We start from the raw sequence: 131,405 nt of genomic DNA, 5'->3' as shown, positions 1-131,405 counted from the left end.
GGCCTAAGACACGAAACGAGCGTTTTTGTGTGAGAAAACGAACAGTATTTATATCGTTTTACCTCTTGTAACCACAGCCAATGTTGAAATATCGTTTTCAACATTGATATTAATAATAAATGTTTCTTGATCATGAAATCATCATATTAGAGTGATTTCTGGAGGATCATGTGACACTGAAGACTGGAGTAATGTTTTTCCATGTTTATCCCATCCCAAGGTCACCAGGCTCTGTGTTCCAGGTTTATCCTCCATCTCCCTCTGTGTTAATGAGTGACGACCTCTTCACTGACCTCCACATGCGTCCCTCCAGTCCGGAAGATGGACCCCAAAGACCATTTACCACTGCCAAGCCCTATCTTTCTGTGGTTTACAATGGATTTCAAAAGACTATAAATCAACGTACACCAACTACAGATTATCAGACGGACTACTGCCATCAATCCTCAAAATCATTGTCCTTGCAGATTGTACTGCACTTTGCCTTAGCATATTGAAAAATGAAAACATAGATGATATTTATGGGCAAATACAGTAATGTTTGAGGAGGACAAGCTCATCCAGATCAACACTGAACTGACTTCAGCTGAACTATCAATCTTTCCTGTGGAGTTTATTCTTAATCCAGTCGAAATGTGCAGAAATCACGAGACGCTTAGATCGTTTTACGTCACCTGTGACAGTGGCAGTTAATATGTCAGAGGTAGAAGAGACCCTTCAAGCCAGTGTACAAACTGGTGGAAGATTACAAAACTCTGCTGTGTTGGAAGACTTGCCTTCCTTTCTTGCCCATTTAAACCCTGAGCAGATCAAGCAAGTTATTAAGTTGATGCATCATTACCCATCCCTGTTCTCTGATGTGCCAGGCAGAACTTCAGTCCTTAAACATGACATCGATGTTGGGGAAGCTAAACCCATTAAACAGCATCCCTACCGGGTTAATCCAACCAAGCGTAACCTAATGAAAACTGAAGTTGAATATATGCTACAGCATGACCTGGCCCAACATAGTCAAAGTCCTTGGAGTTCTCCCTGTTTGCTGGTCCCAAAGGCGGATGGCACCTTTCGTTTCTGCACAGATTTCCGCAAAGTCAACGCGGTAACGAAACCGGATTCCTTTCCACTCCCCCGTATGGAGGATTGCGTGGATAGAGTGGGGTCAGCTACATTTGTCACAAAGTTGGACCTGCTGAAAGGTTACTGGCAGGAGTGCCCTTGACTGCCCGTGCCTCAGAAATCTCTGCTTTTGCCACAACAGACTACTTCCTACAGTATTCCGTCCTTGCCTTTGGTATGCGAAATGCCCCAGCCACTTTTCAGAGACTTATGCAAATTGTGCTTGGAGATGTTCCTAACTGTGATGATTATCTTGATGACATTGTGCTCTATAACAAGACCTGGGAAGACCATATTGAAACCTTGGAGATGGTCTTTGACAGACTGGCACGTGCTTCACTAACCTTGAACCTCGCAAAGTGTGAGGTAGGAAAAGCCACAGTGACCTACCTGGGGAAAGAGGTGGGCCATGGGTTTGTAAAGCCAGTGGAAGCTAAGGTAGAAGCCATTCTGAACTTTTCAAAACCCTGTAACAAACGTGAACTTCGACGGTTCCTGGGGATGTCAGGATACTACCGGGGCTTCTGCAGGAACTTTTCATCAATAGTTGCTCCCCTCACAGACTTGTTAAGTGCATCAAGAGCTTTCAAATGGAGTTGTGAGTGTGATAGAGCTTTTGAAGCAGCAAAAGATCTTCTATGCAATGCTCCTGTGCTGGCCGCACCTAACTTTGAACTGCCTTTTAAGCTGCAAGTAGATGCCAGTGCTTCTGGGGCTGGAGCTGTGCTGATCCAGGAGGATCCTCAAGTGGTTGAACATCCGGTATCCTACTTCTCTCGAAAATTCTTGAAACACCAGAAATCATATAGCACCATTGAAAAGGAAGCCTTGGCTTCATTGTGGGCCTTACAACATTTTGAAGTGTATCTTGGGAGCAGTGCAGTTCCAATAACCGTGTTACCGACCATAACCCTTTAATCTTTCTCTCTAACATGTCCTCTTCTAACCAGCGTTTGTTGCGCTGGGCTCTCAAATTACAGGACTACAATATCCAGATTCAGCACATCAAGGGCTCTGATAATGTCGTATCTGATGCCCTTTCCAGAGCTGGGGAGATGGAGATTTAGGTATTGTGTAGACTTAAGTCTAAAAGTTTGAAAGATTATGTAAGTACATAGTACTTTGGTTCCTGGTCTGTATTCTTAATGGTGGGGGTGTTACGTCCACGGACGTATTCATTCATTTATTTATTTGTTCATATTATTGATTTTGTTTTTTCTTTGAACCTTTTTGATTTACTCTGTTTCTGAAAGAGTGGGCGTGGTCGTGTTCCCTGTGTTGTTTGCTTGCTGCCTCTCTTTCTCTCTCTCTCTACTCGCTCTCAGGCCTAATCATCAGCACCTGAAACTCATTTGTGAATCTACCTGAGACGGAGAGTATAAGGGTGCAGGCAGCGTTTGCAGAGGAGAGCACACTTCTCCCCTGATCCAGACTGAACTGTTGATAACGCTCTGCTGATTTTCAGAGATTGTGGTTAGGAGTTAGCAGTGGTTTACTCACTTTAGCTGTGGCCTGATTTGAGAGATCTTGTTCTCACTAAAAACTGAGAAGGAATTGATTGCCCTTGAACTCTTGCTTGATTATTGTTTAATATTTACTTTTGTAAGGGAAGCTGTAGGGGGTGAGTGCCTTTTTCTTTGAATACTGTTTTGACTCTGTTTTTTTTGTATAGTAAGGGAGTTGAGGAAAGTTTGTGTTGTTTATTTCTTTTTGTTTAACCCTTCTTAGGTAAGTTAGAACTCCTCCAAAATTTAGTTAGTGGGTGGTTTTGTTTGTTGTTTTAGGCCTTGCTCTCCCCTGAGCCATTGCTCCCTAGGAACTCATGTTGTGTGTCCCCCCCCCCCCCCTAATATATTGTTTGTAAATAAAATCCTTTCTTTGACATTTATATTGTCTGGTGTCATCTTCACTCTGGGACAGAGGATTGAAGTGTGTTCTCGCCCATTCCTTTTGGCTTTTCCTTTTGTTACTTCCCCTTGCAACCCCTAGACGGTAAGGGGAACGTAACAATAGGTTTATTAGAATACTATAGGCTACTAATAATCAGCCATGTATTTTTCAAACACATCTTCATTTTTATCTATTGTACTCATTGTGAATTGAGATGTTTATAGCTTTTACTTTTGTAGAGTGCAATGATACAAATATTGGCATGGTTTTCTTGCCAGCTCTTCCTACAACGTTGTTGGATCTTCAACTTGTTATTATTATACCAAACTGTAGCCTATAAGACATGTATATGCAAAGCGGATAACAATTAGTAACATAACAGAACATCCAAACACATGCATGCTAACCATGGGGAACAATGGGATGTGGTAACGTTGGGAAATTTAGTAATTACTACAACGACTTTAACCACAATCATGACCCAATATTCAAAAAGAGGAAGAGGCCAGTTACCACTCTCAATGTCAAACCAAAATATTAATAAGTTCCTGCAGCTAAATCAGACTTTCATATTCACTTCTTCTCTCTAGAGGGAAGTTGTACTTCTGGTGGAAATTTCCTATGCAAGATCTATAGTCAGCTGGTCATTGTCACATAATAAACCCCATCAGGGCGATCAGCTGCTGGGTTATTTAATGTTAATGACCCGATGCACATACATATACTCTAAACAATGATGGGTTGTTTTAACTCAAAATTGGGTAAAATATTGACAAACCCAAATGTTGGGTTAAAAAAGTAATTTAAAATTTTAACCCAACTTCAACTTTCACTTTCAACTGTACATTTTTAACCTGACATTTGGGTTCGTCCATATTTGACCCAAATTTGGGTCAGCATTTTTTAGAGTGTAATCTCACTAAGGCTATGTTTACACAGAAACGATTCTGAAGAACGATTCTGACGATTCTGAAAAACGCAAAAGTGGCGTTGCGTCATCACTTTTTATTCTGCGTTTAGACAAGCGTTTTGTGCGGGAAATCCAACGTAGTATTCAATGTAAAATTCAATGTAGTATGCACTTCAGGCGGCTAAGAGTGCATACTACAACAACACCAAGTCCACGCGCCTGCGCACAACCTTTACTGTCAAGCAGACTTTGCTTTTTTACCATTTACATGGGAACGTGCCGGTGGAGCGCTTTTAAGATTTCCACTCTGGAGGGTGGTTTCACTTTTTTGCGTTTTTAAGCCTCAAAAACGTTGTCGCCATGTAAACGAAAGGCACCCCAGATAGCAAACTGACATTGAATCAACGTGGACATTTGACATAGAAACAACGTTGATCTGACATTGTTTTGCTCATCGAATTAACGTTGAACCAACGTCAGACGCGTCATTCTTTCAAAACTAACGGAAAATCAACTTGAAATCAACGCGTTGTTTCAACGTTATGAAAGCAAACCAATTTTCGATTTTCATTTAGCTTTGAAGAATGCCGCGTCTGACGTTGGTTCAACGTTAATTCGATGAGCAAAATCAACGTTGTTTCAATGTCATGAGAGACGTCGTTTCCACGTTGATTCAATGTCAGTTTGCTATCTGGGACATCCGATAAAGTATTTTTACGTTTTCACCCGCGAGCGTTCTCGTGTAAACAGGGCCTAAGTACACAGCTACTCGCCAAATTAATTCAGGTTGATGGATACACTTTTTGCTATTGAGATGACTGGGAAAAGGTGTCTCAATCAACCTGAATTCACCCCTAAAAACATAAATATATTTTAAATTATTTGTATGAAATGATTATATATCTTGTAGATGAGTTTAACTGAACAAGCATTACCATGTATAATCACTTATAGGTTATATCATTATCAATTTCCAATCCAAGGCCCTGTTTACACGAGAACGCTCGCGGGTGAAAACGTAAAAATATTTTATCGGATGTGCCTTTCGTTTACACGGCGATGGCGTTTTTGAGGCTAAAAACGCAAAAAAGTGAAACCACCCTCCAGAGTGGAAATCTTAAAAACGCTCCACCGCCGCGTTCCCGTGTAAACGGTAAAAATGCAAAAGTCTGCTTGACTGTGAAGGTTGTTCGCAGGCACGCGGGCTCTGGTATGCACTCCTAGCCGCCTGAAGTGCATACTACATTGAATTTCACACACTTTTGCGTGACCGTTTGCACGCGGATTTCCCACACAAAACACTCGTCTGTAAACGCAAAGTGCGTTTTTTGCATTTTCTCTTCAGAATCGTTTCCATGTAAACATAGCCTACGCTATATTGCCAAAAAATATTGGGATACCCTTCCAAATCATTGAGTTCAGGTGTTCCAATCACTTCCAGTGGCCACAGTTGTATGCATGCAGACGCCTCTACAAACATTTGTGAAAGAATGTGTTGCTCTCAAGAGCTCAGTGAATTCAACTGTGGTACCGTGATAGGTTGCTAACTGTGATATAAGTCCTTACTACTAAATATTCCAGGGTCTACAGTTAGTGGTATAAACAACAGAAGTCAACAACTTTCTGAAGACTCAACAGCTACAGACCTCCAGATTAGCCTTCAGATTAGCTCAAAAACAGTTTGTAGAGCTTCATGGAATGGGTTTACAAGTGCAATGCATAGCGGGGGATGCAGTGGTGTAGGTTTGGTGGAGGGGGGATTATGGTGTGGGGTTGTTTTTCAGGGGTTGGCCCCTTATTTCCAGTGAAAGGATTTCATGAGATATTCCAATAAACACGCTCCTAAACCTTGTAGAAAGGCTAAACCTTTATAGCTGCAACGGGTGGGCCAACTCCATATTAAATCCTACGTCACATTGGTCTACAGTACTTTAAAGGGATAGTTCACCCAAAAATAAAAATTCTGTCTTTAAATACTCACTCTCAAGTGAATCTCGCTCATCTTCAGGAACACAAATGAAGATATTTTTAATTGAATCTGAGAGCTTTCTGTCCCTCCATTGACAGTCTACGCAACCACCACCTTCAAGCCCAAGAAAGGTAGTAAATACATAATTAAACTAATCCATGTGTTAGTTTAACTTCTGCAACGGGTGGGCCAACTCCGTATTAAACCCTACGGATTAAGAATGGAATGTCATTAAAATTCATGCGGATGTAAAGCAGTCGTCCCAAAACATTTGGCAATATAGTGTAACTACAACACGTCACATTGGTCTACAGTACTTTAAAGGGATAGTTCACCCAAAAATTACAATTCTGTCTTTAAATACTCACTCTCAAGTCATTCCAAAGCTGTATGAGTCTCGCTCATCTTCAGGAACACAAATGAAGATATTTTTAATTGAATCTGAGAGCTTTCTGTCCCTCCATTGACACGCAACCACCACCTTCAAGCCCAAGAAAGGCGGTAAATACATAATTAAAGTAATCCATGTGTTGATTTAACTTCAATCTTATAAAGAGACGCGAGAGCTTTATGCATATATATATATATATATATATATAGTAAACCACTATTTACAACTGCTAACATGAACGTGAACGCATCATACAAATAATGTTAAACTACTGAGTGCTAAACTACATTAGCAGATCGTAATCAAAATGTACAATCTTAAATTAAGATTTAAAACGTTTAAAACAGCACAAAGATACACTAATTCTCTTCTGTACATTTGTGTATTTAGTAGAATCTTCCCATTGCTCATGGTTAATGCTCATGTTCATTCATTACGAAGAAATACATGTTGCTCATGCAAACAGTACAACATAAATAACAGCAACTTCTTCATCATAAGATCATTTACTTGTGTCCCTTATGCTATAGCTCATATATAGAAGTGAAAGACTCCTGTCTGTAACATGTCGTGATCATCCAGTGAGGATTGTGTGTGTTTCAGAGACGAGGGAATCCCGTAGTGTTTATCACGCCTATCCTGCAGACTCCTGCAGTCTCCTCCTCATTTACTGATCTGCAATGCAGTGTCAGGCTTCCCCAGCCCTCTCTCTCTCTCTTTCTGCGGTAACATCCACTCTTGATCTCAACCAGCACCACAGCGCCCCCCACAGAGCGGAAGAGACACTGCAAGAACAACGCTAGACTGCAGATCTAATCTCAAAACACACATCAACAAATTAAGCTGTGCTAACTAAACACATCAGAATTCTTTGATGAAAAAACATCTTTTGTAACATTATAAATGGTTTTACCGTCACTTTTGATCCCTTTAAGCGTTATTTTTTGATTAATTGTGGGCCAAAGCTCCATGTGTTCTGTATATGTACTGTAGAGCAGGAGTTTATTTTCCACATGTGGAACAGAGGATGGTAGTTTGGCTGACCTCTACACTGTTTTACATAGGCGAGGGGCTGGCTGTCATAGAAACCGTGTGAGCGAGCGCTGTGATTGGCTGCTGGCTGACAGAAGTGCTGAGTGGACCCTCCTGTCGGCCCCCCCGTCCCCTCGGCCCCATGGAGTCAGGGCACCTCCTATTGTCCCGCAGATTTGTTTTTCCCATCCTGGTTGAACTTTCTAGCGTGACACTAATAAGTCCATTAGCATCATATATGTGGCTTAGCAGGGCGCGGGGGGCATAGCCTAACAAATGTGTGGAGTCAATTGGTAAGAAACACTTTCTGCTTTTCATAGGACATTTACCTGCATTTTTAAGTTAAGATGCCGATCAAAAGGATCGACTTTTTGAGTTTGATTGATTGCGGTACGTTTAAGAGTATACTGTATTTGTGTGTTGTTTTTCAGTTGTTTGAAATACTGTTCGGGATTATTTTGTTCTATAGTCTCAGGCGGATGTAGGTCTCTCATATTCATCATAAGTGTTTTGGCCTAGTATAGACTATATTCTGCTACATTTAATTGTACACTTTTTACAAGAAAATACTGTTCAATGTTCTTGCTGGTTCTTTGTAATTCTTTGTCAAATTTACTAGCAATTTCTGAGTGAAAATTGGGTAACACTTTATTTCAAGGTGACGTAGTTGTACTTATTAAAGTAATGTAAACTGGCCATAATTACAAGTAACTAACCATAAACCAAACCCAAATCGTTATTCTATAGTTACCCTGAATAAAGTAATGTAAATTAGCCATAATTTCAAGTAACTAACCGTAAACCAAACCCAAATCGTTATTCTATAGTTACCCTCAATAAAGTAATGTAAATTAGCCATAATTTCAAGTAACTAACCGTAAACCAAACCCAAATCGTTACTCTATAGTTACTCTCAATAAAGTAATGTAAATTAGCCATAATTTCAAGTAACTAACTGTAAACCAAACCCAAACTGTTACTCTATAGTTACTCTCAATAAAGTAATGTAAATTAGCCATAATTTCAAGTAACTAACCGTAAACCAAACCCAACCGTTACTCTATAGTTACTCTCAATAAAGTAATGTAAATTAGCCATAATTTCAAGTAACTAACCGTAAACCAAACCCAAATCATTACTCTATAGTTACTCTCAATAAAGTAATGTAAATTGGCCAGAATTACAAGTAACTAACCGTAAACCAAACCCAAACTGTTACTCTATAGTTACTCTCAATAAAGTAATGTAAATTAGCAATAATTTCAAGTAACTAACCGTAAACCAAACCCAAATCGTTACTCTATATTTACTCTCAATAAAGTAATGTAAATTAGCCATAATTTCAAGTAACTAACCGTAAACCAAACCCAAACTGTTACTCTATAGTTACTCTCAATAAAGTAATGTAAATTGGCCAGAATTACAAGTAACTAACCGTAAACCAAACCCAAACTGTTACTCTATAGTTACTCTCAATAAAGTAATGTAAATTAGCAATAATTTCAAGTAACTAACCGTAAACCAAACCCAAATCGTTACTCTATAGTTACTCTCAATAAAGTAATGTAAATTAGCCATAATTTCAAGTAACTAACCGTAAACCAAACCCAAATCGTTACTCGTTACTCTCAGTACTACGACACCTTAAAATAAAGTGTAAGCGAAAATTGATTATACACCCATCTCTTAGATATTTAGTATAGATAAGCTTAGCTTCTTTGTAGTGGCCAGACAAATGAAGGCCCGAATTTGCGTACTAGAAACATCTTAACCATTGAAGCTCAAGCTAAAAGTCCAGCTATTTGGATGCGAAGTCTCAACAGTGGATGTTTGTGTGACTACAATGTGAAAAGACTTGCAGAAGAAATCTAGTAAAAGGTAAACGGACCGGTACAAGGACGAATCAGACTCGGAAAGCTGTGTGTATGACAGCAGATGAATCAGCTAATTCGGTTGGCAAAATGGAAAAACAAAATGGATGACTACGCTGTCATCTGGGTTTCCTGAAGGAGAAGCATCGCCATAGCATCAGTCGAGCTCCTGAGAGAGAGAATTGGATGAGGGGGGAAGAGGAAAACAAGGCCGCAAAGCAAACAATGTTGCTCTCGCCACATTTAACACGAGCCCCTGTGGGGGAACACAATGGCTTCAGCGGGGCCGGAGCGCATCTACACGTTGCTAGATCTCTCTCTGGCCTGTTGGCTCGTGCTCGACCAGCAGAAGGCCGAACAATTGAAGTTTTATATTTTCCATTGAGCTCAGCAGTCAGACGTGCGAGACGTGTGTATAAAAGCTGGTCCCCTTCATCTGAAAGCGAGCGGGATCTGTAGCGATGGAGCTTCGGTGAGGAGTGTTACTGGTTGAGGTACTGTTCTGCTGTTCGGGGGGAACGCTACTCTTCCAACAAGCTTTTTACTCACAAAGACACGGACGGATCGGTTTAGTCTTACTGGAGGTTCAGAAAACGAGAGGGATTTGGCTCAATTAGAAATGGCTGCTTTGTTTTCCTCAATGATATCGGTGGAGGCGAAATATTTAATAACACTAACCCGTCAATGGTGGGAATGTATAGAATATTGTAAGGGATTGGGGTTTGATATTCTGATTGGATGTAGATCTGGCTGGGATATATGTTACCAAGTCAAGTCTGTAGTCTATTTCCAAAGTTTTAATATGCCACCTATCCGTGGAGATCTCAAGCTATCCTGGAGGCTGACATGTTTGCTTCATGGGAATGTTCTTAGAGCCAATCACCTGAGCTGTAAATGTCAGGTGACTTTTAATTCTATATTATAACTCCTTTCAGAGAGGAGAGGAGGTATAGCTGATGCTCTCTTGGCCGTACAAATGCACTGAAAAAAATATTGTTGGTTTAACTTAAAAAATTAAGTAACCCTGGTTGCCTTCAAATTTTAATTTGTTAGTTAATACAATGAAGGAGATTGATTTAATAATTAGCAACTCAAAATATTATGTTATCTGAAGTACATAAAGTATTTAAGTTGATTTGACAAAAGATAAATGTGATTACAAATCATGAAAATATTTTTTTTTACAGTGTGGTCACCGGTGAAACATACAATAATCAGATTTTGTGGTGATTTCTTTGGTTACTATAATAAAAAAAATATTCTCTCATATACACAACAACTTCTGAATTGCTGACAATTAGGGTTGGGTATCGAGAATCGAGTATCGATTGGAACCGAGACTAACTTTTCGTTTTTCCCGGAATCGTTCAAAAGTTAAAATTTCGATTCCTAGTTTCGATATTCACAGTCCGCCGAGCGGAACAACACCAACGAAGAAGCGTCTACCGGAAGTGTTGGCATAACCACGCGAGTCGAACATGAGTACCTTACGTCGGCGATCCAAAGTGTGGCTTCACTTTTCTAAAAATAACGAAATCTCGCCAAAATGCAAAATTTGTGACAAAAGGATTTTTGGTATTTTTACAGAAGGAGTATTTCCTTCAGAAAGGCCGTTGGTTAGCAAGGTTAGCTAAACTTTTTTGACCCTGCCTCTTAAAAGAATCGGAATCGAGAATCGTTAGGAACCGGAATCGAAACAAGGAATCGGAATCGTTCAAATTCAAACGATACCCAACCCTACTGAAAATGGAAAAATAAACTTTTTTTGGCCACAGAATTGTGTATTTATAGAATCTACCAGCTAGCGAACTGAAACGCATCAACTAAACCTTAACTCTTGTTTTTTAAAGCGTAACTTTAGTCTTTTCTGTAACACTGCACAGCAAGGTTCTGTTTGTTAACATCGGTTCATAGCTGTAATTTTATCAACAAAGATGTTGTAACAAATACTGTATCTAATTTAGTGCTCGTTGTTAGTTAATCCATTAAACAATTGACTAATGTTAAAAATGGGACCTTACTGTAAAGTGTTACCAACCTTATTTACACTGTAAAAAATATTGTTGGTTTAACTTAAAAAAATGAAGAAACCTGGTTGCCTTAAAATTTTAAGTTCATTGAACTGGAAAAATTGAGTTAATGCAATGAAGGAGGTTGATTTAATCATCAGAAACTCAAAATACTATGTTATCTGAACTACATGAATTATTTAAGTTGATTTGACAAAAGAAAAAAATGTTGTGATTACAAATCATGAATTATTATTATTTTTTTTTTACAGTTTTTAACATTGCAGAATTTGTTGTGATAAGGGAAAACTTGAAACACTTGAGTGTGTTCGGTGTATAATGCTTCCTTGCGTTCAGTATGCTGGATTATTCTCTCTGAGTGTTTAGTGTCGTGGGATTGCTGTCTAAAGCAGACGCAACACGCCGCGGTTATTAAACAGGAGCAAGCTGAGCGTCTCAGGGCTCGTCTTAGACTAAACATGCCACATGAGACGTGATTTAGAGCCGCTAGTGCGACTGGAAGAGACGAGTCAACCATGAACCTAAATGTTAACTAAATGTATACTGTATATATGGTAACACTTTACAATAAGGTTCAGTAGTGAACAGCATTGGTTAACATTAACTAATACTTCTTATTTAATCATTTTTTTCTTTCTAAATATGGTTTAGCTTCATATAGCATATGCAAACTCAAGATAATTTGCTTTTGATCTCCACATTAGTAGACAAGTCCATAATAAATAGGGCCCAATAAACTGTTTTATCCATATTTTGAATTGCGCTGCTTTTAATGGTCGAAGGGAATGACTGTAAACTTAACGGATAATGTCCAGGAGGAAAATTACAGTTTTTCCAATGGACTTTTTTCTTTTCTTGAAGTGTTCAATGCAAGTCAATGCATTTTTGAATGCAGTGTTTGAGTCCATAAAAAAAAACAAACAAAAAAACAAACACTTTTGACAGACGCGATAGTGCTGCAGATGCGGTTTGAATGTTCTCAAAATCAGATGTGTTTCACAATATTAAAACTCAATAGCCATTGCATTGAAGTCAAGTTTATTTATACAAGACAAATTGCTTCAAAACAGCTTTTCAATGAAAATCAGAGTAGTACAAGTATAACCAAGCAGATCCTAGACATCGGCCAGTGAGGCGCTCCAGTAGTTTTAGCTCCAGCTCGAGTCGGACATGTTGGACTCACCGTTTGTGACGTTTCGCAGGTTTCCCAAGGGGACGCTACTGAGAAGCTGGCTCACCAAGTCCCGGCCCAGACTGCTGCTGCTCATCGCCGGCTTGAAGAGGCCTCAGGTCACGCTCATGCGCAGGAAAAGGATGAAACGCACGAAAGTAGCAAAGGCCACGTAAGCGGTAAATATGGTTATTGTTGCAGTCAGTGACCTCTCAAACTCAGCCCGAGCGCAGTGTCTTTCTCTCACAGCAGCTCACTCTTACACTTTATAGTGATTATGATTGCATTTTGATTGTACTGTGCATCATGGGATTGTCATGAAATGGAAAAGTAGTTGTAATACGCCCACAGAAAGAGGAATAAGAGGGCATAACAGGTCGACACTAAAAACTAGACGACTTCTTTTGAATCTATTTTTAGTATAAATGAGCGGGCACCGTCCATGAATAGGGTTTAGTTTGAAGGCCCATCACTTGTGTAAGAGGCATTAGATTCAAATGTTCGTACACAACTGGGGCGCGATCCAACGAATTTGTACGAAAGTGTCTAATTCGCACTAATTCATACGACCTCACTTGTACGAATTTGTACGATTTGTCGTGATGAGTAGGTTTAGGGGCGGGGTCAGGGGTAGGTAATTTGTACGAATTCATACGAATTGACCCATTCGTAAAATATGTACGATTTAGCAAAAAAATCGTCATACGAATTGTTATGAATTAGCCACCTCGTAAAATTCGTACGAATTCCTATGAGATCGGGTTGCGCGATCACATTTACTGTTGTTCAACATATATTCACGGTCTAAATCACTCGTTTCAATAGGAAACCGTGCAGGAATTAGGCGTGACGGTGATTTTCCAATGCAGATTCACTGCTTTGACCACCGAAAAGCTGTTTGGTTGGAAAGTGACGTTTTTTCCCACATTATTTCTCTAATGGTACCACACCTTCAGAATATGTTTACTCAACGACCATGTACTAAAAACAGAAAAGTTTTTCTTTCGCGTTTTCCACCTAAAAACGCTCTATTATTCAATCATACCAGGCCAGTAGGTGGCGACGTCACTTTGTAAAGAAACACTATGAATGAGACTGAACACGCATTGTACAATAACAATTTTGAGACGACAACTTTTAATTAACGTTTTTATATAAAGTTTGCGTTTGCAGGCCCCCAAAACACCATTGTTTAACAAGTTTCACGTTTATAGTCATGTAAACAGCCAGTCGAATTCACATTACATTCAGCGAATTAAAAAACTACTTTTAATGACCAAAAGCTTGATGTTTAGCTGTGTCCGATATCTTGCATGTAACGCTTGTACCAAATTATTTCCCGCATTAAACAAAATGGAATATTCCAAAAATGTGTGACCCCCCAGGAAGTGACATCATTTGGAACCGTTCTAAAGCATGGCAGGAAAACAAGTAAATCAGTTGATTTTCTCCATTTATTTTTTACAAGAAATTGTATTGTCGGCAGCATTTAATAAGCTCAAGCATTCAACCCTGTTACCAAAATCATAATTTTAACAAATAACCTCTCTTTAATTTATGGAAAATATATGTTTTTTCAATTACTTCAAACCAACAGTTGTCATTGTGGTTCATTTATGATTTTATAAATGTTATTATAAATCTGACCTAAATTTTGGTAACGGGGTCATAACACTTCTACTAAAATAAATAGTAGCTATATTATTAAAGATATAGTTCACTTTGAAATTAATTTTTGGCATGTTTTATCTTACCTCAAGGGCATCCAAGATGTAGGTGTCTTTGTTTCCGCAGTATTTTCAATTTTGATATTTTTAGGTCAAACCGTTTCTTGTCTGTCAGTCATGTAATGGAGGTCTATGGTCACCACCTCAAAGAGCATGCACAGAGAAGTCCAAATTAAACGCAAGTATACATTGATGGCCTAAGACACGAAACGAGCGGTATTGATATAGTTTTTACCTCTTGTAATCACAGTCACGTCCAAGTGATCTGAGGGCGCGGGCGCTTCAGTCTGTGTAAACGCCGGAAGTGATCTCTCGTGTGTGCACGTCACTCATTGTTTACACAGAGATTTCAGAAGTGTTATCCTTCACTGTGAAGATCTAAACATATTTAGATATACAGAAAACCGCAATGGAAGACGATTTCGATATATCAACAGACAACGGTGAATCTGTTTCGAAACCGCGCGAGAGATCACTTCCAGGGCTTTCCAGCGCGGCTCAGATCACTTGGACGTGACTGTGATTACAAGAGGAAAAACAATATAAATACTCTTCGTTTTCTCACACAAACCGCTCGTTTCGTGTCTTAGGCCATCAATGTGTACTTACATTTACGAGTCATTAAATCATGTTTAATCTGGACTTCTCTGTGCATGCTCTTTGAGGTGGTGACCATAGACCTCCATTATATGACTGACAGACAAGAACGGTTTGACCTAAAGATATCAAAATTGAAAATGCTGTGGAAACAAAGACACCTACATCTTGGATGCCCTTGAGGTAAGATAAAACACACAACTATCCCTTTAAGTCTGCTCTTCTGGGGGTTGATGATCACCTGTGGTGTGCATCTGGCAAGCCCTGTTTCGTACCCTATTCATGGAAGTGCAGCCGTAACAACGAAGGAGGGGCTTTTCACACTGTTTTCCGGCAGAAATGTGACGTGCGTTCCCTTGTGTTGCAGAACCTGCAGTCGTATGCCACATTTCACTTGAGTCACTGACGCAAAGAGAAGCCGTCGACATGAGCGCAGATCAGGACACAGACAAACCATCTTACCCGTCTCTACCAAACACACGAACTAAACGCCCAAGCAAAAGCAGAAGAGCTTCAGAGTTTGTGGTGAAAATGAGGGATCTTCCACAAAGAACCAGACCCCCTGACTAACATCTGGAGCCTCACACTGACATTTGTTCACCTTTCTCTCAAATACACATCTGTCATGCTTCAGTACACTACACTTGTGTGACAGTACATTATTGCTATTGCTCTTTTAAGTGCCTTGGGTTGACAGTGCTTTCCTTTCTTGTGTTCTCTGATCAGGATTTCAGGGATTTTTTATTTATTTATTTATTATTTTTCAATTCCTAATGATGTGTGTGTGTGTGGGTGGAAAAATAAGAAAATAGAAAGAAAAATGTATAATTGCCAATTAGCTAGTAATAGCACACCAGTTGGTTTCCGTACTGTTGAGCCCGTCAGACCGACAGCTGACAGTCCGTTACTGTGTCAATATATGTCCATATCCAATGAAGAAGAAAAACACTAGTTATAAAACATCTCACAATCCAAATGAATCATTTTGTGGCCCTACTATCATTTAACAAACTAAACTTTCATGAGAAAACAGTTTCAAGCAGCTATTTAACTTATGTGAATAAAGACATCCACATAATCTTTAATGAACATTTTAATTCAAGACTGCACCACTTGTTAGGTGAATTTCATGAAGCACGTCTAGTATCGCTCATTAATCACCTCAAAATCAGAAGAAAAAAAATAAGAAATTACATTTGGCAGTTTTTGTTTTGTTTACACTTTATTATTTTCATGACAATTAGGCACATCTCATTACTGAAATACATATGGACAATTTTCTTTTTCCCCACAATAGTTATTCACATTAAATATAATTTATAAACATTAAATCAACTATAAAGTAAAACAATTGTAATTTTAATTACATTTCAGCAAAATATAATTTGTATATTTTGTTAATTATTTAAAACATTATTTAAAAAATATTTAAAAAATGTATGTTATTTTATGAATTATATTTTTTAAATGATAAATGACGGTGGGGTGAAATATGACATTTCTTGATGGTTTTCATACGATTCACTGATTCACACTTGATTCCAGCATCAAGCTACAGCACGAGTCAACATATACACTGTAAAAAATATATATTGTTGGTTTAACTTAAAAAAATGTAGTAACCTGGTTGCCTTATTAAATTTGAAATGGAAAAATTGAGTTAATACAATGAAGGAGATTGATTTAATCATCAGAAACTTAAATAATTTATGTAGTTCAGATAACATAATATTTTAAGTTGATTTGACAAAAGAAAACATGTTGTGATTACAATTCATGAAAATATTTGTTTTACAGTGCTTGCACAGCATGAAATTTTCACAATTAATCAATCTTTTGAACAATTGTGTTTTTTGTGTTCATATTGTCTTCTATCTTGAGCTACTATGTCAAAGCAGACACGTAGATTTGCTCGAAGAATCACGTTTACTTTCAGTTTTCTTTGAATAAACATCGTACACTTTATATTAAGTCGTTCAATTGTCCTTTGTTACATGTAGTAACAACACAGTAATTAAGTGCAATTACATATTTATAAAACAAAAATCTGTAAACCTTTTATTAAATTATTCTTATTAACATTTTAAAAAATATATACAGACATAAATCACTGTTTTCAGCTCTTTTTAACTTTTGCATAGCAAATTAATTGATTACTTGAGTGATCTGAAACTAAGCACTTAATATAAAGTGTGACCGATGCGTAATTAAAGGAGGAAGATTCAAGTGAATTATACTATTTTATATTGTATTTTTTATGAAAAACACAAATTAGGTGCCGTTCATCATCAAACACGAACACAACTATTAACTCGCATTAGCTAAGAGTTTCTCTTTAGTTATGGTTATTGCAGTGCTGTCGTAAATGATATTTAATATTTAATCTCATCTCTTAGCATGAACTAAGAGAAGGCCTTGATTCTGCATTCTTCAGCCTGACTGATTTCCGTTCAAGCATTAATTATGAAACCCATGAAGGAAGACGTACAGAACTCCCGCAGGATAGGAAAGTGAACGTGAGCAGGCTCCACTTGCTACATATTTGATGCTCTTCTTTAGAGATCATTTCTACTGTGTCCTAACCAGACAAGTCTCTTCATTCAAAATGTATGTGCACATTGAAGGTGAAAGTGCAACACAGCCAATCAGAACACATCTGATGTTTAATGTACAATTATATGCACCAATGAGAGTAGCTTAACACGTGAGCTCTGGTTAGGACACAAAGCGTTCCGGTTCAGCAGTGACCACCGGAGGAATGAGTGTCATTTGGTGTTGAACTTCTGCTGGATGAGTTTGTATCTGTTGAGCTGCTGTTCAGAGACGGATGGCTGAAGGCCTGACAGAGCCTGTCTGAAGTCCTCTGAACACAGAGTCAGAGCGCCGGCCTCCGAATCCACACCTGCACCGCAGACAGAGACATGAAGAAAGATGAAGGGAAGTAGGCCAGACTTTGAGAAAGAACCAGAGAGACAAACAGAGTCAGGCCAGAAACATCCTTTACTCAAGTAGACGAACGCAGACGTGAACACTCAGGTACACACACTCAAACATTACTGCGGTGATAAATCTCAGTCTGTGTCATTAAACAAATAAATAACAAACTATCTTGCTTGAAAGAAATAAGGGATGGTAGGAGACAACAACTGAATGTCTGCAGCAAGAGTACATGCATTATGAATCGAAGCTTGCATAGAGCCATTTGCATTCGCATACTTGCGTAGAGTTTGTTTCTGGCTCAGAGAGAGTACCTGGAATGGGAACACATGGGTTTCAAGCATACAATGTAATGTTTTCATATCTTCTTGGTTTAAAAATATTTTGCTCTAAACTTGACAAATAAAGATCTCAGCTGTAGAACTGTCAAATGCAGAGACACTGTTTTGATAGTCGTTTCTTAATTCACTGCAAATATTTGCACTGGAGTGAACATTTTGAACACGTTGAGTCTGTGTCCCAGATTCAGCCAGCATGCCATCGGCACCAGGTCCATCAGCTCCAGGTCCACCAGCACCAGGTCCATCAGCTCCAGGTCCACCAGCACCAGGTCCATCAGCTCCAGGTCCACCAGCACCAGGTCCATCAGCTCCAGGTCCACCAGCACCAGGTCCACCAGCACCAGATCCATCAGCACCAGGTCCATCAGCACCAGGTCCATCAGCACCAGGTCCACCAGCACCAGGTCCACCAGCACCAGGTCCATCAGCACCAGATCCATCAGCACCAGGTCCATCAGCACCAGGTCCACCAGCACCAGATCCATCAGCACCAGGTCCATCAGCACCAGGTCCATCAGCACCAGGTCCACCAGCACCAGGTCCACCAGCACCAGGTCCATCAGCACCAGATCCATCAGCACCAGGTCCATCAGCTCCAGGTCCATCAGCACCAGGTCCACCAGCACCAGGTCCACCAGCACCAGATCCATCAGCACCAGGTCCATCAGCACCAGGTCCACCAGCACCAGATCCATCAGCACCAGGTCCATCAGCACCAGGTCCATCAGCACCAGGTCCATCAGCTCCAGGTCCATCAGCACCAGATCCATCAGCACCAGGTCCATCAGCACCAGGTCCATCAGCACCAGGTCCATCAGCACCAGGTCCATCAGCTCCAGGTCCATCAGCACCAGATCCATCAGCACCAGGTCCATCAGCACCAGGTCCATCAGCACCAGGTCCATCAGCACCAGGTCCACCAGCACCAGATCCATCAGCTCCAGGTCCATCAGCACCAGGTCCATCAGCACCAGGTCCATCAGCTCCAGGTCCATCAGCACCAGGTCCACCAGCACCAGGTCCATCAGCACCAGGTGTCCGCCACACCTGTCGCTTCCTCATCAAACACCATCCATAAGCACACAGCTCACCTGTGTTCACCTACCTTCTTCGTCCTCCTCAAGCTACCGGCAGACTGCATCTCATCTGCGTACGCTTCTTCCATCCTGCAGAGAGGGAGACTTGTCGACTGTCCTTTGAACTGCTTATGCTCTTCACTTACCCGTTTGATGATCCAAAAAATCAAACCTGTGAATAAAAACCTGTTCAGTTCATCACCGCGTCTCAGCTCCTGTTTCATGACAGAAGACCGGAACACAGGAAACTAGAAGTCTCTCGACGATCCTTTCTTCCTCCTTCCACTCCTGCGTTAGTCACATAATTCCGTCCCATGGTCCAACCAGCGACCTTCTCTGGAGCGGCAGAGGATTTCTGTTGCAATGTTCACGGTTTCAAACAGAAATTAAAATGAATTCACTCAGGCCTTCATCAACTGGGAATTTCATCTCAAAGGAACTTCTCAAACACCTCTGAATCAAGTTCTCCTGTTTACTGATCCTGAACATCCACTCGTTCCTGGGTGAGCTGCTTGGTCGAGGAATCCACTGATATCATCCTGGGATACCTATGGCTACAGATCCACTCACCTAACGTTTCCTGGTCAACTGGAGAAATAACTGAGTGGAGTGAGTGCTGCTTCGATCATTGTCTACAACTTCTAGTCAATCTCAACTCCACCACCAGTTGTTTCGCTCGGACATTTAACGGCGCGTACATACACGCGGAATCACTCGGACATTTAACAACGTAGACATACACGCATATACGTGGATACACGCGGATAGCTCAAAATGCGTATAGATAACACGCCACTTGACTTGAAAGTGGCGTGTATGTTTACGCAAAAGTCTTGATGTCATGTTGCTCCATCCAACAAAAAAACCTATATCTTAGTGGCTGTTGACTGCTTCTCCAAAGCTTGTAAACACGTACCATTCAAAGGCTTTCTCACTGCCATTGAAACCGTTTCAGAAACCTGAAACTGTACCATCATGTCTTCCGTAACTTCAGGTTACCTGAAGACATCATGTTGGATAGAGGCTCAAAATTCACCTCTCATGTGTGGAAAGCTGTCTTTTTTAACTTCTCGGATTAACAGCAAGCTTTTCTTCCGGCTATCATCCCCAAACCAATGGCTAAAACCGAAAGCAAAATTCAGGAAATTGGACTTTACCTGCAGTCATACTGTCACAACCATCCGCTCAGCTGGATCCGTTTACAACGGAGTACTCAGAACTCCCTAGAGGAGCAGCAACACCCTCCTACCATTAGGGTCAAACGGTCTGGCTCTCCACCAGAGACATCAGTCTCCGACCGCCCTGTGGTAAGCTGGGGCCGGGGTACTGTCACCGATTCAGCCAGCATGCCATCAGCACCAGATCCACCAGCTCACCATCACTGGAACACTAACCTGCCACACCTGTCGCTTCCTCATCCATCAACACCATCCATAAGCACACAGCTCACCTGTGTTCACCTACCTTCTTCGTCCTCCTCAAGCTTCATCCATCTCCAGGAGGAGAAGGTAGACGCATGAATCCCAATATAAATGTAGTTTAATACACAAGATAAGAAACACAAATGTATTTAACATTATAAATGTCTACTGTCACTTTTGATCTACTTAATGCATCCTTGCTGAATAAAAGTATTAATTTTTCTTTTTTTAAATAAATCTTACACCAAACTATTGAATGGTAGTGTCACGGTGTCAACTGTTTTCAGCATTGATATTAATCAGAAATGCATGATATACATATAATGACATTTGCCATTTAGTTTGACATGGTATAGTCACTCCAGTATAACAAAAAAGCCATTTCATCCGTCACATTTTTCCACACGTTTCTCTGCACTGAACACTTGCTTGTCACATACCTTCAGTGATGAGTGAAATCTTCCTCTTGATGGCGCACATCATGGCATCTGAGCAGAGCGCATAGAGATCGGCTCCGGTCAGCTGAGGAGGGCAGGACTCCACGACATCCGACAGACACACGCTGGGATCCACTTTAAACCTACAAGCAGAGAGTCAGTCACGTAACACACTACATCACTGAGAGGGAGGTACATGTCATGATAGACACTCACTTGCGTAAGATTGCCTTAAGAACCTGCAGCTGCGACTCTCTGTCTTCATTCACTCCAACATACACCAGCTTATCAAACCTGAAAGAAGGCAAATTGCTAAAATTCATGCATTTCATTCAAGACAACAATGGAAGAGCTGTCTCTCTGAATCTGTTTACCTGCCAGGCCTGAGCAATGATTGGTCCAGCAGATCTGGACGATTAGTGGCTCCGATCACAAAGACGTCTCCAGACGAGTGAAGACCATCCAGCTCCGCTAGAAGCTGCGACACAACCCTAGAGAAACACATGACGAAACCTGGTTTAGGATGCAAGAAGCCGTCCTGTAGCTCAAACGGAAGATCATGGCACCAGCGTCGCCAAGGTCATGGGTTCGGTTCGCAGGGAAATCAATAGCTCATAGAACGAGCACCAAGAATGCAATGCAAGTCCCTTTGGTCAATTGTGGCTGCCAATGAAACAACCCTTTAACCAATACAATTAAAGTTTTTTGATTCACAACACAAAAGAAAAAACTAACACGCTATTGAACACACTCCTTATTTAAAAATATCTACATTAATAAAAAACTTAAGAAACTAAAGATACTAACTCGTGGCCTCAAGATAGTAACTCGTGGCCTCAAGATAGTAACTCGTGGCCTCAAGATAGTAACTCGTGGCCTCAAGATAGTAACTTGTGGCCTCAAGATACTAATTTGTGGCCTCAAGATACTAACTCGTGGCCTCAAGATAGTAACTCGTGGCCTCAAGATTCTAACTCGTGGCCTCAAGATAGTAACTGGTGGCCTCAAGATAGTCACTCGTGGCCTCAAGATACTAACTCGTGGACTCAAGGTAGTAACTCGTGGCCTCAATATACTAACTTGTGGCCTCAAGATAGTAACTCGTGGCCTCAAGATAGTAACTCGTGGCCTCAAGGAAGTAACTCGTGGCCTCAAGATAGTAACTCATGGCCTCAAGATAGTAACTCGTGGCCTCAAGATAGTAACTCGTGGCCTCAAGATAGTAACTGGTGGCCTCAAGATAGTAACTCGTGGCCTCAAGATAGTAACTCGTGGCCTCAAGATAGTAACTGGTGGCCTCAAGATAGTAACTCGTGGCCTCAAGATAGTAACTCGTGGCCTCAAGATACTAACTCGTGGACTCAAGATAGTAACTCGTGGCCTCAATATACTAACTCGTGGCCTCAAGATAGTAACTCGTGGCCTCAAGATAGTAACTCGTGGCCTCAAGGAAGTAACTCGTGGCCTCAAGGAAGTAACTCGTGGCCTCAAGATAGTAACTCGTGGCCTCAAGGTAGTAACTCGTGGCCTCAAGATAGTAACTCGTGGCCTCAAGATAGTAACTCGTGGACTCAAGGTAGTAACTTGTGGCCTCAATATACAAACTCGTGGCCTCAAGATACTAACTCGTGGCCTCAAGGAAGTAACTCGTGGCCTCAAGATAGTAACTCGTGGCCTCAAGGAAGTAACTCGTGGCCTCAAGGAAGTAACTCGTGGCCTCAAGATAGTAACTCGTGGCCTCAAGGTAGTAACTCGTGGCCTCAAGATAGTAACTCGTGGCCTCAAGATAGTAACTCGTGGACTCAAGGTAGTAACTCGTGGCCTCAAGATACTAACTCGTGGCCTCAAGGAAGTAACTCGTGGCCTCAAGATAGTAACTCGTGGCCTCAAGGAAGTAACTCGTGGCCTCAAGATAGTAACTCGTGGCCTCAAGGTAGTAACTCGTGGCCTCAAGATAGTAACTCGTGGCCTCAAGGAAGTAACTCGTGGCCTCAAGATAGTAACTCGTGGCCTCAAGATAGTAACTCGTGGCCTCAAGGTAGTAACTCGTGGCCTCAAGATACTAACTCGTGGCCTCAAGATACTAACTCGTGGCCTCAAGGTAGTAACTCGTGGCCTCAAGGTAGTAACTCGTGGCCTCAAGATAGTAACTCGTGGCCTCAAGATAGTAACTGGTGGCCTCAAAATACTAACTCGTGGCCTCAAGATACTAACTCGTGGCCTCAAGGTAGTAACTCGTGGCCTCAAGGTAGTAACTCGTGGCCTCAAGATACTAACTCATGGCCTCAAGATACTAACTCATGGCCTCAAGATAATAACTCTATCTTGAGGCCACAAGATAGTTATAATTATTATTTTTTTTGCCAACGTGGGAGTAGGGGGGCTCCGTAAAGCTGATACTATTAGGCTACCTATTTATTTTAAGAGAATTAGTTCAATTATGCGGTTTTATTTAGAGACACCACTGTTGGTTCATCCCAGCATGCTTTGCACATGGCTGGAAATGGAGAGTAAATATTGAAATGAAGTGTTATTTTATGTGTTTTTGAGTAAGGGAAATATATTAAGTATATATATTAATGTTCAATGTTCAGTTATGTTTGACATTTGAAAGAGTTTATGAGTTATGTTTGACATGTATTAATAATCTGAAGCATGTTGCTCTGATCATTTAGCTTAACTTTGCTAGTAGTATACAGTCTTTTAATTATACAATATAGCTCAAAGTCAAATATAAACAGGTCATATCCATTCACTCTAATTCACACACTTTTGAGAGTCAAGTTAAAATAAAAAAATCATATATTTATATTGTGTCATAGATTAAATAATTTAGGGGATTTTACACGATTTATTCAGGTAGATTCCATAAGAGAAATCCAGGCTTAAAAACTACCCAAAAATATTATGGTAAATATTGTTACCATAATTTCTTTTAGTAAGTATAACATGCATTTTTTACAGTGTATATTACAGTGTATAGACACACCCCCCTACCGCATCACTGTCACGGACCAATGGCGGTTCAATGGAAAGTTCCTTTAGTAAGCCGTTACGAACTCCAAAACAAACTTTTCGAAATGACGTTACACCAGTTCTTGAAGTACTGTATATCGGGGCCTTATTAATCAGACAGCATTCTCATACCCAATTACTACTTATAAAGAAGAACTAGTGTTGTTATTTCTGAATGTTTAGCAGCAACAATCTGCACATTACGGTTTTTGTGACGCTGACCTGTCCATCACCCCTCCTGAGTCTCCACTGTGGCCTCTATTAGGAGCCAAAGAGTCCAGCTCATCGAAGAAGATAATGCAGGGAGCAGCTGTCCTGGCCTTCCTGAACACTGACCGAACAATATAGTGGGAATCAGCTCATAAGCATCACTAGATAGAGATGGCTAGCTCATTGTGTTCCTCTTACCCTCTCGAATGTTCTCTTCACTCTGACCCACGTACATGTTGATGAGTTCAGGACCCTTCACACTGAAAACAAACACCAGACACACTCACTATATGAAAGCTAGTGCTGGGCGGCACATTTTTATAAATCAAACCGGTATATGACAGTATTATTTTTTTCAAGCATGACTGGGTGTTAACCACATTTTCTCCTGATTGAGAGAGGAGATACTGCATTAGTTTGACTTCGACGGCCCTATTTTACTGTCAGGAGTGAATATTGTAGAGAAATCCACACTAGTAACAAAGAGGTCCAGCATTGAACGCATTTCTGAATTCATAACACAACGCTGCTTTATCAGGAAAGAGAAAGATAGATTAAGTGGAAATAACATCAAAAGTCAGTTTCCTTCAAAGTTACACTCATATAAAAACACCCGCGCCACGTTTGACTCTAAAAACGTGCAGTGCTCATGTTTATTAAACGGTGTCGAAACCTTTTGAAAAGTTGATATTGTGAACCAATGTATGGGAAACACTGTAATATAATTTGACCTGAGGAAGGTCATGGTGCACTCGGTGGCCACGGCTTTAGCCAGCAGGGTCTTGCCCGTGCCGGGCGGCCCGTAGAGCAGCAGGCCGGAGCGCCGCAGGCCCAGCGAGAGCAGCTCCGGGTGGTCCAGGGGGAGCTGGATCGTGTCCAGGATCTCCTTCTTCACCTGCTGGAGTCCACCCACGTCCTGCCATCTCACCGACGGGATCTGACACACACAAGAGAGGATAACTCTCAGCCTTCAAACACAGCTCGACTGCATCACATTTTACTGCTCCTTAAAGGAGTAGTTCACTTTTCAAAAAACTTTTGCTGATAATTTACTCACCCCCATGTCATCCAAGATGTCCATGTCTTTCTTTCTTCAGTCGAAAAGAAATTAAGGTTTTTGATGAAAACATTCCAGGATTTTCTCCATATAATGGACTTCAATGGGAACCAAACGGTTCAAGGTCCAAAAGACAGTTTCAGTGCAAACTGTTCAAAGGGCTTTAAACGACTCCAGACGATGAATAAGGGTCTTATCAAGCGAAACGATCGCTCGTTTAATAAATAAATAACAAAGTTTAAGTTTTATTTTTTTCGTGTCATTTGGTTGAATGAATGAATTGATTCGAAAAAAGATTTGTTCGTTTTGATGAACGAGTTCGAACAGGAGAGTCACAGAACAGAGCAAAGCGAGCATTTGAGCTTATAAAACTTCAACTTTGTTATTTATTTATTAAATGAGTGATCGTTTCGCTTGATAAGACCCTTATTCATCGTCTGGAATCGTTTAAAGCCCTTTGAACAGTTTGCACTGAAACTCTCATTTGGACCTTGAACCGTTTGGTTCCCATTGAAGTCCATTATATGGAGAAAAATCCTGGAATGTTTTCATCAAAAACCTTCATTTCTTTTCGACTGAAGAAAGAAAGACATGGACATCTTGGATGACATGGGGGTGAGTAAATTATCAGCAAAAGTTTTTGAAAAGTGAACCACTCCTTTAAGTGAATAAAAAATGATGACAGAAAGTTTTAAGAACACATTTAAACATGAAAACAATCCCTGTGTTAAAAAAAGTGCTTTTAATAGTATTGAATGTGCACTTATGTACTTCAAATCTAAAAAAGTATTTTTAATTACTTTACTGGCATATAACGTAATATTAATTAAATAAAATGCCACTTAAGTGCACTTAAAGAGAGACACTTTTATGATTATGTTTCTTAACACACTTGAGTGCGTTTTAAAGAAGTGCACTTGTTTTGGTCTGTGTAGAGTAACAACAACTTGAACAGTAGTGAGTTTTTTAATGTTACATTTAAAATGTATTGTTGTTAATGTTACATTTTGTTAATGTTACATAATTGTTAATGTTACATTTTAAGCAAATTTAAAATGTATTGAATTGAAATGTGTAATTACAGATACATGTAACCCTCTGATGGTCCAACACACACACTCAAATCTTAAGACTCCAACATTTCTCTTTGTAACCTTGTTCAGGTTTAAATCAAATTTTTTTGGAAAAAACACTATTTAAATAAATATTTATTTATTTATAAAAATTTAAAAGATATCATAAATCCTCCAAAAACTGCACAAATGTTGAGTAAAAACATTAATAAACCAAATAAAATTTGTAAAAAAAAAAAAATAGTAATAATACTATTCTGTTACAAAATGAAATGTTATTGTCTGGGGATCCACCAGACCCCAAAGACCACGCACGTGATTCCCAAACGAAGACCATCAGAGGGTTAAATACATGATATTTAAGTTTCAATAGAAATAAAGTATATTTGAGTTTACACTAAATGCTTGTCGAAACATTCAGTAGTAACTTTAACCATATTTGAAAGTCAATAAAAGTAATTGTGAAACACTTTAGTCCCACTTAAGTGGGTCAAAACACTCTAAAGTTCAGCTAATTGCATTTAAACATAAAATAAATGCAATTACAATGAACATGCAATTAATTGTGCAAAAACATTACATTCAGCTTGCCCTTGAGTATATGATGTATGTATGTAAAATGACTATTGTACAGTGACCTTGTTACATGTAGTTATTACAGCAATAACAGAAAATGATGCACAATTACATGCAGCTAATCATAATCCTATTCCTAGCCCTATATCAGTACATGTATTTAATTATTATTACTCAGTCCTTAAATGTATAAATCACACTTTCCTTTGAAAACTAACGTTTAAAGTATGCTAAAGAGTACTTCTGTTCTACAACGGCCTAAAAAAAAATAAACACAAAAAGGCAACTGTACTTTAGGCGCTCCAATGGCGTGTGAGTGCGCCTCCTGCAGGACGTCCAGCGCCGAGCTGAAGTCCTCGGACGAGACGCTCACGCCAGAGACACACAGATCCTCCTCGTCCTGGTCACTCGCCGCTTCTGGGAAACTACACAGCACAAACACCACAGTTTCAGGAAGTAAAACCATGAGGAGAGACTGAGTGAACACTTACTACGTCTTCAGAAGTCTTCTGTGAGCGGCTTTCCCAGCGTTGGTGAGAAGAGCGCAAAGATCTCCTAAAACGAAACCCTACGCGAACAACACAGAAACAAAGTCAACAAGAAACTTCCGTAATGTGATTTAAAGGAGTCGTTCACTTCAGAATTAACACGATAGTTGACTCTCCCCACGTCATCCAAGATGTTCATGTCTTTCTTTCTTCAGTGGAAAAGAAATTAAGGTTTTTGAGGAACACACTCCAGGATGATTCTTCATATAATGGACTTCAATGGTATTAATAAAATGTCGGCTGGTTTGTCTAGATCAGACTCTTATTCCTCGGCTGGATCGTGTCGAGACTTTGAAGCTGCACTGAAACTCACATCTGGACCTTCGACCCGTTGGACCATTGAAGTCCATTATATGGAGAATCATCCTGGAGTGTGTTCCTCAAAAACCTTCATTTCTTTTCCACTGAAGAAAGAAAGACATGAAAATCTTGGATGACGTAAATTTTCCAGAAATGTTCATTCTGAAGTGAACGACTCCTCTAATGCAGCATTTTCCATTGAGAGCAGAGCGGGGTGATCAGTCAGATGACTCACGGCTGTGTGTTTGGCTATCTTGCCCAGATTGACGTCTTTTCCCAGCAGCAGGTCGTCACTGAGGCTGGCCAGCATGGCCCGGCGCTGCTCCTCGCTCAGGCTCTCGATCGCCACCTGGTGCACAAACGCTGCCATCACATCTGAGGACAGCTCTCTCTGGCCGCTCACAGAGCCCACCACAACCACACTGCAGGACGAGAGGACAAGAGGGGGGTGGGGTTCAAATAACACCCGCCACATGCAGGTCAGAATCAACTGTGGCGGGTAACGCTGTCAAATCACGAGCCAATTTGCCGTGTTACTTATGTATACTCACTTTGCTGGGGAAGTTCGTTTATGGCAAATCTCAAGCCAACTCGTGAGTCATCATGATCTGCTGATATCTGGCTTACCTTAAAGGAGTAGTTCACTTTTCAAAAAAAATTTGCTGATAATTTACTCACCCACATGTCATCCAAGATGTCCATGTCTTTCTTCCTTCAGTCGAAAAGAAATTAAGGTTTTTGATGAAAACATTCCAGGATTTTTCTCCATATAATGGACTTTAATGGGGACCAAACGGTTCAAGGTCCAAAAGACACTTTCAGTGCAAATTGTTCAAACGATTCCAGACGACGAATAAGGGTCTTATCTAGGACCCTTCGAGTCATGACTCGAAAAAAGATTTGTTCATTTTGATGAACAGGAGAGTCACGAAAGTTCATCACAGAACAGAGCAAGGCGACCATTTGTGCTTATAAAACTTAAACTTTGTTATTTATTTATTAAATGAGCGATCGTTTCGCTTGATAAGACCCTTATTCATCGTCAGGAATCGTTTAAAGCCCTTTGAACAGTTTGCACTGAAACGGTCTTTTAGACCTTGAACCGTTTGGTTCCCATTGAAGTCCATTATATGGAGAAAAATCCTGGAATGTTTTCATCAAAAACCTTAATTTCTTTTCGACTGAAGAAAGAAAGACATGGACATCTTGGGTGTCATGGGGGTGAGTAAATTATCAGCAAAAGCTTTTTTAAAAGTGAACCACTCCTTTAATTTTGTAGCCAAATTGGCTAGTGAGAGAAAAGGTTCATTCAAGCCCCGGTGATGATAGACCAGCAGGAGTCGCCTCTACGCTGCAGGTGAACTGTCTGAGCCTCACCTGGCATGAGCGTCTGCCACGAGCCGGCAGAGCGAGGCCGCGACCCTGGAGTCGGTCTCGTTGCCGTCCCGTTGGCCGAGCAGATGGAGGTTTCTCATCAGCAGAACACACGGGTGATGGAGCGCAGCTCTCTCGAAGACGGACTTCATCTTAGCCTCGCACGCGGCGGCGGTGTCGGCGCAGAGAGTGACGCAGTCCACCTGAGCGGACACACACACACTCATTCACAACACCGTCATATCAGAACTTTGAAAATGTGACATTAGTTCCCTCATTGTAATTAAGTTAAATCATGGCAACAAGTGGCATTTGTGTTTCCTGTGCGCTTCACGGGAGACTTATGAAGATTTTGAAGCTCATAACTGCAGAAAAACTCAAGAACAATAATGAAGAGAAATCCCCGATCACCTTAATCAGATGCAGATGTAATCTCCTGCAAGCCGCTTTCACCACGGTCACTTTCCCACAGCCGCTCGGACCCGTCAGGAGAACTGAACAGCCTCCGTTTAATGCAAGAGAGCTGTAAGGTGTTAATGTGTTAATTAACATCATTTCAGCATTCCAACAATATATACAGTAACAGATTCTGGTTAAAACATACTCCAATGCAGTAGTTCTTGTTGAAGATTTTATTATTTAGAAAATTAGCTATATATTAGGACACTATTAGTTCCTCTGTGTGTGTGTGTGTGTGTGTCTGTCTTTGGGTTTGACAAGGCCCGAATGCTGATACAACAGAAAATTCTATTCTCAGAAGTCACATGGTACAAGACCTTTACCCCAAAATATCTATAAGTATGCATGACCATCTTTGGAAAAGGATGTATGTATATAAGTATGAACCAAGCTAACATCGGGAGTGATCCCCTGCAGGGGACGCTCGGCTTTGTTTGCTAAATGGATTGTTCACTTTGAAATACATTTTTGGTATGTTTTATCTTACCTCAAGGCCATCCAAGATGTAGGTGTCTTTGTTTCCACAGTATTTTCAATTTTGATATTTTTAGGTCAAACCGTTCTTGTCTAGTCATATAATGGAGGTCTATGGTCACCACCTCAAAGAGCATGCACTGAGAAGTCCAGATTAAACATGATTTAATGACTCATAAATGTAAGGACACATTGATGGCCTAAGACACGAAACGAGCGGTTTGTGTTAGAAAACGAACAGTATTTATGTCGTTTTTACCTCGTGTCCAAGGGATCTGAGGGCGAGGGTGCGACGAAGAGGTAAAACGATATAAATACTGTTCGTTTCCTCACACAAACCGCTCGTTTCGTGTCTTAGGCCATCAATGTGTACTTACATTTACGAGTCATTCAATCATGTTTAATCTGGACTTCTCTGCGCATGCTCTTTGAGGTGGTGACCATAGACCTCCATTATATGACTGACAGACAAGAACGGTTTGACCTAAAAATATCAAAATTGAAAATACTGCGGAAACAAAGACACCTACATCATGGATGCCCTTGAGGTAAGATAAAACATATCAAAAATGTATTTCAAAGTAAACTATCCCTTACATCAAAACACTGAAACCACAATATTCTCCACCAGAAGGTCAGGATGACTTAAACGCGTCTCAATTAATAAATTAAGTTTAAGCATGAACATCCAGCCTTAAAAACACATAAAATCGAGTGAACATTTTTTCTTAAAAACTATTGTTTCTATTGAAGAATATACAGTGCAGAATCACAAAATTGTAATTCATTTATTTAATATATTGATACTCCAGGGCTCTGATAATAAAACCACGAGCAGCTTTTGTCATAATTACATCAGAAATAGTTATAAAGTTGCAAAAAAGAAAGTTGTGATTGTGAAAATTAAGTCTGATTTTTTTTCCTCACACAATTGCCCACTTTTTTCGAAGATTTAAACTTGCAATTTTGACTTATAAAGTCAGAAATATAAGTTTATATAGCAGAATTGTCCCTTGAGAAAAGAGACCGGAGTTGTAAGACTGAAGCGCCTGTACCTCTGGCTGAGGTGCGGCTGGATGACGGTGAGCAGTTTCTCCACGGCGCTGCACAGGCCAGCGGGATTGAGACTCCTCCAGAGAGACGAGCCCTTCGGCAGCACAGAGCAGGGACACGGGCTGTGGGCGGAGCCTCCCTGTGGCAGCCAATCAGAGCCTCAGCAATCTGCACATGACAACTGTATGACTGAGTCCTGTGCATGTGATTGTCTGCCTTCCTCACCATGTATAGTGAAGTGTGACTGGAATCAGCCAGATATGAAGAACCCTCGTCCTCCTCAGCAGAAAAACCGCACACCTGCTTTACTCGGAAATACAGCACTGGCCACCTGCCAATCACAAAAACTCTCAAAGCTCATCCAAGTCACCATGATATCAAAATTCATAAATGATTGATCATTCTGGTTTTAAATTCATGTTCTGGTAATCTTGAATCAGACTAACTTCCTCTTCTCTCTGATGATGAGGGCGGGGCTACAACCCGTCACTCACACGAGATCAGCCAATAGCAAACCACAGTCATCCAATCAACTCCACACAGACACAATCAAGCCCCGCCCACACCTGTTTCACTCAGATATACGGCATAATAGGGATAAAAAGACCAGCGCGACTTCAGTGTCATGCAAACATTAGCGGATGAAGATGAACCTGCAGCTGAGGATTCCTTCAGAGCTGTTCTCGATCAGATCCGGATGTCCTTCCGATGGGATTCCCAGTATATTCCCCTGCTGAACAAGCCTGAAACAAACACAGCATTCAGAAAAACAGACAGACACAGAGAGACTGAGACTGATGGATGAGTGAACTGTGATTGATCACCTGGGTGAGCTGAAGTGTGTGTGGAGGAGTGTGTCGAAGGGCCCGTGCGAGGCGTAGTCAGGAGATATGACCGCTTCAATGTGCAGCTCTCGAGCAAACGCCGGCGCCGCCGATCGACACGCGCTCGCAGACGTCTGAGGCTCTGTGTGCTGAGACTCCTTATTCCACCTCTGCTTGAGCAAGACACAGAGACATCCGGTCACATGATCACTTAATCAGCCATCAAAGACAGACATGAACATCTTGGATGACGAGGGGAGAGTAAATAATAATGACATTTAGAGCCCGACCGATAAAGGATTTTGAAGGCCGATACCGATACAAATATTTGTTGGTTTTAAAATCCGATATTCCGATATATCGGCCGATATTTTTTTTTTTTTTTTTTCAGAAACGCGCAACAAAACATTAACAGATTTCCCTAACATTAGTTATTTGTAATTATGTATAAGTTTTAACTAAAATAATATGATAATGCATTTTAAAAAGAAACTTGTTTCTTTTATTGTCGCAACAGGACAGAGGAACCAAAGCTCGTTAATGTTAACGTTAGCGGTTTTCCACTGATGATAGTGGCATTAGCTAGCTTTGTGGTTAGCTAGTCTATGATGAGCCATAATTTAGCAATGGATAACGTCATAGTGCAAATTGCAAAATATACATTTTCAATAAAACAGGCCAAGGAGAAATGATATGTCTCATTGCTATAACTGTCATGTGCTATTAAAGAAATACTTAAAGTCACATTGTCAAAAGTTAAAAGGACAGTCAGTCAACTACACTGTAACAACGTTTTTTATTTTATTTTTTAAATGTTCATTTATCGGCCATTATAACTGCCGATACCGATAGTTTGGAAAATGCCTAGTATCGGCCGATAATATCGGCCTATACTCCTTTAGTAGTAATATTGTGATTTTTTTTGAAACTGTGAATTGAATATTTTGAAACTCAAATTACTTGAGCATCACTATCAGAACACCTTAATTTTGATGGCCTTATTCCCGACAGGCACTGCCATCCCCCCCGACAGGTTAAACCAGTGAACTGCTGAGATCAAGCCCACACTGTCATTCCCATCCGGAAGCGTGTCGAAGGCTCTGACCGAGGCCAGATGGACCCGTCCCTGCCTCTTACAGGCGCTCTCCCCCTGTCCTGGGACCGGACTCGCAGACACGGGAGTCTTCCTGGCCTTATCCGCTGGGACGGACACAATGACCCACTCCCCGTTAAACACGCCCAGCTTCAGCAGCAAGCTCTTGCTCACAAACACACTGCTGTCAATGTCCAAGCCTTCATCCGGCTCCAGTCTGGACACGATTCCTCCTGGTTTCTGGAGATCTGGGACATCAACCACCCGGATGTCAAGTCTGCATTCAAGAGCCTGTAAAAAAGCACTGAAGTCCAAGACTTTGTTGATGAGCAGAGAGCTGGCAGAGCTCAAGCTGTTGGCGTACTGAGCAAAATCAGACACGCAGAGAGAGGAAGATGCCAGTCTGGAGCTGATCATGACGGAGGAGGGGTTGTTCAGGTCCAGATCTCTGCAGTCTGACACCAGCACACTCGTGTCCACTGTGATCATGCCCTGGCTCACAGGTGCGCACTCGAGCACCAGCACGTCTGACATCTGCGCATGCGCAGCGCCCAGTGAGTGATGGAAGGGGAGCAGGAGCGAGTCCCCCTGCCTCGCCAACAGAGTCATCCCGGGGCAGGACAGCAGGACTAGCAAACCACTGCAGAGCTGCTCTGAACAAACCCATTTAAAGCTCTGCTTCGTCCGAGCGCCGAGCACAATCCTCTTTAAAGGCAGCAGGGACTGTGGGCGAACTGTTCCCAGCGAAAGCTCCTTCAGTCCGTAGTGTTTGAAGAAACATCTGCTCGCGTACACAGCGAGACACGTGTGAGTGTTTACATCGCTCTCTTCCTCTGGAGTGATGTGCGCGCACACCAAAAAGCCCCGATTTGAGGGGGAATGCTGGTCCGTCAGCGAAAATAACAGCACGTATGTGGATTCAGTGTAGTCTGGAAACTTCTGGGTGAAGTGTGATTTGTTGATAAGTACGTGTAGAGGATTAATATGTGATGGAAAGTCGTCAAGACACTGCAGCTTCATGGGGGCCGCCATGTCTGAGATACGCGCATGCGCAGTGAAACGAGATAAACGGACCGCTCTTGGATAAGCGGTAGATATTTGTTTTACTCTTAAATTATTTATATATATTTTTTTGTAAATGCTACTTTCAGGAATGTAAATGGTAGAAGATATTTTTCCCTTCAAATCAGAATTATAGTCTATTGAAACAGCGGGTAATAGGAAAACCAAAGAAGTTTGGTTTAATATATATTTATGGGCTATATGCACGCATAAGTTCCGCATTTGACGTAAGGATGCTCGTCCATTTCCGTTTGTGTAGATTAAAGCGGAGGAAAACCGGAGAAAACGGGATTATGGCAGAGTCTTCAATATTTACTGTCCTCCCGTCTTTGAAACGAAACGTACATGCGTTTAGATGTAATTTTATATATAGTTATGTTTATTTAATATAATTTTAAAAAGAAGCATAAACACAACGAGGGGTGTCTGTTTTATCTGTTTTTGTGACTAACGTTTCATTAGTATAACCATGGAGTTTAAAATTCAATATAAACTCTCGGTATTGCATTGGACTCTATGATCGGCGGAAGTTATCGAGCATCCTTAATCCTTCACCGGAAATAACGCCGTGCATAGAGCCCATTTCTACTTTGTTTTATATATTATATTAGATATATTATATATTATACTTTTTAGCGTAAAATCTATCTAACAAGACCTAATCGTAGTTTTTCTAAAACATCTAGCGCCGCCTGGAGGAATAATAATGTATTTCTCTCTCATAAGAAATAGGAAATTATTAGAGACCCAATGAAAAACTGTAGCTTAATTTGATTAATTATATAATTAATCAATAAATTATATAAAACGATATGAATTAACATAATTTAATTATAATTAACTGTTCTTAATTGATATAAATTGCAACTTATTTAATACAAATGTATATTACAAATATATTATATTCCTACAAGGATCAATATTTAGTATGTGTGTAAAAAAAAAAAAAAAATACAACATAATTTTCTTCATGCGATATTTGGCAGTTTGACCCTGTGAAAAAACTATTAAAGATTTGATTTATCAGTTGTTCTATCCATTTAATTTGTGAATAAAATATAACATTTGAAGATGTGTTGCATACAGAAATGGCATATTATAAAAGATTAAAGATAACTTCTGTACAGTTCATTTACAGTCATATCATGGAAATGCACGCACTCAAGAGTATGTTTTAATATTTTAATCCACATTCATAGCACTATTAACAAAGAATAATTTGGTCATTCATTGGATAGATCATAGGATCATTGTTAGAAACAGAACTATTGGGTGAACTATTACCTAATATAAAATTAACACAGCATGAAAAGGGAAAGGGCCTTTTAAAATGTGGACTCTGTCAGGACCCTGTTACCCATCCTGACATATGTGTTACTCTGAACATATTTTACAAATATATACAAATATGTTACAAATATATATTTGACCTCCAGACAACACCTTTTATTTTGTGGGAGTTTCAAGCATTTGTTCATGTGTGTAATGTGTAATTTGCTGTGCTGTTGTTAGCAGGAGTCACCACTGGGTGGGAGATGTGCGCTTTGAACCAGAGCTCTTCAACACCGCTCCTACAGAGACCTCTGACCTGCCGAGCAGTCCTGAAGAGCTCGATCAGCTGGTTCAGGTGTGTTTCATTAGGGTTGTTGTTGCTAAACTCTACAGGACAGTCCACAGACCTTTGTTTTTAATGACAATGTTACACTTGTTGGTCTTGTTTTGATGCAAGTAAACAAGCTCTGCCTTAAACAGGAAGTCACACAAGCAGTTCTACATGTGTTCAGAGGCATTTCATAATGGGACCAGTAACTTTACTGAGATCCTTCATGTCCAAACTAAAGTCGGTGGTTTTCCCGTCAGGTCCGCAGACTGTCCACCAGGGAGCGTCTTTCACCTCGATGACTGAAACCTGCTCAGGGTGCTGTGCAAACTGGAAAATGACATCTGTGAAAGCATCTAATCACTGATAGAGGCACAGGACTTATACAGATACAAATAGGCATCGTTCACTTTCTGAGTTTGTAAATGCATTGTCATACACTAAACTATGAGGATCACACTCCAATAGACTGCCAAATCATTCTGAACACATCAAAGTCACGCAAAAACACACACCTCGTTTATAGAGATGCATAACAAAAGTAAACTACACGTGTTCTAAAATCAGCTCAAAATACCAAATGTGCTCAATCTTCTCCGTATGAATAGAGTCATATTGCGCTTTTCCACTACACAGTACCAGCTCGACTCGACTCGGCTCGCCTTTGTTTGGTTTTCCACTGTGTAAGTTGTACCTGTAGCTGCTTTTGGGTACTTTTTTAGTATCACCTCCGGCGAGGTTCTGAGCGAGCTAAGGTGAGCTGAGGCGATACTAAAATGTGACGTGGAAACAATGCCGACTGCTGATTGGTCAGAGTGAATCGTCACCCCGCCATTTTTAAATAACCCCGCCATTTTTAAATAGTTTGGCCAGAGATAGTTACTAAGGCCCTGTTTACACGAGAACGCTCACGGGTGAAAACGTTAAAATATTTTATCGGATGTGCCTTTCGTTTGCACGGCGACGCCGTTTTTGGGGCTTAAAAACGCAAAAAAGTGAAACCACCCTCCAGAGTGGAAATCTTAAAAACGCTCCACCGCCGCCTTCCCGTGTAAACGGTAAAAACGCAAAGGTCTGCTTGACAGTGAAGGTTGTACGCAGGCGCGCGGGCTTGGTGTTGTTGTAGTATGCACTCTTAGCCGCCTGGAGTGCATACTACAGTGAATTTCACACACTTTTGTGCCACCATCTGCACGCGGATTTCACACCCAAAACTCTCATCTAAACGCAGAATAAAAAGTGGTAACGCAACGCCACTTGCGTTTTCTCTTCAGAATCGTTTCCGTGTAAACATAGCCTAAACTTACTACTATTATTATTATGGCAACTCGGAAGAATACGCCATGGTCAAATGAGGAGGTGCAGACTTTCTTTTGTTTGGTTGCCGAAGAGAGGATCCAGCGAGAGCTTGATAGGGCAGCGCGGAATGAAAGGCGTCGCTATGACGACCGGGTACTATTTGTAGCGGTAGTGTCTGCAATGGAAAACGGAGCGAAAAGCGAGCCGAGCCGAGTCGAGCTGGTACTGGTAATGGAAAAGCGCCAATAGTCTGAAAGTAAAATATCAGAGTGTGTGCCATCATGCACCGTGTTCAAACTCGGTCCTGGAGGGCCACTGTCCTGCAGAGTTTAGCTCCAACCCCAATTTAACACACCTGAAACAGCCAATCAAGGTCTTGATTAGCTGTTGATGGTCATTAGGCACATAGATATCTATATAAAGGCTAGATGTCTTACGGCGGAGTATTTATTGTTATCACCGGCGGCCATCTTGTCACAGACAGGCTTTCTGGCGGGCTCTGTGGTATCTGATGTAAGAAATACTCTTATCTCGTTGAAATCTTGACGGATTTACAAACGGTTTGGTTTCTTACAAACGTTATTAATGTGGCTATAATTCTGGATGATTATTTACTTATACACTTAAGTATGCAGTATCATAACTACATCTCTGCCGTTTATAACAAACCAGACCGTTTGAAAATCGGTTGAAAATTGAGCAAGTTACGGTGATTTAAAAAGTACATGCACCATTAAAACAATGCTACCAGTGAGCGAGCTGCCTGTGACAAGATGGCCGCCAGGTGCTGACGTCGACCTCCATTGGCCAGTGTCGAGATATCTAGCCTTTATATAGATATCTATGATGGCATGCTAAAAACAAGCAGCTGTGTTGAGGCAAGTTGGAGCTAAACTCTGCAGGACAGTGGCCCTCCAGGACCGAGTTTGGACACCCCTCCACTATGCGATTCGACTGGCCAAAATCTGAAGACTGGATGTCCTTACACACTGAGTTTGAAACTTTCAAATGTGTTTTTTCATTTTTGTCATTCGTTGGCTCTGAATTGTCAAAACACCTCTCGAAATACTTGCTACAGATGCGAAAAATGCAAATTTTCAAAATTTCTTTTATGATGGATGAAAGTTTGGGATGCAGTGTGTAAACGCGATTGGCACAACGTGAGGTCGTATTTATTTTTTAACACGTGAAACATTTCAGACTCTGCGCAAGGACCTTGACTCTGACTTTCAGCAGCTAGTGCTGAGATGTCCCGACTGCAAATCGGGATTGAAAGTTATTTTTATTTATTTGTTTATCAAAGGTAGTGGGTGTGGCACACAGGGCGAGGCCGAGAGCCGTGGGAACGGTACGAGTGTTAATGAGCGTCACCGTAATGTTCACCGCACCGGCTCGAGTCTCACAGAAGGAGATCTGGGTGAAGAAAAGGAGGAGCGACGACAAGACAAGACAAGAGAGGACATTATTTAATAATTAAAGAGTTGAACCGTTCGCCGGTTCCCACCTCCTCCTTCCCTGAACTCTAATCTCTTTACAGTGGATTTCTTCCCTATCAAACACTTTCTTATTCTCTGTGGAAACTTCTGGAAGCTCTCTAGATATAATAGATGAGGACACACTAAAGGTGATGATTCACAGGGCAACTTTTTGAGCAATGTTGTCGTTAACAGGCCACCAGATGAGTCTAAGGGCCAATCCCAATTCTACCCCTTACCCCTTCACTTTCCCCTTCCCCTCCGTTTTGCGCGTCCACGTGAAGGGGTAGGGCTGTCCCAATTCTCTTTTGGTTGGAGGGGGAGGGCTAGGGGGAAGGGCTAGATAGCCCTTCAAACGAAGATTTTTCGGGAGCACACTTCAAACGAAGGGGTATGAGAAGTGTCACGGCTACAGACGCAAAATGGCTGCCCAAGCAAAAAAGGAGACCCATAAATGTAAGTATTTGTGGCTTTAATAAGTATTGTAACGACAAATAATGATTTGCTTTATGTTACATTCAATATTGTGTTCATATTTACGGTCAGTTTCTTCACAGAAACGTTTGGAAAAAAAAAAAAAAAACGCTAAAATTACTGTAGTTTGCTAACGATAGTCCCACAACATATTTTCGTCGTCTCCGTTGTTTCCTGCGAACTTCACAAGATAAATGCAAGAAAATAGCTGTAACCCACGTGACCGAGATAACTGCAGCTGTCGACGGCATCTTGGAAGTTGTGATAAACATCGGTGCATCTCCTGTGACGTAGGCGCTAGCGACGACTTATAATGACGTTTAACGGAGTGGCATTGCCACTCTGTTTCAAGGGTCAAGGGGAAGGCGAAGGGGTAGGGCTAGGGGAAAGTGAAGGGGTAAGGGGTAGAATTGGGATTGGCCCTAAATTATCCAGATTGAAATGTATTGACCATTTTCAATGGGAAAGTGCCCAAGCAAATATTTCTCAAAAATTTGCCCTGTGTATCATCACCTTTAGGAGATGACCAATGTTCAATACTTAGGGCAACTTTTTTATATGACCCGTCCCGATTACTTGATTGCCTCAAAAGGCACTCCTGTCTGATGGAGAGTATGTAAGAGGGATTGGGCACTACACCAACACGTACGAGCGTCGGGGTTGCCAGGTTTCCTCAACAAAACCAGCCCATTTTCTATTCAATACCCACCCAGTCATGGCCAAATAGCCCATTCACTGGGGGTTCACCAGTAAGCATCGCGTTACGGTGGGTGGAAATTGAGTTATGGGGTGGGGGTGTTTCTCTTCAGCCTACAGACTAAAAACAACTCGCGGCTACAGCGTAGAAGTAGCCGGGAAAACTGGGGAACTGATTGAATGGGTACGTGGATAATGCACTGCACATAGTTGAGCAAATTTTCTCAGCAAATGGCACTAATAAAGATTCTCTGTCACCGGTGGCAACTGTCTCCTCGAAACTTGGGAAGGCTGGGATGAGTTTCTGAGAGAGGACACAAACAAACAGGTCAACATGTCGTCTCTCTTTCCTACAACTGCTATGCTAATGACACAACTCCAGCCGGATGATCCGACGGGAGCTCCTCGTATCTCTGCTGGATGACGGACAGAACTGCTTGTGTTCCTGGCCAACACAACCCAACCCAACTTGTCCAGGACAGCCAGTTGAGAGTTGTGATTGATGATCAATTAAACTACACAGACCACATTGCTAGAACTGCCCGGTCCAACATCAGGAGAGGAAGATCAGGATCAGAAGACCCTTCCTCCGTCTATCCGTACTGCACATGGAGCTGCGGGATCGACCATCCAGACCATTGAGGTGGGTCTCCTACACGCAGCCGATGTCGCACCACTGTACACTATTGTCAGCTTTCCTGGGTTCTCTCTACCAGTGCACAAGACCTGAATACACAAGGCTCAAGCAAGACGACACCATCCATTGGGAATAAAGTTTGGTGGTCCGGTGCATATTGATGGCTTTCCCATGCATAAGATGTCCTCAAATCCCAGAGGCAGAGCATTGAGGGGATGTATAGAGGTCAAAGTCTCATCCGTGGCTTCCCAGTGACATCAGCCTTTGTGGGTCCTTCCTCCGCCTTCCCAGAGTGCATCAGCAGCTCTGCCACAGCTGCTTCCTCCCAGACCATGAAGAGGAGACGACGGGAGAAACGGGGCATGTGGGAGGAAGAACCCAGAGGAAATCCTGCCAGCTGGAAATAGTGGCGGGAGCGGGGAAGACTGGAGTTACCTCACTCTTTTTCAGACATCAGGCGCAGGCGTTTCCTCAGCAATAGATCCTGTAACATCAGACAAGATAGTCAACATCCCTCAGGAAACCTTTAAACTGCTTTGTGGCCGAACTCTCAGAGAAAATGAGAGACTGCTCGCCATCGCCTAAGTTGGTTATAGATATTAACAATAACAATGTTTAAATACTTCCATGTTTCCCAGACTATGGGTGAGCCGTTCGGAAGTTGACTTCCTGAAAAGTGTGAAAACTCTGGCTCTGTGTTTGGCTAGTCATGATGGCCACGCCTACACAAAGCTCAAACAATACAAATCCCTAACCTAAACGATAACCATAATCATACGATATACTGTCAGCTAATGGCGCTTTTCCACTGCATAGTACGGTACGGTACGGTTCGGTTCGGTACGGCTCACTTGTGGTGCTTTTCCACTGCATGGTACGGTACAGTACGGTTCGCTTCAGGTCGCTTTAAATGGTACCTGGTCTGTTGAGGTTCCAAGCGTACCGTACCGGTACTAAAATGTGACGTGAAACACTGCAGATCACTGATTGGTCAGACAGAATCGTCACTACCAGCGTCACTACTAGCGTCATTGGATTTGCGACACGAGACACTTTTCTAGCAATATTTTTGTTTTGCTGCCATCAGCCTCATTTTAAACACATTTTTCCGTCTAGCAGTTAAAAACAACCACATACCGAGAATCAGGAACACCATCCCCTCGATAGTCTCCATTGTTCCTGTGTTGTGGGTTTGAAAATGTGGCGCTTTTAAGATGATGTCATGGCAGTAGAGGCGCGCGCAAATAACGATCAATCCCACACACTTTAAAGGGGTACTACTGCAGTGGAAACGAAAAGCGATCCGAACTGTTCCGCGCCGAGTCGAAGCGTACTGGGCCGAACCGTACCGTACTATGCAGTGGAAAAGCGCCTTAAGTTATTTTTGTTCTTCTCTTAGGGGTAAAAACAAGTTTGAAATGCGTGACTAGTTTTTTACTGTTAGCGCACATCCTGTTTCCCGACGCCGTCCACGATGCAGAGATCGGTGTTTAGATAAATATGTGCTGCTCTCTTAATAACAGCATAAACACAACAAAACTAACAGCGATGAGAATACAGCAATTCAGAAAGCATCTGATCAAAGAGATTACAAAGCATGCAGCTTTGCAATATTAAACATGCAAAAACAGCGTCAGCGTCTCTTTCAATTAGAATTACACTTCAATTTCTTCTATAAATTGGCTGTCTAGTGCATTCGTGTTTTTACACGCATCTGACCTCGACTGACTGAACTGATGAACCGCAGTAGATTTACTACTCAAAGAAGGTGGAGCCTCAGAGCCACACCCACCTATTACATCATCACCACTAACCAATGGTGGTTTGAAAGTAACAAACTTTCCCAGAAAGTTCACTTTGGCAAGATGTTTCAAACTCCAAACAAATTTCATTTTGGCCTGATTTTACTCAAAATGATTTCACACCATTCATTCTTTTATTTAGCTTTAATTGAATACAATTTTATATATATATATATATATATATATATATATATATATATATATATATATATAGCCTAATTGTCAGGACTAAAGGAGTTGTAGGGACTGTGAGGAATCGTGCTATACACGATCTGACAGGGCCATTGCCTCATTATACACTCATATTATATCCATATTTTAATAGTATTTTCTCTCATTTATTCATCATTTGTCAGTTCTTTTTTTAAAGACATGTCAATATCTTTTTTTGAACACAAAAACGGTCATGTGACATCCATCATGAATTGTCATGTACAAAAATGAATCAAATAAACAATACGAATAGAAATGCAATTTAAATATGTTGTTATTATGTAATTTTGGTGTATTTTCGCACATTTTATTATACATTACTTATTTTAGATGTGCATTAACCAGTCAACCACTCGTTGATGAGTGGAACTAAACCGTTGCTCCGCTCGCATGTTTCACTCGGACTGTAATGAGGTGCGCACCGCTGATCATGTGACCGTCAGGAGAAGCTGCTCTAAACATCATTTAATTTACAAATATTAACTTTATTTTGTGTGATGATATATTAAAAGCGTCCGAAAATGCTGTTAGTTTTATCTGAGGAACACAAGGAGCATTTAGGTTTCTTATCAGAAGTCGATTCTGCGGGTAAGTGATTCAAAAACTGCAGGAAACCAAATCTGTCATGTTGTTTATCTGTAAATATATCCGTCATATAAGATGACAGTTACTTTAATGATTTACAAAGTTTGAGAACACAACTAGCTTCTATTTTTTTTTTCGTATTTCCACGTATGTAAAGTCAGTGTTATGTGATAGGTTGCGTTTATACAGAAGGAATGAGAAATATTACATTTTAGCACAACATTTATTACACATCTTTCAAAATGCTAAAATGCATTTCTAAATAAAATAAAAAACTAACAAACTATGTTTTAAAAAAATAATAAACTATGGAAGCTTGTTTCTGCAACGAAATAAAAATAAAATGAAAAGGCAGTTGTCCAATTATGATTTATTACAATTATTATAATTGCTTATATCTCACAATTCAGACTTTTATTCTCAGAAATGCGAGTTTTATCTGGCAAATTCTTTTTTGTCTAATAGATTTAAGTATGAATTGTGCGAGAGCCTAAAGTTGATTTTATTTTATTTTTTTAAATTCCATGTTGGAAATAAGCTGGGTTTAATGTATAACAGACATATTCTTTGTGTGTGAGAGAATAGTGACTGACGGTACCTATTACGCCTTTCTATCTTAATGTCGTACATAAAGTTGACACACAAACTTAATCATAATCAATATAATAATAATAATAAAGCAAAAGCATCATGTATGATCTCCAGTGTGGTTTTGTTCGCCAGTTGTTGGAGAGTTTGGCCGAATTGCTGTGGAGTTTCTGAAAAAGGGCTCAAACCCTAAGATCTTCGAGGGAGCGGCACGTGAGTGAAGTTGTGTGTTGTGACTGTCCTGTTGTTGATGATCTGATGAGTGTGTTGTTGATGTGTGATGTGACAGGGAAGCTGAATGTGCCAGCGGAGAGCGTCCAGCACGGGGTGGAGGGGCTGATGTACCTCCTCACGGAGAGCGCCAAACTCATGGTGCGTCTGCACTGATCCTCCTCACACACTGCGGGACGGTGAGCCCTCGCCTCATAGCGCATGTCCATGTGTGATCTGCAGGTTTCGGAGGGGGATTTCCAGGACTCAGTGCTGGTGTTGGGGTTCTCGGAGGAGCTCAATCAGCTTCTCCTCCAGCTGTACTTGGAGAACAGGAAGGAGATCCGGCAGATCCTGGGCAAACTCGCCCCCAGCCTCCCACATTACCACAACCTGGAGTGGAGGCTCGACGTTCAGGTGCGACACACAGAGTCTCGGGACAAACCTCAGCTGAAACTAACACTGGTAGAAATCAGTCTGGTTTATTGAAACACTAAAAAATTTTAGTTTATTGAAATATAAATATTACTACTTGAAATAAAGACATTATCCTGAATAAATGACTAAAACTGAAATAAAAAATCTTGCAAAATAGAAATAATTAAACTAATAAAATAGACAAAATTTTAACTGAATTTAAAATGTAAGCTGAAGATATAAAAAATAAAAGAAAATAATTAATAAATATTACTTTTTTGTCCTCTAATGACAATTTGCGAACACAACACGGACACATTTAAGATTTATATTTGATACTCATTATATACATTTCTAATTATGATTTTTACATTCATTATTTATTAACTTAAAAGTTATTTAAAAAAAACATCATTATACATTCACAAATTTTTAACCCCTTTATGACCTGCCATAGAACAGTTCCACCCAAGTATATCTTTCTATTTTTACATGCTGTGCTGTCATTCTTTTGAGCATTTTCATACGCCATATTTGAAGGCTATGTTTGCAATAAATCAATAGTAACCAGATAAATATCTCAAACGTGCAATAAACAAAAAGAAAGACATTTTTTTTTTAATTTTACATATTTTATTCAATATAAAAAATGGATAAATGTCAACCTCAAACTTCTCAATGTGAAAAACGTGCATAAAACAGTTTAAAACTATACAGAATTGATTTGAACTTTTTACATAAATTAGTTTTCAAGATGCACTCATTCAAAAAAAGGCGTAAAAATGCCATGTAAAATATTCAATTACATTCGAACAATTAATATTAAAATAAATATAAAATAAATAAATAAAGCCGATGAGCAGACGGAGAGTTCAGCGTCATCGGACGCAATTAGTATTTCCAAAACCTCCACGTCCGTGTACTTTCGTTTAGAAATAAGTCCGTGTACTTTCATTTAGGTTGGGGTCATAGTGCACAGAACGTGATACGTCAATGAGCCATCGGAAGACGTAACTATCAATCGCAGATCTACAGAACGTGTGCAAAGACGTGCAATGCATTTGTTTTTTTTTGTAAACGCATATTACGTAATTTGTACAGACTCATTGGAGGGTGAAAACAACGCAACATGAGCATGTTGGAGGCTTGATCTGAACATGTTACATGTCTGGTTTTGTACGCGAAAAGAATGGTTGATCTAGCCATTTGGTTTCAGTTTCTATAGGCTCTTAAACAGACACACGCATAGAGGGTTATGCAGCAACAGCTGAAAATAATAGTTATGATTATATATGCAAAATTAATCTAAATAATTGTACTTTTGACAAAACTAAAAACTTCTTGGTTATTTTACCTAGCTGACAACTTTACAGATTTTACAAGCAGAATTACAACCAAATGTCGCAGAAAAGCTTGGACCAGATTTACTAATCAGGGCCGAGATTGCAGTCCCAAAAACCAGCTCTGCCAGGAGTGTGAAGCTCTGCACACACACGTTAAAGATCACAGCCGGATCACTTCCTTAATGCCGAACACAATCTCCAACAGAGGAGCGCAGATCACCAGCGGGTTTAAGACATACTTTTATTGGCATAAATAATGACACACAATACCAGTAAATTGGTATGCGCAAACTGTAGTAAATCACGTTGCATGATTCATTTAAATACTCTCCGCCTATAAATGCATCTGAAAGGGAATCTCCTACAAATGCATGAGCAATAAGATCAAAACATCCCTGTCCACAGCCATCCAGCGCTCATTTTTCACTGCGTGTCTTCATTAAAGGGGTCATGAAGTGGCTTTTTAAATGTTATTATATTGTTGTCTGAGGTCGACTTATGACGTCCGCATGGTTTTTGCATTCAAAAACATCAAAATGAATAAGTAATAGGCTATTTTCTACCCTAGTTTTGAGCCTAGCTGAAAAACACTCAGTTTTATTGGGCGTCTCGCACTGAAGACTTGGAAGTAAACGCCCACCGCTGTGAGTGGATAACAGTTTTGCATATTATAATGAGTTTCGACTTGGGGGAAATTGTTTTGAAAACGTCCAATGTTGTAAAATGGCGACCGGAATGATTCGCCCATACATGTTCGACTCAGAGTCCGTGTGTTGCACCATTCCTGTCAGATCCAATATCACAGCACCGTTCTTTACTCTTAATCGCTCTGCAAATCCAGTCTTGTTTACAAAACAATCCTCAGTGAAATGAAGCGAACAGACGACGATGTTTTACCCTCATCAGCTGGAACGTCATTAAAAATAAAGTTTATCAATGCAGTCCTATTGGAATCCAGAGGAAGCTTATGCAGCGACTGTCTTCCACAACCAGACACTGCACAATATTCTGTATCGCTCGTTAGATCGATCCGGTTTGTCATCACGAGGTAGGAATCTATGCGTGTAATGCGCAAATCAGTGGGCGATATTGTATCCTCTTTGACATCATAGTTCCCCACTTTTAAAAAAGAGTCGTTTGCTGAGGCTGGTGTCAATAAAAGCTTTTATTGGACTAACAAGGACTTAAAGGATATTCTTATAATATGATGACCTCTTAGATGTCAAAAGCTCAAGGAAAATTTGATTTCTCAGTTCATCACCCCTTTAAACACCTACATGTTAAAGTTTGCCAGGCTTTAAAGGGTTAGTTCACCCAAAAATGAAAATTCTGTTAGTATTTACTCACCCTCATGTTGTTTCAACCCTGTAAGACCTTCGTTCATCTTCGGAACACAAATTAAGATATTTAAGATATTAAGATCGCTCCTGCATACAGTCCATAGGCTTCTTGAGGGAAATGACTTGCTGGCATCGAAAAGTCATTAAAGACATCGTTAAAATAGTCCAAGTGACTACAGGGGCTCAATCTTAAGTTTATCAAACAACGAGAACACTTTTGTGCGCAAAAAAACAACAAAAATAACGACTTTATTTCAACTATTCACTTCCTTCTCCATGGGCCTGTAGTCAGTTAACGTAGTGTTATAGCGTAGAGCTACGTCACACGTAGGCTCACTATTGGCCGACGCTGGTCATGTGTGTGTGATGCGTGTGACGTACAATAACAGAAGCTTACGCTATTAAACTAGTAACCTGACTCGCGCAGAGGGAGAAATAAACGAATAGTTGAAATAAAGTCGTTATTTTTGTTGTTTTTTTGCGCACAAAAGTGTTCTCGCCGTTTGATAAACTTAAGATTGAGCCCCTGTAGTCACTTGGACTATTTTAACGATGTCTTTAATGACTTTTCGGGGACAGCAAGAGCCAGTCCCTCAAGAAGCCTATGGACTGTATGCAGGAGCGATCTTAATATCTTAAATATCTTAATTTGTGTTCCGAAGATGAACGAAGGTCTTACGTGGTTGTAACAACATGAGGGTGAGTAAATACTGACAGAATTTTCATTTTTGGGTGAACTATCCCTTTAAAGTTGCTCATGATCTCCAGCTGTATACTAACGGTGTGTGTGTGTGTTGTGCTTGTTCAGCTGTCCAGTCGGGCTCTTCGCCACCAGCTGAAGCCCAGCGTGACCCTGAAGCTGGTCCTGGAGGACGGGCCGGGTCTCAGTGCCCGTGTGCTTCAGACGGACCCGTCCACCCTGCAGAACCTCATCCGGGAGCTGGAGCGAGCGCTGGCCGAGCTCAAGACCAGCCACTGCAGACGAGTGCTGCGCAACATCAAGTAGAACACACACACACATGCTCGAGCAACCCGGAGAGAGGAAGGGCAGCGACTCCTGGTTACATCTGCAGTTTTCATTTCACCTTAAACGGATAGTTCACCCGAAAATGAAAAATCCTGTCATCCGTAACACCTCTGTTCATCTTCAGAACACAAATGAAGATGTTTTAATGAAATCTGAGCCTCCATTGACAGTCTATACACCTGAAACTACAAAAGGTTCAGTTCATGAGATCGTAAAAGAAATCCAACTGGATTGAATCCGTATGATCCAGATCTGAAGAGAACAGATTGACTTTAGGCTTTTATTCACTGATAAACGCTCAACCATGAGAATGAGACTCATCGGTCCTCACGCTTGAGCTTCTGTTCACCATATCTGATGTGCTCTATGTACGTTTGCTGATCAATGTTTATATGTGAATAAAAGACTAAATTCAATCTGTTCGCTAAATAAAGTGATCGAGTCTCTTCAGAAATTATGGACTAGTTCTACGATCTCTTTATGATCTTTGAGGCGTCAGTGTGGTAGTTGTAAACAGAGAGACAGAAATCTCTCAGATTTCATTAAAAATATCTTCATTTGTGCTCTGAAGATTTAAAGCTTTTAAAGCGACATAATAGGGTGAGTAAATAATGACATGATTTTCATATTTTGGGTGAACTAACCCTTTAAACCAGTGATGATCTAGTTCGAAAAATTGATGCAGATATAATGGATTCATTTGTGCCATAAGTATTAACAGATGCCTTTGCTTTATAATAAGGGTGTGCACATGGAACTGAAGCGTGTGTCGTGTGTGTTTCTGGGGGTTTACGTTCCCAGGAATATATGCACATTTAGGACCAAATTTACCGAATGTCATATTGATGAGTTATTGCACTGTTTCTCAAGTGTCCACATCTAGAGTAATGATCAGTGTTTGAGCATTTCCTGCACTTTTATCATCACAAAATGTAAAAAGAAATGTGTGAAATGCAGCTGAGAGTGCCACACTTTATATGTGAATGTCAGATGTCCTCATAGTCCCATTGGACCTGGTGAGAAGAACTAGATGATCATTAAACTGCCTTTTTCCTCAATACTCACTGCACTGTTAACATTTGAACTGTATTCATGTGTTTTTAGCTGTTTTCCATCAGTTCCTGTAATAAAAACATAATCCATCAAATTTAGCATGTATGGTCCTATTCATCCTATTAAGTCTATGACACTTCATGGATTATGAATAAGAACAGATGTGGGCGGGGCTTGACTGTGTTGAGTTGATTGGATGGCTGTGGTTTGATCTCATGTGATTGACAGGTTATAGCCCCGCCCTCGTCATCAGAGAAGAGAAGAGGAAGTTACTCTGATTCAAGATTACCAGAACATGAATTTAAAACAATAATGATAAATCATTTATAATAAACACTGCAATATTCCATAAAAAATAAGGCTTTTAAATGTTGATTTCAGGGTGACTCTAACTTTCTTTCTTCCGTCAGTCAGTTCTGATGATCATGAGTCAGTCAGCCGTGGTTGAATTTCAGGGAAACTGTTTCCTTGTGTCAGGACAATGATTAATTTGCTAATTGCTAACGTTTAATCTAAAGTTAGCGAAGTCATCCACTCCCTCGTGCTCTAGTTGGCTTCACCAAGAGGTTGTGGTGTAACTTTAACAGTATTACACAGACACGAGAGCAGCGCATGCAAGTGCACATCCCAGAATGCAGTGAGGCTGTAGGGTCTCAGTGCCGTGTGCCTGCTCTGAATTGCTATTAGCTATTCCAATTTTTGTTATTATGTAATTTGTTATTTTTTTAAATATTTCTATGGTGTGGAAAAAGAAGAGGTGGACCGAGTGATTACGTTTCAAAATGTATTAAAAATGTAGAAAGACAGAGACAAAATTGGCATGAACGTGCATGAATAATTATTAATGCACAATAGGAGAATGCACATTATTATTAAATGTTGAATTTATGTGAAGTTTAACTTTTAAAATGAATAAAATGTTTGAAGAAATCTATAGATTTAAGTTTTTATTAAATATAAAAATGTATTATTTTAATAATTGCACATTTTTATATTTATAATATTTTATATAATATTTTATATTATTTTATACAATATATTTTATATTTTTATATATTATTATATTTAAGAACAGCATAAATATAGCAGTACACCCAGTCTACAATTTTACAAATGCCATATAAACGCCATAAGCTTGTCATAATTCATCAGATGAAGCGGTATGAACATTTCATATCACGATTATAGGTGATCAATCATGGAATTGTCCAAATGTGCACACACTGACCTCATTTCACAAAGCAAACAAATAAAATCAGCAGCAATTTGCACTTTTTATTTAAACATTTAAAATAACAACATTAACAGTGAACAAAACTAGAGTGACTTAACACTTAACATTTTATCCTCTTGTACAACATGTTTAAATAAATATTTTTTTTTAATATAAATGCATAATTTATTGAAATATCCAATATAATGATGTACTTTGTAAGTAGATAAATTGTAAACTGGTTATTGTGTATCTAAAACACATTGAGTGTATAGAGAAATCTTAATTCTTTCAGACTGACAAATATTCATTACATTAAGTTTATCAGTTTATGTTAAAACTGTATAATGCAAATGAGTAGAAAATTGTACATGCAAATGCATGAACGTTTAAAGCGGCTCTACAGTGGGGAGAACAAGTATTTGATACGTTTGCAGTATTTTGAAGTATTTGTTTTCCCACTTACAAAGCATGCAGAAGTCTGTCATGTTTATCATAGGTACTCTTCAACTGTGACTAACGGAATCTAAAACAAAAATCCAGAAAATCACATTGTATGACTTTCAAGTAATTCATTTGTATTTTAGTGTGTGACATAATTATTTGATCACCAATCGGCGGCCAGTAAGAATTCCGGCTCGCACAGACCTGTTAGTTTCTCTTTAAGAAGACTTCCTGTTGTCCACTTTAACTGCACCTGTTTGAACTTGTATAAAAGATACCTGTCCACACACTCAGTCAAACAGACTCCAACCTCTCCACATTGGCCAAGACCAGAGAGCTGAGTGAGGACATCAGATTGAATTGTAGACCTGCACAAGGCAAGCAGCTGAGAAGGCATCAACAGTTGACGCAATCATTACAAAATGGAAGAAGTTCAATATGACGCTCGGTCTGGGGCTCCATGCAAGATCTCTCCTCGTGGGGCATCAGTGATCATGAAGAAGGTGAGGGGTCAGCCCAAAACTACACTGCAGGACCTGGTCAATGACCTGAAGAGAGCTGGGACTGCAATCTCACAGAAACCATTAGTAACACACTACGCCGTCACAGATTCAAATCCTGCAGCGCACGCAAGGTCCCCCTGCTGAAGCCCAGGCCCATCTGAAGTGTCTTTTTGGTCTAAACTCCACTCGCCGTGTTTGGAGGAAGAAGAAGAATGAGTACAACCCCAAGAACACCATCCCAACTGTGGAGCATGGAGGTGGAAACATCATTCTTTGGGGATGCTTTTCTGCAAAGGAGACAGGACGACTGCACCGTATTGAGGGGGTGATGGATGGGACCATGTATCGCGAGATCTTGGCCAACAACCTCCTTCGCTCAGTAAGAGCATTGAAGATGGGTCGAGGCTGGGTCTTCCAGCATGACCATGACCTGAAACACACAGCCAAAGTAAAGTCAGAATTGCGTGTTATAAAGTCAGAATTGTGAGATATTAAGTCAGAATAATTGCGAGATATAAAGTCAGAATTGCGAGACAAAGTCAGAATAATTGCGAGATATAAAGTCAGAATAATTGTGAGATATAAAGTCAGAATAATTGCGGGATATAAAGTCAAAATAAGTTTGAGATATAAAGTCAGAATTGCGAGAAATAAAGTCAAAATAATTGTGAGATATAAAGTCAGAATAATTTTGAGATATAAAGTCAGAATAATTTTGAGATATAAAGTCAGAATAATTTTGAGATATAAAGTCAGAATAATTGTGAGATATAAAATTTAGAATAATTGTGAGATATAATGTCAGAATAATTGCGAGATACAAAGTCAGAATTGTGAGATGTAAAGTCAGAATAATTGCGGGATATAAAGACAGAATAATTGTGAGATATAAAGTCAGAATTGCAAGATATAAAGTCAAAATAATTGTGAGATATAAAGTCTGAATAATTGTGAGATATAAAGTCAGAATAATTTTGAGATATAAAGTCAAAATAATTATGAGATATAAAGTCAGAATTGCAAGATATAAAGTCAAAATAATTGTGAGATATAAAGTCTGAATAATTGTGAGATATAAAGTCAGAATAATTGTGAGATATAAAGTCAGAATAATTATGAGATATAAAGTCAGAATAATTGTGAGATATAAAGTCAGAATAATTGTGAGATAAAAAGTCAGAATAATTTTGAGATACAAAGACAGAATTGCGAGATATAGTCAGAATTGTGAGATATAAAGTCAGGATTGCGAGATATAAAGTCAGAATTGTGAGATATAAAGTCAGGATTGCGAGATATAAAGTCAGAATTGTGAGATATAAAGTCAGGATTGCGAGATATAAAGTCAGAATTGCGAGATATAACGTCAGAATAATTGCAAGATATAAAGTCAAAATAATTGTGAGAAATAGTCATAATAATTGTGAGATATAAAGTCATAATTATTGTGAGATATAAAGTCATAATAATTTTGAGATATAAAGTCAGAATAATTTTGAGATATAAAATCAGAACAATTTTGAGATATAAAGTCAGAATTGCGAGATATAAAGTCAAAATAATTGTGAGATAAAGTCAGAATAATTGTGAGATATAAAGTCAGAATAATTGTGAGATATAAAGTCAGAATAATTTTGAGATATAAAGTCAGAATAATTTTGAGATATAAAGTCAGAATTGCGAGATATAAAGTCAAAATAATTGTGAGATATAAAGTCAGAATAATTTTGAGATATAAAGTCAGAATAATTATGAGGTATAAAGTCAGAATTGTGAGATATAAAGTCAGAATTGTGAGATATAAAGTCAGAATAATTGCGAGATATAAAGTCAGAATTGCGAGAAATAAGGTCAGAATTGTGAGATATAAAGTCAGAATAATTTTGAGATATAAAGTCAGAATAATTTTGAGATATAAAGTCAGAATAATTTTGAGATATAAAGTCAGAATAATTGTGAGATATAAAATCAGAATAATTGTGAGATATAAAATCTGAATAATTGTGAGATATAATGTCAGAATAATTGTGAGATATAAAGTCAGAATAATTGCGAGATACAAAGTCAGAATTGTGAGATATAAAGTCAGAATAATTGCGAGATATAAAGTCAGAATAATTGCGGGATATAAAGACAGAATAATTGTGAGATATAAAGTCAGAATTGCAAGATATAAAGTCAAAATAATTGTGAGATATAAAGTCTGAATAATTGTGAGATATAAAGGCAGAATAATTTTGAGATATAAAGTCAGAATAATTGTGAGATATAAAGTCAGAATAATTGTGAGATATAAAGTCAGAATAATTATGAGATATAAAGTCAGAATAATTGTGAGATATAAAGTCAGAATAATTGTGAGATAAAAAGTCAGAATAATTTTGAGATACAAAGACAGAATTGCGAGATATAGTCAGAATTGTGAGATATAAAGTCAGGATTGCGAGATATAAAGTCAGAATTGTGAGATATAAAGTCAGGATTGCGAGATATAAAGTCAGAATTGCGAGATATAACGTCGGAATAATTGCGAGATATAAAGTCAAAATAATTGTGAGAAATAGTCATAATAATTGTGAGATATAAAGTCATAATTATTGTGAGATATAAAGTCATAATAATTTTGAGATATAAAGTCAGAATAATTTTGAGATATAAAATCAGAACAATTTTGAGATATAAAGTCAGAATTGCGAGATATAAAGTCAAAATAATTGTGAGATTAAGTCAGAATAATTGTGAGATATAAAGTCAGAATAATTTTGAGATATAAAGTCAGAATAATTTTGAGATATAAAGTCAGAATTGCGAGATATAAAGTCAAAATAATTGTGAGATATAAAGTCAGAATAATTTTGAGATATAAAGTCAGAATAATTATGAGGTATAAAGTCAGAATTGCGAGATATAAAGTCAGAATTGTGAGATATAAAGTCAGAATAATTGCGAGATATAAAGTCAGAATTGCGAGAAATAAAGTCAGAATTGTGAGATATAAAGTCAGAATAATTGTGAGATATAAAGTCAGAATAATTGTGAGATATAAAAGTCAGAATAATTTTGAGATATAAAGTCAGAATAATTGTGAAATATAAAGTCAGAGTTTTGTGATATATCCGAGTCCTTCACACCCCCAATCAGACTACAGGCTTTCAGAGACTCACTGTGTCAGGGAAGCTCTCATTTTTAAAGTTTCGTTATGAACAGGTCACACATATGTAATAAAAAAGGGATTAATATAAAGATTCTCATACACAGCTCCTTGACATTTAGAGATGTTTGCTCCGCTCTGCTCGGGACAGGTGTGCTTCCCATGGGAGCAGAGATCAGACCTCACACTAGCTCAACACAACTGTTGCTCTCGCTCAGTGAGCCTGACTGGCCCACATTAACCCATTATAATGGGTCTCATGAGGACGAGGTATGTGTGTGTGTGTGTGTGTGTGTGTGTGTGTGTGTGTGTGTGTGTGTGTGTGTGTCAAGTTGACCTGATGAATGGCTTCACAACCCATTTGACCCCATTTATGTTTTAGCCTGCAATCTGCGAATGACCACATCCCTCCACTGCACTCATGCGGCTCAAAATACTGTGAAATATGAATCTTCTTTAGTCTTCATCCTTTGCTGTGAAATAATATCACATTAGTTATTAAATTATTTAAAACATTACATGTGAAAATGCAATTAATTTATTTTTATTACTAATAAACAGTAAAAGTACAACAAATTATTTCTAAATAATTTGTAGAAAAATATTAAAGTTTATTGAACAAATTATTTCTAAATTCTACATTATAATTGTTGCTTTTTTCTCATTTTATTATGTTTTAATTTATGTTCTTTAGTCATTTTTTATTAGATTTATTTTTATTTCAGTTTTTGTAACTTCAGCACTTGAACTTTATTATTAGTTGCCAAGGCATATTTTTTTTACCAAGGCATAATATTTTATTTTATTCACTCATTAAAAAAACACATGCAATTTAATACAATAACACAAATGATTTAAGGATAGATTAAATAACATACATCAATAAATTACAATATTTAATACATCCTATGATAAATTTGGGAATTATGGATAAAAATGTTAAGTGTTTTGTTTAATTTTAAATAGCTTTGAACTTTTCAAATTACATGTATTATTTACAGTCGTGTTTAAAGTTGAATTAAAATGTATCATTAATATGTAACATAATAATATTAACACATATATTTATATTTTTAATATAACATAGTAGTAAAACAGTAAACTGAAATTATAAACTCATTTAATGCATTACAATAAAATAGATAGGCCTAATTATGTCAGATCCTTTCCTTTTTTTTGTTGTTGTTGTAGTAAAAATAAATTAATAAATAAAAAGGCTGGTTTCAAATATCATTACAGCAACAATACACTTTAAAAGTTGTTAATTCCATAATCCACTGATAGTCCATTGTTGCTGTTACGAACGCGAAACAGTGATAATTAAATATTCATGAGGCCCATAGTTGTTGAATATTCATGATGAGCTGACACAGGATTCGCGCAGAGAGAGAGAGAGAGAGAGAGAGAGAGAGAGAGAGAGAGAGAGAGAGAGAGAGAGAGAGAGAGAGAGAGAGAGAGAGAGAGAGAGAGAGAGAGAGAGAGAGAGTTTACAAACTTTCCATCGGGACAGAAACTTTGCCAGCGGACGCAGGAAAGTTACGGAGCGCAGAAGGAATAATCTCCGGGAAAAAAAAAAAAACACTCAATGCGGGACAACATGACACACACTCCTTTAGCTTTATGACAACTTTTTAAAGACTTTTAAAAGCTTTTAAAGTCGTCAGAAACAACTTTTACCAAAGAAAGAAAAGAAAAGAAAAGAAAGAAGGAACAGGCCTAACCAAAGAAGTTCCTACAGGATTTTCGCAGGCCATTTTTTCCTCGAATACTTGGGCTTGTTTGTTATTGTCTGACACACGATGAGCGGCAACCCTCTCCAGCCGTTACCGGGCCAGCAGGTCATCCATGTCGCCAAAGACCTTGACACGGACCTGGAGGCTCTCTTCAACTCCGTCATGAACCCCAAGCCCAGCAGCTCCTGGAGGAACAAGCATCTGCCCGAGTCGTTCTTCAAGGAGCCGGACTCGGGCTCGCACTCTCGGCAGTCCAGCACGGACTCGGGCGGCCTCCCCCCGCGGCTCCAGGCGACGCACGTCCGCTCGCACTCCTCCCCGGCGTCGCTGCAGCTGCCCGCGGGCGCGCTGGGCGTCCCGAACCCCGCTCGGCACCACTCGCACATCCGACACCAGTCCTTCGACGTGGCCGAGGAGCTGCCGCTACCCCCGGGCTGGGAGATGGCCTACACCCCCAATGGACAGAAGTACTTTCTCAAGTGAGTGCCATATTAATTATTCACGGCTCTCACGAGATTCCAGCACACACAGTTTACATTAACTGACACATAAATCAGTTACACTCTAAAAAATAGTTGTTTCAACTCATACTTCATGGAAAAACAACAACAACAACAACAAACAGTAATGACGTCTCTTAGACTAAACTCAAAAATAAAGTGAAATGAAGAAATTGTATAAAAGTGCCAAATTTAGGTATAAATAAAAAAAATTTTGTTTCAATGGTCTAATATGGATAAATTGAACTGTTTGGTTTAAAACATGTTAAAATTCAGGCGTCCATATTTGACCGTTGAAACAACCCGTCATTTTTAGTGTACGGTAATATACACTTCATTTTCTTGGTTTATTTATAAAATTGCTTTATTTACATATGTTATGGATATGAATAAACATAACTGTTGGGTTTAACTGTTTAAAACAGGCGTTCAGGCATAAAATTGCTTTTTTAGAAATAAACCAAGTAAATGAAGTGTGTATAATATACTTCATTTACTTGGCTTATTTATAAAATTGCTTAATTTCACTTTATGTACTGTATTTGTTGTTGATGATTCATCTTGAAACATCATCACTGTGTTTTTTAAAGGGGCAGTAGGTTGTGATCTCTAAACCGGTTTCTGATCCGAATCAGTGCACGGCGTTCACACTGGTGAAATCACTGCAGTCACGATTAAGCTTTCATTTTGACCTGTGAACAGACTAATGCAGAAGGCGTGGGTCTGAGACACACAAAACGGTATCTGGGCGTGGATCAGAAAGACAAAAACACCCGGTCCTGCTCAAACTGTCGTGTGTAACGCATGCTTCACGCTGCAAGCCTATGATCAAGGCTCTTTCTCACCTTGATAAGGATGTGTTTAGCATATCTCAGTGTGTCTCAATGTAAATGTGTGTTTTGACTTGCGTCTCTTCAGGAATGAGACAGCTATTCTTCTGTGGCCCTGGGGACACTGGTCTTATCTGATTCAGTCACCCGGTGGGACGTCGACTGTGGGTTCGCTATAGCTGAGATTAACTCAGTCTCGCCCCCCAGGATCACACCCTGTGTTCAGGAGACAAACACACCGCTTTAATGCGTCCAAATCTAATTTGCTGACACTAGAGAGCAACATCAATTCCCACCTACATACTAAAACAATTAGTTAGCCTCCTCTGTCCTGCAACTAGTTAGTGTTCGTCTGTTTCTGTGTTGTATTGGTCACGTTTGTGGATAAACATGGCTGTTAAATCAGTGCTTCTCCATTGCTTTGGCCTTAGGATCCGGATTTTACACTGGAAACAGTGTGGCAAAATAAAAACAAGACGTGCATTAACTGCCCCCAAAATAATATAACATGCTGAAGAGGAATATTGGCAATTTATGCATAAATAACAGCAGATTTACATAAACAAACACTGGGCTGAGTTTTAGCCGTGTTACCAAGTGACTGATTGGACACAAATGATTTAAAAGTTGATTAGCTTGTTTATTTTGATATTCCTGATTAGCCTATATGGTTAATACTGTATTATTCGCATTTAGCGTTTTTCATTGCTGTGTGTAAGCCATTTTGGGGCTTATTTACAAAACCGGTTAAAAGTTTGGGATAATTGTTTTTTTTTTAAACGTTTTTGAAAGAAACTTCTGCTCAGCAAGGCTGCATTTATTTGATTACAAATAGAGTAATATTGTGAAATATTATTACTATTTAATATAACTGTTTTCTATGTGAATATATTGTAAAGTGTCTTTTATTCCTGTGATCAAAGCACTGATTACTTCAGTCTTCAGTGTCACATGATCCTTTACAAATCACTCTAATATGATTCATTCTTGCTCAAGAAACATATTAGTGTTGAAAACAGTTGTGCTGCTGCTTCATATTTTTGTGGAAACCGTGACAGTTTAAAGATTAGAAAAAAGTGCATTAAGTTGATCAAGAGTGACACTAACGTTTCAAACAAATTCTATTTCAAATTAATATTCTTTTTAACTTTCTATTCATCAACGAATTCTGAAAAAATGTATCACGGTTTCCACAAAAATATGAGAATAATCAGTGCTTGGATCACAGGAATAAATCATACTTTACTATCCACAAGTTTCCGAGGGGCGCTCCTGTAAAAAATAAAGTGGGTGAAACTTCCGGTGACGCGGCGGAAGTAGCATTCCAATGGTATTTTGTGTGTTAGTTAGCGAAGAGGCTAGCTGTTTTTCGGAGAATTATTTTACTATTTAAAGACGCAAATCTTTATGAGAGATGTCGTTACGGAGCTCAGGGACAACATGTGCTGTTCGCGGTTGTATGTATAACCGGACTAAACTAGTTCAGTGGCTTAAACGTGATTGTTTTAAACATAAGCTGAAAACGAGTGATCCTGCCAGAGCCCGTCTCTGATCCTGCCAACGACTGTAACGTTAGTTTCCATCACCTCCCAAAAGACGACGAATCTTCCTGTGTACATTTTTTTTTAATTCTTTATATTTTATAAACTCTATCAGCATGTGATTGGCTGTTCGCTACTAATGTTACACCTAAACTCAGGATCAAAGCCTGTGTTGACAGAATACCAAATGTGCCAGTAATGTATTCAAGTAGCACATTCATTTATAATTTTGAATAAACTCCAAAGCACAATGACTAAGTGTATATGTTTTTATTTGAATTGTTTGTCAGCTCGCACAACCGTCTGTCGCCATGCCTTGATGAGTATTGATAATTAATAATGTTAGGCCTAAAAAAAAAAAAGTTTGGTTCCGGTTGGTTGTCAGTTGAGGTCATGGGTCGGTAGGGAATTTTTTTTTTTTTTTTTTTTTTTTTCAGTCGCAGCAAGGGATGGGTAGGAAATTATTCAGGGCTCGACATTAAAGGGATAGTCAAACCTAAAAATATCAAAATTGAAACTACTGTGGAAACAAAGACACCTACATCTTGGATGCCCTTGAGTTAAGCTAAAACATATCAAAAATTAATTTCAAAGTGAACTATCCCCTTAAGCCTTTTCACATGCTTGTCCTCCGGACAAGTAAGTAAATCTGTCAATCACTTGTCCGAGTAAAAAAGTTGCTTGTCCGGATTTTTTAAATGTATTTATTTTTTATTCTGAAGCAATATTGTCATCAGTGTTCAATCAGCTTTGATATTTAAAAAGGCAAATTGTAATATCTGCACCTTTAAGGGCATCCCCTCCACCAATATTATTAAATGCCCTATAGTGTCTTATTATTCTAAATAATAGAATTTATTGATCAAATTTAGGAATTTAAAATGAAAGATGAAGCATACTGTTAGTGTTACCCTAGGTAGGGCTGATGAAATTAAATCATTTACACTGAAAAATTACAATTTCATAAAATAATGTTATGAAATTGATTTAAATGTGCAAATAAGAAATATTGGAAAGAATTATACTAGGCTACTTATAAACATAACACTAAACTGCCAATAGGTGGCGGCAGGCGGCCGTATAAATGAGTGAGTTATTGATTCATTAATTCAAACGATTCGTTCAAACGGTTGATTCATTCAAGAATGAGACGGATGTTGATGTTTATGAATGGGTCATTGAATCCTTGACTCAACCGATTCCTTCAAAATGCTGAATCATTCAGTAATGAAAACAGGATGAGTTCCTGTGAGATGCGTCGTGGTTCTGCTGTGACTTTTCTTTGGAACTATTTTCGCTGCTGAAATGGAACAAAAACACCCAATATTGCTTATAAACAGTAAGTGACTTGATCTTAACTGTTTATTGAACTGTTGTAGGAAATCAATGTCACATTTTCAATCGTGATGGTATTCATGAAAAATAATTGAGGCTGCTTAGTGCTTAACATATGTTAAAATATAAAAACTCCACATTTAGATTTTTCATAGGCAGAGTATGTTGTTAACTGTGTGTGTGTGCTCCGCTCATGTGTGTAGATTTCTCTGCGCGAGCGTCAACAGCGCAACCTTACCATCAGTAATACAGTAGGCCTGCTACATTTATTATCCACAATCGATCGCAACTTACAATAAATGTAATAAAATCAGAATCATTCTCTCGGTTTAGTGATTCCCTAGTTATTTTTTTTGTTTGTTATTGATGTTCTAATCAGGCTATACTTGTCCGTTGGGGCGAGTAAAATTCTCTTTTACTTGTCCTTCAAAAATCCATTTGTCCCGGAAAAGCGGACAAGTTAGACGGGCACTGGAGATACGAACCGCGGCAGGTTAGAGTGTTTTGGATTGCATAAAATAATGAATAAAACGAACAAATACATGGCGAAAGAAGTGCTAGACAGCAGAAGATGGGATTGGGATCATGATTGGATCATGATAGGATGATTTTTTAATAAAACTAGGCGGATGGAGGTATTAGTATGTGGTGTGTGCATGCCTATGAATGCATGTATTTGTATGTGTGCGAATATGAATAAAAATATCCTAAATTACAAAAAAAGACTTGTATAATATGTATTATAGTTCAGTTTGACGAACGATATCTGCCTCGTTTGTTAATAGATTGCTGGAGGACAAGATGCATCTTACATCGCGTGCTATAAAAAGACGGAGCTGTACAAAAACGTAAATTAATAGTTCGCCTCAGAGTTTTTTATTTGTGTATTTATTTAATTTTTATTATTTCTTCCCCAAGCTCATAAAATAATTTTGGGTCGCACATAAATTGACAGGGTCGGTCGGAAACCGGAAACAAACAATTTTTTTTTTTACGCCTTATTATAATACTCCCAATCAATGACTGCGGAGGGTAAAGGTACTGTTATTTCACCCTTTTTAATTTCGTTGAGGTTGTGTTCCCACATCGTTAGCTAGTTTGGATCGCTATAACTTGAATGACTGTCAACTGTTGAATGAACGAGTGTCAAGCATGTCAAGTCGCGCTTTGTTTACTTCCAACCGGAAGTCGCGCCCACTTTTGACGCAAGGCCTCATGGGGCGTAGGAAACTTGTGGATAGAGAACAGCTGATTAAAATTGTAACAATATTTCACAATATTACTGTTTTTACTGTATATGTAATAATATTGGGGCTGTTTAATCAACGATTAATCACGATTAATCGCATCTAAAAATAAAAGTTTGTGTTTGCATAATATATGTGGGTGCACTGTGTATAATTATTCTATATATATATATATATATATATAAATACCCACACTTGCATGTATATTTTAAAAAAAATATTATTTATATGTAATATATATATATATATATATATAAATCTATATAGTATATACTATATACATGAAAATATTTCTTAAATATATACAAGCATGTGTGTGTATATATATATATATATATATATATATATATATGAAATAATTATACTCCGTGCACTCACATATATTATGTAAACACAAACTTTTATTTTGGATGCGATTAATCGTGATTAATCATTGATTAAACAGCCCTAATATTATATACAGTAAGAACAGTAATATTGTGAAATATTGTTAATTTTTTGTAACAATAAATCAATCAATCGCGATTAATCGCGATTAATGGTTTGACAGCCGTAAATAATATAAATGCAGCCTTGCTGAGTAGAAGAGACTTCTTTTTAAAAACATGAACGCATTTTAAATATTCCAAACATTTGACTGGGAATGTAAATAAATGCTCTATGAGAGTCCATGTTCTTTCATCAGATTATCAACCAAACTATACATTTATATGTAGGGCTGAAACGATTAGTCGACATTGTCGACAATAAAAAATTGTCGACAAATATCTTTGTTGTCGAGTAGTCCTTTGATCTCACTTGACCTAATGTAAGGGCATGCAATATCGCGATTTGTAAGAATATGTATAACTCAGCGTTTTAACTAACTGAAAAAGCTGAATAATCGTTCCAAACTTACCGATTAGCCGGCGAAATAATGTGCGATTAGTCGATTAATCGTTCCAATAATCGTCAGAATAATCGATTATCAAAATAATCGTTTGTTGCAGCCCTATTCATATGTGGAAATACTTGTGTGCGGGTTACCCCACTTTACAGATGCATGCACATGCTTTGATCATCTACGTTTAATGATTTAGCAGACACTTCTATCCAAAGCGCTTACACATGTTCATTTCAGATAGTGTTGGGCTTCACAGGACAGTGTTTCACCTGAAACTCTCTGTGTGAGCCTCATGAGAAAGCGTGCCAGGGCTTGCCACACATTCAGTGAGCGGACAGACAGACTCCTCCGCCACCAACAGAGACACACACACACCCTGCAATTACACCTAACCAACCTGTCCGTGATGAGCTGAACCTCAGTGTGCTGACTGTCCCGGCAGCTCCACAGGTGATCAACAGGAGTGTGTGGAGGCTCAAGCTGGCTCTTCTTCTTCTTTGGATTGTTGCAGCTGTTGGTTATCGTTCACCCCCACTATTAGGGAACGCGTATCTCTTTCCAGCGTCACATGACCCCCCTCTTTCTGCCTAAACATTTTTCTGGATATCTTTGTTACGACTTGCAATTCAAGACGCTACAGCTTGAACGTCTCAGAGTTGTTTGATAGAGAGAGAAGCAGCACATTTACAACCAGATCTCGTGATTGTTGAGCGGTTCGCTGAGTTGGTGGCTAATTCAGATGAAATTCATACAATCTCATGAACTTTTTCGTACGATCTGCTTGACGGTCTTACTTTTTTCTATTTTTTTTAGTACAAATTCATACGAAATGACACTAAGATGCTTGTTTTATGATGAGAAATGCAGTTTTGGGTATTAGCATCAATCAAATGAAAAATAAAAACTCATTTAATTAATAAAAGATTTGCATCATAGTTTATATTCATGGAAAAAAGAGATTCAGAAATACTGAAAAGTGTGCAAATTCTAGAATGGTTAAAGTCCCCATGTGGTGAAATCCAGCTTTTAAAGGGTTAGTTCACCCAAAAATGAAAATTAAGTCATTAATTACTCACCCCCATGCTGTACCAACCCCGTAAGACCTTCGTTCGTCTTCGGAACACAAATAAAGATATTTTTGATTAAATTTGAGAGCTGTATAACTACCACATTGGCTCCTAAGGGACTGCCTCTTGACGGCCCAGAAAGTCAATGAAGAAAATGTTTAAATATCCCAAGTGACTACCGTGGCTCAACTATAAGTTTATCAAGCGACGCGAATACTTTTTGTGCGAAAAAACAAACAAAAATAACGAGTTTATTCGACTATTCCTTTTCTTTCTTGTAGGCCAGAAACGAGACTTCCTTAGATTTCCACGACGCATGCACGAGAACTGAACTGAAGCAGTTGAAGGAGATCGCAATTCTCGCGCATGCGTCGTGGAAATCTAAGGAAATCTCGTTTCTGGCCTACAAGGAAGAAAAGGAATAGTCGGATAAACTCGTTATTTTTGTTTGTTTTTTCGCACAAAAAGTATTCTCGTCGCTTGATAAACTTATAGTTGAGCCACGGTAGTCACTTGGGATATTTAAACATTTTCTTCATTGTCTTTCTGGGCCGTCAAGAGGCAGTCCCTTAGGAGCCAATGTGGTAGTTATACAGCTCTCAAATTTAATCAAAAATATCTTCATTTGTGTTCCGAAGACGAACGAAGGTCTTACGGGGTTGGTACAGCATGGGGGTGAGTAATTAATGACTTAATTTTCATTTTTGGGTGAACTAACCCTTTAATATTGTTTATATGTCTATGTGGTGTTTTTAATACGCTTTAAGACAAACCATGTGTAAAATAAAGAGAAAATAAAGGCTCTCCTCCAGAATCTTTCAGCAGGTGGTTTATATTTTACCGTTATTGCTCTAAAACAAACACACACGCAGCTTTGATCTAAAGTGGGGTGAAAGAATTGAAGCTTTTCTAGTTCATTCTTCATGCAAAAGCAGTCTGTAATTATGGCTCCTTTTGATGCCATGTAAAGCAGGAGAATGTCTTCCCTTCAGGCTAGTTTTTGCTGGCCGTTATCCTCCATTATGTTGAAGATAAGCGGTGAATCAGTTATCACTGCTAGCTCACATCTTTCTGTAATACTTGAACAGATCATGTTTACTGAGTTACGACTGACGCTTTGAGACACACTCATTTATGATGGAGGGAAAAGAGTGACAATTTAGTTCTTGAACACGTGGGAAGGAAACGCTGCCTTATTCATAAATGTTTTATCCCAATTTTGTGCATAAGTTAAATTCGCAACTTTAAATGGAAACATGGCTATTGTCTTCTCTTCACCCTAATAACTGTCTAATAACTTTCATTTTTATTTTATTTTTGGAGTGAAATTTAACCATGTTCTTGCAGGTTTTGTGAGGTTGACCTATATAAATAAGTTGTTACGTTAGCCTTTAAAGGAGTAGTCACTTTTAAGTAAACTTTTGCTGATGCTTTACTCACCCCCATGTCATCAAGATGTCCATGTCTTTCTTTCTTCAGTTGAAAAGAAATTAAGGTTTTTGATGAAAACATTCCAGGATTTTCTCTATATAATGGACTTCAATGGGAACCAAACGGTTCAAGGTCCAAAAGACAGTTTCAGTGCATCAAAATGAAAGAATCTTTTTCCGAGTCAATTCGTTCATTTTGTTCGTTTAATCAACCAAATGACACGAAAAAAGATTCGTTCATTTTGATGAACGAGTTCGAACAGGAGAGTCACGAACGTGCATCACAGAACAGAGCAAGGCGAGCATTTGTGCTTATAAAACTTTTTTTTTTTTGTAAATGAGTGATCGTTTCGCTTGATAAGACCCTTATTCATCGTCTGGAATCGTTTAAAGCCCTTTCAACAGTTTGCACCGAAACTCTCATTTGGACCTTGAACCGTTTGGTTCCCATTGAAGTCAATTATAAGGAGAAAATCCTGGAATGTTTTCATCAAAAACCTTAATTTCTTTTCGACTGAAGAAAGAAAGACATGGACATCTTGGATGACATTGGGGTGAGTAAATTGTCAGCAAAAGTTTTTTAAAAGTGAACTACTCCTTTAAGGTTATGAATGAGCTGGTGTGTTTCAAAACAATGACACGATTCGCGTTTAGGAGATATTAGCATTCAAAACTTACAGTCTCTCACTTCCGCTAAAGTGAATCGGGGATTTTTATGACATCACCTCTTCAGCTTCTCACCAAATCATCTGTCCAATCACACGCTCTCTAGAATCTGAAGCTCCGCCCCCTCTGCTATAAACACCACCTGGCCGAGCCGACCGACACATCACAGAGCAATATGTGTTGGAGATGTGTGTTGGGTTGCTCAAATGCTCACATCTCTACTATTGAATCCAGCGCATCATCAGCGATCGGATTCGCTGCTGTCAAATACGACGCGTAGTCTGTGAGGGGAAACTAAACGCTATTGGCTATTTGAAAAGGGGGAGGAGCTACTCAATATGTCCCGCCTCCGCTCTGGTTTCAGTGGCAATCACGTCAACGCATCAAACACAGACTTTAAATAACAAATAATGATTTGGAGTCACTGATATATCGCCGACATTGCTGTTGATAAACTCATAGCAGTGCGTGTGATGGATAACAGTCACTTTAGAAGCGTTGGAAATGAGCATCTCGCTCGATCCAGCTCACTCTGTAAACTAAATTCTTCTGCTGTAGCAACTGGTTGCTTTATTAAACAAAATCCTGTCCTGCTGTTATTGAAGTCCAGATGTGCTGTGTCAAGCAGAGGTAACGTCTGAATCTCAACTCAACTTAGCTGTTAGCTTTAGAGTTCGGTTTGGAAATGTTTACCGAAGACGCCATTAAACGTATCGTGGGCCGACGCTGAAGGACTGTCAGTGTGTCTAGCGACGAAACAGAGTCTGTTTGGCATAAAGCAGTGTTTGTTGGAGTCAGGTCTGTCCTGCAGACACAACACATGTGTTCCTGGAGACTGAGGCCAGTCGGACGCGTTCTCGCAGTCTGGGAGGAGGCGCTGGGCTCTCGAGGCCGGAGGGTTTTCCTGTCCGAAAGGCTGGAAGATCGAGTCGTCTGATGCTGGTTGGCTGGGCCGCTCTTTCTTCTCCGCCGAATGCTGCCATCCAAACACAAAAGTCTCTTTGTAGCACTGATTATTTTCCAGAAACACTTCAGGGCCTTGCGTGACTCGCTGATATAAACTGTATAAAAGCTATTAAACTCGGAGGAAATGGTGTGTGTGGAGCGCTGAACACCAGTGTCTTTGTAGAGATGGGCAGAACTGAAATAAATAAATGGAGATAAAAGAGACTTTATAAACTTGTCTGATGTAAACAAATGAGTCTCTCCCTACAATAAAAGGTTGGTTCACTCAGACAAATCTAGATTTAAAGAACATTTTTAGGACATTCATTTTCTGGACATCAGAATGAAGAATATGATACTCCTGTAGCATCACAAAATGTCTTATCTGAGCGATCAAACTACAGAACGTCATGAAGACTTGAAGATGGGCGTCTTTTCCTCACGAAAAAGAAGTGCACTTAACTATATTGAATGTACACTTGTTGTGTACTTCAAATCTTTATAGTATATGTTTTTTAAAACTGTAATGGTAGATAGTATAATATTTATAAGAGCAAACTTTCATGGCTTTTAAAAAGTGCACTTTGTTATAGTCACATTGAAAGATTAACTTTAAAACTCATTTTAAATCAGTTTTAATGATATTTTGTCATGCTTTTAATTTGAACTGTAGCGTTATTTGATATTACATTTAATTTTAACATGTTTTAATTGCAACGTCCTCATTACAAATGTGTAAACACAGATAAAGTTAAATGCATGACTTACAATTTTCAATAGAAATGACATTAAAGTTGGCTTGTCAGAACACTCAGCTGTAAATAACAATATTTCAAAGACCGAATTATGAAATTACATCTAAAGATAAAAAGTCCTACTTAAGTTGGTAAAAAACACTCTTAAGTTCACTTCAATGTAAAATAAATTTCAACTATAATACATTTTAATTGAATTGCAATTAACAAACAGTTAGGCCGTGTGTCCACCAAAGCGTTTTTAGCCAGCTGAAAACGCTAGACGCTCTGCTGAAGACGCCGTGCTTTGGGCGCTTGAGAGCGTTTTGGCAGCGCAGCGTTTTTTCTGTTGAGACGTTTCGTTGCTATGATACAGAATATATGCAGCAGTTTGAATGTTGTGACAGTTGGTCGGTGTGGTATTAGTCCCGCCCCTCTTCCACTGTGATTGGACGGCTGGGTAAAATGTGACAGTGATGAGCGCTGCGTTTTATCCAAAGTTGAACATTTTTCAACTACCAGCGACCAGTAAAAACGCCGGGCGCTCGGCGCTTCAGCGTGAAAAAAACGTTTAGCGCCTCGGTACGCTCATGCCGTTTAGAAAACGCGGCGCTCCCATTGAAAACAATTGAAAACATACGCCAGGGGCGTGGAAAAACGCTTTGGTGGACACACGGCCTTATGTGTCTGAAACATTAGCACTGAAATACATTCTTCTAAAGTATTTCATTTCTATAATTAGTAGGGATGCGCGTTATATCAGCCACCATATCGGTATCGGCCGATAAATGTTCATGTTTAATGTTTAGTTAAGTTAGTGATATATTAAAGCCGATAAATTATTTCCTTCAGCTGAGACACTTCAAATGCGCACTGTTCAACATGATGATTTTGAATTGCTTGAAATATGATTGAAATCACCTCAAAAAGGAAAATACTGTTCTCGGAAAAGTCTGTCATATCGGCTTCATAAAATATCAATCATATGAACATAATTGTGTGTATATGGATTTTTTTTTTAATTAAGCTCTAAAATATTATATAAAAATCTGGATTTAGATTTATCTGCCAATATATCGGTTATCGGCTTTCAAATATTTAAAGAATTATCGGTATCCGCCATTTTTTTATATCGAAAGTACTCTAAATTGTCCTCTCTTTCATAAAAGTTTACTTGGACTAAGTAACCACCTCACATCTGAAACTCACTCAAAACAGCACTCATGTTTTATTCAGAAAATGTGTTAAACTAGTTCCACATACTACGCTCTGTGTTATAATGCGTTTTATTTGTAACTTAGTAAGTCAGACACATGGTGCTCCATTGACACAGTCGGAGGTATTGTGGCGTTCTCAGACAAAGGCCAGTGTTATGAAGTGCTCAGTAAGCTGGTTGACGTCTACAATAACACTGGATCTGTGCTTCACACACGGCAGCAGCTGATGGGGCTTCTGCGCTCACTCACACATATCCCATACATAAAAACATCTGTTATTTATGGTCCTCAGGACTAGACTGGGTTCTTCTGCCTTTGTTTGAAGCATGATCTGTACTGACTGTTTAAAAAGACAGCACACAGTCTCCTGTGTGTTTCTGCACGTTCGTTCCAAGGCTAAAGTTTGCTGTGAAAATTAGATACGATCAACATTTAAATTTGAACGAACGGTTTTTAAAGCACTTTAGACCAACATGAACTTTCACAACATATTTTTTTAATGGCCTTGAAGGAAGGCCTGGTCAAATGTGAATGTTGGTATGAAAATTCAGTCAGTTTTTTTATTTTCCACATGCAATTTTTCTGTTCAAACAAATGCATAAAAGATAGGGCTGTGAAACGATTAATCGGCGATTAATCGCATTCAAAATAAAAGTTTGTGTTTACATAATATATGTGTGTGTAGTGTGTATAATTATTTTGTATATATAAATACACACATATTTAAGAAATATTTGAATACATATACTTTATATATATTTATCCAAAATTCATATTCTACGTAAATATAAATATTTGATATATTAATAATACATACATGCATGTGTGTTTATATATACTAGGGCTGGGGTAAACGATTATTAACTAAACGATTAGTTGGGCGATTATTTTATCGATTAGTCGACTAATCTAATGACTAATTGGACGACTAATATAAAGAATATTTTTTCTGCTGCTCAATAAAAAAACAATATCTCAAATAAATACTAGCATACTGAATCAAGATGTCCCCGCCGGGAACATGCAAAAAATAAATAAATAAAGAAGCGTCGACGCAAAAATATGACGTCGACGCAATTTTGACGTCGAATCATCGACGTCATCGACGCGCCGCTACAGCACTAATATATACAAACTAATTATACACACCACGCACACATATATTATGTAAACAAACTTTTATTTTGAATGCGATTAATCACGATTAATCGCTTCACAAACTGACTGATAATGCAAATTTACGCACTGACAGTAGGTGGCGTTTATAGAAAAGCAGAATTAGTCTACCCAATCTAAGGAGAAGACAGGAAGTCAAACAGTTTACATGTTTTCAAATGTATTCGCGATGGTGTTTTTATCAAACAACCCAAAATACAAGAGTAGAGAGAATACGTTTCAAACGTTTCCTCTGCTATTCACTGTAGCTTAACAAAATAGTTTGTGATTGCAACCACGTCAAAATTGTTTTCAACAGCAGCGGCCCTAATCATGTGACCAAAATGCGCAAAGCTTATTGGTTGGCCAGTTTTATTTACGGTGGAAAAGTGATTAGAAGATCTCTCTGGTGCATTGATGTTTGTTTCAGTGTGTGAACCGGTGCAGTCTTTCAAATTAAAATGTTTGTCACTTTGTGTGAACAGGCCATCAGAAATGGAAATTTGAATGAAAAACGTCTCCGTACGTCTGCTTTTCTATAAGCGCCACCTACTGTCAGAGAGTACGATTGTATTTTTATTCAGCCCATCTGCCGTTTATTTGGCATTTGGTCTGAACAGGCAAATGACATGCGAAAATCAAACCACATTTTCGTGCCGAACAAGTTTGATTTTACATCGTTCTATTCCAAAATGTGTAATTCAATTCATAAAGCAACGCAAGTACTCAAATTATTTGACGCATTCTCCGCATTATCACAAGGAACACTATCGTGGATTTTCATGTCCTCAAAAATGTCAACTATAGTGAGGAGAATCTAGTTGAAGCAGTTTGTTGATCAAATAAGTTGTTGACATGTTTATCGCTAGTTGTGCGAGTAAAAACCTGTTCAAGTTTAATAGAACCGTCATTTGAAGGCGAACGGGAACTATTTCCATCAAGCCTTCACGTCTTTGTTTTTGTGGGCGAAATCCAGTCATTTCGATATACAGCTTTCCCCAATGGACCTACGAAATCTCACTAATGTGTCGACACATTCAGGGTGGACAGGCCTATTTATCTGTTTTTGTGATGCGGAGACATAACTTGCGCCACGATGCCATCACTTTGCAAACAAAGAACCCCTTTAAACGGTTGATTCTCTCCATGGACGGTCTTATCAGCAGATAAGAGTGTATTTCTGCAGTCAGGGCTTTAATTGTATTAATGTTCGCCTGGCAAGAGAGCAAAGAAAGTGACTCGCTTAACTAACACAGATCAGTCGATCACCCAGATGCGTTTTATTTTGCGTTTAATGCCAGATAGAGGCTGAAAATGTTTGGACAGAGACTGCTTTGTGTACAGCGCCGCTCCTCTGAGCTCGATGCCAAAGTGTTTTACGACGTTTAAATAAAGCAGCAGGTCTGTAGCTCTTCAGTGGCTCTTGTGCAGTGTTGCTGACCGTCAACAGACATCCCCTTCTGGGAAGACATCTGTAACCCTTTAGCAGGGGAGGACTGGAGATTTGTGCACACGGCCCTCATATCTCAGCCGGTTTACAGATAGTGACCCCAAAGCTGTGTGCTGTTTCTTCATTAGTGTTACTTAAAGGGATAGTTAACCCCCCAAAAAAATATTTTCTTATTATTTGCACACATTTAAAACCTGTACACTGTAAAAAAATATATAATTTATTTAGTTAAGATAACATAATATTTTGTTTCTGATGATTAAATCATTCTCCTTCATTGTATTAACTCAATTTTTCCATTTCAATCAACTTAAAATTTTAAGGCAACCAGGTTACTTACTTTTTTAAGTTAAACCAACAATATTTTTTTACAGTGTATTTTATTCAGGATTATCGCAGCCACTCCTCTAAGTGTTTTGGCCGTGTGGATGTTATGTCTGAGTGCACTGTTGCCCTTTGAGAGGTATTTTCCAGTGTTTTCCTCGTCTCCGCACCCCCTTTCCAATAAGCAGTTGAAAGCGATGGCTCTGTCTGCAGGATATGGAGCTGCTCATTTCCTTTTGTTCGTGAGAATAATGGCAGGAGGAACGCTCTGGGCACAGTAAAAACAATAAACACACGTTACGCACTTCAAAGAGCATTTCAGAAGAAAAACAAGCCAAATACGAATTACGTAGCTAAAAAAAAGTTCTAGTTTTGACACCTGCTGTCTGACAGTGTCGATGCATAAAATCCCTGTAAATCTGTGCTTGAGCTTCAGTTCTAGCTGCAATCACAGTTCTCACCGTAGCCACTCAAAACTATATGTTTTTCTTACAATATTTCACATTATTTAGTCACCCATAGACATTCCAAACAGTGGAAGACAAAAACATATGTTTAGCAATGTTTATGCCAGAAGTCGCTTTAACTGAACATTTTCCGTCATTGACATAATTTATTTAAGCAGTGATGGAAGAATCTGAAGACATCAGTCATTTAAATGGATGCGCTGAGGGAGCCGACGCGTTTGAGCAGCCATTTTAGCTTGAGCTATAACACTTATGGTGTGTTCACACTGAACGCGAATTTAATTATTTGCACGAGTAGATTACATACAAAGTCAATGCAAAGACGCGAAGTGATGCAATCAGGTTACTTACTTTTTTTAAGTAAGTACAAAAGTGCTGCGAATGACACGAATTGGGCGATGCGCTTCCCGCGAATGTCAAGTTGAAAAATTTGAACTCGAGCGAATGTTCAAGCGTCTAACTAGACGTAATAGACGCGTATTTGACGCTCTATTCGGTGTGAACACACCATTACACTTGCATGATTGCGTTTCTTTTCCATTTTGTTTTGTTTAAAATGGTGGCTGTCATAAAATTTTGACGGATTTATCCGAACGGGGACTTTGAAATTAAGTTCACTTTGAAATTAATTTTTGGTGTGTTTTATCTTACCTCAAGGGCATCCAAGATGTATGTGTCTTTGTTTCCACAGTGTTTTCAATTTTGATATTTTTAGGTCAAACCGTTCTTGTCTATCAGTCATATAATGGTCTATGGTCACCACCTCAAAGAGCATGCACAGAGAAGTCCAAATTAAACGTGATTTAATGACTCGTAAATGTAAGTACGAAAGTAAGTCTCTCTTTCGTTTCGCCATTTTTGAAAGTTGTGTACGGAAAAGCTTCTGTGCTCCTATTGGTCAACCTCATACATGTGACGGAACCGTCATCCGTTAAAATAAAATCAAACATGCTAGTCTTTTTGTCGCGATGTCGTGAAGCATCGAAGATGCGATGTAGGTTGTCGCCCACTATCGATCGAATCTTGCGTCCCGACGCCCGTTGTCGTTTACGAATCCCCACGACACCCTACGTCAAACGGATCGCGCCAAAATCGGGCTAAAATCGTGTAATCTGAACCCGGCATTAGACAAACATATCTACATTGGCCCCATCATGCAATGTTGGCTGGGTGAGAGTCTCATTTCATTGATCTACCAAAGCTTTGTAAGAATCCACCACTTTGTGATATTCTGCTCTCACGATATGAATAAGTTATGTATTGTTAAGTATTATGAATAAGTTATGCTGACAGTCATTGTGAACATGGTGGCTTGCGTTTTGGTGTTCATCAGCTGTTTACGTTCAGTTCGAAGTTGTGAAAGTCTGTCTTTTTATAGTCACAAAGTCCCTGTTACATTGGACGGAAAGTATATGAGCTGACTGCTTTGGAAAATGTGTTGTGTGTGTGTGTTCGGGTCTCTATCCGAACACCACCCACTGTGGTGTGGGCGTATCCACCCATGAGAGGGTGGGGCTAAGCGAGGCTCCACCCCCTTCTGGACTTGTTGACAGAGTCTGTGACAGACTCCTCCCTCTCACTGAGTTTTTGTCTCTCCCTCAGTTATGTGGATGTATTGTGTTCAGCACTCCTCCATTCAGCAGCGAGGGGGGGATGTGTGTGGTCGCATTTGTTTTGGAGTCGATCAGGGAGGGCCGCATCAGCATGGGCCGGCCCCTGATTCACAGCAGCGTCGCCCCGTCTCGTGTGATGCATTGCTGGGACTTCACTGAAGGATAGCTTAAGCGTGATGCTCATTGTCTGTGAGGGCAGGCGCTCATGAAGGGTCTGGCATGCGTCTGATCTTTGCCACGCAACAGACGGCCATGCATTCCTCTCTCCACGTCACCAGCAAGAAGGTGTAAGACTAGAGGAGGAGAGAAAAGAGTCAAATTTGCTCCAAGTGTCTCCTCCAAAGAATACACATTCCAGGAGAGCAATGCCTTTATGCTGCTGCCCAGGAATCTGTATCATAAAGAGCAGCGGGAGCTTTCCCAGGGCTTATTTTCTTTGAGTTTAATCGAATTTGACAGACCATTTAACATGCAACCGTCAAAGTTTCTGAACTGGTTTTGAGTCAGGTGCCATCAGTGTCCCACGTTAAAGCTTTTTGCCAGGCCTGCCGATGGCGAGGGAATTAAACAAGAAATGTATTAACCATAAATATTATGGAATGAAAGATGACAATGAAATAGTTTTCTTTTCCCTGCATATTTGTAACAAGGTCATTGTGTCTCTCGAGACACTTGAGACAAAATATGAAGACACCCCTTGTGAAAGTGTGCACCCTGTAGTGTACTTCAAATCTTAAAAGTACGTTTTTTTATAAAACTGTTTGCAGATAATATATTAATGACATTAAAGGCCACAACACACTTAAAAAGTACACTTTGTTGCAATGTAAAAAGTTTGAATGTTTTTCTGTAAAGTACATATTAGATCATTGTTTTAATAGATTTTTGCGTATTTTTGCATGAAAGATCATAATGATAAAATATGTTTTACGGCCACCTTTGATCATATTTACCTCTGCACTCTAAAAATTGGGTTAAAGTTATAATTACAGCCATTGGGTTACATTTTTTTTAACCCAACGTTTGGGTTTGTCCATATTTGACCCAAAGTTGGGTTAAAACAACCCAGCATTTTTAGAGCGTGACCACAACTGGCTGCGGTTTCGACATTGCACATGTGAAATTACTTTATCGATATAAATAAATGTGCAATTACATATAAATACTTGTGCCTACAAAACTCTTGAAGTTCAACTAATTGCATTTAATATAAATGTAAGCTACATTTACATTTAATTGTAAATAACATATAGTTAAGTGTCCAAAAACTTAACATTCAGTTTGCAATGTTTAAGTATATTCCATTAAAGTGTATTATTTCTGTTATAAGTACTCTGTTTAAAAGTAGGTTAATGTTCACTTCTTTTTCCAAAATACGTCATTTTTCTATTATTATTATAATTTGATAATTGTTAAAAGGACAATTCTGGGTTCATGACAAGTTATGCCCAATGAGGTGTTTTACCACAAAATTAATGTCCACGTGCCACTCGTTCTCTTTAAAAAAAGATTATAAAGCGATACGTTGTAAACAATAGGTGTGTTAAATTTGAAAAATGCTTAATAACTGCAAAAATGCAAAGTTTTACAACTTGACAGTGACACACTAAAACAACTATAAAAATGATATTAAAACAATAATAATTTGTCTTCTGTGAAATATATTGCTACAAATGCTGTGTACTGAGCACTACTTGTATTGCACCTGTAATATCCGTGTAATGTCATGCACTCGTGAACACATCCAGGGCCTGAGCCGCAGAACGTGTGGTTGTTCTGCAGATGTAATCGGTCTCCTGCTCATTGTGAGTGTGATTAAGCAGGTGTTGAGAGTAAAACAGGTAAAGCTGCATAGCTGTGCAATGAAGGTTTTGCCGATGCCTGAACAGATTATCCTTCAGGCACAAAGACACCTGAGCGAAACCCAACCAGCCAGAGTCCTCCTGATAATCCCACACATCAGTGTATGGCTGTGTCTCGTAACCGCAGCTCCGACTGCCTCATCCAGCATTACTGCTCTATTGATCCTCATCAACTCCATAACTAGGGACACAATTGAAAATCTATGTCAGCTCTCATTGGTGATTTATAAATGAGGCAACTTTTGGGATTGTGGGATTCCTACAGGATTTTATTTTTATTTATCTTTTATTTTATATTACATATTACACATTTTACACATCACTTCACTTACAAATGAGTAGGGTTGGGTATCGTTTGAATTTGAACGATTCTGATTCCGATTCCGATTCCTTGTTTCGATTCCGGTTCCTAACGATTCTCGATTCCGATTCTTTTAAGAGGCAGGGTCAAAAAAGTTTAGCTAACCTTGCTAACCAATGGCCTTTCTGAAGGAAATACTCCTTCTGTAAAAATACTCCTTTTGTCACAAATTTAGCATTTTGCCGAGATTTCGTTATTTTTAGAAAAGTGAAGCCACACTTTGGATCGCCGACGCTTCTTCATTGGTGTTGTTCAGCGGTTTCTTCTTCCGCTCGGCGGACTGTGAATATCGAAACTAGGAATCGAAATTTTAACTTTTGAACGATTCCTGGAAAAACTAAAAGTTAGTCTCGGTTCCAATCGATTCTCGATACCCAACCCTACAAATGAGCATTTTCAACATTGTGTTCATAAAGATGCAACAACACAGCAGCGACTTGAAACAGGCAGACATTCATTTTGTATTATTTGTGTGTAATATTGCGTATTTGTGCTTGGAGTCAGTTGTTTTATTTGTGATAACGCAATGAAACATGACAAATTGTGCGGACATTATTTTTGGTCCGGATGTCATACAAAGAATTTATGAATGCATGCAAAAACAAGAAAGAACCAACCAAATAATAATGACTGATTATGTTTTAGTCAATGTGAGCCTTTTCCTGTCAGTGTTTTTATTTTTTTTGCTTTGTAAAATAAAATCTGTAGCTATACTTTTTTTTTACCAAATAATTTTGTCAGATAAATACCTTAACCAAGTTTAGTGGGTTTTTTTTCTTCCCTCAATATAAAATAATTAGTTGGTTTAATTAAAATTGTAGGGTCATTAAAACCCAAATATCCCCTTTGGACATCACCTTTGGCCACTATATAAAGCTTTTTATACCATTTTATAGTCTAGTTTACAGTATACCACTGTTGCATCACCACACCAATCAATATATTATATAAACAGTAGTAAGTGTATATATAGTATAATAGTATACTATTGTAAATGTTGTATTAGTACATTTTAGTTTAGTTTTTCATTCTTTAATCAAAACATTCAAACTAATTCAATACATTTACGGAAATACAATGAGTTGCTATCAGCGTTTTGCATTGAATGGAGATCGTGTTCTTGATAATGAGTAACTTTGTTAAATGCCTAATGCAACTAATTAGTTAATAATGAAGTGTAGTGACTTAAAAAAAGGAAGAACAGAAAATAATAGAAATGAAAAAAAGATGATTGTGTTCTTCAGCAGTTGAGAGCCAAGTGCATGAATTGCGAGAGAAGCGAATGGAAAGGTCTGTGTGTGTAGAGCCAGGGTTCATTCCCATGTCTCCTGTAGGATTATTCACAATGAGTGCTTTGTCCAGCAGACATTAGGCTAATATGTGTCCAGTCTTTATATTTGTACTTACTCTGAGACAAGAGAAAGACGGCTGTGTGCCGTCATGAGCTGACGGGGGTTTGTGTCAAACGCTCTTTTGTGTTTCTGCGTCCTCATTGAATGTGGCACAGTTGACTGATGGCACACAGGCCTGGGTACTGACGGCTGGCATACGGACACACTTATCAGACAGACACTTATCAGGCTGTGTCCCGCTCTGGGTCCGAATGCAGGAAATAAAGTCACAATTGTGAGAAAGTCAGTCTGAATTACGAGAAATAAAGTCTGAATTGCGAGAACTAAAGTCTGAATTGCGAGAACTAAAGTCTGAATTGCGAGGACTAAAGTCTGAATTGCGAGAAATAAGTCTGAATTGCGAGAACTAAAGTCTGAATTGTGAGAAATAAGTCTGAATTGCGAGAAATAAGTCTGAATTGCGAGAACTAAAGTCTGAATTGCGAGAACTAAAGTCTGAATTGCGAGAACTAAAGTCTGAATTGCGAGAACTAAAGTCTGAATTGCGAGAACTAAAGTCCGAATTGCGAGAACTAAAGTCCAAATTGCGAGAACTAAAGTCTGAATTGCGAGAACTAAAGTCAGAAATGCTAGAACTAAAGTCCGAATTGCGAGAGCTAAAGTCCGAATTGCGAGCGAGAGCTAAAGTCCGAATTGCGAGAACTAAAGTCCGAATTGCGAGAGCTAAAGTCCGAATTGCGAGAACTAAAGTCCGAATTGCGAGAGCTAAAGTCCGAATTGCGAGAACTAAAGTCCGAATTGCAAGAACTAAAGTCCGAATTGCGAGAGCTAAAGTCCGAATTGCGAGAGCTAAAGTCCGAATTGCGAGAACTAAAGTCCGAATTGCGAGAACTAAAGTCTGAATTGCGAGAACTAAAGTCCGAATTGCGAGAACTGAAGTCCGAATTACGAGAACTAAAGTCCGAATTGCGAGAGCTAAAGTCCGAATTGCGAGAAATAAAGTCTGAATTGCAAGAATTAAAATCCGTGCAATAAACTTACGTTTAATAAATTTTAGCACAATAGCACACAGTAATTCTGACTTTATAACTTCCTATTGTGTTCCTATTAATTCCTATTAATGTATTATATTTTCTGTTTTTAATTTACTTTTAGTTTGCATAATTACTTTTAGTAATGACTTAGTAAAGTTTTATTAGTTTTAAATTTGTATTTGTATTCGAAATCTTTTAATTTCATGTTAAACTAAATAAAACTGCTAAAGCATTTATTTGGTTCATTCAACAAGTGCAACCAACAAAATTTACAAAACAGTCAACATTATTCTTTCTCATTGCATATAAGCTCAGTTCAAAGTCCTAGTACTTTTGAAACATTTAAAATTGCATGCTTCCTTCACATAGACAGTAAAAGAAATGGACCGAGCGATCTCGTTGGAATTCCATTGAGACGATTGAAGCCCGTTTTTGGCGATTTTTTTTTTTTTTTTTTAGCACTTCCATCCCTGACGCGCAGACTCAAACAGAGCTTGACTACGTAGATGTGACGAGAGCAACCCGTCTGTCTTCTAGTGCTGTGGCTTGGGAAATCTGAATCATTCCCTTCCGAAACATGCAGAGGCGGAGAGTGTGAATAGGAGCTGTCCATGAGCGAGGAGAAGGAGACAATTTTGCGAGGTATTCTGATTAATTATTTTGTCATTTTGCCTCCACGTTTCCTCGATTGCGCTCGAGCTCCTTCTCCTGTCCATACGGTAATCTCTCTACTGTGCGACAGAGAGTCGCGTGGGTATGACGCAATCGTTGCACTAAAACTGCTTCTACGGGGCCATAACATAAGCTACAAGGTAATGGAGAATTTTATACATTGTCGTGTTTCTTTAGAAATAAGTAAAGGACAAATGGGGTCTTCAAACGGCTCAGATGTAAAGTTATTCGCTGTCAAAGTGACGCCAAAATGAATGGGAGTCAATGGGAATGCTAACGCAAGTGAAGTTCTGCTACAAGATGGCAGCTCCCGCGAGGCTTCAACTTCCGGTCGATGGATTACCCCCTTTGATCCTTCATGGGCAAGGCAATCCCATAATGCATTACGAACTAAAATTCTTTAATTAATTTAGGGTTAGAATGATTTTGCCACTTATTCGTAGGATTTTCGTCAGTTTAGTCAAATTCAGTTGCCATTGACTCACATGCTCTTTTGTCAGTGGTGTTACACCTACAACCAGTTACACCACTTACTAATTACATGAATAAAGCTGATTATCAAGATGGAAGAATGAATTACAAAAAAAAACACTGATTTTAACATCAATTCATTCTATAGACATTAAAATCAAATCTTACAAACATGACGTTTAGCCTAAAGGAATAACTTTGGTCTTTTCCAAATATTTCCAAATATTTTTATTTTGTGTTACTATTATTGTGACCAAATATTGACAGAAAAATATTAAAAAAAAAGTTAAATAGTCCTGAAACAAAAAGAAATAACCACACGTGTATTGTTCGTGGTCAACGTTCACTGCTTTAGAAATTAATGGGAATCGAATTTCCTCTAGTTGGAAGCATTTGGTACTCTTGACATATCAACCTCACAACTTGTTTAAATTAGTCGATTTGATTTTCCCAGTTTTAGAGAAAAACATATTTTGAAAATATGTTTCATATAGAAATAGAAAAAATGTATGTTGTGCATTTTTCATTACAATAAACTTAAACTTCTATAAATTAAAATAAATGTTGCTTTATTATTATTATTTTATTATATTATTTATTATTAGAGCATTGTATTATTAACTATTATTATTTACAACATTTATTAATCTGTTATTATTAGTTAATACAAATTCTCATGTTAGTTTGTTTGAGATGTTGAGATTAATAATTGCTGTAGAAGTATGTTTCATTATTAGTTCATGTGAACTATAGTTAATTAATGTTAACAAATGAAAGTGTATTGTAAAGTGTTACCGATCGGTACGGTGACCCCGTCCCCATCGACACACTTAAACAAGTTATGACAAGATATTTTTCAGCTTATCATCATCACTAATGTGTAACTAGATGTCTTGGTACCTCAGTCCAGTGATGAGACTCTCTCTCACACACACACACACATCAGAAGCTGACTGAAGTGAATGAAGTTAAATATTAACTGTGTGAAAGGATGTTACTGCAGGTTTGAGGGTGTTTATATGTTAATATGTGATGTGGGAATGAGTGACGGGTTGTTGTCATGGTGAAGCTGAGCTAGAATTTAACTCAGCATTCCTTCAACCCACACACACACACACACACGAGGAAACTGTCTTTGTGTGGCTAATCAATGTAGTGATCTGTAAAAGGTTTGTGAGATCTTTGAGTTTGAGTGGCGTTTCTACTAACATTCACTGAGTCACTTGTTTGAACGCCAGTTTATATATATATATATATATATATATAGTATATATATATATATATATATATTAGTATAATTGTTATAAATTATGACCAGAATACGAGTTTGAAAGCACAATATTTGATCAAATTTGACTTAATGAAAGCAAACTTTAACTCACTCACACAGTCCCTCACGAACACACACACACTCATGCTTGATTGCGCTATCTTTGTGAGGACTCTCCATGATTGGTGTAATGATTTTTTTATACTGTACAAACTGTATATTCTGTCCCCTAAACCTACCCAACACTCACGCACACACACACTAACCAGACCCCTAAACCTACCCAACACACACAGAGAGGCTTTGATGAGTTGTGTGTGTGTTGACGAGGCTCAGTGTCTGCGCTGTAGGAGATGGATCAGTGTATTGTTCTGCTCTGCACAGTTTGCCTCTGTCGCTGTGAGCTGTTCAACACACTGGGCTGACGTCCAACACGGCCCTAATGAGATCATCCTAAACCATGAGGAGTCTCAACACCAGCATGGATCTGGAGATCTGGACCCGTGTCAACAATCAAAACACTCCACTGTATCGCTAACGTATTTAGCTCTTTTAAACAGGCCTTTAGCTCATGTTGAGAAGCTGAACAGTGACAAACCGCTTAATTGTGCTAAGGGTCAAGCAACTCCCCAAACTTCCCATGAGGCTTTGCTCTCTGACGGGAAGGCGGGAGTCATGACTCACTGGATTACTGTCATGATCTCTGTGTTCAGAGCCTTAGTTTGAGCTGTAGATCTTACACAACCTCGACCTGTCCACTCAGTACATGCTCACTGTTGTTTTCTATAGATTAGCTTGGCTGGCTGTCTGGCTAGTGAACAGTTGAGTGACTGAACAGACCCAGTAAACCCCTGCCAGGTCTAAAGTTAGCCCACCCAATGGCAGCTGCAGGGCCGCTCACTCCCACACTCACCGGCCAGTTGTCCGAACCAGTAACACGACGACGAGCCGCCCAAAGTCCTTCACAACAGCTGAGGAAGATCTGATGCGGGACTGCTTCTCTGTTCCACTTGCTGAATAAGTATTTTTGGAGACTGTTTCCACACAAACACGTCAACTATTTATCGTGCACGTCTCTTGCCTTTCCATCCGGTGGTCGAGTTCAAATAGTTTTTAGTGTTAGAGGTGTAACTAACTTAAATCTATTCATGCCGCTCACAGAAAATGATAAAGCTGTGCTGTTAACATCACTTAATGGAATTTCAGAAGCAGGGACTCTTTTTGAGCATGTTTCATGAGCGCTCCTCCCATCCGCTGTCAGATGAAGACCTCGTCCCACACTGCTGGGTGAGAAGGGGCTGTTGGGATGTTCAAACCACAGGAAAAGCTGAGATAGAAGAAAGTGTTTCAACAGTTAAAAAAAAATCAGCTTATACCAAGGTGAAATTATGACGAAACGATTGATCAAAAAAAACATTTTATAAACGGAAATGACATTTTCAGAATAAACGAAAAGCTAAAACAAAACAAATCTAACAACAGTTGCTGAATGAAATGACCCTATTGGCCCTATTTGACCAACAAAATACCCAAAATATCAACATGGGTTGAGTATCCTGAACCACTCTCCTCCAACCATCAGTCCACTGTGAGCGACGGATGGAGAGCAGGTGCGCTAGAGTTAAGCCCCGCCCTCTATTCAAGATTCCAATTCCAATATTCTGTTTCCAAAATTCCGTTTCCAACATTCCATTAAAATTCCGTTTCCAAAATTCCGTTTCAGTTGGTTGCAACCTCCGGTTGACAGGGACTTTAAGTTTGTGTCAGTGTGTTTGCGTCCCTAATCGTACATCAAAATGTCCATATTTGGTCTGCACTAAGTTAGTTTTCTTTGAATTCTGCTAAACTGTTATTTCTAAAACTGAAATAGAAAAAAAGTAAACTAAATAAGCTCGTTAATCAAACTAATAAAAACAAAACTTTACTACTCTAAATTGTATAAGAAATTTGAAAACTATTAAAATAAAAACAAATTTAAAAATGCAAAAAACTTTGCCATTTTAGCAAATAAATACTGATCTGTTTGTAAATATATATAATACCAACCCCCTCACTCCCTGTGAATATATCCAGTGCTCATTTTATATATATATATATATATTAATTATCTATTGATTATCTCATTTGTATTGCTTTCTGTAAAAATTGATGGCCTATCTCCAGGCCAATTGTGAATTTTTATATTTTACAGTGTCTTTGTTGCGTGTACTAATTATAGGAATACATAAATGATTGCAATGCATGCAACTAACCATAAACCACAATCCTACCCTGACCCTATATCGGTACATGTAATTAATTCATATCACTCAGTACTTGTATATAATATTTCATGTCCGTGTAGCATGTAATAACTATGTAATAAATGTGAAATAGTTAACTACTGCTTAGATTGCAAAGAAGTTCATATCATCTGATATTTTCAAATACACTTATACTCTTAAATGACCACTATAGTTATTTCTGTATTATTCAACTTTATATTAGCAACTAATTTTACATGTAGCTTGGCTAACTACTTGTAGCTTGACCAGGCATGTGTGTGGCTGTCGGACGTCGCGCTGTCCTCTCTGCTGACCATGCCTGTGAACGCAAGCCACGACTTGCCCCGTTTCCACAGAAGATGTCAGAGCTTTATTCCTGTAATCTGGATGACTATAATTAGTGACGCATTCCCTTTTCTGCGCGCCCCTCCCTCACATTTCCACATTCAATTGAATACTTCTGATTCCAGCATATCCCAGCTGGTGTCCTTCAGCAGTGGAAGCCTGACCTCTGGCGATCCGTCTTTCGGGCAGGCGCTCCGTCACCCGCCTCTTTTCTCTTCCGGGGAGTCGCCGCCTTTGTGCGGGATGTGCAGGAATTCCCCAGTAACCCGAGCTCAGAGTAATTGGGAAAGTGGATCTTTTTCTTTTGTTCCTGTTTTCAATTAGCACAGCTGGGTGGAGAGCGTCCCAGAGCCATGCTGGGCTGCTGTCACCCTGCGGACGGGACGAAAGCCCTCCCACTTTTATTACAACTTGTTAGATCCATTTAACATTTAATATAATATTCAACAATATTATTGATCTGTCTGCACTGACACCATTATATGAGAATTGAACTGAGCTGGAGGATGACATCACGGCTTTGGCTGTGTATATATATATATATATATGAATTAACTACATTAATAACTTTTAATAACATCACTGACTGACTTGAGCTGGACTGTGACTGTATTTTCTTCTGGAAACAAACTCGGTTGCATTATTTTCCTGTTATCTCTGTAAATATGCTTTGAAACACTCTGTATTGTAAAAAAGCACTATCTAAATAAAGCTGACTTAACTTTTGATGAAATTACCGTTGAGATGCTTTTAAGAGTTTTATGGAAAAGAGAAACACTCTTGATCCCGTGGAGCACTTCGATTCCAGTTTGCACAAAAGGTTAAAAACAATCAGTCAAACATTTTTGGTAACACTTTACATTCAAGATCCTGACCAACATTACAACATTTATCTCCATTAAGATTTGAACCTGATTAATCTGAACATGCTAGAGTAGAAACATAATACACTCTAAAAAAATGCTGGGTTGTTTTAACCCAACTTTGGGTCAAATATGGACAAACCAACGTTTGGGTTTATCCATATTTGACCCAAAGTTGCGTTAAAACAACCCAGCATTTTTAGAGTGTAGTCACTACAATAATAATACAGATTTTAATTAAGATTTTGCCTATTTAAATCCAGACAGTGACTTTTTTTTTGGTTAGGCAGTGTGTATACATTAAAATACAGAATAATAGTTGACAAAAAACATATTTTGCAAAACTATTGTCTTGTACAAGTCAGCACAGGTAGATTCAAATCTAATAGATATCCAACAGAGATTGTTTTCTTATTTTCTGTGTGTGTGTGTGTGCACGCCAGCTCCGTCTGGAGTGTGTTGAAATCACTATGGCTACAGACAGACTCGCATTCCTGGAGTTGTCTTGCTGGACGCTGAGCACATGCGGGTGAAAGGTGCTCTATAATTACAGCAGCACCAGGTGGATCTGCCGAGAGCTCCTTATCTTTTCAAACAGGAAGTTAGGGTGGGACATATCAAACAGACCATCCGGTTTTTCTTTTAATTATTAATAGGCTTTAGTTTCATCGCAGACCATTTCTAGTCAGTCGCAGGTGGTATTAGGGGGAGGGGCATTCTCTTTTTAGAGAGCATCTGTGGTTCAACGTGACTCATCAATATTTTTGCGCCATTTTCATTCTTGTATGAATTGAGTCTGTTTGTGGTTGACTCACAGGCTCCATGCGACGCTCGGTCTAAACCCCATCACAGACGTTTGCTCATTGCGCTGGATGCTGTCTTAAAACCTCCTGGATTTTCTGGGGGAAATAATAAATCCTCAGGATTGCCCCTCTTTAGATATATTCAAGAGATTAAATCACGACTGAGAGAGATTCAATCACTGCTGCAGTGTAAGCATGTTTGTTGACATGGACTTGGCCCATGACAAGCGCTGGAACTATACTGGAGTGTGTGTGTGTGTGTTATTTTCCACAGCTAGCACGCTAACAGGAAGAGCGGGAAGCTCCGCTCAGTGGTGTTGTGTCCATCTGGCTACTGTGAGTGTGTGTCAGTGTTGTTTCAGCCTGTGTGTCACCCCTAATCCACCACCAAGCCATTGTTGTGTGTGTGTATGTGTGTGTGTTTCCTCTGCAAACAGCATGCGGCTCGTACACAAACATGGCCGCACGAGAACCCAAGCGTCAGCTACCCCTCTGCGTTATTTTTCCAAACTAGTTCAGAAACTCATTTCTGAAAAACTATAAACCCTATCTTTCAACCTTAAGCGGGTCGTAATATTTTTATGAAATGGGGTTTGATTTGATTTTGAATGTTGTATTTAGAAAGGAAGAAACCAAAGAGCTGTACCGTAAGCAGACAACAAGATTGGAATAACTTAAACAGATTTTTGTGGTTATACCAGTACAATCTGTGGAATGACTAGTGTGTGTTAATAATGTTCTGAGTCTTTTCTTCCTGTGACATGTGGCTCAGAGAGAAGCTACTTTTAATAGCTGAGAGTTTATGTTGAAATGCCAGATACAATTCCAACCAAAATACTGAGAAAAAAAACACTTAAAATTATAAACAAGACAGGGACTCTTATTTTGAAATATCTGTCCTTTACTCTTGCCGGCTGCTAATTCTAAAACACACTTAAACAATGAAATATGCACTCTTACAACCACCAACTACAACATATTACAATATAAACCCCTACACTGTAAAAATTAATATGCTTTATCTAATCAAAAAAATTGTGGCAACAGATTACAAGCAATATTATTAATTAAATCTAACTAATTAGAATTGAGTAAAATCAAATTAATTCCTTAAAATTTAACCATTTAAAATGAGTAAAACTTACAACAACCAAAAAAACATAAATTTAAGTCACCATTGTGGTGATCAGTGTTTGTTTGTTTCAATGTTTGTTTTAAAATGACGGTTTTCTCATTCAGTGATTCTGCTTGTTAACATCAGGTGTCTTCAATGTTGGCAATATAAAATAAAGAGTTTTTAATTAATCTGTTAGTGAGATATGTTTGTTAAATTTTTTGGTGTAAACTTTACGTATTTTAAGTGGTTAACTTTTAAGGAATAATTTGATTAATTATAACTCAATTCTAATTTGTTAAATTTAATAAATAATATTGCTTGTAATCTGTTGCCACAAGTTTATTGATTAGATAAAGGGTATTCATTTTTACAGTGTAGAAAGGCTTGGCATAAGTGCGCAGTATTCTCTGATTGCTACTTTGAAACATACAGCCTTTATATTTATTGAATCACTTATAGCTTATTTTTTGCAATACCACTAGTCCTGTTAAACTACAAAACAAGAGAAAGCGAAAACTGTGCCATTGACCGCTTGAAAATAAATGAGTTTGCGTTAACAATAAGCTGTTAAACAGCTGTTCAACTGCACATATTAGCTTTAGCGTGTGAGAAGATGGGCCTCAAAGTTAAGGGGCCCGACCCACAGGTGCAGGACAGCTGCCCCACCCAGACCCCGAAGACCCCCGAGGGCCCGTTCCTTCTCCCTCCTTCAGACCCCGAAGACCTTCATAAATCTGCAACAACTAGCCTCCTAGCTGTGGTAATTAACACCACTGTTGATGTGTTTCACGCAGCTAGAGTCAGGTTTATAAAACACCATTTACATGTTATAATATTTTACTTCAAGGTTTATATTCTGGGAAATTTAACATTTGAAAAAAAATTCAAACTGCTTATTAAAGAGACGAAAATAGTAGTATTTTTAAAGGAGTGGTTCACTTTTAAAAAAAAACTTTTGCTGATAATTTACTCACGCCCATGTCATCCAAGATGTCCATGTCTTTCTTTCTTCAGTTGAAAAGAAATTAAGGTTTTTGATGAAAACATTCCAGAATTTTTCTCCATATAATGGACTTCAATGGGGACCAAACAGTTCAAGGTCGAAACGACAGTTTCAGTGCAAACTATTCAAAGGGCTTTAAACAATTCCAGACGATGAATAAGGGTCTTATCAAGCGAAACGATCGCTCATTTAATAAATAAATAACAAAGTTTAAGTTTTATAAGCTCAAATGGTCTGTCCGGTTCGAACTCATTCATCAAAATGAACAAATCTTTTCCCGAGTCAACTCGTTCATTTCGTTTGTTGTATGAATCAAATGACACGAAAAAAGATTTTTTAATTTTGATGAACATGTCGTGTTCGAACAGGAGAGTCCCGAACGCACATCACAGAACAGAGCAAGGCGAACATTTGGGCTTATAAAACTTAAAATAAGCCATCGTTTCGCTTGATAAGACCCTTATTCATCGTCTGGTGTCATTTAAAGCCTTTTGAACAGTTTGTACTGAAAGTGTCTTTTGGACCTTGAACCGTTTGGTTCCCATTGAAGTCCATTTTATGGAGAAAATGCTGGAATGTTTTCATCAAAAACCTTCATTTCTTTTCGACTGAAGAAAGAAAGACATGGACATCTTGGATGACATATGACATGGGGGTGAGTAAATTATCAGCAAAAGTTTTTTTTTTTAAAGTGAACTACTCCTTTAAGAACAAAATGTTAAGCTTTAGCAGGACTAAAAAGTTCCCCAAATTAAAGAATCATCCTCATCATATACAGTATAATCTCAAACGCTCTGTAAACAGGAGCCGAGAGGTCAGGGCAGCGCGTGGACACATGTCTTCCTGTCCGTCCACTGCGAGGCCTGAGATCAGCAGGAAGTAGATAATCTTCCCAGCGGTGCATGAATACCTCCAGTGAGTCACTCTCTTATTGAGGCTTTGTGTATTTTGTGACTCATTTGGCCACAAACTGCCATGTTTGGTCCAGTTTACAAGTGTACAAACAAGAAGGTTGAGTTGATGGGGCATATATTTTGATTAAAACATTTTTAAATACCCGTAAAGAATGCAACCAACCGAGGCATACGTTAATGAGGGGTAAATATGTCACCAGCGTGAAATGTAGACCTGTTGCTGCCCTCAAGTCTCTCTAGGCCCAGATTTTTAGATTGATTGCTTGATCATAATTAAAAGTATCAGTGTGATTGTTGACCACATATTTTCTGTACGATTTTAATCAACTTACTTTGTCAAAAATATTATTACAGTGTTGCATGAAGAAACGTTTTCAGCAGGTCTACTCTGGTCACATGTATACACCATTGCTCTGCAGTTTCATTCTGGTGTTTCACATTCCAGAGCGATTCCCAACGCTGATTTTGTTCGTGTTCACGTTGGACGTGCAAATTCGTTATGTTGACCAACAGAATGGGCAGAATTGGTATGACTTCACGCTCAAATTCACTGTGTGTAACAAATAGTAACAAATTGTGTTTATAGTGCAACATAGCGATCTTCTATTGGTCGCATCTTATTTCAGCAAACTTGAATTTAGAATGCGAAACTTTTTCACAATGATCGCAGGTGATCAGCTCTCAATAAAAAAAGTCAACTGGTAACCAAATTTTGGAGCACAACCAATGCTGTACAAGACTTGAATTTCATTCATCATTTACCGTGTCCTGCAGATCTACATTCCTGCAGAGCTCATTTCCGATTCTATTGAAACACACCTGAACCAGCTCATCGAGGTTGTTAATGTCAGTCAAGGTTGAGATCAGATCTCCTGGAGCAGGTTTGAGCACCCCTGAACTAGACACTAAAGCCCACCCGATAATGAAAGAAACGCTAAACTGGTTTACTGGCTGAGGGACACTGGGATTGTCACTGAGCAACCGCCTGGCTGGCGCTCGTGGCCTTGCATGAAAAAATGCAGAGGATCCAGAATTTCGTGTAGCTGCAGTTTTGAAGGGTTCGCTGAGGGTGGAGGAGTGGCGAGCTGAGGGAAACACAGTACATCTGTTCCTTGAGTCACGAATCGCAGCGTTTGTTCACGTTTAGAGGCAACTGCAGGTCAAACAGCTGAGTTGAGTCCAGCCATGGCTTGAGTTGAACCATTTAAGGCAGATTCTTGCATCTTTAGCACAAGAGTTAGAATAACATCAGACCACCAGAGAGAAACACTTGAGCATCTGGCTTTGTGGAGTAGCTGACTTAAAGGAGCATTGTTGGTTGTATTTAGTTTAAGTTTGTCTGTTCAAAATGCCATCAGCCAAATTGACATAATCGAATATTGTTTGAATAAAATTTAGTATTCTCTTGCAAATGTGTTTGCGTTCCCTCAAGGAATTTTGCGCTCACTCACAACACTTTTGCCTTTGCTTATAAAATGCTTTTGTTTATGGTTGTAAAACGTTTGCGTTCCCCCGAATATTGCAAGTTCGCAAAACCTTCGGGACTTCGTGTTTGCTCGCAGAGAACTCAATCATTTTGTGAGCTCAATATTTTTGTAGGGAAAGTGAAAGCTGGTAAAGGACAGGGGTGGCCAAACACACCTGAACAAGCTAATCAAGGTCTGAAGGATCACTAGAAAGATGCAGGTGAGTTTTCTTTTGATCAGGGTTGGAGCAAAACTCTCCAGGACTGTAATGCTGCATTCACACCGGATGAGAATAGCGCGTCAAATACGCATTTACTGCGTCTAGTTTGACGCTTGACCACTTTGTGTTGATTCAAGCGTCAAGAGTGAAACTGACACGCGTAAAAACAACATTTTGAAGTGAAATTAACGCACGTCAGAATCGAAATCTGTTGGCGGCCATTGTTTTATGTTGATCGAGCATTCATTGAGAGAGTCACCGCTCTGTATTTACTCTGGAGAGCAGAACAGCGGCGTGGGGATCATCGTCGCCATATTTGTGCGGACCCGTTTGGCGAGTTTCACCATTTGCTCGCTCCAGGAGCTGCGCTGGATGACGGCCGCTGGCAGCGGTACTTCCGCCTGTCCCGCGCCCAGTTTGATGACCTGTTGTCCCGCATCGGAGCGAGGATCACCCTCGCCCTCATCTAATCTGTCATTTATTTTTGTTTTGATGATAAATAGAGCCAGCTTCCAAAAGTTATTAACCTGTCCTGTGATTTTTCTCTCTCTCACGCCCAGACACGAACTTATGCTCATGTATGTTGGTTGTATTTACATCATAATAATATTTCCAATAATCTAGATATGGAATAAATAACCTTCAAAATATTTTGCCACCAGTGTGGTCTAGCAACTCATCGTTGGCTTTCGAAGTGGAAAATCCAAACTCTGATCAGGCCAATCACATCGTGTATAGAGTTGGTGGGCGGGCTTAACACAATGACGGCAGAGTTGTGACGCTTCTGCGCCGTGATAGGTGAATTCCCTGCTACTCGAAAACAAACAATATGCTGCTGGCGAACAGCTGTCTTTCGAATCGGCTTTGGCCGCAATTCTGGATGACTTGGGGTTAAGAGAATGTCACTTAAAGGAAGATTTGTTCGGAGTTTTGACGACTGGATACAGCAAAAGTTTAATATATCAACTTGCTCCGCTGGTGGGAAAACGCATTGGACTCACTCAGCCACAGCCATTCGTTGCTCTGGTTAGTGTTATCCTATGGCGTGCAGAAGGGATATTGAAAGACAACCGTTTATCCCGCCCCTCGGATTGAGATATGCCAATTGTTAGTTCCCAGACCTACCATCTTGATGTAGGCTACGGGACTGTGGTTCTCCGGGACCGATGTTGTTCGCATCCAGCCACAATCCAATGGCAATTATTACATTTTACTATTACTGTTATGTATTGCTCTTTTATGTTTTGGTGAAGGTCTCATTTGTGTGATCTGCACTTGCCTCTCTTAAGGTTAGGTTTAGGGGTTGACCTTCATGCTTTGTTTTCTTTTTCTTTTTGGTGGATTTTTTTGTACAAATTGTAAGAATCCAAACAACTCATAAAACAACAAAGTTTTCTCATGAGATCGGGTTGCCTTCAGATCATATTTAAAACTAGCATTCTATCAGGGAAGGCACAGGCAAGCATCCTTCACCAAAATCTAGCCTCCAAAGCACTGATTTTATATTTATATCAAATTTTTTACCCCATAACCATGCCCCTTTAGTTGCTCTGGCGAGCTTCCCCAACACTGACGCCACTGTAGTTCGACACGGCCGAGAAGTCAAAAGTTTTCCTCTGAAAGATAGTTGGGTTCCTTCTAAATGGGTTTTGTAGTAGATTGAAGGATCAGGCCAAAATGCCCAACATGCAAAATCACCAAAGTGTTCCTCGAGTAGTTCTGATTTGCTTGACCTTCCGAACACTGTAGAAGTGTGTTTAACGTGAGCATTTGCTGTTTTTCTTGTGCAGCCACATTGAGAAGATCACCACATGGCATGACCCCAGGAAGAACCTGACCCCCTCGGTGACCCAGATGGGTCTGCACAATCAAGCCTCTACTAACGGCAACATACAGCAGCGCTCCATGGCCCTCTCTCAACCCAACCTCGGTGAGTGTGAACGCCATCCCATTACTCAACATGAAAACAAGCTGGCAAGGTGTTCGTCCCACCCCATGACATTCACACACACATCTAATATCATAGCTCTGATGTGCTAGCCGATATTTCTTCTTTTGATTTTAGAGGTGTGTGCTAAGGCAAGCATCTCTATTACGTTCATATTAGGGTTAGAGATTTAAACAACATTTTGTTACATCATTTACTGTCATGTTGTTCCAAACCCATAAGGCCATAAGATAATCTAAGACCCAAATGAATGAAACTTTAAAGGTTCCTTTCTGTCCCTCCATCGAAAGTCCAAGTAACCAAAACATAAAAGATCCAAAAAGGTCATATTGTTGTTGTAAAATGAATCCATATGAATCAAGCAGTTTAATCCATACATGAATAACACCACATACTACCCATGAATGCCACTTGCTAAAAACCTTCAGAAGCTTTCCGAAATCACCCCCTCTACCCTTTTATAGGGCATTATCTGAGAACCCATGGTAACCCACCACAGCATCTGATGTACACTCAGCAAATAGGTGCAAAACCAGGGCTTTCAAACTCACCCCGTGGCATTTACTTAAAGGAGTAGTTCACTTTTAAAAAAAACTTTTGCTGATAATTTACTCACCCCCATGTCATCCAAGATGTCCATGTCTTTCTTTCTTCAGTCGAAAAGAAATTAAGGTTTTTGATGAAAACATTCCAGGATTTTCTCCATATAATGGACTTCAATGGGAACCAAATGGTTCAAGGTCCAAAAGACAGTTTCAGTGCAAACTGTTCAAAGGGCTTTAAACGATTCCAGACGATGAATAAGGGTCTTATCAAGCGAAACGATCGCTCATTTGTGTTGTACTACTTTCATGTTATCACTAAGCTGCTTTGATACAATCTGTATTGTGAAAAGCGCTATATAAATAAATGTGACTTGACTTGACTCATTTAAAAAATAAATAACAAAGTTGAAGTTTTATAAGCACAAATGCTCTCCTTGCTCTGTTCTGTGATGCGCGTTCGTGACTCTCCGTTTATCAAAATGAACGAATCTTTTTTGAGTCAATTGGTTAATTCAATGAACGAAATGAATGAATTGACTCGAAAAAAGAGTTCGAACAGGAGAGTCACACATCACAGAACAGAGCAAGGTGACCATTTGAGCTTATAAAACTTAAACTTAGTTATTTATTTTTTTAAATAAGCGATCATTTCGCTTGATAAGACCCTTATTCATCGTCTGGAATCGTTTAAAGCCCTTTGAACAGTTTGCACTGAAACTGTCTTTTGGACCTTGAACCGTTTGGTTCCCAATGAAGTCCATTATATCAGTCACATCAGTCTGCCTGTCCATCAGAGGCTCTGAGTGCTCCTTTTGAGGGGTCAAATGCTGATTTAGTGAAGAAAGTCTCCCAGCGGGCAGAATGAAGGCTTTTCAAGCTTCCTTCAGTGTCTGCATGTTGTTTGCTCTGACTCTGTCAGGACACTAAATGACTTCCAAATGTGCTTGCTTTGTTTGCCTTTTTTTTTTTCTTTCCAAATCCTGATTTGTGATGAAATGGAAAAAAAGGTGTGCCTCTGCTTTGTTGGCAGCCGAGACACAGATTCCAGCGAAGGGGGGTGGGGGATAAGAAGAACGAGACCAAAGAGTTTGGAGGGAGAAAGTTTCCTTCCAGCACTTCCAGCACATACAGTAGACGCCGACTATCTCAGCGTATAGAGTTACAGTACACAACACAACGTTTAGTCTGCAGTCACAGGAAGTAAAGATATTTAATAAAAGCCCACAAACAAAAAAACAGTGTGTATTGCGATAAAAAATATCAGAAAGTTTCCAGTGTGACCGTAGCAAGCAGTGTGAGGAAGCGCTGATGATGACACTGGATGTGAATAAAGCTGCTCAGCCTGAAGTAATGAACTGTGTGTGTGTGTGTGTGTGTAGCCCAACCTGCTGCACTCGTTCAAACGGTCGTTTTCCTCCCTGATCTTCTGTAAACTCAACCATTCATTTCTGTCTTGCACGATCTTCGATGACTCAACCAGTCTTTTTTTTTTTCTCTGTGTGTGTGTGTGTGTGTTTTGACATGACTGTGTCATCCATTTTGGCTCACTAAACAAGTTCAAAGGACTCACAATAGAAAGCCGTGAGTCAGACCTGGGCCCTACAATCCCACAATGCCTTGTTCTTCCTCTATCCCTGTTTTTTTCAATCTCTGGGAACTTGAGGGGCAACAGATTTCCTCTATTCTTAGTTTAGGCCAGCTCGAGCCTTCACCTGTTGTGTGTATTCACGATGGCCCCCCCCTAAAATTGAGGGATTAAAGCTAATTGACCGTTGACACTCTAATACAGGGCCTAAGGTCCTGTTTTCCCCAGTCTTTTCCACTCTTATTTGAACTCTGTAGTTTGTTGCGTATCTTTTTCTCCTTGCAGTTGAAAATAATGGACATATTGCATCACACTCGGCTTTACAAGCAGCTGTTCTGCTTCTTTAGCACTTAAGCTGAAATTAAGCCCAGCATGAATGTGTAATGTATTTCAACATACGTTCATACAGTGAATATACATCTTAAACGATGAGGATGTTTTTAAACTTACATAAATTATGTCATAGAGATATGACAAAGCAAGGATACTTGCTACCACAACTTACCAAAAACTTAATGAAGTATGATTTTAAAAACTTGCTTTTAAAGGAGTAGTTCACTTTAAAAAAAAACTTTTGCTGATAATTTACACACCCCGTGTCATCCAAGATGTTCATTTCATCCTTTTTCTCAGTCGAAAAGAAATTAAGGTTTCTGATGAAAACATTCCAGGATTTTCTCCATATAATGGACTTCAATGGGAACCAAACGGTTCAAGGTCCAAAAGACGGTTTCAGTGCAAACTGTTCAAAGGGCTTTAAACGATTCCAGACGATGAATAAGGGTCTTATCTAGGACCCTTCGAGTCATGACTCGAAAAAAGATTTTGATGAACGAGTTCGAACAGGAGAGTCACGAACGCTCATCACAGAACAGAGCAAGGCGAGCATTTATGCTTATAAAACTTAAACTTTTTAAATTTATTTATTAAATGAGCGATCGTTTTGCTTGATAAGACCCTTATTCATCGTCTGGAGTCGTTTAAAGCCCTTTGAACAGTTTGCACTGAAACTGTCTTTTGGACCTTGAACCGTTTGGTTCCCATTGAAGTCCATTATATGGAGAAAAATCCTGGAATGTTTTCATCAAAAACCTTAATTTCTCTTCGACTGAAGACAGAATGACATGAACACCTTGGATGACATGGGGGTGAAGTGAACTACTCCTTTAAAAATATTTTTTGAGTGAATTGTATTACTTTTTACTTGGTTACACCTCATGACATAATTGAAAAAGTTAGTACATTTAAACTTTTCTTTAAAATTGTATGATTTGTTTTTTTTTTTCACATCCATTTGGATTTGATTGGTTCTTGAAAAGTGGTCTGTATTATATTTTATAATATTGGACACTGCTATTTGACCCTGGCTACAACAGAAAAGCCAATACATTTTATGGCCAACACAACACAAGTCATTACATTTTGATTAAAAACTCAAACCCCTAAGAAATTGCACATAACAGTTTGGCGCTGGGGCAGTACCCTTAACTAGGGGTTTATCTGTATTATGTACCCTTAAGGTGCATGTCGCTTTTAGGGGTAAATAAGGTACACGCATGTTCCTTTAAGGGTCCTGCGCCAGTGACAAGCTGCTTTGCACATTAAGTAGTGGCGTAAACTCTTCTGTGGTCACCGCTCGGGAGTGGGTCAGGCTGCCGGCTGATCTCTAGCTGTTGTGCTGTTGCTGAACAGGACAGTTGCCCGAGGCTTGGGAGCAGGCCGTCACCCCTCAGGGAGAAACATACTTCATTGACCACAAAACCCAGAGCACCTCATGGCTGGACCCGCGGGTGGGTGAGTACTCCCTTCTCGAGTTCCTGGAGTCCAATCAGCCCAGTAGCTTGATCCAGTCATTTAATTCTTCCACATCCTGCCGCCCCACTCAAATCCCACAGTCCCATTCTTGATCGGTTGACCCCCGTTTCCCACACTGCCACTAATCTAAACCCACAGTATGATGAAATGGCATGAGGGTGTTGTTGTAGTGCTCTGACTAGCATGTGTTGCGTTGTTGACATGTCCCCTGAGAGTGTAATGATCCACAGATGATTTGCGCTACATGCTAATCCTTGTTGATTGTCATGATTTTCTGTTGGCCTGATCAGTGATAAAAACCCTTATAAAAACTTAATGATCCTTGATGACCATTTTCAGGGACAATTAAAATTCTGTCATCACCACAACCTCATGTCTTTCCAAACCTTTATGACTTTCATTCTCCCGCATAACACATTTTGTCGAGTGTTTAGACTAAACAACAATGGACCGCATTGACTTTCATTGTATGGACAAAAAATTGTTTTGGAATGACATGAGCGCAAGTAAATGATGACCGAATGTTCATTTTCCAATGGTACTAAATATTGTGCTTTTGCCAATGACCGACAAATGAAAGTCTGATCTAATAATGTGTATTTTTTTGGTGAAAAACTCGGCTGGCTGACTGACATGTACGGTGGCCCAGTAGTGCACAACACAACGACACTTAAAAAGCAAACACAAGTTCACAACAAAACGAAATTAAGCCACAGCACAACTAAATGAATCCACAACACAACGGAATTGAGCCACAACACAACGGAAATGCTACCGACCACTAGAGGGCTCTCGGAGCGCATTAAAGTTAGTTTTCCTTGGCGTCTAAATAATATATCAACACCACGATTAGTTTTAACAGTATGAACCATTGTACATCGACATTATTCATTCAAAATCACCTACGAGGTTTGACGCGCTTCCACGTCGCATGATCCCTAAAGGGAACGTCTGCCAAATCCTCCAAGTTGTTAAAACGTATAATTTGTTTTAATTAAAATCACTTTTAACATTCAAAAACAGACATGTTCAAAATCCAAAGCTTGATTGTATTGGTGGTAGACTGACTTACTACAGCTCATTTTTTTTTACCCTTCCAATACCCTTCATTTATTTATAGTAAACAATTATTTTTTAGAAAATTTCTGTAATATAATAAATGTTTTTTTTTTCTTTTATCATGTTTCAAAGGTTGTAGTATTACAATTAACCAGACAGACTTACAACAGGTAAAATTGTGCCAATAGCTCCCTGCATGCACAGTACAGATTTTTTTTATTTTTTTTGTAAAAATATTAGGACTACTGCAATTCACCTAAAGTTTTTTTTTTTTTCATGCCCCAAAGCTCGTAGGTTCCCAGTAACCAGCCTGACTTATTATAGGCGAAAGTATTATAGGCGAAGCTAACGCCAGACCCAATTCTCGTTGAGAACCACATGTTCAATTTCCCGTATTTGAGGTGTGGTTTACGAATGCCCGGCACCGTTGATTGGGTGCTAAGAATGCCTATCAAATGCGCCTGTACGTAGCTCATAGCCAATCGTTTCAATTAGAAAAACACAAGTACAGTTTAACATAGATGTTGAAGTTGTTATTTGCATTGGAAATTGTTTGCGCTTGTACTTCACAAGTTTAAAAAAATGTAAAAATTTAATTTAATGACTAAAGTTGTCAACAACTTTAATCGCGTGCGTGTGTGCAGCGGAAAGTTATGCTACTAAAGCGGTAGCTGCATATTGATATTGAAAAGCAACACATCTTAGTGGCACTGTGACAACCACAGTAGGTAGTCTACAGGCATAATGACAATATGATATTAATAAATACCATTTACCATTTATAAGTTAAATGGACTTCGTTGATGACGATGCCTAGCAGGTTGGTACAATACAACTCCGTGGCTAACATGTCTTGCCACTTTGCGCTCATCCAGGCCTCGGGACTGCCGAACAGAAGTTGGTATCGACAATTCTTTATCGCATTTTCTTTCTCTGGACACAGCTGAGCGGCACATATTCCAAGGTCGACCGCCTCCTGTACCTGGTCCTCCATTAGGGCGATTAATGGCGAGACAACAATAACGACTGGGGTCTCGCGAAGTTTAACGCCAAAAGCGGCTATTTTTTTCTAAATAAACTTGTATTCGAAACTACTTCGAACAATATCTAAGGCTGCATCAAAAGGTAGCTTCGCGTCTGCTGCCATGTTGAATTCATAGCAATAAACAAACTGCTTCGGTGTGTCACATAGATGTCGTCATCGTCTTGCTGCTCCCTCCCCGTTCTGTGATTGGTTCCCTAAATGAGGCGACAATCTGGCCATGGTATCCAGGTATCCATTAATTCAGGTGTGTCTGATTATTGTTGCCGTGACTACTGAGGTCAGGCACACCTGAATTAATCAATTTGGCCAATAATGGCAGACAACAAGGAGCTAGCTTAAGTTCAGGAAGTAGTGCAACTGTGCATAAAGCCCATTCACCAAATGGTTTTCCTTTTTCTTTTTCAAATTAATATTATAAGAAAATTTTAACCACGTGGTGGAATTGGCAGACATTCCCTTAGGGATCATGCACTGTGGTAGCGCGTCAAATCATTCTCGAGTATAAATACGCAGGTGTAATTCATGTAGGTGATTTTGAAGTATATTTTATGTCGATATACAATGGTTGCATACTTTTAATCAATCGTGGTATTGGTATATTAAGACTACCGACTATACAGCAATGGCAAGGAAAACTAACTTTAACGCGCTCCGAGAGCCCTCTAGTGGTCGGGGGCATTTCCGTTGTGTTGCGGCGTTATATTTCGTTGTGTTGTAGATTTTACGTTGATTTGTTGTGGCTTATTTCTGTTGTGTTGTGAATTTGTGTTTGCTTTTTAAATGTTGTTGTGTTGTGCACTACTGGGCCACCGTAGGCGTGTCATCAAATGCTCTCTAAGCCTGTAAAATAAATATTAGAAATTACCTGTGCTCAATGTATTGCTTAGTTTGCCTCATAAAGTTGGGGAACATTAGAATCAAGTTTCAACCTACCATTGTTACAAAAATTAGTCACAAAAATTAGATTTTCGCTATATGATTATTGTGAGCAAAACAATTCACATTAATGATATTATCTCTAAAAAAATGTACATATAAAAAATGTTTTTCTAAAGATATTATCAGAAGAGTTGTATTAGTTATTGTCGATTCTGCTACACAACAGCCCTAGGGGACATAGAGCTCAGACAAATATACAAATGTCCTTTTGTGTCTTTATGAAATGGTATATAGATATTCAACATAAGAAGCAAAAGTGACACATATGGACCCACGTTATAGTGTATACCAATACAAATATTTGTTGGTTTTAAAATCCGATATTCCGTTATATCTCGGCCGATATTATTATTATTATTATTATTTCAGAAACGCACAACAAAATATTGACAGATTTCCCTAACATTAGTTATTTGTAGTTTTAAAATAAAATAATATATTAATGCATTTTAAAAAGAAACTTGTTTCTATTGTCACAACAGAACAGAGAACCATCAAAATATATTAAAGTTCTGATAAATAAAATAATAATTAGCCCCTATATTGCCTTATAGTTATAAGCTGCGTGATTCGTCCGTTTTTATTTTATTTTTGAAATTTTCATTTATCGCCCATTATAACTGCCGATACCGATATTTTAGAAAATGCCTAATATTGGCCGATAATATCGGCCTGCCGATATATCGGTCTGGCTCTAGTGTTTAATTACTATGTAACTTTTAAATTGCACTTATTGTGTAATTGCATGGTTTTTTTTTTTTTGGTTTTTTTTACATTGTACTTATATTGATTTTTTTTTTTTTTTTTTTTTTTTGGAATTGACATCTGTCATGATGCTGTTGACCCGACACCTACAGTACCCTTACCCCGCCCTTAAACCTTAACCTACCCATACCACCAAACCAAAGCAGGAAAAGTTTAAAAATAGTTATTAGTTAAAGACACCTAATATAAAGTAATGTCATTGGAGTGAGATATTGGGTTTGTTAGCTAACACTTTTGATTACGAGCACTTGTTGAGACAGAATGTCCTTTTAAATTTCACAGATTTTTGGGACTGGAAGTTTTTTCCTTTCCTTTTTTCTTGTCGTTTTTCGCTGACCCTGTTAGACAGCTGATGCCGTTTCTGGGAAATCAATGAAACAAGACGTTCTTTGTGGTGTGGCTTTAGCAACTCAAACGACTCTGTCCGATCTCTCTCTCTCTCTCTCTCTCTCTCTCTCTCTCTCCTCTCCTTCACGGACCTTGTCCGCCCTGCATGTGTTTTCCATCATGGGGGTTGTCGTGATACTCAGATGTCAGGAGGCCAAAAGCTGGAAGGCAGAGTGTGTCGGATGCCTCCAGAGCCACGGTTCACATCTGGACCAGCAGTTCAAACTGGAACAGAGAGTCTCCGAGACAGGGACACCTGTTGGACTCAGACAGTGAACCACCTGAACTCTGTCAAGGCACCTTCGTTTATATAGCGCTTAACGCAATGCAGATTGTTTCAAAGCAGCTTTACAGTGGTAACCTCTAGATAAGTAAATGTCCGTGTCACAATTTGACCTTAAAATCAAATAAAATAAATGATTTTGTATTAAAATTTAAACCTATTTTTAGGACCATTTATTATTTGCATTGAGACTACATTTTCCCCACAATTATTGGTTCAGTTTCTGCACCACATACAACACCAGAATAATTATAATAATAATAATAACATAATAATTCCTTTTTATGTGAATACAAAGTATTTTAACGTTGACAAAATTTACCCAAGTAAGAAAATTCGGCTACACTTTATTTTAAGGTGCCATAGTTACATTGTACCTACTCAAATAAGTACTGAGTAATACTAATGATGAACTAAATATACTTACTATAGTAGGGTTGGGGTTTGATTTATGGTTAGTTCCTTGTAATTATACATAATTTACTGTTAATGCTAAGAATCTGTTAATAATAAGTACATGTTGTAATGTGTAACTACGTCACCTTAAAATAAAGTGCCACGACATTCATATTGCATGGTAGAACCCCTCTATTACCCCTTTTCCACCACAAAAAGAACTGGTTCGGAACTGGTGCTGGTTCAAAGTTGGTTCAGAGTTGGTTCAACTTGCGAACCGCTTCAGAACCTGTTTGTTTTTCTACTGACTAGAGCGCCCAGGGAACGACGTCATTACGTCACTGTGTACGTCGCCATACGTCTTAGAAACGCTTGCAAATACAACATTACTTTGGGATTATCTCTAACTCGTGTACCAAGAAAGCTTTAAAAACAATTGAAATATGTAAGTCTTTTAATCTTTTCGTTTGATGTGTAATCTTTTCTGATAAGTCATTTTTTTCATTGTGTCATTTTTCTTTCCATTTATTTGTTCTCTTTTTTGCTTATAATGTCTTCAATAAAAAAAAATTACAAAAATAGAAACGCTTGCGTTAACTTCAAGCATAACAATTACAAAGGCGGACTCCATCGTGTTTCTGCAAATGTTTCTCTTGGCTTTGCGATCCTTTATTAAGATGTTCAGAACACATCTAAACCCGGCCAAGCCCCCGACGTAAGCATGACGTGGTAAAAGAACGGTTCTAGTCCAGCAAAGAGTTGGTGCCGCTTTGGTACCAGTTCTCCTGGCCGAGAACCGGTTCTTTGGCTGTCGAAACACAAAGAACCGGTTCGCGCGCAGGCACCGGCTCCGAACCGGCTCTCAAAATGCTTTGGTGGAAAAGGGGCTTGTAACAGTTAAAAAGGTTCCTGTGATTATGATTGCCATTCTAACCAATAGATGGCAGCAGAGGACCAATCCCTACATTTTGAGTCAGCTTCGACCCCATAAGCACCATGTTATAAATGCGTTAAACCATTTGAACCCCGATAATTGCTGCTCGCAGCTAGATTTTACTGTTAATACTAAGTACATGTTGTAACGTGTAACTATGTCACCTTAAAATAGTAACGTTACCAAATATTCTGCCATTGTCTACTCCCCCTCATGTTGTTACAACCCAACAAATTCAAGTTTCGAGTTATTTTAATGAAACCTGAGAGATTTCTGTCCCTACATCGACTTTTAAGACTTTCAAGCTTCCAAAAGCTCATGAAACCATCCTAAAAGTTGAATCGAGCGTTCTTCGGAAGATACACGGCCACTTAATATGATGAACATAGGATTTTTTTTTTTTTTTTTCACATCAGAAACATTGATTACCAAAAACACATACATAGGTTGACTGAAGCCCAAACCTCACTGGTTAGATTGCAGAATTTTCCTGTTTAGTTGAACTAACCCTTTATTTGTCATGGAAAATAATATCACAATGCAAAATATCTCGATGGCAGTATAAATAGTTGATGACTTCAGTGACAGAAGTAAAGTCTGAACTAGCGAATGTCTCCTCTTCATCTTACCATATAAGGCCGCCTTTGCTTCACCTCAACTGCTGGATTGCCAAATCCTCCACCCCATCCATAAAAATGACCTTTTGAAGATCTTTCCATTGTAAATAAACATTCGTATATCTTTTATGTAAAGCAAGCCGTCCTCGGTTCCTGCGTAGTTATGATTGTGGCGTTTAGTAAGAGTTCTAGTGATTGTTTGTGTACATGATGCAGATTTGTTTGTGGTATTTCTTGACATTTTGACCTGGTTTATTGTTTTCCACACCCATGGATGGTTTTCCTGTTTGCTGGACAATTGATAGGCCTTAAAATGTCTATAGCAAGTCTGAAGAATCACTGCATCTAGTCTAACAAGGAAATTGGTTAAGTGCCAGTTTTAAGCCGTTCTCTTGTGCATTATGTAACCCTATCCAACAGAAATCCATTTATAGGAGAATTGTGAGACACGGAGGGTGATGGGCCTCAACTTTTTCCACCCACTAAGTTTGATTGAGTCTTTTATGCATTTAAGAAGATGTAGGTCCTGTGGATAAATGTAGGGTTGGGGGATTTGAAAAGGTGTGCTATCACTTATTCTATTACTTATTGACTCATTTTACTATAAAGAAGGAACCTGAGCCTTACCTTTAGACAAGAAAATTATACAGATGGGCTCTTTTGACTTGGGCCAGCACTTTTACATTCATGCAAATGGCAGAAGCTTTTATCGATAGTGAATTACATTGCATTCATGGTACACATTTACAGCATTCCCTCACCTGGGAATCGAACCCAAGACCTTGGCATTGCTAGCATAAGTACATAGTTATTACAAATACATTAAAATGGAACCCAACATTTTTCTTGAGATCTTTCATTATACAAGCAACACCCTACAAACCACTTACAGTAGCAACCACTCGGAATATGTGCATCAGGTGCGTCCAATCCTGCTCTTGAACGGCCAGTGGCAAATCCTGGATGTTTCTATTGATCCTGGAGACCTGGTGTGTATATTATATTAAAATCTGTACAGTAGAGAGCGCCGCTTAAACAAACCTTTCAGCTGTGCTGCCAGTCTGAACCACAGACGAATAAGAAACAGGAGAAGAAAGATCAACAACTTACTTCAACGATATAAGCAAAAAGTTTATTCCTTATTGCTGTGGTTGAATCGGGTCATCAAAAGTCAACAGTAAAGGCATTGGTTAATAAAGTAAGACTAAATACATAAAGTATTTGTCTAATTTACTATTTAATTATTGCAGGTTTGCGTAATTTTCTGAGTTTGCATTTTGATTGTTTTTATTCATGTAAAGGAATACTGGCGTAGCTCAGGTTACTTTATACAGCACACTGTTTTAGGGTTCAAAAAGAAAATGAATTGATTGAAACAACAACATTTACCGAGTCCTCAACACTAGAGCCATACCGATATATCGGCCGATATTAGGCATTTTCCATAATATCGGTATCGGCAGTTATAATGGCCGATAAATGAATATTTAAAAAATAAAATAAAAACGGACGAAACACGCTTTAATCATCTCTCCTTGGCCTGTTATATTGAAAATGTATGTTTTACAATTTGCGGTATGATGTTATCTATTGCTAAATTATGGCTCATCATAGACTAGCTAACCACAAAGCTAGCTAATGCCACTATCATCAGTGGAAGACCGCTAACGTTAACATTAATGAGCTTGGAAACCATCTGCCTAAATAAAGTAATTATTACTGTATTTATAACTAGCATATCTCTAGTTACAGTCCCTGCATTGTAAAATGTAAGTTATACTTGCGAGGAGTGAATATTTAGACATAGAGAAAAAGGATCAAACGTGTCTTGTGCAGAAAAGTTAGCTTTTCTTTTACACGTGTGTGAAATCCAACAATATTTAATAAAAAAATATATATATATATATCGGCCAATATATCGGAATATTTTAAAACCCAAAAATATTTGTATCGGTATCGGCCTTCAAAATCCTTTATCGGTCGGGCTCTACTCAACACCAATAGAGGCTTACGACAAGCGCTTGTTCGATGGAGTTCAGCCAGCTCTTGCTTGAGAGTACAAATATATTTTTATCACTCATAACTTCTGGAGAGAAATAAACAGGTAATGGACAAGGATTAAACTAATGGTTGTAAGTCACCTTTATTTATTTAGCTTTACAGTGATAACATGAAAATAATACATCACAGATCAATAATATTGTTGAATATTAAATGTTTAGCATGTAGAGAGTGAACAGCAACGGTCCTAGTACTGAGCCTTGTGGTACACCAATGTAAGCACAATTTAAAAACATACATGTATACAATAAGTATATTGTATCACAACTTCCATTCTATCACAACCTCCATCTTATAATCAGTAGGGTTGGGTATTGAGAATCGAGAATCGATTGGAACCGGGACTAACTTTTCTTTTTTCCCGGAATCGTTCAAAAGTTAAAATTTCGATTCCTAGTTTCGATATTCACCGTCTGCCGAGCAGAAGAAGAAAACGCTGAACAACACCAACGAAGAAGCGTCTACCGGAAGTGTTGGCATAACCACGCGAGTCGAACATGAGTAGCTTACGTCGGCGGTCCAAAGTGTGGCTTCACTAAAAATAACTAAAAATAACGAAATCTCGGCAAAATGCAAAATTTGTGACAAAAGGAGTATTTCCTTCAGAAAGACCGTTGGTTAGCAAGGTTAGCTAAACTTATTTGACCCTGCCTCTTAAAAGAATCGAAATTGTGAATCGTGAGGAACCGGAATCGAAACTAGGAATCGGAATCAGAATCGTTCAAATTCAAACGATACCCAACCCTAATAATCAGTCATTGTGACACATTCGTCATTTTATTTTGAAATAATCTGCACAATAATGAATCCATGAGCGGTACAAGCCGCTCCGTGATCCGGAGAGCAGAGAGACTGCTTTGTTTGTGCTGTATCTCTCGACTCTTTCAGCCCACATCTGGCTTTTACAGGAATGTTTTCTCCATGTGAAAGTGGTTTACCCGACAGATAAACACACCACACACACACAGATACACACACATGCTCCAAATGGTCACGGGTCGCAGATACTCTTCACAGGAGCTGTGGGCTGAGGAACACTCGTGCCCTTCACAATTAAAAATAAAGATTATGATAATGAAGCTGGTTCAGTTTGAAGTAAAGCAGTGAAGTGAATCTTGTTGTGCAGAGGATCTTAAGGTCAGTTCTGAAAGGCTGCCAGTGGCGTCCTTGAAGAAAACATTGTGTCCGATCTCCGAGAACAGCAGGCGGTCCTTACACTGAAACAGAACAGCTTTTCATGATCCAGAGACGAAAGAAATCAAAATGTAAAAAACGTAATTGACAAAAAATCAGACTGTCTTGGCTAAAGCAAATTGATTTGTTTCACAATAGATTTTTTTCCTTTCTTTTTGAGTTGATTACGCATCTAGAAGAGGCCCACTCTAATAATCAACTGGTACATGTTGGTTAGCCAATCACAACAGACCTCATTTACATATTGAAATCTTAGAGACACTATCATTCAAAATTCATTAAATAAATAAAAATGTATACAGCAAAGATGCTTTAAATGGACCAAAAGTGTCAGTAAAGTAAAGAAAATATTTATATTTCAAATAAATAGAATTTCCACCAAAATATGAACTGTTTTCAGTATTGATAATAATCAGAAATGTTTCTTTCGCCTCAAATCATCATATTAGAATGATTTCTGAAGGATCGTGTGACACTGAAGACTTGAGTAATGATCCTGAGAATATATATTGAAATAATATATTTAATTTTGTGACTTTCAGACATTTGTATATTTCGTCATTAAATGTTTCTTAAAAATGGTGTTGAAATATCATCTCGTCTCGTTTTTGGAGCTCTTGAGCTAAGTGTTTCGTCACACCCTTAATAAAACATAATTTCCCAACACAATTTGTGGCCAGTGAAAATACTGAGTAGCTCTGGAAAACCACTAGCCAACAATTCATGTCAAGCCCTGGTCATGAGAACTAAATCCTGCCTTGTTTTTGTACAACTAACATTATAATTGGACGTATGTGACTTGACTACAGTGAAGCCAGTTTTTTTTTTTGTGTGTTTAACTGTTTAAATTCCTCCTGCTCACAGAAGAAATTAGTAAAACGTGTGTAGACATATATGTATTTTTAAATAATAAGTATTTAGACTTATATAAAATATTTCTATTTATATATAATATAAATTATATATAAATCTATATACAGTATATACATGAAAATATGTCTTAAATATACAAGCATGTGTGTGTATTTATATTTATATATATATATATATATATATATAATTATACACAGTGCACCCACATATATTATGTAAACACAATTTTATTTTGGATGCGATTAATCGCGATTAATCGTTTGACAGCCCTATATATATATATATATGTATATATATATATATATATAGCCACTGATGTCATTGTCCAGCTCAGTTTATTTCTCATATAATGGTGTCAATGCAGCAAGATCAATAATATTGTTGAATATTAAACAAAATGTCCCCAACTAAGCAAGCCAAAAGCCAAAGGTGAAAAAGGCTCCCTCACAGTCACTTATAATAGACACCTGATTTCTTCTAAACGACGATCAGCTTACTTTGTGCTCAGTATGCGTCAGATACTCAGTGAAGTGTGTGTGTGTGTGTTTCAGTGCTCAGCCAGCAGGCCCATCAGCAGCACCTCCAGCAGCAGCAGCAGCAGCAGGTTCAGGCTCAGGCCCAGGCCCAGGCCCAGGGCTCCCAGCAGCAGCAGCAGAGCTCTCAGCCCATGATGAACATGAGTGCCCAGCAGCACCAGCAGAAGATGAGGCTCCAGCGCATCCAGATGGAGCGTGAGCGCATCCAGAGGAGACAGGAGGAGCTCCTGAGACAGGTGAGTGTCTGCTGGACAGAGAAATACTGCAGCAAGTGCAGCATACAGGGAGAAACGTCCTCTGTTTATATGTCCTGATCCCTCAAACCCCACCAGATGTCACCAGAGCTCTCGAAGGGGTTGCTTTCAGTGGAACTGATTATGATTTCACTTTTTTAGATTCTTTTAAACATGCGAATAAAATATAAAAAAAATTCGACTTAAAGGCCTGGTTTCACAGACAGGGTTTAGATTAAGCCAGGATTCGGCCTGAATCTTGAGACAAAACAATGACCTATTTTAAGATATTCCAGTGCAAGTTGCTCTCAGTTAAAACAGCTCAAGCATGTTAGACTGAGACTAGAGTCAAGCTTTGTCTGTGAAACGGGGGGTAAAACTATAAAAAAAAACGACTTTAAAAATGGAGTTGAATCTTGTATTACTTTAAAAAAAATTACATTTCTTACATTATTTTGATGGTAAAGTAATTTAACCTTCAAATGGTCTTTGTTTTCTGTTTACACTTCTGGGCTTCGGGGTCTAAACGACCCCAACACTTGATTGAGTAATTTTACAAAAAATATACATTTTTAATCATACAAATAACACATCATATTTTTTTTTGTTTACTTCTCATCTATTCATTAATGCTGTGTTTTTGGAGATATAAAGTACTTTTGTACTTCAACTAAACCATTAGCTTGGATATGAAATATATATATTTTTTATGATACATTGCATTTATGCTCTAGTACTAGGCCTTCATTTCTGTATAAAAATTTTCAGATTTAGGCCGTTTTTTGTGTGTTTTTTTTGTAGGGGGCTTATTGATCCATGACTTATTGATCATATCGTTTTTTTACAGAGTACAGTTTAAAAAGCGAAGTCCCTTTAAGATAAGTCATTTCCCTCAGCGGCCATGTTTGACACGCCTCTCGGTCATGCAAGTGCAGCTCCTATCTTTTTAAGGGGGGAAGCATCAAATTCTTAAAAAACGGATTTCCGAGCATACAATTAAATTTCATATTTTAAATCATCAATGAAATCAGACAACTAAATTCTGTTTCTAAACGCTCAAATGATGACAGAAAATGATATATTTCAGGCTGGATCAAGCTAATGCGCCTGCAGACTGACTGCAGTGACGTGATGACTCAATGATCGGTGATTGGCTCTTGTTTAGAAGGCGGGGCTTATTCCGTCTTATTGAGCGTTGCACTTTTTCCCATTCAAAACCATACAACTTATTTATAGTCTTTGATAAGAAGTGCTTTTTCCAAAAGGGTGAAATGGGGAATGAATTGCAGTATATGACTCTCTTACTAAGGGAAGCTCTGATATGAACTGTGACGCCCCCTAGTGGTCCACGCGCTCAGGCCGCCCTCAGCAGGCGTCATTAATCAAGCTCAGGTTTATAGGAATGACTCAACCGAGAACGCACGAGTAGAGCAGCAGACAGACCTCACGCAGCATGTGTTTACATTCAACAGTCCTGGCTCTATTCACTCGTGTCTGATCATGGATATGCTCTTCTGTGTGAGAACACATGCAGTGGACTCTCGGGCACTGGATGTGTTCCACCGGATTCTTGCAGCAAAAGCACTCCACCCTGAATCTCTATATATAAACAGCCCGAGCTGCTCCGACCAGTGCGTTTAAAAGCTTCACTGGGAAGCTTATCGATTTATAAAAGCATTTACACTAATTCTTTAGATAAAACTCATTGTTAAAACTGAAAAAACAATTTAAAGCTCAAATAGTCCAGTCACCTTATGGGTTTACCTGTTATGTTGTCATGGCTATGAACTTGTAAATGTGGATAATCCATAATAAAGTCATGATAACATGTCGCTTACACCTCGTGTTATTGGCTATTGGCACGGCAACTGTATGTTTTAGGTTTTTACAATAATGAATTATGCATGCAAAAATAAGTAACATTTAAAAGTATACTAAGAAATGTATAATATATACATGTTGCCTTGGCTAAACTAAATAAGTAGTTTGAGTATGAGTGAGTTTGTGTTCTTGAAGGATTTATTGCTATTTTATTTAGATTTAATTTATAATCAACATTTCTATGTTCCTGGTACTCACCGCAGCATTAATAACTGGAAATCCATAGTATATTTAGTTTATTATAATACAACCAGTAAACCAGTTTTATGAGCAGAGATTGTCAGGTTTATTTAAACAAAAGCATGTAAATGTAAATGTTAGCTCTTCCTCTCAGTGTTTGAGTTCCTCATGTGGATGTTTATCAGGGCTCGAGAGGCCTGCGGTCGGGTTACAGTGTGTGTGTGTGTTTCTCCAGGAGGTGGCGCTCCGACAGCTGCCCATGGACTCTGATAACATGGCCCCCGTGGCTCCAGCCATCAGCTCTCCGGTCATGTCCCAGGCCAACATGCCCAACAGCAGCGCCGACCCCTTCCTCAACAGGCAAGTGAACTCCTCACCCGCTCGTGTGCTTATCAGCGTGTGACGCTGTGCTAAAGAGTGTGTGTGTGTGTGTGTGCGCGCAGTGGGCCGTATCACTCCCGAGAGCAGAGCACGGACAGTGGACTCGGACTGGGATGCTACAGTATTCCCACCACTCCTGAGGACTTCCTGAACAACATGGAGGAGATGGACACAGGTGAGACACAGTCATTGAGACATTCTTACACTGTATCTGATTGGATGACACACCAATATATATTTATATACACTACCAGGCTCAAGTTTTGGATCGGAAAGATTTTTTCTATGTGAATATGTGTTATGATTATTATCAATTATTCACATTTTTATTTCAGGATTCTTTGATGAATAGAAATTTCAGAAGAGCAGCGATAAATTTATCTGAAATAGAAAGCTTTTGTATCATAAACTACCGTTCAAAAGTTTGGGGTCAGTAAGAATTTATTTTTTATTTGTGGGCGAAAGAAATTGAATGAATCAATACTTTTATGTATGTAATCAATGCCACGTATAATTAAGGCGAAAGGGGGTCAAACAGTATTAGTATTAGGGCTGGGTATTGAGACAAATTTCACAATTCGATTCGATTTCGATTCACAAGCTTGCAATTCGATTCAATTTCGATTACGATTCAATATCGATTATTTTGGATATCAGTTACAATAAATGGCAATTTTTCTCAAGGGAATCAAATCTCTTAACTAATGCTGTAAACTATGGGAGTCTAGTTGTAGCCTATAGACTTCATTAGCCTAATATGAAGGTAATAATGAACTGTTTTGTAGCCATACAAACACTTAAATTACACTTTTATTTATCTTTATAATAAGAAGATTATATGAAATATAAACATTTAAATGGTGGCTGTCATAAAAACTTGACAGATTTATTCAAATATGCATTAAATATTGAAGAACACTAACGAGTGTGGACTAACGAGTTGATGTGGGTTTTCTGAGGTAAATATGACGATACATGACAATGATTACAAGCTGTTTAACTGACGTCTTTCCACGGTTGAAACGCTGATTGAGTGAGTCAATGTGACATGATACGGATTTCGATAAGTTGTACTCTATCTTTAACACACTTTCAGATGCTCATTCATGTTTATTTCGCGCTGTGACTGGTATTATTAACCCGGAAGAGAGATCAGCGCTGCTGCTTCTCTGGTGCTGCGCCAGAGCGATCTCACGCCACAGCGCCAAAACGCTATTTATGTTTTTGAATTTCTAAAGAAAATGGACGTAATTTGAAAATTGAGACTTTGTTTCATATCAATAGTAACAAAGGACAAAGATTATTGCGATTTTTTGGATGTGTGCAGCCGCTATACAATGATCCATTCATTCAAACGAAACAGGATGACTAATCGATTCTTGAGATATAAGAATCGATATCGGTTCGTAAAAATGAGAATCGATTAATATCCAGAAATTGCTATTTATTGCCCAGCCCTTATTAGTATGGTGTTTCTAATAATCCTTTAGGTGAGTGTATTATGTAAATGTAAATCAGCTGTTCTCTATGTGAATATACAGTAAAGTGTAAATTATTCCTGTGTTCAAAGCTGGATTTCCAGCATCATTACTCCAGTCTTGATCCTCCAGAAATCACTCTAATAGGGTGAATGATGCTCAAGTCATCAAATTGTTGTCATCAAATCACCATTATTATTATCATTGTTGTACGATTCAATGTTGTCAGCATTCAGGGTGATATGCACTGGGTCTCACTGAGCTGTGTGTTGCGTGTGCAGGTGAGAACATGAACGTGCCGGTCAGCATGAGCGTTCCCCAGCAAAGCCGCTTCCCAGACTTCCTGGACTCCATGCCCGGCACCAACGTGGACCTGGGCACCCTGGAGGGGGCCGACCTCATGCCCATCCTCAACGACGTGGAGTCAGTCCTGAACAAGAGCGAGCCCTTCCTCACCTGGCTCTAGGCCCACACGCCACACTAAAGACTGCTTTACAAATATAGATATTATATTATATATTCAATCAGCCTCTTCCTCTAGTTTCACTGTTTAGGTGTCAGAAATCACCACGAGTCTAAGAACAATACCAAAGTGTTTAGCCTGCGAACAAATGAGCAAGCATGTGTCAATCAAAGCATTAGAGGAAGACAAACGTGTTTGCGCTGGAACTGATGATGGGTAGATATGATTATGACTGTGTTTGTGTTCAGAAGCATCACACTGAGATAGTCGGGCTCTCGGATCCTGTTTAACAGGCGCAGTGTGTTTGTACGTTAACACAGAGAGAGAGTCTGGGTGAATCTCACGAAAAGAAGGCCTTATTTCCGCCGTGGGAAATGTTTCTTGTCAATTGAGTTTATATCTCATAATTCAGACTTTTTTCCTCTGAAGTTCTGCACAGGTCTGCAGTCAGGTCAGGGTACACCACACCGTCTTCACCTAAACACTAAAAACCTTTGTTGTGGCAAATGAAAAAGTCAACCTGGAATTTACATGATTTATTATAAGGAAAGATCATTAAAATAAAAACAATTTCAATGACAACTTTATTCCGTTTCGCCCGTTCATTTAGACGGCAGCGGTGTTTTGTGGGCCTGAAAACGTAAACTGTTGAACATAGATTTCAAAGTGCAAGTTTTTACCATTTGAACTACAGAAACGCGAATCTGTGAAATCGGTGACATCATGCGCGTGTGTATTATGTGTTCAGTCTATAGTGTTTCTTTACAAAGTGCCGTCGCCACCTACTGGCCTCGCATGAATGATACAGCGTTTTTAGTCATTTTCACAGATCCGTGTAAACGGGGACAGTTTGTGTGTATGTTAAAAACACAAAGGAGAAATCGTTCATTTTTTTGTACATCAACGTTGTGTAAACGTACATAAAAAACTGAAACCTGATTTGTGGAAATGAGCATCGCAATTTTGAGAGAAAAAAGTCAGAATTGTGATATATAAACGGTTACATTTTTTTCTATTTGTATTCTGTAGCAGAAATAACTTCCGTAAGAACATGTCTAGATCAATAGTAAGAAATAAGAATAAATGCTTAAAGAAAATTAAGCCAATTTTCAGGACCATTAGGAATTTGAATAATAGTTAAGCAGGTTTCTCCTAACAACTAATTTGAGAATTAGAATTACAATCAAACTCGAGAGTCAGTAATGCACGTGTGTTACAGTAATGCACATGTGATACAGTAATACATGTGTGATGCAGGTGTGTTAAACTAATGCCTGTGTGTTACAGTAATGCATGTGTGTTACAGTAATGAACATGTGTTACGAACATGTGTTACAGTAATGAACGTGTTACAGTAATCCACATGTGTTACAGTAATCCACATGTGTTACAGTAATGCCTGTGTGTTACAGTAATGCACGCGTTACAGTAATGCTTGTGTGTTACATTAATACAGTAATGCACGTGTGTTACAGTAATGCTTGTGTGTTACAGTAATCCACATGTGTTACAGTAATGCACATTTGTTACAGTAATGCACATGTGTTATAGTAATGCATGTGTGTTACGGTAATGCACGTGTGTTACAGTAATGCACGTGTGTTACAGTAATGCATGTGAGTTACGGTAATGCACGTGTGTTACGGTAATGCACGTGTGTTACGGTAATGCACATGTGTTACAGTAATGCACATTTGTTACGGTAATGCATGTGTGTTACAGTAATGCATGTGTTTTACAGTAATGCACGTGTGTTACAGTAATGCACATTTGTTACGGTAATGCACATGTGCTACAGTAATGCCTGTGTGTTACAGTAATGCACATTTGTTACAGCAACGCACATGTGTTACAGTAATGCACATTTGTTACAGTAATGCACATGTGTTTCAGTAATGCATGTGTGTTATAGTAATGCACGTGTGTTACGGTAATGCACGTGTGTTACAGTAATCCACATGTGCCGTACAAACTGGGAACATGCAAATGTCACCTGAAGAAGCTCTTTCTATCTTATTTAAACCATTAAACTAGTTTTATTGGGATAAATGAATGTATTTAGGTTAATTGAGTGATACTGTTTTTGGCTTGTATAAAACCAGCTGATTTCGATGCTTCAGAAATCATAATGGTCCTTAGGTTTTCATGAGATTCACCCTGCTTTAATAATTCATATCTGGCCAAATCAGCAGCAGTGTGCCTGTCAAAGCTTTACATGGTGAATTTATATCCACCGAGTAACTATTTCAGACGTGTTTTACTTTTATTCCAGTTTAGCTATTGTGTGAAGCTCACGAAGCTCATGTAGACAAGCGTTTCATATCATATATGTTTTATTGTACTGCTACAGTATTCCTATTTTCTATTCTGTGCTCTTGACATCTGGTGCATTTATCAAGAGCTACTGTATGAACCTCTTTTTAAATAGTTTTTTTACTTTTTTTTTTCATGAATTTTAAATTTTGAAGCACTACAAATACACCAAGGATTCAGCAATACTAGTCTAGTCCCGCAATATTTTCAGGGAATATTGCGCATTAAGTATTTTCGGATCATTTTGCCTTCATTCGAATGATCGTTTTTTGTTTTTTTTTTATTGATTTTATTACTTTGGCTGAAATCCAGTTCAATATATAAACATATAAATATGTTTTTTTTTTCTACACAGGTCTAATTTTTGTATTGCATGTTTGATCTGTTTGATATTCATAGCATCAGGGGTGTGTAGACCCACCTCACCATGACTTCTTTATTGTGAATGGTTACTTTATAGACGGGTTATGAATTGAGAAGTGTGTTGGATTTGTGGATTGAGCAGATGTTTGGGCGAAGGGCTGGTTTTTAGTTACTGTAGGTCAAACTGAGCTCATGACGTCCTTTATAAGGACCGAACGGTTAAGTACCGGGTCAGGAAGAGGTTCTCGAACCCGAGTGACCTTGAGAATCATTCAGAGGTTGGTTTCTTCAGTTTTGGACAACTAAGGATGAGATCTGTTCTGCAAGAGGGACCTTTTAAAGATTTAACTATTTTCTATGATATAAACTGCCTTTCCGAAACCTGAATCATGTTGCGGGTGGGAACTGAGCAATTTTTTCGTTGTGTTATGGGGTGAAGTGTAATCTGTGCCGGCTGATCCAGAATTGTGTAGCGCTCAACACTTCAGCATGCTTTAGGTTTTGTAAGAACGTTGGTCACATGCTGGAAAGCTCAGAAGACAAACAGTGTACCACAGAAATATGATAGCGGTGTACTGTACGTGAGAAACGTGGTTGTAACCTCGAAGAAATCTCTGAAATTGTCAGTAAAATCAAAAAGAATAGAATAAAATTGTTTATTAGCATGAATGTATAGCTGTGTTTCTTTATGAATCAGTTCATTGACTTTATTTTTGCTGGCAAACCTTTGGCTAAACAAGTTATTATCCACTTTCAGAGACATTTGTCTCTTGTGAAAAAGAAGTGCTCTTAAATGTATTGAATGTGCCATATACTGTACTTAAAATATTGAAAAGTATTAAAAAAAAACATGTACTTGCAGATAATGTCAAATTAAAGGGATAGTTCACCTTGAAATTAATTTTTGGTATGTTTTAGCTTACCTCAAGGGCATCCAAGATGTAGGTGTCTTTGTTTCCGCGGTATTTTCAATTTTGATATTTTTAGGTCAAACCGTTCTTGTCTGTCAGTCATATAATGACTCCCAACCCACACACACACACACTATGACTGCATTTATATAGCACTTTCACAGACCCAGAGGCCACCAAAGTGCTTTACATATTGCCTCACACTCTTTCACACACAACGCCAGTATTAGCCATGCAAGGCACCATCCGGCTCGTCGGGAGCAGCTGGGGTTAGTTGCATTGACAATAAAGGAAATGGACACAGCGACCCCATAGATTTACAACGGAGAAATTTGAAGCTCATTAGAAGTGCTCACTTCCTCATAACCAAGCGTACTGCGCAGGCTCAAACTGAGCTTGACGACGGAGATGTGACGTGACCTTCTAGTAGCTATGCCGAGACAAATATGTTGTTGAATATTTTGTCCTGTTGCTTTTATGAACTCTCTATATCCATGGACTTAATGCCTCCATGTCTCCCCGATTGCCTCATAGACAGTAAAAGATCACCATTACCTGTCTATACAGTAATATCTCTACTGTGAATCTACACAGAATCCTGTGGTTATTACGCAATTGTTAGCCTATTTTTACAAAAACGGCCATAACATAAGATCCCAAGCAATGGAGCCTTTTGTACATTGTCCTGTTTCTTAAGAAATAAATAATGGTCAAATGGAGTCTTTGGATGCCTCAGATGTAAAGTTATTCGCTGTCAAAGTGCTAACCACAAGTTATAGTCTGCTACAATGGCGGCTCCCAAGCGAAGCTTTGGTTTCCAGCTGGTGGATGACCCCCCTTGGGTTAGGAGTCTTGCTCATGGACACCTCAACCACCAACCTACCAGTTTGTAGACAACGCACATCTTTAATCATCCCCATGATATAAACATGTAGATATTTTTTGGCTTTTAGTTTAAATATGTTAATATTGTTATATATAAGATACTGTGCTCCAAAGCAACAAGCAAATTCACATTTAGAAGATATAAGCGTTCAAACCAAAGTCTCTCACTTCCTCCAATATGGATCCGTGATTTTAATGACATCACTCTGAACTTCAGCTCTCATCTGTCCAATCAAATGTTCTCTAGAACCGCATATTGGCTATTTAAAAAAGGGGAGGTGTTTATCAATATGCCCCGCCCTCTTCATGTTTCAGCGGAAATTACGTCAACACATTGAATAATGCTGCGTGTTTTAAGGCACTTCAGTGGGACTTTAAAGATGGCGAGCGATGATTGGTCAGTAAGCAACGTGTAGTCTGACATGTTTCCTGTCAAAATCGCACAATCTGACATTTTTAACTATCGTATATGATGTTTATTTCATGCAAACTTGTAGGAAGAGAAACAGCTTGAATTGAGGCACTACAGCTGTCACCACACATTTGAATTTCTTCAAAATTTACAAAATCTAAAAGCTAAAAAAAAATCTAAATGTAATTTCTACTGTGTGAGAACATGATGTGTACGATTTTTGCAAAGGATTGTACGTATATTGACTCATTCCCGCAGATTTTGTGCACACACTTAAAGTGCATGCACATAAAGACAAGTAAATTGGCTATAAAACAGTATAATGGGTCCGTGCGTCAGGTCTTAGGCCCCGCCCACACTACTGCGTTTTCGTTTAAAAATGGAGACCTTTTGCTACGTTTGCACCTCCCATCCAGACTAAACGGGATAAAACGAAGACCTAAAACGGAGAAGTTTAGAAACGCTGACGCAGAGGCTGACACTCGGCTCTATGATTGGGTGTTATCAGTCATGACGTATCCTTCCTTGATTCGTCAATCATTGTTTACACCAGCACGCGCATATCCAGTGTTGGTTAATGGTCACGTGATCCGCGTTTTCAGTCGTTTTAATCAAGGGGGTAATCCATCGAACGGAAGTTGAAGCCTCGCCCTCGCGGGAGCCGCCATCTTGCAGCAGAACTTCACTTGCGTTAGCATTCCCATTGACTCCCATTCATTTTGGCGTCACTTTGACAGCGAATAACTTTACATCTGAGGCGTTTGAAGACCCCATTTGTCCTTTATTTATTTCTAAAGAAACACGACAATGTATAAAATGCTCCATTGCTTTGTAGCTTATGTTATGGCCCCGTAGAAGCAGTTTTAGTGAAAGTAGGCTAACGATTGCATCATACCCGCGCGACTCTGTCGCACAGTAGAGAGATTGCCGTATGGACAGGAGGAGAAGCTTGTGCGCAATCGGGGAAACGTGGAGGCAAAATGACAAAATAATTAATCAGAATACCTAGCAAAATTCTCCTAACCAACAACATGAGCTATGGAAAATTATAGGTGATAGGAGCTTTATCCAGCTTTTACAGCGGATGCATTGAAAACAAGGGTTTTGAACAAGATGTTTAAAGGCCTCAGTTCCTCGGATGTCCAGCAGGGGTCTCAGGGTCACCTCAGCATCTGAGCGAGAGTCAGGGATTTCTGTACAGAGTTCAAATCAGTGAAATGCAAATCATGATGGTCTGCATTGAGTCATGCTGGTTTTATAAGAACTTAAAAACATGATTATGCGCTTTTATAGGCCAGTTACTATTTAAATGTAAATAAACTACTGATCTGTTAACAATTAGCGGAACACTTTTATACTAATTAATGGTACTTTTTTTTTTTTTTTACATTTGCGTTGATTTGAATGTGCTAGTACTGTACACAAGCTTCACGGGGAATTACTTACAGCCTAAAGCTGTTTGTAATTACGCAATGTTGTCATACTAAACATATTAAACACATAAAGGGATATTTGCTAGTCTGACTATTTGGCGAGAAACAAATCATGAATCATTCAACTATAATACTTTTTGTTTGCCACAAAAGCCGGATAAAGCATGTCGAGGGGAGAATCTGTCAGTAATAAAAGATCAGCGACAGGCATCATGGGACATCGAGTTAATCATTCCTGTGTGAAGAGCTGTTGCCTATACACCCGTCATCATAAAATAACATTCCCCTTATAAACACACTGATAACACATCATTATCACAACGGTGGAACAACAAACATTTACTTTATCCAGAAAGCCTTCTTCTCAATAGCTTGGACAAGAGTTATCACCTATATACGTAAGAGCTCTTATCAGAGACGTGTCAGTACAGTTTCGGCTAGCATGTTTAGTTATGAAAATTACACAAATCATCTCCGACAGGCCAGCTGTTGTTTATAAGTAACCCGAAATCTCCCGAGTGTCGGTGCGGGCCAGATCCTCTCTGTCTGTCCTTCTGCTTCCTGTTTTCTCAAGCCAGAACTCAAAAAAAAGATTTACTTTTGCTGAGTGATGTGGAAAAATGCAAAGGACAGCTGCGTGTTTTTTTTTTTTTTTTTTTTTTTTAATTCAAGAGTTTATTAAGTGTCAAATATTATTTTACTAATATAGCAATGGATTTCCTGAGATAAAATGAAACTGTTTTTCAATTTGTTAATCAAATAATTCACATATTTGCACGTTCCCTTCCATCATTAAAAAAGACTAAATACTTGTACGAAAATAACATTCTCTTACAGTTTGAATAAATATCTTTCTAATAGTCCTATGTATCAATACACTATAGCTATTATATCATATTTCCTATATAAATCGGTATCATACATCATAATAGCCTATAGGCCTATTTATATAACAATATCAAATATCTGTTGCCTTCATAAGCATGAGCCCTCAGGCAAATGTTGAATACAGCAAACGGAAGAAAACACCATCCATCTGAACAGTATAAATAAAAATCATGAGGTGAAAAATGTTGACAATTACAGATTTCGATGTTTGATTAGAACTGAAGAATCGTTGATCCATTCCGAGTGGTTTATTCCTGCAGATAAACACAAATAAACATGTTTTAGATATGAATGCTATGAATCTGCATCATCAATGCAGATATACACTGTGGACTAGTGTTCAGTTCACTTACTGAAAAAAATTGAGTAAACGCTTTTAAATAATGCATAATTGAAAACAATGAAGTTATTTGAACTTGACAATTCGACATTACTTTTGTTTTTCGATTAAGCATGAAGTTTATTTAGGCTCTGTAAAAAAAAAAATATGTTCATGATTTGTTATCAAGACATGTTTTCTTTTGTCAAGTCAACTTAAATAATTAATGTGGTTCACATAACATACTATTTTGAGTTTCTGATGATTAAATCAATCTCCTTCATTGTATTAACTTAATTTCTCCAGTTCAATGAACTTTAAAATTTTAAGGCAACCTGATTACTTAATTTTTTAAGTTAAACCAACAATATTTTTTTACAGTGTTTATAATTTTAAGGCGACAGGTTTACTCAATTTATTTAAGTAATTAAACGTTAATGCTCAATTGAAAAATGTAAGCTACGTAAACTTGACAATTCCACATTACTTAATTTTTTCGATTAAGCATGACATTTACCTACTTTAAAATTTTAAGGCAACGAGTTTACAATTTTATTTTTAAGTAGGTTAAATTAACTTAATGCTCAATTGAAAAAAAAAACATTTATGTGAACTTGACAATTCGACATTACTTATCTTTTTTGATTAAGCATGAAGTTTATTTAGGCTACTATATAAATTAATTAAAATTCAATTTTATTAACTATATCATTTTTTATTAATTACTCTATAATTTTAAGACAACAGGTTTACTCAATTTCTAAAAGTAAATAAACTTAATGCTTAATTTAAAAATTTAAGCTACGTGAACTTGACAATTCCACATTACTTAATTTTTTTGATTAAGCGTGACATTTACCTACTTCATAATTTTAAGGCAACGGGTTTATTTTTAAAAAAAATTTTAAGTTGGTTAAATAAACTTAATGCTTACTTGAACTTGACAATTCCACATTACTTGAAATTATGAATTATGTAAACATCTTGCTTAATCAAAAAAATTAAGTAATGCGGAATTGTCAAGTTCACGTAGCTTAAGTTTTTCAATTAAGCATTAACGTTTATTTAACCTTCTTAAAAAAATTAAAGTTTATTTGTATAAAATTAAGTTATGTGAACTTGACAATTCGACGTTACTCAATTTTTTCAATTATCCATGACGTTTAATAATGTTAAGGCAGTGTGTTTCCTCAATTGTTTGTGAGTGAGGTGTGTGAGAGCGAGCCGTACCCCGCAGCAGCCGCAGCAGTCCCCGCAGATGGTGCCGATCAGCCCGTTGATCACCTGGAAGGCGCACAGGCCGATCTGGACCAGGCCGGTTATCAGCAGGATGCAGAACAGGGTCAGGTGCCACGTGACGATGTCCCCCGGGCCCGTGCACACATCCCACAGTGTGTGGTTGGACAGGTAGTCTCTGAAGGACATGCACAGTGCTACATTACAGCCACTGGGTTATTATCTGATTTGATTGTTACTGGAAAATAAGCACGTACCCCTCGTTGAACGGGTAATTGGTGTCAGTGGTGTTTGCTAGTGTAAAGCACTTGGGTCCGTGATTAATGGCCACACATGAGATGATCACGGAGTAAGTGGCGCCGGCAGCTCCGGCCGCGGCAAACAGGATAGAGCTGAACATCTAGAGCAAAACAAACCAATATATGATCGATACGTTATCACAACATATGTTTTTACGTTGCTTAACTCATCAAAATAAGTTAGGCTATACAAGATATCTTTAAAAAATATCGCAAAAAAAATATTTTCAAGATTTATCACAACATTTTTTCTTTTGTCAAATCAACTTCATTTATTTAGTTCAGATAACTTATTATTTTGAGTTTCTGATGATTAAATCAATCTCCTTCATTGTATTAATCACTTTTTCCGTTTCAATCAACTTAAAATTTTAAGGCAATCAGGTTACTTCATTTTTTAAGTTAAACCAACAATATATTTGTACAGTATTTTAATTTTATTTTTTTTTAAGTCATTTCAATGTGATTTAAGTTGAAATGACTTAAATATCCAAGTTGGTTGTACTTAAAAACGTAAGGCAGCAACTTTTACCTTAAATGTTACCGTAATGTTTGGATCTGTAATTTTATTCATGTTTCTTCTTTAAAACAATAGCCCGTGTGTTGCAAAAATCGCTTATAAGAGTAAAAAAAGAACAAAAATGCATATGCCGAATATTTAACCCGGAAAGGCCTTTCTCAGATGGCGGGAATAACGCGGCCATTGTGTGAAGGAATGGCGTGAAAATGTCATTTGTCACATGACTTCTGGTCCTCAAGAGACGAGCGTTTGAGTTAAAGAGGAGTTTCTCACCGCGAACCGTTTTCCGCAGCTCTCGTTCCCACAGCATCCACAGCAGTCGTTGTTCTTCAAGCCCAGGAAAACCAGCGCCGGGAAGATCATCTAAACAAAGACCATCCCAGTATATTCTTTAAATGTGAGTACATTTTAATCAAAAACCTTCAAATCAAAAAAAAAAAAAAAATAGTGTAACATTTTGAAAGCTCAAAGAACTCATGATAAAAATAACCCATAGGCCTAAAAAAAAATGAGCTTGAAACAGAGGAAATCCCTCCACAAACCCTTCTGCACAAATTGACACGTTAAATGCATGAGATGTTAAACGTTCACTCACCAGCACGCCGGATCCCAGAATCCCTCCCAGGAAAAAGACCTCGTTCGTGATGTCTTCGCTCTTATCTGCCACTTTCCCGCCGGGGAAGAACAGGAGGATGTTGCAGAGCACACAGATGATGGCCAGCGGGATGAGCGTGATCCCCAGGCATTTAGCACAGTTTCCAGAACACATGATTCAGAGGGAAGTTTAGTCCAGGACGGGGTGTGTGTGTGTGTGTGTGTGGTGATGGAGTCCTCTGTTTGGGTAAGGCGTCCGTGGCTGTGTTTTTCCTGGTGAGTGTGTGTGAGGATTTATAGGCACCTGTCTGTAAATGTGTAACTGTGGTGTGTCCTGGGTTCCTCTATCAGACCCCCACACACTCTATCAGCACTGAGTCACAGCGGCCTCACCTTAGCATGCACAATACACCACTCACACCCAACGAAATCTCATCCTCACCATATGACACAAAAATGACTTAATGCCCAACTCTTCCAGGTTACTCTCTGCCTGGCTCAAGAGCAATTATACATTTTACACAGTTAAAAAATGGTAACACTTTATTTTACAGTGTCCTTGTTACATGTATTTACACTAAATAATTATGTGCTAATTATACTGTAACAATGACACCTTAAAATAAAGTGTAACCAAAAAAAAGTCAAGTTTCACAAACAGTTCATGTGAAAAAGAAATGCACCTGTAGTGTACTTCAATCTTGTAATTCATATACAATAGTATTAACTTGCAGATCATATAATATTAAATAAATAAAAGTAAGTGTCACGTTCACGTGCACATTGTACAGTGCTAAAAATGCTATTCCTAATTAGTATTTGTGTCTTGTTTCCAGTCCAAATTTAAAAAAAAAAAATCTGAAATCAAGAGGAATTTGCTAGAGAGGTAAAATGACATAAGAAATTCTATTTTTTTCTGATAAAAAATGTAAAAAAAAATCCAAATTAAGTGAGTTTGTGCTTAAAACAAGCAAAACGATCTGCCAATGGGGTAAGACGAATCATTTTGTTTTCCATTTGAATTAAGATGAATTAAGACCCCATTGGCAGATCATTTTACTTGTTTTAAGCACAAAAATCACTTAATTTATATATATATATATATATATATATATATATTATAAAAAAAAACTGTGATTGTGCTGTAAGGCCCAGTGTTGGTACAATCAGATTTTAAAAACCTCTATGGTATTACGCTTACTTATACAGACATCAAAAATCAGTATATGAATATCAACAATGCTGATCATAAAAAAAAAATGATTCATGCTGCAATGCATGCTGGGACCCATGAATAAAGTTTGTATTTTGGTAGTAGCTAGCATGCACTGCAGTATGAATTTTTAATATTTAATGTCACCATTGTTGAGATTCGTATGCTGATTCTTGATATCTGTGCTAGTTTTGGGAATGAATTACATTTTCTGTAAAATCATTCATACTTTCTGATCGTATGTTCTTATGTTGTAGAATCTTATTTTTCAAAATAACTAATAATATAATCAGCATTATTTATAATGTGTATTTTTTGAGTGCAGTGAGTAAATAATTCATTCATAATACCTGCTTCATTACAAATGTGTAATTGGAAATATATTTATGACAGACAAGTTTCAATAGAAATTAAATTAAGGTATATTTTAGTTTATCATAAATGCCAGTCAGTACATTCAGCAGTAACTTTAACCACATTTCAAAGACAAAGTAGTTATGAAATTACATATAAAGATGTAAGTCCTTCTTAAGACAAAAAATGACACAAAATTTCAGCTATTTGTATTTCATATAAATTCAAACTACTATACATTTTCAGTTAATTGCAAATAAAATGCTATTAAGTGTCTTAAATCATTACATTCTGTTCAACGTATGCACCTTTAAAGTGTATTATTTCCTTAAGTACTCTTTTTAAACTTTAAATTTTATTTATTTTTCACAGGTTTAAAAAGTGTACCACATCCTTTTAGCCGTTATTATGTTTTTTTCTTGTCCTATACTTCCACATTTTTTTGGTTGTGTCCAATTCTGCTATTATTGTTTTGTAGTTGTACCATGATATTTATTATCTGGTGCCTTCATTGCACCATGGTATTTGCCACACGTTTTCCATAAGAGGTATCCTAAGACTATTCCCATTGATTATCCATAAACGACAGAAGTCAGTCATAATTACAGACGTTTCTGTGTGACATTGTCAGTTCTAAAGACAGTTTGTCACTTCTGCAGCTCAGAATCAGGTAACAAACTGAGATGCACAACAGACTTTCTACATTTATATTCACCAAGAACAGAATCTGGACTTGAAAACACTAGACGTGAGAGAAAATGTGAGGCCATGACAGAAATATTTTCGTTTCTACTGTTGATCTTGCATACTTGTAGGAACTTGACCAAGTCTCAGACACAGTTAAAACACTCGTGACCCTACAAATGTCTCAGACAGCCTTTATAGAGCATTAGTTCTGGACAAATGTTGACTTTTGATTTTACAAGCCAATAAAGAATATTTTATAAGCCTTTAATTACACTTTGTACTGTATTTTAGTTTCCAGCATCAAATGCCATAGTCTCGGTCAAATGTCATAAACGAACCATTTCATGTTCTACGAAGAGGTCTTAAAATAACCTTAAAATGAACTTTTTTCTACTATGAAGAACCTTTTGTGGAATAGAAAGTTTCCTTGGATGAAATGTTCTCGACACTAAAAAAGTAAAAATGCTGGGTTAAAAACAACCTAATTCGGGTCATTTTGGCAACCCAAGCGCTTGGTCAAATGTGGAAAACCTCATTGGGTTCAATGTTTGATCCAACATGCTGGGCTTAACTGAACTATTGTTTAAAAACAAACTGTATTGCTGGGGTAAAATAAACCCCAAATATGTTGGAAATTAAATGCACACACAAAATGACATGAGTCACAACAGTAATAATGCAAATTGAGCATTTATTAAAAGACAAGAACATCCAGGAAATGAACAAAAAGTTGTTGACGATTAAGAATCTTAAATTAGACTGACTTAAGTATTCATTGCATACTTAAGTCCATTCAAATGCCCTCAGAAGATCTCCTTCCCATTAATACCACCCTTCAAAATGTCCTGTTTTAAAAGGAAACCGCCTTTATCGAGCCATTTATCGAGTCTTTAAGTGGAGATTGTTTACCGGACTCTGCTAGTGTGTGAGGAAGACACTTCATGACGCATGCACTGGCTAAAAAGCCTGTTTTAACTATATCCTCTGATCAGGGTGAATAACCCTCCCTGACCCCCCTCGCCTGATCCCGGTGGTGCAGTGTCCAGTGTTCAGTGTCCAGTTCTGGCTCACTTCCCAGGGTCGCTGCATTGCTTTTGTGGGGGTTTCCTCTTTCACTTCTCATTCCTCTCAACACAATCTTTCAAGTTCAAAAACAATGAGCTGTTTAAAGACAGCATTATGTCCAGAATGCAGTGTTTGTGGCGTTTATGTACACTGTAAAAATGATTGTGATATCAACCTTGAAAAACTGTTAATTGGTTAACAGAAAGTTTCTGTTCTATGTACAGTGAATAACTGTGATAGATCTAACCGTAACATTGACAGTTTTTGGATGTGAATTCTTGTAAATTTTACAGTGAAAAACTGTAAATTGACATTCCCACAATTCCCTGATACCTCACATTTGATGTATTTTTGTTGAAATAACTGATTCTTGGCGTTCTCGTCATAACTGACGCTTTTGACCATACGTCAACATCCGACGTTTTATGGCACCCTTTAACGTCAGTTAGATGACGCTATCTAACCCTAAACCCTACCCCTACCCCAGTCCCAAACCTACCCGCATCATCTAACTGACGCTAAAGGTAAAGCGTCAGTTGGATGACGCCCTAGGATAGCGTTAAAGGGTACCCTAAATCGTCGGATGTTGACGAATGGTCAAAAGCGTCAGTTAGATGACGTCTTGGGATGAGAATGTGTTGTTTCTTCATAGTTTTTCTTAGCTTTTTTTCCCCGAATCAATTATGTACGTTAGGGTTTTATGTTACATTTAATTTAGTTCAATTAATGTTATTGCATTTTTTTAAATGTCATGTGTGTCATGATGGTGTTTTGTGTGTGTGTGAATGACTCTATATGTGTTTATATATCACTATTAACTTTCCTGTGGAAAAGCTGTTTGTGATGAGCTTTGATTCATCACGTGACTCTCATCTCCACTGTGATTGGTGGTTGTCAGTGTATTACAATGGTACAAAACAGATCTAGTACTTCAATAGGTGTGTAAATTAACAATATACCAGATTATGTAAATAAAAAACTAAATTTAATTTATTTATTTATGTATTTTTTTACAGTGAAACCACAGCTGCCTTTTTTTTGTTTGAAAATGAACCATCATCCATCATGCTGGATCACGAGAAAGTGATAATGTTATATGATGTCAATAATGTTATATACCAATGTCAATAACAAATTTAGTGAAAGCCTATTTTGGATATTTGCAATTTAGTTTCTCAACTCCAAAATTCTAGCCTGGATGCCAGCCCGAACTCCGCCCACAACATTTTTTGGTCGGGAAGTTCGGTCTGGACTCGATCCATTGAGGAGAAATTATGATCAGGCAAAAAAAAAAAACGTTCGGGCCAATCAAATTGCCAGGGCGGGCTTTATACGATGATGGACAGGTGATCTGCAGGGACGTAATCATCACGTTATCAAAAAGCGCTAACTGGTTTCGCTCAGAGATGACTGCAGCGGGAGAATTGAGTATAGATTCCGCTGTCGCGTCTGTTGTGAAATAAATCGACAGCGTATTAATTTCAATAGACAAACAGAAAACTGCAATCAAGGCATTTGTCGATCGGAAAGATATTTTTGGCGTCCTTCCTACATGATTTGGGAAAAGTGTAACTTATCAGCTGGCTCTGACGGTCGCTAAGAAGATGGGACGTAATGAAAAGCCTGTGGTCTTTGTGGTTTCTCCTTTGGGCGCACTCATGGAGGAGTAAGTAAAAGAAGCAACACTTGTTATTTAACTTCTAAAATAAGTTCTGTAGTTGACAACTCTATGCAAAGTAGTTGACTTACTGCGTTGCTCTGATTGGTTCTACCGACTATCCAATTAAGTGCAGAGTTTTTTTTTCCTGGTTCAGTTACGACACGCCTCATAATCAAAGCCCAACGGAGCAGTTTCAGACTCATATTCTCACTAGAATATGAGTATGACGAAGTCAGGCTACCAAAATTCAGCAATACACAGCAATACTTTGAGGTTGGAATAATGGCAGGATGCACCGTTTCTCCGCTGGCTTTTACCATGGTAATGGAAGTAATCATTAGGGCATCACGATGGGTAGTAGGAGGAGAGCGCACCAATCAGAGCATATGGATGACATGACAACCATGACTACAACAGTAGCCTGCACTAATCGGTTATTGGGGAAGTTAACAGATAATATTGAATGGGCACGAATGCAATTTAAGCCCTCTAAATCAAGGAGCATCTTGATAGTTAAAGGAAAGGTAGTAGATAAAACATTCTTCATTAATGGTGAAGCAAGACCAACAGTTTCTGAGAAGCCAGTGAAGAGTCTTGGGAGATGGTACGATGGGGATCTAAAGGACACAGTTCGAGTGGGAGAAGTAAGGATTGAAGAGCATAAACAGCTGTGCTTTCAGTTTGGTCTACTGCCAAGGTTGCTGTGGCCACTGGCTGTGTATGAGGTTTCTTTGACAACAGTACAGGGAAGAGGGGGGTTTGGGCTCAGTTTAGCTCCTCTAAAATGCCACGAGGCAGGCCCAGCTCAAAGGAGGAAGCTGGTAGTCAACGAGGTGCGAAAGCAGGAGAGGATTAGGTGTATAAAGGCCATTTCCCAGGCCAAGCAGGGAGAGTGGATGAGATGTGAGAGTGTGGAACAACGCAAGATGGGCCGGCAAGACCTTTGGTCAATGGAAGAGAGTAGGATCAGTTTCCTTATTAGATCAACATCTGATGTTCTCCCATCACCGCAGAACCTAAACCTCTGGGTAGGAGAGGATCCCTCTTGTCCTTTGTGTTCATCACCTGCCACATTAAGGCACATTCTGACAGGATGTAAGGTGGCTCTTATCAAGGTCGGTTTACTTGGCGCCATGACCAAGTACAGCGATGTTTGGCTTTAGCATTGGAAGGCAAGCGTAGTATGGCCAGTAAGTTGCCGCCTGTTCTAGCAAAACATTACAGGCAGAAGACAATATTCCTCCGCCCAGGCAAGCAACCAGCAAGAAACTACTCGCCCAGGACAACTGGAAGCTGCTAGGGACTTGAAGATGCTGGCTGATCTTGATCAACGGCTTATTTTTCCACCTAAGATTGCCACCACTGACCTCCGACCAGATATTGTTTTGTGGTCTGGATCAGCACGCATTTTAACAGTGCCATGGGAGGATGCTGTGTGAGGCATCTGAGAGGAAGGAACTGCGGTATGCTCGTCTGGCCACTGAAGTAGAACAGCGAGGATGGAGAGTCCAGGTTTATCCAGTGGAAGTGGGTTGTCGAGGTTTTGTGGCTCAGAGACGTCGGATTCAGTGGCCAAGAACTTATCTGAAGCAGCAGAAAGGAGCAGCAACTGTCTGTGGCTGTGGCTATTCCGCACTACGGAAATCACTATTATTGCTAATGTTTAGTTTATAAATGTGTAATGAGTCCATAAATTACAACTTTTTTGCATTGCTGTTGTTCTCTTTCTATGTTTTCTGTTGGAGCTAATTGCTTTAACAAAACATGCATTGGATATAAAATATGTACATGACCCTACATGACTCTAGTCTTGTCAAATGTCTCTTTTGACCCTTGTGTGAATCTAAATAAAGTCTCTTGATGACAAGTCAGTATGGCCTATAAAAGTGTATTTCATAGATTGTATCATGGCGTCACAATCTGTACTTCACACATCTCGTCATCAAAGTTTCCTCATTCCCCATTTTAAGGGTGTGTCTTCTTCAGTGGCCAATGATAAGAGTGACAGTCCAAAGGACTTCTCTTTAGCTGAAATCTTATCAGCGGTGGGAGGGAAGTCAATGGAAAGATCAATGTGGATTATCAAAACACATGTGTGTGTTGCCAAGAGCAACAGTTACCATGATAGTTCAGATACTTGGAACAATGGACTCAGGTGATGCACATTTTAAGTATGCACTGACACTAAACTCCTATGATTATATCATCGCTACATACCCAACTCCAGATCATCAAATCACTCTCCTTTTACTCTGACCCTCAACGGGTTAATTCACCCAAAAAAAGACATTTCTGTCATCTTTTACTGATCTTCACATCGGTACAAACCTGAATTACTTCACACAACAGAAGATATACTGTATATATATATATAAAAAAAAATGTCTGTAAAATGGAAGTCAGTGGGGTAAAATGATATTTTTTGACCCCATTGACTTTCATTGTATGTGCAAAAATCACTGAGAAATTTTTTAAAAGCTGTGGAAGCCAAAAGCATTTTGTAAAAAGAGGAACTTCAAAGTTCTGTTAATGAGAACCAGACATAACACACCACATTGTTAGAGGAGATAAATGTATTTTGGCCAGTACATTTACTAGTTGTCTGAGAGAGTCAAATATAGAAACTGATATAAAGAGACGCACAATCATCAACACACAAAACTTTTCACACTATTATCAGTTATGATGCTAGTAAAACATCCGACCAACCCATTTATGATCACCATAATTAGTACACATCATTGTATGTTTGTGAGTTTATCTAGTGTCAAAGTTGAGGGTGAGTCCTGTGTCGTTTGTTAATGGTACATTTGTCATTTTTACCACAAGACAAGCTTAAAATCTTAATATCATTGATATAAGCACCATTAATTAGTCTGAGCACACATTTATTTTAACAGAATGACAGCTTTCGGTATTCTTGACAACTTTCCCATCAGAAATAACTGAGCACTTCATTATAGTTTGCTGTACATGGCCAGTGCTGCTATAATTAATAAAGTAAATCTAACTAATAAATTGGTCTCTATGAGTTCAGTGATTCAGGTCAAATGATTGTGAAATAATGATTATGTTAAAACACAACCAACATCATCAGATCACCTTTTCTGTTTGTTCATCTGGCTGTTATAACTCAGGTACAGCAGCCAAACAATACTTAAAGTTAATGACATAATAAGAAAGGGCCAAAAGCCCAACTAAAACAAACACTGATCACCATAATGGTGACATCAGGTGTCTTTAATCTTAGCAATAAAAAAGACTTCTAAAAGGGATACTACACTTTTTTTGGAAATAGGCTCATTTTACAACTCCCCCAGAGTTAAACAAATAAGTTTTTACCGTTTTCGAATCCATTCAGATGATTTTCTGATATTTAGAAGAATATCAGTAACCAGACAGTTTCTGGTCTCATTGACTTCCATTGTATATTTTTTTCCTACTATGGAAGTCAATGAGACCAGAAACTCTCTGGTTACTGATATTCTTCTAAATATCAGAAAATCATCTGAATGGATTAGAAAACGGTAAAACCCAAATGTTTAACTCTGACGGAGTTGTAAAATGAGCCTATTTCCAAAAAAGTGGAGCATCCCTTTCAACTTTTCAACTTTTCAAAAAATTCAACTTTGACATCTGTCTGTTTTTCTTAAATTTTTGTGTAAATTTTACTCATTTTAAATGGTTACCTTTTAAAGAATTAATTTGATTAATTATTATTGAGTAGATATAGCGTATTCATTTTTACAGTGTGAGTTTTCCAGTTCAGTCCTTCACTATTATACATCAGGATGAGCTCGACTCTATTATACACACAAAGCTACAGCTAATGTGTTTCTGAAGTTTTAAAAGCCTTCCTCAGTATTATTAAATCCCTATCATTAGGATATTTGCCAAGAACAGTCCAAATGGCAGTTGTTAACCCGCTTATAAAGAAACCACAACACAACATTTTAAGAGTCAAAATTGACAATCATGGTTGGATCTCTACTAGCACTATTAGGCCCTAGTGATTAAGATATTCTATTATACCGACTGGAGAATGATGTTGCCATAATCTTTAACGGAAATTAGCCTAAATTGCTTCCTACCAGTCAGTTTACTAGCACTTTGTGTAAATAGATGTTAAACCTAACATAAGTAAAGTATGGTGTGACTCAAGGCTCTGTTTTAGGTCCTCTGTTGTTCTCCTTGTACACACAAACACAATCTCTTAAGTCACCTTATCTGTTAAAACAACTTATGCCATAGTCTGTTAAAAATAATTCTCCCATCTAAATTTTTTAACAGCATTTATATATTTAAATTGGAAACCCATCCTGATGTTCACTTTATATCCTACACTTCCATTGAGCTAAGCCACAGTGACTGCCAGCTACAGCTTATACAATAAAACAGTATATGAGCTATACTTAGTTTGACGAGTAACTGGGCTGGCAACACAAAGCTTGTGGGTTTCAATCCTGGAGCTAATGAGGATTAGCTCACTCCAGTGTTCCCAGGTCACTCCAGTGTACATTTCCTCATATTACTAAGACACTAAGGATAAACTGGATACATATACAAGATTCAAGTCAAGTAACCTTTATTTATATAGTGCTTTTTACAATACAGATTGTCTCAAAGCAGCTTCAAGTTTGTTTCTAGAAGAAAATGGTGTCATTGTCCACTTGAAGTAAGCCAGATCAATATTGTTGAATATTAAATGTCCCCTACTAAGCAAGCCAAAAGCCAAGGCAACAGTGTCAAGGAACCAAAACTCCATCAGTGTAAGAATGGAGAAATAAACCTTGAGAGAAACCAGGCTTAGTCGCTCGGTTCTCCTCTGGCCAACAAACGAACAGTGTGTGATTATGATTGAGGAGCATTACAGGGCAGAAGTCAGATTGGATCAGAACATTCAGAATATTATCCAGTTCCATCTGGTTGGAGGTCGGAGTCATTACGCCAATATGGAGACGGGTTTGTTGAGGTGTCCATGAGGCCTTCACAGGGCTGATGAGGCTGGCACTTCAGGGATGCGTTGTGGTCATGTCCAGGCGCAGGTTCACCGTCTGATCTGGATACGGCCCAGATCCGGCTGACTTCAGTAAACCTCGGAATAAATGGAAAGACTACCATTAGCGTAGACGCCATTCTTCTAATGGTGTAACGAGTCCATCGGGTGTTATAGGAAGTTCCGGCTGACCTAATCTATGCAGCCTAATAATCATTTAACTGATTTGAATAATAGAATGTATAGTGTGTTATGTGTATGCCAGGTAAAAGAGATGTGTTTTTAGTCTAGATTTAAACTGACAGAGTGTGTCTGCTTCCCGGACAATGTTAGGAAGACTGTTCCTGAGTTTTGGTGCTAAATAGGAAAAGGATCTACCGCTAGCGTCGATTTCAATATTC

The 131,405-nt window shown here is 38.7% G+C and overlaps 4 protein-coding genes and 2 long non-coding RNA genes across 10 annotated transcripts; 4 read left to right on the top strand and 2 right to left on the bottom strand.

The window, feature by feature from the left end:
* The first annotated feature begins 12,298 nt into the window (after positions 1-12,298).
* Positions 12,299-16,359, top strand: LOC120468657 (uncharacterized). The gene is made up of 2 exons (XR_005620265.2): positions 12,299-12,559; positions 15,072-16,359. It is a non-coding gene; the product is annotated as an uncharacterized LOC120468657 (long non-coding RNA).
* pex6 (peroxisomal biogenesis factor 6) lies at positions 16,186-34,004 on the bottom strand. 2 transcript variants are annotated; one of them, XM_039657189.2, is made up of 17 exons: positions 32,862-34,004; positions 31,880-32,049; positions 31,709-31,798; positions 31,281-31,386; positions 31,058-31,194; positions 29,481-29,592; positions 29,073-29,272; positions 27,931-28,117; positions 27,339-27,415; positions 27,140-27,272; positions 24,873-25,078; positions 24,340-24,401; positions 24,154-24,262; positions 21,291-21,407; positions 21,133-21,210; positions 20,920-21,059; positions 16,186-17,606 (listed from the first exon to the last, which is right to left on the bottom strand). In XM_039657189.2, exons 1-17 carry the CDS (start codon positions 34,002-34,004, stop codon positions 17,470-17,472), a joined length of 3,204 nt encoding a protein of 1,067 aa, XP_039513123.2. In that variant the 3' UTR covers positions 16,186-17,469. The 2 variants fall into 2 exon arrangements, 1 of the variants encoding a protein (XP_039513123.2); XR_016145915.1 differs by lacking the exons at positions 16,186-17,606; positions 20,920-21,059 and having other exon boundaries at positions 21,191-21,210; positions 24,154-24,255.
* Positions 33,923-38,621, top strand: LOC148995881 (uncharacterized). 2 transcript variants are annotated; one of them, XR_016145925.1, is made up of 3 exons: positions 33,923-34,062; positions 35,547-35,661; positions 35,895-38,621. It is a non-coding gene; the product is annotated as an uncharacterized LOC148995881 (long non-coding RNA). The 2 variants fall into 2 exon arrangements; XR_016145924.1 differs by having other exon boundaries at positions 33,925-34,062; positions 35,550-35,661.
* Positions 38,622-42,615: 3,994 nt separating this feature from the next.
* Positions 42,616-48,887, top strand: commd2 (COMM domain containing 2). The gene is made up of 5 exons (XM_039657341.2): positions 42,616-42,818; positions 43,539-43,616; positions 43,693-43,775; positions 43,857-44,030; positions 47,522-48,887. The coding sequence occupies exons 1-5, from the start codon at positions 42,752-42,754 to the stop codon at positions 47,717-47,719; spliced, it is 600 nt and encodes a 199-aa protein (XP_039513275.2). The 5' UTR covers positions 42,616-42,751; the 3' UTR covers positions 47,720-48,887.
* Positions 48,888-55,577: 6,690 nt separating this feature from the next.
* wwtr1 (WW domain containing transcription regulator 1) lies at positions 55,578-114,201 on the top strand. 3 transcript variants are annotated; one of them, XM_039657276.2, is made up of 7 exons: positions 55,578-56,316; positions 91,049-91,188; positions 95,029-95,130; positions 106,256-106,476; positions 108,773-108,894; positions 108,978-109,090; positions 110,675-114,201. In XM_039657276.2, the coding sequence occupies exons 1-7, from the start codon at positions 55,904-55,906 to the stop codon at positions 110,857-110,859; spliced, it is 1,296 nt and encodes a 431-aa protein (XP_039513210.2). In that variant the 5' UTR covers positions 55,578-55,903; the 3' UTR covers positions 110,860-114,201. The 3 variants fall into 3 exon arrangements, with proteins under 3 accessions (XP_039513210.2, XP_039513209.2, XP_039513212.2); XM_039657275.2 differs by having other exon boundaries at positions 55,580-56,316; positions 108,770-108,894; XM_039657278.2 differs by lacking the exon at positions 95,029-95,130 and having other exon boundaries at positions 55,584-56,316; positions 108,770-108,894.
* Positions 114,202-118,094: 3,893 nt separating this feature from the next.
* tm4sf4 (transmembrane 4 L six family member 4) lies at positions 118,095-121,304 on the bottom strand. The gene is made up of 5 exons (XM_039657370.2): positions 121,031-121,304; positions 120,709-120,798; positions 119,874-120,016; positions 119,611-119,794; positions 118,095-118,315 (listed from the first exon to the last, which is right to left on the bottom strand). Exons 1-5 carry the CDS (start codon positions 121,202-121,204, stop codon positions 118,310-118,312), a joined length of 597 nt encoding a protein of 198 aa, XP_039513304.1. The 5' UTR covers positions 121,205-121,304; the 3' UTR covers positions 118,095-118,309.
* Positions 121,305-131,405: the final 10,101 nt, after the last annotated feature.

The sequence above is a fragment of the Pimephales promelas genome, chromosome 2, assembly GCF_988280905.1.
Source record: "Pimephales promelas chromosome 2, fPimPro1.hap1.1, whole genome shotgun sequence".
Lineage (NCBI taxonomy): Eukaryota > Metazoa > Chordata > Actinopteri > Cypriniformes > Leuciscidae > Pimephales > Pimephales promelas.
Note: the sequence above shows the minus strand (reverse complement) of the source record. Positions and strands in the feature narration are given on the sequence as shown.

Bases quoted from the DNA above. Each gene is read 5' to 3' on its own strand.
- pex6 (XM_039657189.2), bottom strand. From the start codon at position 34,004: ATGGCGGCCCCCATGAAGCTGCAGTGTCTTGACGACTTTCCATCACAT. The intron at 31,387-31,708 runs GTTCATCTTCAT...TGTGATTGGCAG, and splicing joins GAAGGAATCCTCAGCTGCAG to GTGGCCAGTGCTGTATTTCC. The intron at 29,273-29,480 runs GTGATCGGGGAT...GTGTCCGCTCAG, and splicing joins TACATCTGCATCTGATTAAG to GTGGACTGCGTCACTCTCTG.
- commd2 (XM_039657341.2), top strand. From the start codon at position 42,752: ATGCTGTTAGTTTTATCTGAGGAACACAAGGAGCATTTAGGTTTCTTA. The intron at 43,776-43,856 runs GTGCGTCTGCAC...TGTGATCTGCAG, and splicing joins CGGAGAGCGCCAAACTCATG to GTTTCGGAGGGGGATTTCCA. The intron at 44,031-47,521 runs GTGCGACACACA...GTGCTTGTTCAG, and splicing joins AGTGGAGGCTCGACGTTCAG to CTGTCCAGTCGGGCTCTTCG.
- wwtr1 (XM_039657275.2), top strand. From the start codon at position 55,904: ATGAGCGGCAACCCTCTCCAGCCGTTACCGGGCCAGCAGGTCATCCAT. The intron at 95,131-106,255 runs GTGAGTACTCCC...TGTGTGTTTCAG, and splicing joins ATGGCTGGACCCGCGGGTGG to TGCTCAGCCAGCAGGCCCAT. The intron at 106,477-108,769 runs GTGAGTGTCTGC...GTGTTTCTCCAG, and splicing joins AGGAGGAGCTCCTGAGACAG to GAGGTGGCGCTCCGACAGCT.
- tm4sf4 (XM_039657370.2), bottom strand. From the start codon at position 121,204: ATGTGTTCTGGAAACTGTGCTAAATGCCTGGGGATCACGCTCATCCCG. The intron at 120,799-121,030 runs GTGAGTGAACGT...GTCTTTGTTTAG, and splicing joins TTCTGGGATCCGGCGTGCTG to ATGATCTTCCCGGCGCTGGT. The intron at 119,795-119,873 runs GTACGTGCTTAT...CATGTCCTTCAG, and splicing joins AATTACCCGTTCAACGAGGG to AGACTACCTGTCCAACCACA.